The 116,613-nt window shown below is 43.2% G+C and overlaps 1 protein-coding gene across 2 annotated transcripts; it reads right to left on the reverse strand.

Annotated features, from left to right (window-relative positions):
* Positions 1–650: 650 nt before the first annotated feature.
* Positions 651–76,297, reverse strand: PGBD5 (piggyBac transposable element derived 5). Of its 2 annotated transcripts, XM_054196835.1 has the most exons (7): positions 75,676–76,297; positions 44,691–45,118; positions 35,147–35,281; positions 22,942–23,122; positions 16,250–16,447; positions 10,238–10,343; positions 651–8,707 (listed from the first exon to the last, which is right to left on the reverse strand). In XM_054196835.1, exons 1-7 carry the CDS (start codon positions 76,103–76,105, stop codon positions 8,512–8,514), a joined length of 1,674 nt encoding a protein of 557 aa, XP_054052810.1. In that variant the 5' UTR covers positions 76,106–76,297; the 3' UTR covers positions 651–8,511. The 2 variants fall into 2 exon arrangements, with proteins under 2 accessions (XP_054052810.1, XP_054052811.1); XM_054196836.1 differs by lacking the exon at positions 16,250–16,447 and having other exon boundaries at positions 75,676–76,248.
* Positions 76,298–116,613: the final 40,316 nt, after the last annotated feature.

Genomic DNA, 116,613 nt, shown 5'->3' on the forward strand with positions numbered 1-116,613 from the left:
TCATTGCGGTTGGCGGCAAAGACCCTCTGTAATCTCATTCATGTGTTCTCCTGCAAGGTTTCTGCTCCCTTTGTGGCTTAATGTTTAAACCAGGTCGTAGTAACTTGCCTACCTGGAGCTGTGAAACGGCGGTGTCATCACTGGTTTTGCCTGCAAGTGCCACTTATTTGTCATGCAGGTCATGGTTTTGGTGGGCACCATTAGTGGTACAGACAAACCCTGCCAGGAAGAGTTAGAGCAGTGAGGACGAAAGGTTGGTACCGTTCAGTGGAGACGCCTCTGAGAGCTGGGACAGCCGCCCGTGTGTCCTTGTGTCCACCCCTCCCTGCCCCGAGGTGGCTGGGAAGCATCGCTTGTGGGTGCCGGGAAGGCACTGGGAGGGCGCCAGTCCCTTCCCTATGCCTGTGTGCAGACCATGTTGAAAGGCGTTTAAAACTCAGTTCTTTCTATAAGAAAACGCCTTTGTACTCAATGGCTGGATAAAGATGTCAGGCTTTTGCCTCTAATGGTCTTAGATAAATTACAGGCTTTCACTCTAGCAGTATTTTTTCCACATCCTTTCACCTACACGTGCAGAGAACTATCAAACATCTTCCCCGCCTATTCCGGAAAAGAACGAGACAGAAAGGCAACCGGTAATATATCTGACTGTATTTCAAAGTTGTTGATTGTAAACAAACTTTGTTGAAGAAATAAAATCACATGACAAGATATCAGAGTGATACTATAAATCCATTTTGTTATTGTCGCCACACTTCACATTTTTGGAACTCAGAATTTAGCTCATGGTGTACAAAACTTGTAAAAATTTATTGCAAGCGTGCCTTTGTGTAGAACAAAACCGGTGTCACAAAAGTAGTTCCCTGTCCCATGCAGAAACACAGTTGCGTATCTCTTACCGTAAAGAGGTCACACACCTGCATTTCCTGAAAGACTTGGCTGTTACAAAATTGCTCTGAGTTTTTAAAAAAAAAAAATAAGGGAGGAAAAAAAAAGCAATTGCAGTGTACACTTTGCCTCTGGAATTTATATTTTCAACAGAAATCTTCAGAATTATAAAGAATATAGAACTTTGCAACAAAACTGCAGTCACTGATGTTGTGAGCGGAGCCCGATGGAGTCGGTTTGAAAGCACTCAGCCAGGTAAGGCCTTTGCGTTTGGTACCGTCACTGCATTTGATGGAACGTAAGTTGTACATACTGAAAATAAACGACAACAAAACATAGAGGGGAAGATTCCTTTTCCAGAATCCCCATTGCTCCTGTTTCTACCGTGGCACTTCCTCAGACCGTCGCTTCCATGCCGTGCTGACATGCAGCAGTGCTTTGACTCCAAGGCTGATGACTACCGAACGTGTACGGTGTGAGGGAAGGCAGGGCGTGAGGCCAGTGGTGTAGCTAAAGCGGGGTTTATGTCGCTAAAGCAGCTGCGCAGGCTGGTTGTGTTAAACATCAGCCTGTTCCTTTTAATTCAAAGGCAGCAGGGGAAGGCGGGGGGTACACATGCTGGAAAGATGGGAGTTAGAAGGGATCACCTGGCTCCTCTCCCTCTGCCTCCTCAAACCTGCTGCTCCCCTTAGACTCGTCCTTCTAACGGACTGTGCTGATTAGCCTCACCTGTACGGGATCAGATTGATCTCTGGCACAAATCTGAGTTTTGCTATCTCTAATTTCACCCCAAACCATGGGGTCAAGGTATTTTTAATTTCCATACTGCAATGCCAAGCCAAGATTTGGCTCACAACTGGAAGAAAAAACCAGGTTGTGAAAGTAAGTCTGAGAGACCTGTAATTTGTTTTCCATCAAATGAGTAACTCCCTTTCACAGAGAGGTGCGAATTGTTCAGCAGTCACGTTTTGCATACACCTTGTCACAGATTAATTGGAGAACAAGACCACAAAGTTACTTTGACACCAAGTGGGTTGGGGTTCTGGACCAGATGAACCTAGTGTACTGCGCTTTGCTTTTCCGTTTCTAGGCTTTTTTTTTTTTTTTGATAATTAGTGAAAATGGGAACAAAATGCTCTGTTTGAAGTCCAGAGCACACCGTAAATACTTGAAAAGTGAAAGCATTTGCCAGCTTTATTTTAGAAACAGAGTTTGCCAGGGCTGGGAGCAAACTGCATGGGCCTGGTATCTTCCCTTCCCTAGTCAAACTTGTGAGACTAGCTTGACTTATGAAGTCTGTTCAAGGATCCCGGATCCCAAATCGCACTCGTCTCTCCCCTCTTTGTTCATCCAATTGGGCCCTGCACATCATGGCCCTACAGGACGGCGTTATGGTCCTTTCCCACTAGGTTCTTCATCCAGGTCCCCCACGCATTCCAGGGTTGTTGCAGTTACATCAAATGAGCACTTCTGCAGAGTGATGTTTTCATGGATAAGAGATTTTTTTTTTCACTACACATCGTGTGGACCACCCTTGACATCTAATATAAGCAATTATTACTTCAGAAGAGTGATACAAAAGGGATTTACCACTTAAGGCCTTTTCGTGATACCTAACAGCCGTTCACCCAGACCCATCAGCGTGGAAGGGTTTTAAAACAAACCAAAACACCGAAAAACTCCCCAGACCACGTCAAAGGCCCCTCTTTGACAGCGATCCAGAGCTGAGGAATGTTACAGCCATTCCAATGGGAGCAGTGGGTGGGGGTGATGCTGATACCTGTTTTGGGTCCATACAAACCTGACGGGGCAGCACTAATGGGGCAAAGCAGCAACACCTTCACAGTGATTGCAATTATAGTATATAGGCTTCAGAAACAATTACCCTGTTCCGTCGGAGATTTGCAAAATAGCAGAAAGGATCAGCAAAGTAATACTATAAAAGTGAAGTGAAAGGCCAACTCTCTGCTCTCACCTCTTCCAGACTGACCAAGAACCTGCAGGATGATTTGGATGTGCTCTAAATCCATGGAATGATGAAGCAAAAGAAAGCATAAGGCAGGAAACTTCTCCAGAGCTAGATTTCTGAAGACACAGAGACCGCCTCTCAAAAGAAGAGACCTGTTTTGTACAAAGCACAGCTATTCTCCACTGTTCCCCAACAATGAGATGATGATACGGGGGTTTTTCCAGTTCATAATGCTTCTGGAAACAAAGGTAGGTTTGGAAAGAAATGTTATGAGAGGGAATACGTGTCAAGTAGCACTGGTGAGAGGCTTGCATTTGAGCAGATGACGATGTGATATGTCTGTGCAAAATAGCCTAGTTAATGACAGGCCAAATACACATGTGTTTTGAGCTTAGAGTTCCTTGCCTTTGTGAAACGCTGCTAACAGGCCTTTGACACTTGAATGTTCTCAACCAGATTGAGACGAGCTCTTGTTTTACAAAACAATTAATCTTACAGTAGTCCTAGCAACAGGAAAGTGCCATGGCAAACTCCACAACAGAGATGGACGGAAGACTTCATATTCCACCTAAGCCTCAGTGACTTTTCTCAGTCAGCCTTAGTAATGATTTGTCTGAGTTTCACATTGATTACTGGACTACTGCAGAGCTTCAGATTCTCCATTTATCTCCTCTAAGCTCCTCAGGCAGGCTGCACGGCTATGTTTTATCCAGTTTTCTGTTACCTTCAGTGCAACTTGGTTTTGACTCGTACCGACCTATACAGAGTAAGGAACCTGTCCTGATAAAGTCCCACAGCCCCTCACTTCAGGGTGGAATGACATTCGGCATGCTTTCATTTCTAGTTTGGAAAAGTACATTTGAAAAAGAACCAAGTCACTGAAAACGCAGAACGTGGACTTAATCAGCAGGAATGAAAACACCACAGTTTCATCACCCTCTCACCTGTGCTGTGCCTCAGTGTCTGATTAGGGAAGGGGGAAGGTCCTATTGGAGGAGCTAATGATGTCTCATGAGAGCTGAGGGTGTTAAAGCACTTTGCAATCCTTGCATGGAAAGTAGCACGGATGCGCAGAATTATCAGTGCAGCAAAATCCCCTGCTCATCACTAAAATCAGCTCTAGGGCTAGGGGACTAAGACATGTAAGACTGAGATATTTGGAGCCTTCTTTCACTATTCACCAGCTCAAGATAGACTACTAAATAAGATGTTAGAAGGAAAAAACCCTCTTCAGGGAAAGAAGAAGAAGAAGAAAAAAAAAAAAAAAAAAAAAAAAAAAAAAGAGGACACAGAAGTGTAGCTGGAGGTAAAGAATGGGAATGCTGTTTTGAGTTGCTGTCCTTAATGTCAGTCTGGAAACAGCTAAATTAATTTTTCTCTGGGAATTGTCTGAAGAAAACAAAGTTGTACCCATTAGGGACACTGAAACTTCTATAAACTGGGATTCTTGGACTACCGTGAAACTGTAGAAGGGTTGGGGATAGAGAACAGAAATGGAAAACAGAGAAGAGATTTCTTTAAATTGTGTCTTAGTGTCAAGTGCACAGATGGGCTGAAATAAAAAGTAGAGTTTCTGCAAGCCCTTTGAAGCATTTCTCAAAGCAGACAAAAGCAGTGGAAACCATTTCACAGTGGCTTCTAAGCTCTAGTCAGTGTTATATTATACACTGGGAAAAATGTTTTCCAAGAATGGATGGTGGCATGACAGACATTTCTTGAAAGAAGGGCTGTGCATAGAAGGTGGTCAGTATGTCCTACTGATGGTCTCAGTTCTTTGAAACAAAGATTGCATACCATAAATAAGTAATTTTCAGTTTTCAGAAGTATGTTAATGAAAATTCAGTTCAGCAGGAGAGAACCAAGCCTTGCTGCTCCTTTGTCTACTTCAGCTTCAAACTTTTTTTTTTTCCCCTGGAAAAAATTAGAGATGTTCCTCTGTGACCTGGTTGGCATTTCCACTGCATTACAGCTACTGCTGAGCTTAAGATCTCTTACTGAGATTGTCTCAAGGCTACAACCCTCCCCCCCCAAGCACCCCAAACTTTCTATCACTTCACAAGCCATTGCACAATTAACACACACACGCACACACTATAGCTAGCCTCCTTGCGCTACTTTGAGAGTAACCCCTTCTTTTTTTTTTTGCCTCTAACTAGGGAGAAACTTTAATGTTACAAGCAGGTGAAGAACCAAATCTGAGTAAGCCAGTGTGCAGTAAAGGAAATGCTACAAAAGCTGAGCTGCAGTTAACAAACTTTTGCCTTTTAAAAATTATTCAGTTTCTTCCTTAATTACATTGCCTTGTTTGTAGTAACATAGAGAAAGTGCAAGATGCTTTTTTAACGGGGAGAAATCTTAACTTTCCCTAACCCTATCCACTCCTAGTCAATAAACGGAGAAGATGAGGTGGAATAGTCAGCTGTGGATATAGACTATGCTTTGGTGGCTTTTGCTTGTTGGCTTCGAGAGCCGAAATTCAGGCATTTTGTACATATAAATATATATAAATATTTTTGCTTACTTATGGAATGTTTGTGCATATGTAGGGCACCAGTTCAAAATGATGAGGGATGGTTAAGGCTAAGAAAATGAAATTCATTGCAAAGCTATAATTTTGTCTTCATTTTTCTCCTTTACAAAGGAGACTAAAGCATCTTCCCTGTAATAGTCAGCCACTGTGTAATCCCCCGTCAACACCAATTCTAGGGAAAACTACTCAGGACCAAGTCCCTGAGGCAAAAATCTAGGACACCATGATTTTAGCTCAAGTAATCCACATAATTAACAGCCTACATTAGTGGAAAATTAAACATTCCAAGGCCTTGGACGTACTGCCACCTGAAAAAGAAAAGGCATTTTCTGTACGGGATGGCCTAGATCCAAGCGTTTAAGCATACATTGTAACGTAACAATTGGCCAAGGGCTCTAGGTTTATCTCAGGGGGCTACAACATAGCCGGAGAGTGCTGTGCTTACTCCTCAGAAGTACCAAGTGTCCCCGAGGAGACACTCCTGCAAACCTCCCCATCTCTGCTGGGGGCATGTGTGTCTTACAAATGCTCCAGCGTTGCAGGGCAATGCAAGGAAATTTGGCTCCCAGCAGCTACTGTTCATTCAAGCTGTCCCATCAGCAACGTTCCAGTCCAGGCCTTTCCTTACTGCCCCAGTTTTGGCTACCGTAAAATTTACAGGACATAATGAACTTGTAGCTACTCTTCATGTTGCAATATAGCCTGGCATTCTCTGAAGCAGGGAGCATCAAGAACACCATTTGCCTTTAGGTACCTCTGTGGAAATTCCCTCAAAAAAGGAAACTGTGGGTTATACCGCTGACCCTTTCTTTTTCATGCCTCACACTAGCTCTTCTCCCTCTTTGAATACTTACAAGCCACCACACACACTCAGTCTGAAGAGGGGTGGTCTCAGTTCTCTGCAGGGCCAAGAAGATTTGAACTCATCCCTGGGCTCCTATGCAGCTTGGCATTGCCAAGAACTGGAGTGGTACAGAGCCTCGCCTTCCTTTTGAGGCTAGGAGGCCTCAGTGCACAAGGTTTTGTTCTTTCTTCCACGTTTCCTGGGTGGAGACCTTGTGGACTGAGAAGTGAAAAGGGATGCTTGGGAAGCCCACTGCTGTACATCGTGCAGCTGGCAGGCAGAGCATGACGCGTGGGACAGTCTCCAGGCTGTATTGCAAGCAGAACCACCACGGAGCTGGGCATCTTCTTACTCTCCCTGAAACCAGGTGAGATCTGCCCCTAACTCTACTCCAAAAAAATAAGACTTTGGTGGAAATAGAAACATGTCAGTGCAAGGATGTTCTTTGGGCTAGTCAGTAATTTACTAACCCCTGCTGGAGCCTGTCGTGATTTCCATGCTGTGCATTTGCACATCACATAATGATGAAACCTGGGGAGTTCTCAAATTGATGTCAGTTACCTTCTATTGTCTCTTGCCAGACACATATAACCTGGTGACGCTTACACTGATACGAAAATCACTCAATCACTCCATTCCTCTTGAATCAAGCCAAGTCATTCGTCAGCAAAATGTTTCAGGCTTGGGGACCTAAAACCAGCTGGTCCTTTAAGCAACATGTTTTCGGCCCTGTAAGTTAATGCAATTCTGTTTGTGTCCATCACTGCTAACCTTTAGAACACAGAGTTTTTTTGCTGATTGAGTTGTGAACTGAAATCAGTAATGTGCAGAGGGCAGGGTAGTATTTTACCTCGGTATCGATTCTCCCCTGTTTCAATCATACTTCTCTCTCTCGGCTTTGTTTTCCAAAGCTTCAGCAGCCTTCAGATTCCACCAGCACCAAAATGTGGCGTTCCAGCCATGGGCACCAGCTCCTGACGATGCTTGTCCTCTGCGGTGTTACTCAGGACAGGAGAACTCTTTGGGCTTGCTCTGTTTTAGTGAGGCTTAAGGTATGGTTGCAACTGGACTTCTTTCTTTCTTTTTGTAAAACACAACGCTATGTTATTTTGCTAAACATGTAATCTGCTTAATTACAACTACTGTGACAAGCCCTGAATTCTAACAAGAAGAATTCCTACAGAACACCCCGCAGTGATAATGGGAAACACACTGCTATTAGTGACTTATTTTTTCTTGCCAACTGTGTATTGAATGGAGTTCTAAAATGGACCAAAAAAGTCTTGACAGTTACAAAAGGAAAAGACAGAAATCATTGTTCCTAAAACCTTAACAGTCCATTACATTTTTAAGCAACATTTAAGATACAGTTGAAATCAAGAAAAAATATAATTGTTATACTCTGATTTCTCACCTGTACACTGACCGTGGCAGTTAAGATGTGAGGCAGTATCTACTTACTGGTTTACTCACTGTTAATACTTACAGTGTTACTCACTGCTTGTGTAGAAAATGTTTCATCTTGGTTAAAAAAGAAAATAAACGTAATGTATTTTCCATTTTAAATTCACTAATGTGTTTGGTTTCTCCTAATTCTGCTATGTTCTACCTGGGATCAAATTGCCTTACATTACATTAATAAAAACAAAGGGGGGGAAAAAAAAAAAGACATAAAGAAAAAGCCTTAACTGGTCCTCAGTTCCTGGCTGCCTGCCTGTGAAGGTTTTGTTTGTCAATACGCCCGCTTTGGTGTTCGTGTATCTGAACTGCTTCGTTTAGCACACGGGGAGGACAGCAGCGATGCCTCACAGGATGGCAGGCACTCCCAACCACAGCCCATGGTGCACACTTACGTTGCTTGTCCCAGAACTGAATAACTCCAAGTAAGGTATCGAGTTTTCTGTAATGCCCGCCTAGGACTGCTGAGCTATGGCCAGCTTATGACAAGCTCTTAGCCCAAGGGGAACTTTACAAGATGACCCTGCTCAACAAATAGTATTGAGATGACGACTAACTTAAGTCTGTTTCTGGTGTACAGATTCCCACAGGGCATTCACATAGGCAATTTTGTGTCAGCTTTTCCACTGGCACTTTCTGCAGGACATGTTTACATCCAGCTGCTACTAGGAATAAAGTTTCCACCTCTCTAGTGGCATCACTTGGCATTTTTGGATAAGGACAGCACTGGTGGTGTCACAAGTTCCTTGCTTTGCCATTCCAGGTGTGGTGTCTTCTTCTGCTTACCCTCCACCCCCTGCCTACGCCACCAAGAACAATGCATCAATGGGAGGGTGAGGTGTCTTCCAAGCCCAGAAGCTCCTTTACGAGTCTTTCACCAAACTGTGCGCGGCTATACCTTGTCACATGGTAGGCCTCTGACATTTTGTAGAGGATGTAGGCATTGTTTATAGCGATGCTGATGGCAAACCAGAATACTTGCTGCCAGGTCTTGTTTGGTTTGTGAGATATGAAATACCTAAAAAGCCAAGAGAGAAGGGTAGGGAAAAGCACCATTCAGCCAAACACTTGAAGCTGGGATGCAAGAAATAACCCCAAAGACTCTGCAGTCCCAAAGGTAAAGCAGACCCAGGACTTAATACCTAGTGCAAGTATCATCTTCAGAAATTTTGTACAATGTATGTGACAGTCATTTACAGTTAAGTTGCACAATTTTGGAAATTTCTAGTAGTGTCTACAAGAACAGACTTCCTTGCTCTCAGAAGAAAAACCTCAGCAACACCCTCACCTCTGCACCGCTCCACATAAGTAGGAGTACTGACACAGACTCCTCCAGCTTACTTGTGACAAACATCCACGTGGTGGGAGCTGTGGGTCTGAATCCCTTCAATTTGTAACTTAAAAAAGTCTCAGGCACATTATGTTACAGTTTAGAGAAAACTGCTGATGCTTCTCCTCTTGTTTATCTCTATTGCGAGCAAAGAATGATTTCTGCTGCTGTCAACAGTAGGTGGGAGGATGTGGGGGTAGAGCCAGAGCGTGCGGTGCTGGTATGTGGAGCACCTCTCCATAAGGCAGAACTAGAAAAGACTGACATCCTTATTTTTAGCTTATGACTAACTCTAGGACTGCCAAAATATTCGTTCTTTGGTCATAAGATTTCCCACTTTCCTACTTTCATTTTTTTAGTTACCATTTAAATCTACTACCTCACTTCTTTTTTGTATTGATGTCCTCAAATCAGATCCCAGCATCGGTCTCCACCAACCACCTCCTCCTCTTTCATCTCTTCTACTGAATTCTTGCTGCCTTGCTCAGAACTGGCTTGGAAAATCCCTGTTGCTTTTTCTTGCTCCTCAATTTTTAGTTCTCGAAATCTTCCACACCTCATGGCTATTCCCACAGCCAAGCTTCACCACTGCTATTCTTACTCATTTCTGGTTCTCCCTGCTACATTAAGAGCTAACACTAAGGACCCCAACCAGAATTCAGGAGCCAAAAGACCTACATTCTGCTCTCCCAGATCATCTAGATCAGCTTTACATCCACAACTGATTGCACTTTCCTTCCGGCTCCAGGTAACACGACTATCACAAGTATCAAGATTATCACAGATAATCACCTAAAGACCATCTGCTGATAGGGGTGGGGAGCTGAGCTAGCCTGAGACACTTGTGGGGCTGGTAGAGCCGAGTTGAATTCCCTACTTAGTCTTCAATTTGATGCGGCCAAGAACATCAGCCTGCTGGCTCATCTTCCCAACACTTCTTAAAAGTCATTTAAAAGATGCTAAGAACATAAGGCTCAATTTTTTTTTGACTGGTGGATAGGAAGATAGAGCCAAAACAACACTAGCAATGCAGCTCTTGCCCTCATGCAGAGCCAGCTTCTGATCTTTGACCGAAACAGGAGTTTTGTCAGAGATTAATTCCATGAATGCAGGATTGGGCCCTCAGCTGCAGCTCAACATGGAAAACTCAAACATCGCAGCAACAGAAAAGGAGTGAAAGAAATACACACATGCACACACACATATATTCTTACTTACTTGCTGTATTTGTCATCATATTTGCAGATATAGCTAAGGTGAGCAGCAAAGGCTTCAACTGCTAATGGGCACGGAATTTCTCCGCTTTTTCTCTTAATTATAACTCCTGTATCAATTAGAAACATAACATTTTTAAGTCCACATGATAGGTCTAGCAATTAAAAGATACAAATCTTATTGACATTTTCTGCCCTAAATCTAGGAAGTTGCAGGTAACACAGATGCTAATTTGATTTTTTTTTTAATTGGTAATGCATTGAGCAAGTGAAAGGGGAAGAAGAGGGATCATTTTTCAGTTGGAAATGAAAAAGTGTTGGACACAAACACTTTTACCACGTGTTCAGAAAAAAACATGCACATTGCCATAGTCCCACGGTAGTCCCCTACGGGCAGTATCAGTCTCTCCTCTGTTGGTTCACAATTGTGGTCCCTTCTAGAGCTGTGACTTGCTGTTTTATGCTTTGAGTTCTGAAGGTCCCAAATGAGTCCTTTGAAATTAAATCCTTTGCTTGTCTCCACCCATGGAGGCCAAGAGCAACAGTGCCTCCACTCCACTGGGTGCCAATCAACAAAGAAGGGAAAATGCAATAAAAAGGAGCCAACTGGCTAAACCCAGTCACGACTGGGTGAGTTGGTGGGTGAGCTGAGGGAGTCATAACCACAGTACCTTTGAAATGGGAAGCAGACGGATTTGCTGCGGTGGGGAGCCAGAGCTCAGATGTGGCTTAGGTGGCTCAGTGGAGCTAAGCAGACATTTTTCTGCCTGCGAGTGATGTTTCCTGCCCTGCCTGGTCAGCTGGCTAGATAATTCAGCTCATCATGGGGGATGATTATACTGCCTACTGCAGAAATCTGTGGTAAGGCAACAAGTCCCCTGCAGCTACCTACCAACTACTCTCTGCATAGACAAAGACGCGGTGCCTAGAGCAGGTTACTCCAAGAACAGGCCCCATTCCCTCACATGGTGTGTCTTTGACCTGGCCTTCTCCAACACTAGAGCAATTTTTATGAGTCCAATGCTCTCCCAAGAAAAGCCCCTAGCTCTTCTCTGATTTATTGCTCCTGTCCTCTGTCTTTTCTCTATCCAGGGGAAGCTCCTTGAAGGAGTACAGTTCCCTAACTTTTGATTGTACATCCCCACAGGGTTTGATGGTCAGCGCTCCAGGGTATGGACCACCTCTTGCTCCACGTCTATGGCACACTGCTTAGTGAGGATCCCTACTCTCTCCCAGGCACAGCACTGTTTTTCTCCAGGTCTAGAGAGGCACAGGCCTGGTTGCATCCTTTCTCAGCATTGTTTCAGTATCAGTACAATTCTGGGCTGTCTCATTTCTCAAGTCTTCAAACTCTCATTGCCTTCCCTCTGCCAACTCTTTTACAATCATCCCTAAAATGCTCCTCACGTTTTGATTACAGGCTTCACCATTTCATTCCTTCAGCTGGAAGTCTCATTCCATCCATTATCTCTGTCAAGCCCCCTGTGCTATCCTAGCTGGCAGGCTCTATTTTGAAGCGAGACTTATGACACATACTAAATGTCATGTTATGGCTGAGCCATGCAGCAATTTATTTGGGGTCTTTAAAGTCTAATTTTTCAAGAGTCCGAAATGATATCACCTCTAAATTGTTCAATATACTCTCCTTTCACCTCTGCCTCCTCAAGCTGGGTGTAAATGTGGCCCAAGGGGATGGGAAAAAATCCAATCAAACAAATAAACCCTTCATTACATTTGCATACATATCGTGCTTTCTTGATCCTTCTAACGAGTCCTGCAAAAATCTGGCCAGCATGAGGTAAAAAGGGCTGATATACCACCAGCCTGCTGCATCAGTGCTGCAAAATCACTTGCCATCCCATCTGGGCAGGTCAGGAACAGGTAAGAATGTTCCTGGTGTCAGCATTTTACAAAAATAAAACCTCCTTCCTCCTCTTGCTCTCCTCTCTTCTCTTTCTTCCCCCTCTCTTCCTTCGGAGGATTTTTATTTCCTTTGCAATTCGCTTTGTATTCACAATCCTTTAAAAAAAAATAAGCACTGCAGCGGCAGCTATGTGGGTACCACATACTCCATCTCACTTTCTATTATATTCCACATAACAGTCCTCTGTTTTGAGAGTATAAATAGCTTTATAGACACATTATTTTTGTAGCCTTTATTAGGCTTGTTTGGTAGCTATAGGCCACCTCTCCTGGGAAGACGACTGCCAGAGCTGGGTCATTCCTAGCTGCAGGTCTCTGTGGCAAGTGGTCCCAAGCCAGCTGAGTCACTGATGAGCTGTTTCCCCTCCTGGTCCTCCCCCAGCATCGCTGTGTTCCCGTCCCTGGCAGCACTCCAGGGAACACACCTCCTGCTCTGCAGCCACGGCCTGCCTTTGCCTGCGTGCTGGAAGGGGTGCCGGCTGCCGGCCTCCATGCTGCCACCGAGGACAGGCATCAGCCTTTGGGTTTGGGGTTTTTTTAACCTTTTTTTAATTTATTTTTAAGTTTTTAAACTGTATGCTTATCAAGCAAAGCTTGGGAAATACCATCCCAAATGAAACAAGTAGAAAGACAAAGGTGTAGATATGTTAGTTCCTTCAAAACACTTATTCTAAGCCAATCTGTGATTTTAGGAGCTAGAATCATGTTTCTTAAAATTGGAGGCTCAGTAATACTAGCACTTGCGTCCGCCTTGGCAAATACTGAGATGGCACAACATAAGATAACAAAGGCGACACTGCATGTTCCAAGTGCTGTATGGCTTTTTATCATTTGTTACAATTCTTTATCAGAATTGCAGACAGTCAGCATTGTACAAGGTCTAATGTTCCAGGTCTTCTCATCAGAGTCCTCCAGTCCCATCCCAACTCTTCCAATACTTGGACACAACCCCCTGAATATAGTTTTACAAAGGACATACGGAAATAAAGTAAAAACCCTAATCTTCCTCGTCCTGAAACATACTTTTTAACATTATGCTTTTTTCTCCAGACTTTCCAGTTCTGGGTCAATCTCACAAGCTGGTTTTTCAGGAAACTAGATTGTCACCGGACACTCCTCACTCCAGCTTCTCCTGGGCTATGAACCACACAGGGACTTACACAACTGCTTCATGCAATAGCGATGCCTCCACAACATCTCCCATCTTCTCACAAGTCACTTGTGAGATGCCAACATGCCATTTGCAGCTCTTTAGTCCTTGCATATGGGGCCCAAGCATTGTTTTCTATCCTTAGCTATTGTCTCATTTAGCTTTCAAGTAGAGCTGGTTGGTGACGAGCAGCTGTGAAAGCTCTTCTCAGAAGGAAGCTACTTCTTAAAAAGATCTTGGGTTCAACAAGTTTTTGCTAAAGGTGTCATTCTGATCATCCTGCTGTGCAGCAAGTGAAGTTGCTGCCTACTCCATCCTGCTTCATACGAAAAATACAAAAGATTGTAGTTATTTCTAGAACATCGGAATGGAAATACTGGGAGAGTGGGCACCAGATCCAGAGTTGAAAAACAAAAATGCAGCCTTGACCCACAGATGGTGAGGTTTGGGCCTGCACATACATCACCTGCTTTAGAATAAGGGTAACTTTTTACTCTCTGGGGGTCCCAATCTCTTTTGGTTTCTCAGTTCTTCTGTAATACAGGCACAAGAGAAAATTAAACTCAAGTTAAAGCTTAAGGGAAATTAAAAACCCCACTGAATTTTGTTCTAGGCAGAAACTTCATAGTTGATAGCACAGTAAGCAGGACATTTTTGCAAGACTAAAGGAATAAGACTCATCCTTTCCCATCTGAGATGATGCATTATGACACGTTGGTTCAAAACATCCGTAATAAATAACCTGCTGCATCTAAGAATAGCATTCATAGATCAGCTCTGACAAGTGTACTGCCCTCCTGGTGCCTCTGGCTTGGGTGAGATTTGCACTCCGAGTACAGGCAAGATTTACCTTTTTGACTTTCCTTTAAATTGCAATAAATAGCTCATTATTAGCTACACCCACCTCTTTTCTCATCCTAAGTTTTGGGTTGATCATCTCCCGCCTTCTGTTTTTAAGATTTTCTCTTCACAGCCTCCTCCATCTCTGTCAACATTTACATCCAACCAAATGCAAACATGCACCATGCATGGTCAGGCAATCCCGCTGGTACCAGTCTCTGTTTAACCACCCTGCGTAGGTTTTATTCCCCTTTGTCCCTACCTCCTGTCCTGTCTAACACACGTGCTTAGCAGATCTGTGCTACAGGCTGCCTCAAGGAGAAGCGGTTCCTCCTCTTCCTCTCTAATTATGTGCCTTAGAGGAGACTTTGGTGGTCCAGCTTCAAGTTGGTTTAAACTAGCTTTGCTGCACTGACTTCAGAGATGCCAAATCAGAGGCAGGCAATCTGGTTTCCTGCCTTCCTACTGAGACTCCATCTGTTCTCAGCTCTCCACTAGAGACTCTCTTCCCCCCAGCACCACTCTTTAAAAAGCTAGTCTCCGTGTTCTGCTCTGATTCAGCATGAACTATGTCAACTGTCCCAGCCAGCATTTGGTGAGCAATGTGTTGGGCAAGTCATGGCCATCACAAGCAGAGGTCCTAATTAGCGGATGTTAAACTACCTCACACACGCAACCTACAATCCCATCTATGCCAAAACAGACCCAGGGTCAATCACAAGCACAACAGCCCACATCTCCGTGTGCTGCTTGTAAAGGATGCTGCCAGCACAGAGTCTGGTTTTGCTCCCTCTTTTAACAGGGCAGTTAATACTGACATTTACAAGCGTATTTTTCTAGTAATATTTAGGAATTATAACCAAATGCTCCCTGATAGCCTATAAAAAATAGGAGACATGCAGTGGTAACTCTTATCCAGTTACTGCAGCTGAATAATCTAAATCCAGTAAAGCGCACAAGTGAAACAACACAAAACCTGATGGTGAACACCCTCCATGGGGAGGACACTGCTCCAGGGACTGGCTTTATCAGGGTCCCCAAAGTGTCATATTTCCTTCACATACATATTTTCAGCATTTGTGCTCAGACACCAGTCCATCTGAGTCACCAAGTCCTCGCTCTGCTGGGGTGCCCAGCAGAATTCCTTGGGATCAGTCACTCTTTGCAAAAGGTAATGAGCCTTCTGGTAAGGCATCGAGCAACACACAAAGACAGCGTTTCAGCTTACAGTACAGTAATTCAAGGCCTTAACTTTGCTTCTGTAGCCTGTACACACATGTGAGAGTCACTTGGGATTCAGAACATGAGTGTACAAGACGCCTGTGAATTGGTGGCTTTACATTTAAAGTTTTAGGTTATTCTTATTTGTCTCAAGCAGTTATATGTAAATCTGAATAATAAAAATGAAAATGAACTGAAATAATATTTTCACTGAAAGATAAATTTCAAAGAGTTAGCTTCTTACAGATATTGCATCTTATAGAAGTTTCCAAACCTTCTTAAAACCATCTGTATACTTTCAAAAAGGAAAGTATCAGGAAGCTCTTTGCAATCATTTGAACTACCCAAGTTATCCGTTTTGGTTTCTTTTCATCAGCTGCTAAAATCAATTTAACATACAACAGGAAACCTTAATCATATTTACTTCTGGCAAAAAGACGTTGTTTGTGACTAAGTTTTTACCGGATAAGGGAAATTAATTGTAGGATCTGCTCAGGGTTCTAAGTACATCGTGATGTTTATTAATTTTTCTGTATCAGCAATCCTACAAGATGCTTTGCAAATGGGGCCAGTATAGTGTTACACAACAACCACCTTCCCTTCTTTGACCACCAGCAAAGATACAATCTTTATACCTAAAAGGACACTGCCTCCACCAGCTCGGGCAAAGGCGGCTGCATTAGCAGTAGGCTTTTAACCTTTGTACAGGGAAAAAAATAGCTGTAGGAAGACACAAAAGGGAAGTAATCACTACTGCTACTGTTTATCTAGGAATTATGATCAAGCTCTTTGTTCAGGCTTATTATCAAACTCAGTGACTCATTTTGCCTTGTCACATAAAGGATGTGCCCTTTTGAGATGAGCAGTAGGAATATTGCTTACCTTGTTGAACCGGTGAATAGGCATTGGTCAAAAAACGAAAGTGCCCTTTATTGTACCAGCAGATCAAAGACATGTTTCCCTTCATTCTTATTCTGTACTGTCCTCTGGACTGGGGAGTTTCAGGGTTGTTCAGCATGGATGGAGGTAGGCCTGTGCAGTCACTCTTCCTGGTGCTCAGCAACCCACAGCAGTAAATCTCTGCATGTGAACAAAACCATTGCCTATCAGCAAGCCATTGCATGGACCCAGAAAGCAAGAGCAGTGGAACGAGTCTGAATGACCTGATGAGAGAAAGAGCTTGTCCTACAGCTTTCTAGTCCAACAGATATGTTAGCCAACTGGCCGCCTCCTGTAATACCAAATATTTGTGTCCTACATGACCATCTCTGGAAACTGACAAGTGCAGAATGTCTGCTCTCTAGATGAAATGTATTGATGTCTCCTGCACAGTCATGATGAAACGACAAGGAGAAGAATTCAGGGTATCTTCCCAACAACAACATCCATAATCTGTTCAACAACCTTCACAACATGTTTAAAATTGGACTGAAAAAAAACCCCAACAGTGATATGCATTATGGAACAAATCAGAATTTATGATCCAAGAGAGCCTTTGATGTTTAACTAAGAGAATAAATTGTGGAGGGAACAGGGAGGTAGGGAAAGCTATAGCATCTTAGATGTTAACTGAAATAAATTGTCCTACATGACTCTCATGATGCTTTTAATCACCGTATACATAGCTGACAAACTCTGGTTTAATCTACTGCTTCACTGTGCTGCCCAGTTCTTGATTTCCAGCTCACTACTCCTTGCACTGGCATCATCTGGTTTGTTAAGGAAATACTGCTTAAGCAATTAAGAACCACTGAAACCACTGGTTGATTTAAAAAATGCATGTGTCAGAAAGATAGAGAAGATGGAAATGAAAACGGATTTAGGGAAAGGAGATAAACCGAACAGTGCCCTAGTTAAGTAAGCACTGATCTTGTCCTGCACAGACATCAGAGGCTCCACGGGCGGCACATTCTGCTGCTCACAGCTTCTTGGCCTTTTCATATTGCGAAAAAGGCAATGGATAAAATCTAACACCACAAAACGTGTCTTAATGCAGCCAGGTGGGCACAAACAAGATTTGGAAATGACATTAATAATGACAATGCTTGAATTTATCATTAGGCTGTGAAATAATAATTCTGTTAGTCCAAGAGAAGCAGATGTTCTTTATCAAATTAGCTGAACTCAAGGAAATCTTGTATGGAAACTTCCTCAGTCTCCCTAGGTTTTGTGTTAACCCCCCTGAGTGAAAAAAAATGATGGGCATTGAAGCAGGTGACATCTGTGCACATCTTTCATATGGCAGCAGAGGCTTGTGGTAATTTAAAGCTCATCTATCAGCTAAGTCTACTTGATCAAATTTTTCATCATGCTGAATTTTGCATGTTGGATAACTGGATATCCTTACAGGGGAAATGCTAGGTCAGACTACAGTGTCTGGCTTCCCCTGAGCGTTGGTTATTTTTAATGAATGAATCAGTCCCTGGAAAGTTCCTTCCACAAAAGACAATGAGAAAAGCATTATGGCACAGGCTCACAATCAATACAGGAGGAAGAGCATGTCCAGTGGAAGACTTTTTTTTTTTTAAAATTCCTTGTCTTGCTAAGAGGTACACAAAGAGTGAAGGTCACATACCTGCAAACTTTGGCATTAACATAGCAAACTTTTAGAAAGCTTTCTCCTAGTCAATGTTAAGATCTTCCTGCTCTGATAACAAGCAAGCCTGAGAAGAATTTCCTTAGCTACCTAAAGTTTATGACTCACTGAAGGGTGATACTTACTCTCTCTAGGAGACTGCAATGGTGTAAAACCAAGCTAATAACTACGTTATTGTGCCAGAGCTTCAAAATAGCAACACACATCTCAAGATGCCCATAAAAATTAATTGCAGCCTTTCTTTTAGCTCAGGTAATAAGCCTGCAGAAAGCTTCCAGCAGATGTTTCGCTCCTCATACAGAATAATAGGAACCATTTCCTCACTCAGGAACACACCGTGGAACATTCCTGCTGTATAGCTTAGAAAAGTGCAGCACTTCTGCAGATTTACTAGTGTCTCTCATCATGGATGACACCCTTAATCTGTAGAGTTTTTTAAAACCACCCAGTTACTATAGCAATAGAAGCAATAAAAATTATGCCCATCTGGCACAATGAAGTTTTTTTGTGTAATTAAATCAGAATCACAACAGGTGTTTGCCACAGACACAGGAGTCGGTGGAGACAAATTGTCCTCCTCTGGTCTTCTTAAACTGTAACTGCAATATAAATCCATACACCTAAGCTAGTTTAGCAAAGATGAGAAAACGTGGTGTAGTCACCCAAGATTCATTCCCAGGGTCTCCAGGCCCCGGACAGCTTGTGCTGAAGCCTTTTTCACCACATCTTTATTAGTATCATTTGCAAAGGCAGCCAGGGTTGAGTTAGTTCAGGCAAAAATGCACATTCTGCCCTCATTTATCCTGCATGCAACGCTGGGTCAAGTCAGAGCTAGGGCAACTGGTGGGCCTGTTGTGGGAAGGACATGAGAGCTTGCTTTTAGTCCATGTGCTGGAATTGCAGGATCCTGCAAAGCTTGTGAGTGCCATGGTCACTCAGGCTGGCAACTCCTGCAGCTTTGCCAACCCCAGCCACTCTGCAGGACAGGGCCAGCTGCTCCTGCTGGTTCAGAAGGTGCAAAAGGGACTTTTGGGGGATCACATGTTTAAGGGAAGCAGGGGACACAGGGCTTTAGGAGGTGCTGTCCTCTGTAATGGACAACACTAATGTTTAAAGGGGAAAAAAGACGTGCACTATGAATGAATGTCACAGGAAATAACAGTGACAGCTGCCTGCTTGCAGAACAGAGAATTTGGGGCATTTCAGTGCAGGTTTCCAGTTCTATTCAGAGGCCAGAAAAAGAAATGCTTTGTGTGTCCCCTGAAAAATAAAAAAGAGGTCTATTCAGGTTTTTGATTTTGAAAAAAATTCAAAGTGTCCTGTCGTATTTTCTGAAGCTTTCTCAGCTCTTGGTATCTTCATAGACCTCAGAATTATGCTCACCAACATCCCTTTATTTTTCTAAGCACATATTCCCTACTGTGGTACAGTGAAGGTCCTATGTAGCAGGCTTTCAATAAAGAACACTGGTTTTTGCAGTAATGCATGTGTGGGTTAGGGCTAGGAAAAGCAAACAATAGTTAAGGTTCCACAAAAGTCTTGTTTGTTCCGCAAAAGATACACAAAAGGATCATAGGATCCTATGGATTAAAGGATAATTCAGATCGGAAGGCAACTCAGGAGGTCTCTAGTCTCCTATTCCCTGCTTAGAGGTCAGACAGTGCTGCTCAGGGCTGTGTCTTGTCTGTTGAAAACCTTCAAGGACAGAGACTACACAACCTCTCTGGGCATCCTGCTCCACTGTCCTCAGGAAAAACCTTACATCTAGTCTGAACTACTTCTTTTGTTTCAGCTTATGTCTGCTGTTTTTCATCCTTCCACAATGCACCAGTGTGAAAAGCCAGCTCCATCCTCTCAATAATCTCCTCAGGGTAGCGTAAGGCTGCTGTTGGGTCCCCTCGAAGCCTTCTCTTCTCAAATGCAGTTCCCTTCCCATAGCAGAGCATGTGGTCCAGCCCCTGGTCAGGTTGGTGGCCCTCTGCTCAATTCACTCCAGTTGATTGATATCTTTCTTGTACTGGGGGTGTCATCCAAAATTGTGATGAGTAGGAGGCAATACACATGGCGAGCAGGACACAATAATTGCCTCCCTCAATCTACAGGCTACAGTCCTGATAACACAGCCCAGGATAGTGTTGACCATCCTTGCTGCCAAGGCATGCTGCCAACTCATGTTCAACTTGCTGGCTAGCAAGACCCCCAGGTCCTTTTCATCAAGAATTTTGAGAGGAACAAATACATTTTTGGTGCATGCCTGATTCTAGATTTTTCAGAATTCCCTTTAGTTCCTTCAAATATCAGTTTAGGTTGCCAAAAAGTTTACAGTTTCTAAGCATTAGCTTATTTAAATTTCCCCCTATTTCTCTGTTGATAGTTACAAAAAACTCCAAACAACATAAAGCAGTTAAGATCAATACCAATTTCTTCTTGTCTTCAGTACTCAATGGGATCTTTCTCCTTCCACCACTGATCCTGCTCTAGCCCAGAAATGAATTTTTCTTGAACAACAAAAGCAAATTTGTCAGTTTAAGAATGGGTCTTGAGCTGTCATGAGGACCTGAGCCTAGATGCTTTTCAACAGGCTTTTATGACACTTCTTGGTCATGGTGTTCAGATTTAGTGGTCCATACACCAAAAAAGCATTAAGGTCATTGCTGAGGATGACTGTGTGATACATGAGGAGAGACGCCTCTGCTGAGTCCAGGCTTCTCTGCCTGCCTCTTCCCAAACGTCCTGCCAATGCGGTAGGATCCCAGCAGGTGCTGGCAATACACCAGTTGCTTTGCAGTAGAGTCAGTAAACACCGTCTCCTCGCAGGGCTCTTACCAACTTCACCACTGCTTGACATCTCTAGCATCTTACCTCTCCCAGTGTCTCATAGTCACTCCAGTTCAACGTCCCCCTGCCAAACCTGTGAGCTAGCCCCCAGTGCCCCATGGCAAACGTGAACAATCCAGTGGCCTTATAAAACACTTTCACATTCTCCCTGTGATCTTCTTTGTATAGGATTGCCACACTATTTTGCAAAGCCAATAAACCTGCTATCTTGGTGTCCACCCTGCCACCCACCCCATAGCTTCACCCCTAGGAAGGTGATAGCGTGTACCAGATCAAAAATTTTATTTTGGAAGCAGCCGTCAAATATCATAAAAGGTCTCATGAAGCCATATAAAAAATCGTGAACCAAACCAAATCTCAGTATAGCATTAGCATATTTGATCAGACAGTAAGTCAAAATTGCACGCTTTAAAAAGACATTACTGAATTTCCTACCCGCTGGAAACTTTTAATTTGAATGATTTGTTCAGTGTAAAGCCCATGAATAATTCACCCCTGTGAACAATTAGAATTATCTGTAAGTAATAAACACTCAGCTGGTTTGTAGCCATGACTCTTTTTCACCAGGGTTATGGACCAACTGGGTCGTGACATATTGTTTTTATCCTTCCCCAGCTGAGCATAAAGGGTGCAACTCAGCCGTCCAGTTTTTGTCTGTCAATCTCTTTATATTTAAACCTGACATATCTCACGTACTAGGATTACGTGGGTTATCCTCTAAAATTTTTGAACCCACATTTTGCATTGTTGCCTTGGTAGTCTTAAAAATGTAATGCTGATAATCAGCTGTGAAGAGAGTCGTTTACTAAAGGAAAGTCTCCGCTCAGAGGAAAAACTCCAGTACACTATAAATATGCTTGACTTCTTTCTCATTTGGCTGTTTGCAGTACTTGGGAAACCACGACTCTCTTGTGAGAATATGGCGGCATTCCACTGTACTCTGTGATCTTCCAGCTTACCTAAAATAATGTAGGAGTTAAGTCCTGCATGGAGCTCATCAGAGACAGCCCCCAGTGCCAGCACAGTCTGAAGTGCCCAGCTACAGCACTGGTGCAGCTCACTGGCGTGAGAATCAAGATATTGTCTCAATTCCCAGTCTCTCCCCTTGCTCTGGGCCACGTTTCATTAATATAATGCTCTAAGTGGGTTTAATTTTCTGCAATGCCAAAAAAACATGCCAAGAGCAAAACTCGGTCATCAGTGGTGTGTTGAAAAGGGAAACGGCCCCGTAGCCTCCTTGTACATGATGCATAATGGCAGTCTCCAGTCTTACTGCTACAAAGGATCTATTCTACGCACCACGCCGACGCTGAAAGGCTGTGCTGACTAAAGAATGAGCCAAGAGTAACATTGAGATGACTGAAAACTGACTGTCAGCAGTACAGGAGCCTGTAATTTAAGGGCAGTCGCAAGCCCTCAGCATTTCTGAAAGCAAAGTAACACGTGGCTTTTCCACACCTAAGGTGCGAGGGCATTTGACAAAAAGGATGTCCTGGGACTACTCTCTGCACTGGGAAGAAACTGGCTGGGAGAGCCATATGGGTAGACATTCTGCTGGCAAGTGTGCTTTTGCTAACGTAGAGTTTATTATGCTTTCAAAACTAAAAACTGTCCTACCAAGGCATCTTGATATTAGCAAAAAAAGCAAACTTTACTAGGGCTTTTGCAATGGCATAAAATGTCATCTAGAGAAGTCACATTTTTAACAGATATTAAATCAGCAAGGACTTCTAAGGCACACCTGTAAGGATTCATCCCATTCCTAGTCTTTCACAATGGAAACAGAAAAATCACTGGCAGCTAGGAAATCCCTTGAAAAGTCCCCCAGGCCACATGGGAGATTAGATCTCACACGTCCAAGGCAAAGAACAAAAGCAAGGGCTTTAAATAACCTTATTTAAAATGTTTTTACACCCTCATTTTGAATTTTAAGAGGTTTTAAAGAGGAAGATTTAAGAGCAACTTAGAAAGTCCTCTGCATAGTACCTTTTCATGAATGAGAACTTTTCTTAGAGGTGACCAACTTATCTGTACAAGGAATTGAAATATCAGTGAAGCCTTTGGGGAGTTTTTTTAACTCAGTGGCAGGAGGCCCCAAGGTCTGTCATCATTAAAACCCAGTGAGTCACCCGATACACACCTTGCTTCTCAAATTCTTCAAAGAGATTCAGGCTGGTAATGCTTGGGCCAGTGAAGATGATGTAGTTCTTCCCAGAGGCGTTCTGACAAAGGCTTTTGGCCACCATACTGTGAAGCTGCGGTTTGTTCTTCAAAGCATCCAGCCCGTCAGCACCACTCCCTTCTTTGAGATGGACATAAATCTTAAATGAGAAATGGTAAGAAAAGTCAGAAGGTTATAAGGAATCCAGAGGCAGCAGATGCAATTGCTAATGTACCTGCTCAGCTCAACTGGAGACAAGCTGAGAATCAAGGCAGCAAATACTTTTTATAAACTGCTAATTAATCTAAAGTCCCTTTCAAGAGGCTGTTGCTTTAAAACCCCCTCAGGTTAGCTGGCACGGCTACCTATAAATACAATGTCCTTCGCCTCAGCTTAAGGGCTTCCTGAGGTTCTTGTCACTGTTGTGCGGTTAGAAGATTGTTTGCTTGGCAGGAAAAGACTCCAGTCATAACTGAGATTACGTGTTGTACTGAATCTGCATAGGCTTCAACGCTGTCAGCAAAAGGAGAGCATGGGAACTTTAGTTGCAAAAAAAGGCCCTCAGAAGATGACCATGAGGAAATGGCCCATTAGCTTCACTGCAGTAATGTTCAGATTTATTTCTGCTGGTGGCAACCATTAGGCTGCGATGCAAGTGCGTGTGCACCCCCATAAATGAGAGGAGCCAGCAACACACACACACACACACACAACCAGCCAGAACATCCTCATCAAACTCTCCAGGCACAGTGCTAATTCTTAGATCCTTTACTTCCATCATGATTTGGAGACAACCCACCAAAACAGACTGAACCAGGAAGGAGGGTACAAGCGTAATACGTTGCTGTTAATTGGGAAATGCCTGGGCTCATTTGTAGCAGGCTGCGGTAGCTTTATCGTGTAGCCTGCTACTGTGCAGTCCACAATGCTATGCATTTCAAGAGAGCTGTCACCACCATCTGTAGGTGGTGTTTGTGTTAGACTGCAGGAACATTTACCCCTTAGTAATACGACTGTAACTAACTGAACACAGTCCAGCTAGTATACCCATCAACTGAAAGAGCACTGAAGTAAAGCTATTCCTTCATTCCTACGAGTCTTCCCTCTGGAGGAGGAGCCTTCTGCATTGCCATGCAGAGAGAGAAAGCACAGAACCCTTCCTTTGTGCACAAGCCTTCACTGACAGCATTTTACAAGCATAGCTTTCACCAAAGTTGAACATGTATTAAAATCAACTCGGCATCTGACCTTCACCTTGTTCTAAAAGTCAGCAGAAATAACCTGCTGGAAAAAGAAATGAGAAGCAGCAGACACTGTGCCTAGTCACTCAAACAGTACTGTAACACTATGGAACTTGCACAGATTTAAAAATACACACAAATGCCAATTTTATGAAAAATTTCATTTTTTCTCGAAGGCCTGCCTTTGAGACTTTGTCTCTGAAATACTTAAATCTTTTAGGAATTCCAGGAAATTTTACCCATCAGAGAAAAAGTTGAAACTTGCTCAATGTTCAGGGGCAGGGAAAAGGAATTTTGCCTTGTTTCTTGGAGTGATGTATCCACAACAAGCTTTTGTTAAATTTGCTTGAGACCTCAACCATCCAGAACTTGCAGCATTTCTTTCCTGGGTGTGCATCTGTTTCTCTTACCAACATGCTCCTTCATAAAGGAAAGTTCATTACAACGCTCAGAGAACAAAAATGCTCACATGTTTGCAGTAGTGCTCCCAGTAATTTATATCTCAATCATCTTAGAAGGGAACAAAATTCAATTAAACCGCTTTTCCCTATTTTAGATGGTGTATCTCCCAGCACTGGTCTTCTAGACATATTAATGTAATATTCCCCAGCAACTCATGCATCATGGAACAGACCCCAGAGGAGTGTGTTATTTATGAAATCTCCAAGAAATGAGACATAATTTGTATATTGAAGTAATTGATGTGGTAAAGAACAAAGTTGGTGCAAGGATGAATACATGCTAATTCTGAAAAAGAATTATATTCCTTAATAATCCATACTAAAAGGAAGTCTTAAATATACATTATTTATCTTTTTTAAAAAAAAGAAATCCCTTCTTTGATAGAAACATTTTCCAGACAAGGACAAAAGCGGGAATGTTTGCAGACTCCCTGACCATGCTCCACTCACTTTTGAAAGCTGTCAAATTTGTGCTTTCCCCAACACTAAGGCTGAGGACTAGCTGATTACTGTAAGTCATTTAGGTTATTAATCAGGGCTCAAGAGAGCAGCTTAACAGTGGAATGCATACAAAAGGCAGATTGTTCCCAATTTACAGCAAAGGTATTTCATGATTACTGGCATCGAAATTAAGATTAGGTTACTAGTATGTCAGCACAGAGACCACACATCAAGCCCTTATAATCCACAGGCAAGGCAGTGGAAGTAAAAGATGCAGACAGATTAGTTTTGACCTTGGATTAGCAGTTGATCTGAAAACAAAGCAGGAATCTCTAAGTCTAGGAAAGTGTCCTACGCCTCCCCTCCCCTACTGCCGTAAGTCTTAGCCAACTGCTAAATTGGCTGAGTCTCTCCTGCTCCATGTGTTCCCCACAGACTAACCCTCAAGGGATGAGACAGTCTGCTGGTGAGCCAATTGCTCCCTCACCGTAAGCTGGTTTGGGTCTGCAAGCAGATACTTTAAAGTGCATGCCCACCATGGAACTGTCTACTGAGATACCGTTATCTTCCTATTAGGATGCTACATACTCCATAGGTTTTGTCAGCAGAGTTCCCTCTGCACCTGGCACCCTCCTTCTGCACTCCGCTCTATCTCGAGGGTCCGTGCAATGGCCACCTTGTGATTCTCATCCCCCCTACTCTGCTTACCTCCCCAGTGCCCTTTACAAATACGTCCACACCCACTACTGGGCCTTCTGTCCTCCAATGTTAAATTTATCCCCCTTTTTTCTCCTCGGGCATTTTCCCGCCTATCCAAGCACAGCCTTTGTTCTTGACACAATTTTATTTGTTTTGGAGAAGCATCATTCAAAGCTTTATCATGCTAAGCTCTCTTGGGAAGGTGGGTGACAGCAGCACAACATTGGAAGGCATTAAGGCTGCTGTGAAACAGCAGCTGGGTGCAGACAACTGGCAAAGGCATAGCTTCAAATATCCTTGCAAATGCCTAGGATCCCATATGGCCTTTATTTTCCCTCTCCCTATCCTCTCATCAAGCTTATTTCATTCTATTTCAAATGATTAAGATCCTGCCCACTGAAGGCCACAGCATTCCTCCCTGTTCTGTAATAGATTAGAAGTGGTATTTAACAGTTAGCAGTCTGCAGAAAAAGCAGAGTTGCCAGAAATTGGCTGCAAGACCTTCACAGGCACAGTCAGAAGCTGCTCCCCAAAAACATTCATTCACCAGAGCTTCTGGTTTGCCCTGTGACAGCATTAGAACTTTGTGCCCTTTCCATGTGCTCCAAGCAGCAAAACGTCGTGAGAAGTACAAGCTCGACAACTGCTGCTGGACAACAGATGGAGATGTTGGCAGCAATATCCTCTGCTTCGGCGGGTGACAGTCAAAGCAGTGCTTCTCAGATATCTGCAGAGATTGCTTTTACCGTGTATCTTTTTCTAGTGGCTACTGATCCGTTTGATCTACAGCACCAAATGGCATAACTTCTATAGATGTAACATCATTTGTTTTAGGAGCCAACTGCAGGCTGAAGGTCTTCATTCTGTAACGCTGAGAGAGAGAAGGAGCTTTCTCTAGCCATCCCTCAATTCTTCTTTTCTTATCAGAATAGCTACACGTTCAGCTCTTTCTATCCAGTGCAGCCCTACTGCGCCGGATACTTCTAATCTAACATGTTTTAATCCCCTGCACACAATATCAGCATTCTCTGCTCACACTGTTTAACTCATCCCTCAAACTCTCCTCTCTTCTGCCTTTGGTCTCCATGTAGCACCCTAATGGTGTCTTTCCCTTAAAAGCCTGACAGTAAGAAAAGACCTTCACAGTCTCTGGCTCATCTTTCCTTCCACCTACAACTGCTTCTGCCTCCTCCCATCACAAATGCAAAACTAGATGATATCAACCAATATATACCCGAATGCCAGAGCAACAGGGTATGGGTGAAGACTGTGCTGAGCTCTTCCAAATCAAGAAAAACAGCACAAACTGTTCTGGAGAGACCATTTGCCTACACAGAGGCAATCAGAAATGACATCACATTTCTGAGCAGGAGATTGCACATGTTGACAGATGAGAGACAAGCCAATCACCTGTCATTCAGAAACTTAAACCAAGTTACAGAAGCAGACTGCTAGAGAGCGCGCTACCAGAGGAAGGAAGATCTCAGAGTAGACATTCGTGCCACAAGCCAACAGGACTTTACTTGCTTTGTGCTTGCAATTTACTTCATGGAAAATTCATGTGGAAGGTTCATAAGGTCTTGCTAGAAATAGGGTCAAAAAATGCGCACTTCAGAACAAAAGTTGCATCTTGACTGCACATTTAAGAGTGCCCGAGAAACTAAAATATTGGCGATTCTGCTCATATTCAAAGCTCAGACGGCAAATTGAAAGCACTTGCGAATAGCTCATCCCAAATACTCCACATTCATACAGAATTGAAACACCCTAGGGTACAATTCTCAAATGAAATAGATGACATTTGGAAGAAAAAAAAAAAGGGCTGGGGTAGTAATAAACAGGAGGAAGATTTTGAAGGCTACATTGTGCAAAATACATCACAAAAGGGCAGACCCTAAACAACCACAAAACAGAAGCCAAGTTTTTAGATGACATTGTTATAAAGGCAAGAGAACAAAAAACCATACTGTCATACTTTTTGTATCCTGAATAGCTATTGAAAAAATAACTTCATTTTTCTATAGACTTCACAGCCAAATACTCAACTACTCATTCCTAGCATCATTCTCTAGATCCTGCCTTACTCTGTCTTCCCCTCTCATCCTAAACCCCATCTCTAACCATTGCTGTTACCATTGCTGTTGGGAAACTCTCCCCTCCAGTCCCACCCCAAACCTTCTGCAGCCCATGTTACCCCCCTTCTTTAATGGCCTCTTCTCAGCCAGATCCTAGATCTAGCCAGGTCTGAGGTCTAGCTCCTCCTCAGCAGCTGCTGGCACCACTGATGGTGCTCTTACCAAGACAGGATCTTTTCATTGGTTTGAGTCTCTCTGCATTCTCTTCCGACTCCTCTAAAGGCTACTTGGAAAATAGCATGCAAGGGACACGCAGCTTTCCCAATCTGTTCCCAACTACCTCTTGGGGTTCCTTACAAAGCTCTTTCCTTGGTCCTCCTCTCTTCTCCCTCTGCCTCCTATTTTGAATGCTTTCAATCTGCACTAACACACAGATCCAACTAACATCTTTGTGTTGAGGACTGGCACATCCCTGCTTTGTCTGCACGTGTTCTTCAAAGTTTCTAACAAGATCTTCGTGAGACTGGCAAAAAGATGCTGGTAGTTTTGACAATTCAAGCCCAATGTGGCTTAAAAGAAAGCTCTTTGTTTTCCTTCCTGTGATATCCCTTCTTCTATGTGATTTCTTTATCACTGAGGACACTACAACATCTTACATATACCTCTTCCTATACCTTTTCAGTATACTGATTCCTGCCTGTATTTGCCCTGTGAAGCCAGACATCCAACCACTGATGCCAAACAAGGCCACGTTTTGTCTTCCATGCTGCCCTTCTCCTGCCTGGTTGGAAATCACTCCCAGCCTCTGCAAAGCTCTTTCTTTTTGCTCTTCAATACCTGTCTTAGAAAAGATGCAACCCCCAAAATACAATTGCTAATCTGTACGTTGCCGCTCCTACTTTCTTAGTGCTGCTTTATTGGGCTCCCTGTGCGTAACTGGCAGCCCAGCTAAGGTGCATGACCGAGGCCTCATTCTGGTGCCATACAATTGCACAGCCTTGGCTCTAGTTTTTCTAAGATTACTGTTGAGCCGTGAAAACGTGTCTAAGTGAGAATAAATGTGAGAAAGTATATACGTAATGCAAGATAAGAAAAGTAAAAACTATCAAAAGTGCTGTAACACGTAGTAGCTCAAGGGGGAAAATACTTAAAAGCTTACATGAAAAGCTATAAAATCTTAAGGATAAAACAGAAGATGACAATTCAGTAACATCCAAAGGCCCAGCTCGTTTCCGAGGAGCAACAAGGCTGATGACTGCCTGGCCTGTGGAGGCTCATCGGGAGCAGGGAGCATACTGGTGCCTAACAGTGTGTTGGTCCCAGCTCTCTGCATTAGCCAGTAAATACTGCTGTACCCGTCCTGCTTGCAGAGTCTCTAGGCAGCCGAAAGGTGCCCCAACTAAAGCGGCTCACTGGGGGAGGCTTATGTTATACCTCCATGTTGCATTTAGATGCTAAACTTGGTAGGGCAGGGATTGTCTTTTTGTCCTGCCCACAGCACCCAGCATGGAGGCATGGGATCCGCAAGGGGCGTTCCTATGGCAAAACTGATAAGTGAGGAAGACAGGAGGTTCTGGTGCTTTTATCCTCCTTCCCCAGGCAGAGCTGCACGCAGCGAGAACAGCTGCAGAAAGAAGACGACCACACAGGTAGTTTTATTATCGGAAACTCCAAGCAATACAGATGGGAACTAAAAAAAAATAACTTTAATTCCCACCTGCAAATAGACACTAGGACTGTGTGTAAACTCTGTGAGACATCTTTGCATTAGGTCTCATTTAGATGTTTGGTTTTCCCATTCATCTAGAAACACAGTGAGATTGTAAACTCCACAGAAATGAATGAGGCTGGCCTACCACACATCTGCAAAACTACCTTGCCACTTAATGCCGGTGAGCAAGAGGATAACTGACTTTTAATTGAGATTCTCAGATGCTGACAGTACAGAACCACATGCATTAAAGAGCCGGGTGGGAGCCAGAGGAAGAAAGCAGATAGGATTTTCCATCAGCCAGTGACTAACAAATGAAAGCGATCAAATTTCCTGGGATCCCCTCCCAGCCAAAGCCTGACCTTGAGAACCTCCTCAAAGCAGCCGCTACATCTGTGCGTTCCAGATGCAACTGTTCCAGCAACAGAGAAATTATCAGGGCAGTGTTTAAAGAAACCCAAGGGCTCAGACTAATCTCTAAACAGAACTTGAGCAGACTGAAACACCAACATTTCTGAGCGGCTTTATTAAACAAATGCACAGATGGCTAACTCCCCTGCAACCCTGACCTTGAAAACAAAACTCACTCCAGGCTTATTTACGCCTCCCTTTCCCAGTGACTGAATGCACTTATGTGGTGTGATGTGACATTAGAAATTCTTTGGGGCACCATCTCAGTTTCCTTAAATTCTGCAAGTAAGTCCTTACTCTGTAAAATCAGCAGGGTTATGAAGTATTTGAGCTGACTGGACTTACCCTGTTTGAAATCAAGAACGAACTACAGCATTTACTATAAAAGCATGTTGTTTACATTGTTTTCTTTTTTTGCTGCAACTGAGAGATACTGTAAGAAAAGAAGACATGATACAGCAGGAAAAGCAAGAGAAAGCAGGAGATGAGGCGCTGCCGTTCAAGCCGGGCGAGCTGAGGTTATTCCCAGCTCTGCCACTAATCTGTGAAGCTGTCTCAGACATCTCACTTCACTGAGACAGCTGCTCTTCAGGGAGACAGCAATTTCTTCCCCTCTCGTGGTGGGGCCACCCTGATCCAGGTTGCACTCCTTGACTACCCACTATAGTGCAAGCCGCTGATCATTCAGTAACGTGGGAAGACTCAAGCTGCAGAGACACAGTCCTTTTCCTTAATCTCTTCTTCTTCAGGGTAAGCAGTGGAAGGTGGAAACTCAAATTCAGTCCCAGTACAAGGATCTAAAGGACTTCATAAATCTTAGTGACACATTTCACAGGGATATTAATGAAAATGAAATGCACTGTTGCAAGAACTTTCTGCCAGTGAATAAAAGCAAGTGCAGAGCCCATATAGTTGGGGATGGGGAGGGGGTTTAGGACGGGAAGCGTGTCCAGAATAGCCTCAGAGAACACATTTCATCCAAAGGAATAGGAAAGGATACACACATCCATGAAGTCATCTCTTCTCCACCATGATATCACATTTTTTTAAAGTGAATAATTAGGTTGATGAGCTAATTCCATTACCACCTATCATAGTGATTAATATTGCCTGATCGTCCCTTCGCAGTGCTCTCCACCATTGACACCCTGCTTTCATTTTGTTGATTAATGGCTCTTTGGGTCAGAGACTGTCTTTAGGGTTATGTTTGTGCCATGGGCCTATGGTCCAGGATGAGGCACTACGGGAATACCTCGTCCTGCCTGACTCCCTAAGGGGTTCAGTGCATGGCACCAGCTTCCTTTGCTTCCTTCTCCTTCTGCAAAATGACCAGAAAACCTTCTTGTGCAGGAGGAGCTATGCAAGGACTAAGCACCACTTGGTAACAGTTACTCATGACCATGCTCATTCTTTATGAGCCATACAAGAAAAGGAAAGAGAGAGCATGATGTGCCCTACCAGGACAAAATAACTAGCCCTGATCAAGTATTTGGGAACTCTCAGTAGTTTTTGATGAGCTCTGTTGCTATATCTAAAATGAAAGAGAGTCCTACTAATCATATTTATGCACATCTTTTACAAGCAAGCATTCCAGACTTTTTGAGAGAAAAAGAGAGAAATAAAAACTGACACAACTAGAGTTTTGATTTAAATAGGATGACTTAACTCAACAAATACTCCAAGAAAGAAAGAAATACTTCTAAGCTCCTGTGGTCACTTAAACTGCAATCAAGGTATTAAAATATTGGTTTGAAAAGTATCTTAGTGGTAACACGTATGTAGGGAAATATATTGGAGGGAAATAAGGAAAGCAGGGAGAAGATGAAGCAGCGCACACCTGAGGTCCTGCAAGCTGAGTTTGCTGTTCTCATTGAATTAGAAAGAAAGAAACGAGAAGGCCCCAAGCCCTCTGCTGCAGCAGCAGCTGCTGCCACCTTGATGTCCAGCATCAAGGATGGGTGAAAAAAGCAACAGTATCAGAGCAGTTTTGCTGCCTACTTCAGCGAAGTCAGCCCTCCTGGAGCCCTCCTAGCCCTCTGAAAGGTTTTGTTCATGTTCCCAGCTGCTGTAGATGTATATTTACTTTATTTGAATGATCTGTCCTTCCTGCGTTCCCACTTGGCCAGCTGACCATGAAAAGATACTCAATAAAGCAGCTGCAACAAGATGCTTTCTTTGAGAAATTATGAAGCAGAGATATGATCTGAAATTGTGCATCCATCTTAAAACAGCGACTTAACTGTCAGGGTGGAGTCAGGTTATCTGTACTACAGAAGACAGAAAAGTAGTCTAATATATATATACATTACTTATATTATGCATATAATGCCTATGCACCTTATATTCACAAACAGTATCTAGTTTTTATGTCACTTCTGTTTCATGAGTGGCTTACTGGGCTGGATTTTTAAACAAACACCATTTGCTTAAAAAAAGCAAACAATGAGCCATCAAAGAGAAGCATTTACTCATACCCAAAAAACTGATTCAGTTCCTTTCATGAGAATAAGCAGACAGAGCTAAACCCCCTAACATTAATAACTGCCCTGTGAGCTGCCACCCAGGAGCTGTTCACGGAGTAGCTCAGCACGTGGCTTCAAAACACTGAAACCAGTTTTATGTTACGAAAAGAAACCAACCAACTCCTTTCATTGTAGAAAAAGCAGATCACTGGGAAAACCGAGATGACCTCAAATGGAGATTTTTTTAACATCAGGCTCATCATTCAAGTTTAGAGAACCTTGCTTTCAGCCCGGAGCATCACAGATCTCTTGAGGTTCCTTCCATTCCTGAGAGCCACCCATATGTATCTCAATTCCCTCTTCTGCCTAGGCTGCCTCACCTTTTTATAGCTGTGCAGGAGGGTAGGTTTAGAGTAGACATTAGGATGAAGTTCTTTACAATGAGGGTGGTGAAACACTGGAACAGGTTGCCCAGAGACATGGTAGATGCTTCATTGCTGGAGACATTCAAGGTCAGGTTAGATGGGGCTCTGAACAACCTGATCTAGTTGAAGACGTCCCTGCTTACTGCACAGGGGTTGGACTAGATGACCTTTAAAGGTCCCTTCCAACCCAACACATTCTATGATTTTCTATATATTATTCAGACTTTTGAAACTGAATTAGCCTGATTTATGAAGTGTATAGAGACATATTTTATCCTGAATAAAATGACCTCGATGTAATCACGTGGAAACAATGAGAGAGGGAATTCATCCAGACAGATGTTACAGAATATCTATGTATTTCTAAGTGGGTACTGTTAGGTTTTTCTGACAGCAGACAGGTGATAGACCAGTCAGTCTTTAACTATCAGGCAACAAGTCCTTCCTTCATGATGGCAGTTTCACAAGAGATGGAGGTGAAGGTGTGCACGTGAACGGGGAAAACATTGGATTTTCTTTTTCTTTAGATCAATTCTCTCCCTACGTTAAACACAGAAAAAAAAACCCCTCTGCTTTAATACAGTAAATAAACAAAACCACCAAATAAGTGCTTTAGATTCTGCAAGATCTGTTTTAAGTGTGACAGATAGCTGAACGTAGCATTTTAAACGTACCACAGCTGAAGATCCCCATCCGCCCCAGACTAGGTTTTTCCATTGTAGCATGAATGGTCACATTCACGTATATTCTTTTTCACCCTTCCCTAAGGTCCCTCTCACCCAATCATTTTAGCATGATGATAATTACAGCCAAGTCGTGGAATGAAAATAAAAGGCGGCTGGTAAGATGATCCTTGACGTCATCCGGATGCACGTCAAGCATGAGTATCTAATTCATACGGGAGCAGGAGCATTAGGGTGGTGCTGAGCATCTATTCTGTTTCATTTGACATTCCATTAATTTACTTTCTCAATGGACAGGACGGGAGGTGCAACATAATTACAGCTCAGAATCTGAAACCTCTGGCATGTCTGAAGACTTATTAGTTTGGTGGCAGTTGGCTGGGGAGAGCATGGCAAGAGAGATCAGCAAACTTTGTGCTCAGCGTACCCATTACGCTTCAGTAATAAGCTGCGTGTGGAACTGGTGGAGTTCACCCTGCAGATTAAGGACACTGCCTCTCTGTAGCAAATGACTTTCCAAAAGCCTTGAGAGCGGAAACTTCCAAGGATGCTTCACAAGGTGAATCTATTTTGTATCAGACAAAACAACTGCTTTAAAGCCTGCGTGGAAGATGTATTATCCCAATTTTCTTCTCCAAGTGAATACTGTTGCTGAAAAAGCAAACCCCTGTTCCCAGCAAGTCTCTTTCCTTGCATAGCTACTCAAATAGTCATAGTGATTACTGTGAACAAATGTTAAACTGCAGCAAATCCACAGGCCCTGCAGTTTTGACATGCATTTGGCTCAAGCTGGCAGTGTACACGTCCTACCTGCACCTCTGAACTGTGGCTCTGGAACATGCAGGACACCACATTTTCACAATAGCCCTTGCGAAAAAGAAATATCGGAAAATATCTGCCCTCTCACCTCTAAGTATCAAAATAAATGGCCAGATTTTTCAAGAGCTCTCAAAATACATCAGCAATTGGGGAATCTGAGAACTTGAAAACTTGTCCCCAGGGCTTTACAACACTAAAAACAAACCCTTTAACACATCTCCCACTCAGGCTTATATCTCACCTTGAAGTCACATCAGATTTTATTTCTTTGGTAGAGAAGTAGAGGTGTGAAGAGAGATGTAATAGGAAACCCCGCTAATATGTTTCTCACAGAAAAATAGACATCTTGATATCATATTGATTTAATCTATTGTTCACCACTGGCTATCACAGACGCAGGGTTATACTTAGAGAAAGAGGCTGACTCATTAAAAATGACAGACGTCACAGTACCTAGACATTTAGATAAACTTAGGATGTACAAACAGACAGACCTTTTAACTCCATTTCAATTTAATTAGCCTAGGGCTGGCAGCCAGATGGACAGTATCGGAGACAGGCACCCTCAGTGAAATCATACAGCAAACAGAGCATCAGGAACTTGTCATCACCGTCCTTTGGGTCCAGTATCTGTGGGAGTCAGAGGCCCACTGCATTCAGATTGTATGAAGAGAAGTGACTGTTACCTTTGGTCCTGCAATACGTTTAAGGGCCTGCTGGAACTGAATCAAGACATCTGAAGAGAAAAAAACCCACCTGGCAGATGAAACCAGTGGATGAGCACTGACGAACCCAGAGACTGAATTTCCTCTTTTTCCTCTTGCGCAGCTCCCTCTCCGTGCACGTGGCAATGAAAACGGGATCCTCGTCAATCAGGGGCTCATGTAGTACCTGCAATTGGCAAGAAAAGAGAGGTGGGGGGAAGAAGCAGATGAGTATATGATTACTGAAAAAAATGGTGCTTTAAATTCTTCCAAGGAGATACAATTCTTGCATTGTACTTGTGCACATCACCTCACACAAAGGAGCAAACCCACTTTTGTTCAATGCTACCATCCAATAAAAACCAAAGCCTGGACAGGCACACTCCATTGCAGATGGTTGCTTTACACGTGGCTTGCAAACATTGCAAGGCACGGCTCTCACTTCTCACTATCTGCTACAGTTTAACATCCATCCAAAATGTAGCCTCTGCCTCTCGCTATCAGCTATTGTTCAACATCCCTCCAAAATGAGGTGCGGGGTAGGGGTTGTTAGCAGCATCCTTCTCCAAGCTTCATCATGAGCTTCATTTTGTTTGGCAGAATGTCTTCCACCCAAATATCCCCTACAATATGTTGTAAAGTACGCTCCTCGGTTACAGCAAAGGAAAACACACAGCAAAGAGGGAGAGAAGTTAAGGGAGAAAAAGATATTTTCTGCTGCCACTTAAGGAGGTGGTGAAGAGACAGAAAACATTTTTCCTGGTGGCAGCAGCTTCAGGGAAGCCTCTCTTGCCTCAGGAGCTGAAAAATTTGACAAAAGGAGACAGAAAGATAAAGGACCAGAGGCAGGAATAGAAAAAGACAGGGCAGACTGGAGTAGGTAATGAAAATCTGTGAAAGTGAAGAAATTTCTGCATTCTGCATCCAGATGATGTAAGTGGTTCCCTGTTCCTTATAGCTGTTTTGCTACACCTCTCTCCATTAGTTCTGTAGCCAAGTCGTTAGGTTTTACACTATAGAACCCACCTATAGAAAAGCACAGGTAGCTGTGTATGACATACACATCCTTGGCCGCATGGTGTGTGAATTGTGTAGCAAGTCACTTGTGAGAGTACAAATGCTTGGAAACTGTTGAAAAGTCTCAGCTGATGAATACTGACCAAATTCAGGCATCTACATCTAAATCAGAACAAGTCATTGCAGCTCCCCTCCTAGTACATGAGGGGAAAGCAGTCCCCGGCAGGCCAAAATTCATATCTTTTTAAAGACGTGTAAAATAAACCAGATGGGGTATGATCTAAAGGAACCCATTCTTTGCCAGTGACCATCACCCCAGGAAACAGGTTCAGAGGTGCTCACCCTCAGACCAACCCTTTCCACGTCCACACGTGTGCTACTTTTGTGCACACCTGCAGGCAGCCAGTGGCGGAAATGAGAACAAAGCTGCATTAAACCTGGGAACGATGCTCGTAGGAGAGATGTGGTGGGTAAGCAGTTAAGCACCAGCGATGAGCAGCTGCTGGCCTCCTCAATACAAGACGTTTGTTGAACATCACTCTGTCAGCCCAAAATAGGCACCCCGTGCCCTCCCCACACAGTGGTGGCTGCAGAATTTCATTTATACACAATCCACAACGGCTCATAAAACATTCAGAGGACCATCTGAAAGCACTCTTGTGAAATGTTCAAATTATACACCAAAATGCAGATGCGAGCAAGGAGAGCTGCATACAAAGCTATTTGTTCTTAAAGCTGCAGCTGCCCCGTTTCCCCACTGGAGCCAAATCCTCTTCCTCTCTCAAGGCCCACACAAAACACCGCTCTCCCTTTCCAAAGGCCACCTGGGGCATTTCACACTTTCACCTCAGGGAATTCTGACAGTCTTTTGCAAATACTAAACGTGCCCTCATTTGCTTTTGCCTTTCTGCCTCTTCTGTGCAGAAGGGAGGACCACATCGCTTGGGATGGGGTTGGATACACTGTGAAGAATTCCTCAGCTTCTGGAAAGGCCCTCTTACCTGCCAGATCCCAGAGTGGTGTGATTCAACTGTTATCATCTCCCCTGCTGTAGGTTGGAGAGCAGCAGAAAGAAAAGGCTGTATAAGCATCACTTAAGGACCTTTTTTACCCTCTAGCATTAGCTCAGCTCCCTCCTCTGCACTACAGCATCAGCTCGTCACAGCAGCTCTACTGCATCCTGCTTACCCTTCGCACTCACTCTTTCTGCCTTCTAAGACACAGTAAGGCCTGTCAGCCTTATATTCAGAAAGCAAATCTGCATTTTGAAAACCTTTCCCCATCTTCCTCTTCTCCCTGCCCACGCTCAGCCTTGCCTTCCCCTAGGACCCAGAGCTTCCCCTCCTTTCCCCTACCCCAAAATGTTTAAGTCATTCCCATTTCTCCATAAGAAGACTAATGCTCCACCAAAGTCCCTACTGAACTGCTGGGAAAAGGGAACGAAAATGGAAACAGAGTAGGGCAAGATTTGCTGTTGCTGCAAAGAGGGAATGTGGACAGGCAGGGAAACTGAAATGAAAACCCCAGAGCTTGCTCTTCTTGCTTCCTCCAGAGGGGAGACAAGTGTTGTTACCCCTCCATATGGAAGCACTGCTTCAACAGCTGTAAAGGACTTTGCAAGCAAGTCACTGTATGGGCTGTGCCTGCTGCTGGAAGAGCTGATCCCCATCTCATTTTCAAAAGGGGCCATTTGTTGTTTCTGGCATTGACATGGTTTTCTTATGATGAAAGTTACCCCTGTTGCTACTGGCCAGTCCTATTAGTTTGTTCACTGTCCCCCATTCTCAGTCTCCTTACTCCTCCTGTAATCTCAAATCCATCTCTTTGCCAAATCCCCATGCAAAGTGGTGGTATTTGCTCCTTCCCTATTCCTGCTGTCGCTGCAATACTCGCTTTTCCAGGAGTGAGCTTACTGCCCCTGTGGCATATTCTTTCCTGCTTCTCATCTTCCTAGATAAAAATCTACTTTCAGCCATAATTGACTCCTACATGTATTCCTGGGCGCCTCTTCACCATCTTTGACTCACTCCTCAAGCCCTCCCATCTTCCTTTTCTGACTTCCTTTGATGCAAGATATCTTGTGGATTTTTTAATAGATATCGTCCACATTTTCTTTTCTCAAATCCCCGGTTTTGTTCAGGTCTAAGAAGCTCCTCATCTAGTTGCTTCACTCCCCGATGGCTATCCCATTGTGGGTTTTTTTTTCCCCTCTTCTTTATAGCCATCCTCATCCCTGCTGATCTTCTTGCCAAGTTTTCACTCTCAGTTTTCCCCTCAATATGTACATGCACTCCAAGTGTTGGAGTCCCATCCTGGAGTCTTGTCTCTCTAGCAATTACTCCATGTCACAACATCTTTCATTCACTGAACAAAACAGCTAGCCACTGTCAGGAGTGCCTTCCTTTCTTCTCCATCTTAGATCGTCTCCAAAGCTCCACAGTTTCACCCATGCTGCTCTCACCACAGCTCAAACAGGCTTGTAGTCAAAGCCCCAGGGCCACTAATTCTTTTGCACTTGGACTTCCTGCCTTAGATAATCAACCAACATGTCCTCGAGACAGCTCATCTTCCTTTAGCTCTGTGACCATCCCCAACACAGGCTGTCTCTTCAGGCTGTCTCCTGGAGAAACTGCCTCAGCTTGCCTTGACTTTTGGTGGGCACAACCCAATTGCAAACAGAGTCCCCTGGGTAACCACACCTGTATGTGCGGATTCAGCCATTGCTTCTGCAATAGTAGCTTGTGCTTCTGCTTCTTTGCTCCAAAGCTCCTCCCGTCTAAAGTCTTTGCTAGTATCTGACATCTCTGCTTGCATATCTGTCAGTTCTGATTTTATTACGCTGCATTTGAGAGCATCTCCCTCCCCTTCAGCTAACCCCTTACTATTTCCTTTTTTGGTTATTGCAGACATCCCTCTCCTCCTGCTGCAGATCTTACTGGCCAGTGAATCTGAACATCAGCCTTTACCTCCAACTCCTTGCAAGGTCTCCTGAGCCAGGCAGTGCCTGCATTTTCCATGCTTTATGAGTAACAGCTCTAAAATGTTACTCATTTTAGAGTAACAATACACCCACCCAGTCAAGTTTTCATCCAAGCCCGCAGTCATCCTTCAACAGTTTTCCTTTTAGCCTCAACATAAGGCAATCCTGCCCTACAGATTGCTGCTGGAAAGCCATTTTCCTAGCCGATCACACTGGTCACATCACTTTTCCTTATTTCTCTCTGATAGCTCTTCTTCTGGAATATATCAGACAGATTCTTTCTCTTCATTTTCAAAGTCTATTTGCCCTATCCACATTTTACTGTGGATCATTCAAAGGCTTGGCATCATTCAAAGGTTAACTCCCACCTCAGATGGAGCCATGATTTCATGCCCATCTGCCCATTTGTTCAGCCTTCAATTGACTCTCTTTAAAGGATATATAATCAGTTCTTACACCACTCCATTACCATTAGGTGATTTAAAAATAGTCATAAAATCTCATAATTTTCTGCTGTCAAACTCTCCCTAAAATCTGTCTTCACCAGAGGATCAACTGGCTAAGAGCTACAGGATATCAGAAATTTACCTTGCTATTCAATATTCTTATTGCTCCTCTGTCTGTCTTTCTCTTGCTCCATGTCTTATACTTGGCCAACAATCTCTGAATATTTATGTCTTTGTGTTACGCTCACAGAAGCCCTAAGATAGAACAGTCCTGGTTTGGGATCAGCACCCTTTTACTCACAAATAATCATTTTGAAAACAGGAAAACTGAGATAGAGGTGCTACTTGAGCAAGATCTTATAATTTGGAAGTGCCCAATATCAAAGCAACATTTAATCATAAGGATGAAAAAGAGCTGCAAGTTGATCAGCCTGGTTTTGCCCCTGTTTTCAGAGCAGCTGTTGTCTAATGCTGTGAGCTGGTTTGGAAGAACTATATTGAAACTGCTTAGCTGTTCCCTATGATACCACCAAAAGCAAAACACAAACAAGCCCCCTAGTAACTGGCCAAATTTTAGCACCATGTCTTTGGAGCTAGAGGTTGGAGTTAGGTCTCTCTTTTTGCCAGAGAGTTCACTCCTGCCTGAGGTAAGGACTTCAACCAACTGTTCCCAGCTGACATTTCACTGGGCAGATGCAGAACTGTTTGGTTCCAAGATGCCAAAGAGAAGGTACTCTGGAGGGAGAGGGAAGAGGAGAGTGCTTGGAGTTGTGCTCCTGACCTCTCCTGCACCAGCCAGGGGCAGCCAGGGACAGCAATCCTGTCTAGTCGCATCCTGCTGACAAGCGTATAAATACTCAGCAGGCACAGAAGGATATTTGAGCAGTGATGTTATTTTTCTGAGCTCCTCTGGTTTCTGGAATTCAGTGTATATCCTCAGCAGGTGAGTACCCTTGAATTTGTTGCAGTATACCTCCTGAGCTCAGGCAGGGCACCCTCCCTGTCTTCAGGCTTCCACAGTAGCACTGTACTGTAGACAGTAGCACAGCTACAAAGCTAAACAGCAAAGAGACAACACTGATTCCAGGAACAGACCCAAAACTCCACCTCTTGTTGCTCAGGTAGAACCAGCAATTATTTATACAGAAGATGTTGGGGAGGGATAGGATGCAGAGAATATTCCTGATATTCCTACCCAATCCAGGTCAGAACACCATTTTTTTTTTTTTTTACTTCAGAAATGGAAGCTAGTGCTGCCAATACACAATTATAATGTTCTGGGCTTTCAATACCTTCATAAGTTGGAGGGTAATTACTTCCTTTTGTTTGCTCAGTATATTTAGCAAAATAACTATAATTCACTAGATTGTTTTCTTTGTTTTGGTATATTGGCATAGTTCTCTCTCTCTCTCTGTTTCCTTTCATAGAAACTGGTGTCATTTTTGCATGCACGTTTTTGGGCAGGGGGTTACATATGAGAAAAAAAAGGCTAATGTTTTCTGACAGAAATTCCACTTGAAGAATCACAGAAAGATAGGGGTTGGAAGGGACCTTCAGAGATCATCTGGCCCAACCCCCCTGCCAAAGCAGGTTCACCTACAGCAGGTTGCACAGGAACGCATCCAGGCGGGTTTGGAATATCTCCAGAGAAGGAGACTCCACACCCTCTCTGGGCAGCCTGTTCCGGCGCTCTGCCACCCTCAAAGTAAAGGAGTTTTTCCTCATGTCTGAGACAGAATTTCCTGTGTTCCAGTTTGTACCCATTGCCCCTTGTCCTGTTGCTGGGCACCACTGAAAACAGTCTGGCCCCATCCTCTTGACACCCACCCTTTAGATATTTATAAGCATTCATGAGACCCCCTCTCAGTCTTCTCTTCTCCAGGCTAAACAGTCCTAGGTCTCTCAGCCTTTCCTCGTAAGGGAAGTACTCCAGTGCCTTGATCATCTTTGCATCTGTCCGCTGGACTCTCTCCAGTAGCTCCCTGTCTTGAACTGGGGAGCCCAGAACTGGACACAGTACTCCAGATGAGGCCTCACCGAGGCAGAGTAGAGAGGGAGGATGACCTCCCTCAACCTGCTGGCCACGCTCTTTTTAATGCACACCAGGAGACCACTGGCCTTCTTGGCCACAAGGCCACATTGCTGGCTCACAGTCAACTTGCTGTCCACTGGGACTCCCAGGACCCTCTCTGCAGAGCTGCTCTCCAGCAGATCAACCCCTAACCTGTACCAGTGCATGGGGTTATTCCTCCCCAGGTGCAGCACCCTACACTTGCCCTTGTTGAATTTCATAAGGTTTCTCTCCGCCCAACTCTCCAGCCTGTCCAGGTCTCTCTGTATGGTGGCACAGCCTTCTGGTGTGTCAGCCACACCCCCCAGTTTTGTACCATCAGCAAACTTGCTGAGGGTGCACTCTGTCCCCTCATCCAGGTCGCCGATGAATATGTTGAACAAGACTGGACCCAGTACTGACCCCTAGGGAGCACTGCTAGTTACAGGCCTCCAACTGGACTCTGTGCCACTGATCACAACCCTCTGAGCTCTGTCGTTCAGCCAGTTCTCAATCCACCTTACCGTCCACTCATCTAACCCACACTTCCTAAGCTTCCCTATGAGGATGCTGTGGGAGACAGTGTCGAATGCCTTGCTGAAGTCAAAGTAGACAATGTCCACTGCTCTCCCCTCATCCACCCAGCCAGTCATGCCATCATAGAAGGCTATCAGATCCCACGCCACCCAGATCCCACAAGCCTCATGTTTAAGATACAGGTGTACCTTAAGCAACAAAACCATTTTGAACTTGGGATTCCAGGTATCACTGATTACAGAAAACTAGGACCCTCTTCCCAAAACGCCTTCAGAGGCAGCACATCCAAAAGCCCATCTGAATGTGTCTTTCCCCTTGCCTTTTCCCTTTGTTTCTGTGCAACCGGATTATTATTTTTAACTATTTCTATTATTTCTCACTGGTCCTGACATTCTGGGTTTGATGTTTACTGCAGTCTGCTAATCTGCTCTCAAGACTCAAGACTCTATCCTGCTATTTTGAGCAGATGGGGTCCACATCTCTTGAGACAGGTAGCGTGCAGCCCTGCCTGATGGCACCCATGAGGACGTTAGGCACAAGGCTCCTTTCAGGAGGAGGCCTGGAACATCCCTCAGTAGGCTACCAGCACTACACTAGAGTATTTTTAACAACAGATTCAAAAACAATTCTTTCTCACAGAGTTATTTTTGAAGCTCTATTTTCATGCTTTTGTTCTGCTCAATACCACTGAAACACGCTGTACAGAAATCACTGACGTAAACATTGACGAAGGAGCAGAGAAGTGGAGGGGGAAGGAAGAGAACTGGGCTGTCATTACTTCTTCCTCCCCCCTATTTTTTTTAAAAGTAGCATCTCCTTACCAAGCTCAGCACAAGCATACATTTTGCTTGTAGAGATTTAGATGTTTTATCACTGCAAACAGGATGCTATGATTTTGTCAATTCAGTTCTCAAACCTTGCTCGAGAGGGGGGAAGGGAGAAGGGATATACATGCAAATCAAATTTTATCCTTTAATGGATTTGCACTCACAGCATGTCCCACAGCACACCATTATAAGCATTTACATTAGACACAGTGATCACATTTCTGAAGCCTTTATCTTCCGCCCATTGAAGTCAGTGGCCATAAGGATTAGATTTCGTATCTTAATGAGAGCTCGGTCCCAACAATACCGTGTCTCTCACTGCCTGTTTTGTCTTGATGAAAATGCATCTTGCTGGCATGGCTTAGTGAGAACACTCCTCCCTTCTCCCTTTCTACCATAACAGCTTTTTAGACAGCTGTGTTGTCCTGTATTATACAGGTATGACTTATTGTCTGTAAAATGGAAAAAACCTGTAATCACTCCAAATTTATTTTAGGCACACTTCAATGGATGTGATGCATTTATGTCTTCATTAATTTTGTGCAGTGGGCAAAAACGTGATGCTTCAAAGGGAAAACAGGAAGAAAAAGAGGACGATGGACACAACACCTTTTCCAAATGTCTAGGTCGAATCTTTATATTCTGAAAACAGAGTGTTGACTGAAAAGTTATTTCAAGCAGTAACATATTTCATGCTTACTCCTTTGTCTTTCCAGTCTTCTGAACGTGACCAGTAGCAACAGCTCCAAAAGGAGATCAGTTATACTGGAACAAAGTTTAAATAGTGTGTGACGAATATTAAGAAAATATTTCTTTGCACTTTAAAAATAAATAAGTAAAAAAAAAATTAAAAATTGTTCAACTGTAGTCAGACAACCATCAGCTACATAAGTTTCTATATTTAGTTCCTTATATTATCTGCCCAGCCTATGGAACAGTCTTCCTGCAGAATGCTGTACCCCTAATTGTATCTGCAAGTGAAAATTTACTGGAGTCCTGCTTACTTTTATTCCTGGTAGTCTAGAAATATTTCCAGTTCACTGGTACTTTGGTTACAAATCCACACATCAATAAGTTTTTCCATAGGAGTATCACATACCGTTAAAACCCAGGACTGGCACAAGGCACAGGCAGTGCTGCAGAGAGCAACTGACAACCCCAGTGAGCAAAGGCACCTGCCCCCCTGCTTATTTTCCCTTTGCCCAGTCGTGAGGAGGTAGTTGTGCTGCTGGACCATATACAGCAAGCACCTAGTGACTGCTAGGACAGTCACTCCTAGCAAGCTCAACTCCCGCATCCAACCCTCAGCCTGTAGCAGAAGCAGGTACAGGTTTTCCCTCCAGCCCAGCTGCACCAGCTTGGCCCTTTCCACTCATCCTCATGGGAGCAGCCCGCAACCTCCCATCCTCAGGATAGCAAAACCTGGTGGTGCCGCCAACCTCACTGAGAAGTCTCCAGGCTTGTTTACACCACTAAAACAAACACCCCCAGCTCGGAAAGCATCATTCCTACTGAAAGATGCCGGATACCTGCACTGCAGAGCTCTAAGTCAGACATTGCTGAGCACTGGGATAGAACAGTGCTGCCTTCTCTCATGCTTCACGGAGGCACTGCAGCATGGCTTCACACTGTGAAGACCCAGCTTTTTCTTCAGGCAGCTGTGCTCTGCGCTTTCAGTCAGAGCAAGACAACCTAGACCATGTAGGTGCGACACTCCCTGCCAACAGCTTAGCTCTTACCTGGGCTTGTGAAGGTCTAAAAGCAGAGTCAAAGCCATTCTGCAGAGAGTCCAGAAAAGGCTGGATTTTGTAGAGGCCATGTGTTGTCTGGCTCGAGCGGAAGGCCACAACATGGAAGTACTTCAGGATCTTCTCAAACCGTGATTGCGTCATGATAAGTGCAATGCTCTTGTTGCTGTAGAAGCCACTGCTCCAGATGCTGAGAACAGACTCACAGTGGTGGATGCTGGTTGATATCATGTAGCCTAAGAAGGCCTTCATTTCCGTCAAGGTGACGTCAATCCAGGCATCGTCACTACCAAATCTCTCCTGATACTTCTTGGCATACATGTTGGTTTGGACCACCATATTCTTTAGTACATTGTCAGGGACAAAGAGCTGAAAAAAGTCCATGGCACTGGCAGTCAGGGGCATTTTTCGTGTTGGACCTAGGACAAAAGCAAGAAGGGAAGATAAGCTCACTCTGGATCATCACAAGGCATGTACGGCACCAGCAATTTAAAGCAGGATTAACTTTCCTAAAGCAGGAAAATAAGGCCAAAGTGATGGCACGTCAGCTAATTCCTTTGAAAGTGTACTCACAATCTGACAGATCTCATCAGGAAACTTCTCCCCTATATTCTCTGTCTTCCTCTTATATATAACGAATGTAACACACACTGAATAGTTTATTCCTCTGCTCTGCACACTCGTTAGTTTGTAACATGAAGGTCTGTGAGGCAGCATGTGTTTAATTTTTCCACTTATACACTATCTGTACCTTTTAGCCTCAGCAGCTGTTTTGGCCTTTTTTCTGGATAGTCTTTTATTTGTCCATGTGCACATCAAAGCAGTGCCCTCCTCAAAACAGCCCAGAAGGAAGGTGTCTGAACCCTCCAGAGAGAGAGTGCATTGACCCCATCCCATCTGACATGATTCCTGGGCACTAGAACCTGATCCCACCTTTCTTTTGCACCTCCAATTCCTGCCCTGTGTTCGTTGTTATTAGCCCTGTGGCTTTCAAATCTGCTTCTGCTCTGCACACAGAGCCATGCAGATCATGTCGACGTGCTTTTGAGTTCTGTGTCTCCGCCACCACATTTGAGCCTTATCCTGCACTCTCACATTAATGTAATAAGCCTTGCAGTCCCATGCTGTCATTGCTCTAGCTTCTCACTGATCTTGCACCTTCTCTTCCAGTTTCAACTATTCCATAAGTAAAGAGCGGGGTGGGGGAGGGAAAGGAGGCTGTAAGGGTTGGCAGCACTATATCAGTGTAACAAGGTTATCCCGTCAGGCACCAGATTACATTAAACCGAATTAGGAACATTGAGCCTGCAATACCAGGGACTCAGACACCAGCCTTTACAGCCACCTCCCCTCTAATCCCTTCCATAAACTAATTAAGCTCCATTTTCAAGGTAGTGTTTTTCATGCTCCCACTCCGTGGTAGTGCTTTAGTCACCAGGTAAGGGCTATGGAGACAGGGACATTCTCCGCTCTGCTATGGAAGCGGTGTGAATGAATACACCTGAGAGGGGGGACAGCATGGACAAACCCAATGGACAGGGCAGCGCTTAAGAGCAGTTCTACATCCCTGTGCAAAAGACACTGTCATGATTGTAACCCTAAACTAAGAGTTGGATCCGATAAATACTGTGACTTAGTTTAACAGCCTTGTGACTGTCTGAAAAACACTCCTCCTGATCAAAAGCAGGAGACATGCAGCTTCTCATTCGCAGTTCTGCCTAACAAGAGCAAGTCTTCTTTGCACTACATGGCTGCGTGGATCTCAGCATCAGCTCTCTCAGCTGAATCAGAGCACAAGATTTGCCATTCTGTGATCTGGCTCTGCAAAGACCCCCTAATATATTGGTCAGGTCGTATTGTCCATTAGCCCCCTTTCTCACCTAACATTCTAAATTACAGCAACAAACATAGTTTGCAGAAGTTTTGCATGAAACTTTACTACAAGGAACTACACCAATACTGTGGTTGGACTTGCTCTTAAGTCTTAATGCTTGTGTACATTCTGGTGAAGGTATTAGAAGGACAGCAAAAACAGCACCAAGGCATTGAAACAGTGAACCTTCAGATTGAAAAAAACGCCAAAAATGCAAACAAAAGTGGATTTTTTTCCAAGTGCAGTAGGGAAAGAAACTTATATTTAAAGATTACGTTCCAATTTTAATTTGTGAGATTGAGAAACTAGAAGTGAAACAGTTCAGTTGAAAGCACATCCCTCTATATAGCAAGACCAGAGTGAAGAACCCCACACAAACCATGTTCTGGCAAGGACAGAGCAGAAAAATTCAGCTTAAATGATAAAAGGTTTTCATTATCAAGTGAAAACTATGGGGCTAAAATAGATACACTTACTTAACCTTAACTGCTATTGCAATAATAAAGTCTCTTAACAAAGAGTTCTCTTCTTCTGATCCGGAGATTTATATTCTGCTAGCACCTAGTAGACTGTTATAGCTGACATAAAATGCTCTACAACTGATTCTGTATGAATGACTTACAGCACATCACTTCCTCCTTCTACACAACTTGATTAAGTTTTGACATTCTACAGTAGATATGGCTTTCTGATAATGACACACTGCACAGAGTGTATTCCTAGTTGTATAGGAAGTCTTGAGTAGCTATTGAATATAGCTCCAGTGCCCAGGAAACCTTCCAGGAAGAGCACAGAGGTAGTTTTTAAAGTCTTGCCTTTAGAAGCAGAAGTTCGGTGTGGGGTAACATTTTAAATCTTGCCTACAGCAACCAAAATGCATCCATAAAGTATTAAGTCTTATAAAGTGGAAATATGTCAGTCTTGAGACAGGTAGATACGGACAATAGGCTTGGACTCCATCTTTAGGAAGTCAAGAGCAGGCAGAAGCACAAAAAGGTAGTCTTGTATGTAATTAAGTTTTCAGTAGCTGCACAAGTTTACCTTGAAAAGTGATTATGGAAAACTGTCAGGTACCCTGGATAGGACAGACGTTTCTTATCCAGCAGTCCTGCTCCAGCCGCACAGAATCCCCTATCTGCTCTCCTTCTTGAAATAAATACGCAAGATTTGTATCCTATTCACCATGCAGAACCCACACAGCTCTAAAAAAGTGAGCTGAATCACTTTCTGACTCAAACGTCAACATAATTGTTGACTAAATATAATTCTGAAAGCCCCTGTATAATCTTATTGTCTTAAAAAACAGCCTTTATTGGCAAAGCGAGTACAATTGATTCATAATTTACTGATATGCAATAAAACAAGAGTGACATTGAATTTCTGTAGGAAGAGAACTGAATTTTTAACTTGAATTGGGTTTTGCATAGTTAACGACTAGTCTAAAATGATTTAAATATGACTTTCTATCTAAGTACATAAATACATCCCATATATAAGCATATCTATTCCCATATATAAGCATACATATATGCAACCTAAATAGTGAATTCACACTTTTTAAGGATTTTTACATTGACTTAAATGGCATTTACCCAGAAAATACTGATATGAAAAGAGTTCAGTGTTCCATACATGCACCATTTACCTTTCAAAGCTTTACTCAGTCAAATAAAATAGCAGCTTTGCCTAGTCTTCCATTCTCAGAATGAATATACAATTATGACTGTAAAATTCAGATTTTTCTCTCTCCTCTGCCCTAAATTGTGCACATGGAGAATATGCTTTGAGCAGCCTGGTCTAGTGGGAGGTGTCCCTGCCCATGGCAGGGGGGTTGGAACTAGGTGATCTTTAAGGTCCCTTCCAACCCAAACCATTCTATGATTCTACATTTATTTATGTATGTGGGTTTTTTTGCTTTAAAAAACAGTCAGGCTGTCCAATGTAAGTTATAGAGCCAAAGCACAAAAGCACTCTTGGAATTTCCAAACATGCGGCTAGACCCAGTGGTGGGGACAGAGCTCTACCGGGTAACCTCTGGCTGTGCAGCACACACATGCCAGCACTAGCACTTGGGGTTTGCTTAAGTGACTTTGCGGAATGTGTAAAATAACATAAACTTCCTCTGTTATGATACAATGTGCACATACAAACTCTCCTTCCTTCTCACCCTGTCCACCAGCAAAAACTCGCATGTGCCATCAGCAGCAATTACCTTGCAAGTCATTACTGCTACTAGAGCATATTTTGACCAGGTTCGTTCCATTTCCTGCTTTGCACTCAGAAGGAGTATCTCCCCCAGAACCATAGCTATTTAAATTGTAAGAATAGACTCAAAATAAATGAAGAAGCTAAGCAGGGAAAGCTGATTGTGTTTCGTACTGGAGATACGATGTGGAGCTGAGGCTGGCACCTCACCCTCAGACTGCGCGCTCTGCAGAGCCCATTTTGGCTCAACTCAGCTCAGGGCAAACTGCAGCGGCCTTGCTGGGTCCGATGCCTAACGAGAGAGCAGGCTGCATGCTCAACGTCTCAGCAAACGTACACGTTGCAGAAAAAAAATTTAAGATTTAAGAAAAAGTTCACGGGAAATTTCTGTGTGACCATCCTTCAGGCAGTCCCTGCGTGTTCTCTGGTCTTCTCTCTTGGATGGGGCCCCCACTAATCACGTTCTTCCCCCTGCTCCAATGTCACCAGTGTTTCTAGCCTTCCTTACTGAGCAGCACATTAGGAAAAAAATAAGAACTGCAAGTGAATTAATTGCTTTTTTCTTACTTAACTGGTTTGCAGGACTAAGTAATTTGAGCACTTTAATAGGTTAATTTATCCTTTTCCATTTTTCCTGTTCTGATTACTAACCTGTTATTTAGTAGCTCAGAGTTCACAGACTCAGACCAAAAGACAGAAAGTTTCAAAACCTACTGTAATCTATTGGTGCTTACAACAAAATATACAAATCTTAAGGAGGTCAAAAGCATTGCCATTTTGGACAGGATAAATCAGATGTGTAAGAAGAAAATGCAGTGGAAGAAAATTCTCCTTTTCTTCTGCCAGGCAAAAGACTTAATGCTCTCATTCAAAGCATAACCGAGGTTCATGATAAAATATTCCATAATCTTGAAAGGCCCAGGTATTACCATATGTACGCCAATCCCAATGGCATGGTTTGGAAACAAACCTTGTACAGAGCTAATCCAGTGGTGACTTTGAAATTTAACTACACTAGCAACTGGGCAGAACCCAATATCAGGCACAGGTGTGGTAGAAGCATCAGTTTAACAATTTAGAAGTCATTTTATTTTCCTCTTTGTGCAAAAATCTACCTATTTGTAGTCACACATGAGGATAGCTCATTTAGTGTATTATACACAGATACACACCTAAGAAAAATCTATCCAGAACCTGTTATTTTTTTGGCAATATAAAGTATTTTCTCCTCTGACATATGGCACAGCTTTCAAAGACCAGGGTTTGAAAAGCCAATTAATTCCCTCTTCTTAAGTCCAAGCAATTAGAGACTGATTTATATTCCTGAGAAGTCACTTTTCCAAAAGTACACAACATGATTTTTGTGTCTTATTTAGAGAACATTAAAAATTGCTGATGGAAGAGTTCTGTCAGAAAATACACATTCATCAAAAAAATCATGATGTTTTCATAGACAGTGTCAATTGATGAAATATGACAGACAGTTTAAACAATTTTTCATCTTTCTTAATGAGTAGAGACCAATACAAAGAGCTGAAAAAACAGAAACAAAATGAAAAACAATGTTTTAATATTTCCTGAGTGAGATTTTTCAGAATTTTGGTTTCACACTAAGTTCCCTCACGTAAGCTTTGGAAGCACTGGAGCTTATCTGGCTTGCCAGAAAATCAGTTTTCGTATCAGCTCTATTCCTAATGGCCTGGAAGAAATGTACATCAGACCATTCTCAAACCACAGCCACTCCGACGGCCTTATGACAAGCCTGTCAAGACAGCTTGAAGTAAGTACATGTGACAGTTCTCTTCTGCTTTTTATTCCAGTTTATTTCAGATAGTGCTCTCCTGTAGGAACTGGGCAGCAAGCATCCGGGTCTTTAACGTAGAACATTTTGCTGCATGTATTTCATTCTTCTTCATTAAAAAAAACAACCAAAGCTTCAGTGACAAGTCTACTTTGTCAAGCCAAAGGAATCATTCTAATTTATGCTAGCTGTGGTTCTGACCAATCACAGAATGGTAGGGTTGGAAGGGACCTCTGGAGATCATCTAGTCCAACCCCCTGAAACGCCACCAATGTTTCAGGGCAAGTAGATGTTTGCATTTGCTGTTTTGTTCGGTGAATCTTATTTGCCTTTAGGACTGCCTAGCCTAGCACAAGAATTCTATATAAGTGATCAAAATGTGATCCATACTGTGGAGTCGCTTGGAGCTCAGAGCCAACCTACGTAGATGCAATAAAAAAAACCCCAAACAACACACAATTCCCAGACACTATATTGGTTTTCTTACATGAGAAACAAGAAACTGGACGTAGTCTTTCCAAAGATGTTTCTCTTAGACCATAAGGGCTCTCTCAGCAGCCCATGCTTCTGGGTAAGTTTTTATTAGGTCACCTTCCCCCAGAAATTTACCTTGCACCCTTGCCTGGGCGCTTAGCAGCACATACTTTTGCTCTATGTTTGGTTTCAGTTAAGTTTATTCCAAGCTATTTAGCAAAGTGTGATTTGGCTGCACTTTTCCAACCCCTATACAAGGCTTCCACATCTGCACATAATAACCATAGTCGCAAAAATTGTTCCAAACAGCTTCCGTGAAAGGGCACTTTCTCTTCTCTCCCCAGCATTAAAAAGAATTGTTTTCCTCACAGCATCAGCAATAGTGATCCACACATTGCACTCTTATCTATACGGAGAATTAGAAGCTGGGTCAAAAAGTGTTCCAAGGACAAATAAAAAAGGACTGAAAACCAGCACACAGCTGCTTCGTGCTGACTTTGGTCAAGAGTCCCTGGCCTCCACACCAGACAGCACAAGTTAAATAAAGAACTTATTTAGTAAACCAAACAGTAAAATTTAAACTAAATGGTAAAATTTAGCAAAGTATTTAGTAAACTAAGGAACTTCCTGCAATTTATCTTGCTTCCCTGCTAGGTACTGGATGCAGATTCTCATCTCGCTTTGTTCAGCATTATAGGAAAGCCTTGAGAGTCAAGTCTAGCATGCCAACCTGGCACAGGCCAGGGACAAGTAATGTACCTGTTTCTACCCAATATAAGACAGCCTTCCCACTCGATGTGACAGTGTCCTCCCATGGCCTGGGGTGATAACCGAGGCACCCTGCCCATTCCTCCTGCCCCATGCTGCTCTGCATGAGCTGGCAGTTCAGTCTGGACAAGGTGAAGAACTTCAGTGGGACACCAAGATGATGACTGGGATGCCAAGGGTAAAGAATTTTGGCTGTCACTCAGCAGGCTACCATGTGTGATAAGACACTGAATGAAAATACTTAAATTTCTAGGCATTTTCAGGGGACCACGGAGGCAGGTCTTAAACCTTTCCCATTGACCAACAGCACTGGTCTGAGAATGAGAACATTTGAGAGATGTTGTGGCAGCATTCCATGAAAATATGGCTTATTGTATATTTAAGCCATGGTCAAAAAACAATTAAGAGTATTTATTTGTGTTTACCATCACATTTTAAAGCTACAAAGCCTTCACACTGTGGCAAGTGAAGCAGAAAGAGTAAAAAGCCTACTGCAGGTAATGTTGACATATTTCATCATATATTTACTTCATTTCTGTGGTGAGATTTACAACCTACCAATCACCTTACCAACGTCCAACAGAACCTCCCAAACACTGGTGCAAGGTCTTGTGGTTAATATAATTTTAGAAAGCCAAACACCTTAAAGCAGCAGAGTTAATGCTGAAACAGTACCGTATCGTTTCAGCTTACATAATCCTTTGGACATTATTCATTTGGCTGAGGGACTGAACATGCTTGTCCCTCATCAGGGGATTTTCTGCTGCAGTATCTTCCATGGCAATAGTCCATTGCACTTTCTTTTAACATTTTACTGCACTCAACCATCAGAGCAGACTGGCTGCTCCTGACGGTCCAGCTGACAACAAGCATATCTAGCAGGTTAGAGACAACCATCAACACGCTGACTTCGTACATCATCTGTAATTCAGTTTTTGCTAGATCACAGAGCGGTTACACATCTGGCTGTAGGCACAGCTGTGCACGTTTATGAAATAACTCTACAAAGCAGCATGGATAGTTTTATGTCAGCACAACTTCCATTGCCAGCAGGGTGACCCCTCGTAACTAAATCCCAGAAGGCTGCTTTGGGATGGTCCCATGGCGGGGAGCCTCCCTGCACAGGCAGCTCTTGGAGATGCAATCCATCTTCACATCTTTCTCTCCTGGGCTCCTGGTCTGTTCTAATGCACACTGTTCACAGATACAATTACCCACATGCAACTTGATCCTTTCTGGCAATTTAAAATAAAAATCCACCTGTATAAGCATTAGCAGTATTTGATCTCAAGACCCTGCCTCCAAAGGGACGGATTTTGCATTTGAAGAAAGAAAAATAGCCTAGTATGTTTTCCAGGCAAATCATCAGGACATTTATCTTTCGTAAATAAAAGTCAATAAGCAAGTGACCCAACTAATGAGATGCTGAAAGCCTTCCTGTCAATTCCTGCATTTACATGCAACTCATGCATATGCCACAGAAAAATGAACCTCTTGGTTTTGAGTAAGTCTCATGAGGAAATGTTTTCTTGGTTTGTTCAAAAATTGATTATTTAAAAAAAAAAAAAAAGAAGTAAGAATTTATCAACAGGAAATCCAGACAGTCCAGTAAAGCATTAGAGACAACCTTTTCATGCAAGAACATTCATTTCAGTACACGACCTCCTAATGATTCATCTCCATCCCACATGAGCTAAGGTAGCTACAGTACCGGTCTCTGCAATTGCTTCCCGGCAGCTACAGCCTCTTCCTGGAGAAGACAGAGAATAGTTGTTAGGGTAAGCACATAGTCCCCAAAACGTTCAATGCTATTTCCCAGGCACAGGACTAAGCACCTATTGCTACGCCCACTTGGGAGAGGGTGATGAGTGGAGCACTCTTGCTTCAGTCCAGCTAGAAGAGCTGAAAAACCAGAATCCGCCTAAGGAAGTTGGTGCCAGAAACTCTATGGGAATGATATTCACGTTATTTTTCTAAACCTGCTTCCTTTGGGCTGTACCAGCCTCCTTTGGATTTTCCTGCTGTCTCTAGGAAATCATGCGCATGCATTTCTAGGTGAGCTTCACAAACTGCCCAGTAAGACAAGGTTTCTCAGCTGTGCTCGCCCCAGACTGGGAGACAAAGGAACTCTCGTCACTTTAGAGATCACAATAATAAAATAAATCAACACTTCAGTTACAGGCACCCTCAGTTGAAGGCTGCACCATCTCTATCAGAGAAGATCATAACACACATGCATTTACAAAGCTGCTTTTAAACTTGTAATCATCCCCTTTTACATTCTCCATGTTCATCCCCAACACCCTCAAAAACCTTGAGACAAACAGTTACAAACCGCATGTTCCTTGCTGGTACATTAGGCTTAGAGGCAGAAGAAAGTCTAAATATTTTCTTAGGACAGCTAAGAAGATGAAAGTGGAGGTCATGCATGTGCAATCTTTGCTAGAGCCAGGACTCCTTTATGCATGCACAGTAACAGTTTATGCGCTGTTTTCTTTTTGCCCTTTTACTCCTGCCCCTATCGTTAGACTGCCTTTTTCCATCCTTGTTCTGCCTGCCCTTAGAAGTGACCAGTGCCGCAGGCTGTCTGAACATTTGAAGTCAAAATAGCCAAGCGGATGGAAAGTTCAATAAATGACTTCTATATACCATGCACATCAACATCCCTAATCCTCTTACCACACATAGGATACATGACACACTCCACAGCACTCCCAACTGCTTAGGCTTCCAAATAACTCTTAAAAACCCACAACTTCCCAGTTTTAGGAAACCAGAGCATTTCTTCAACTATGAAGTGTGAAAAAAAAATAAAATAAAAAATGCAATCATCTGTGCAAATAAGTGAATTTACTGCTTGTACTGCCTGTGCGAACTCCAGGGTGACACAGACATGTTTACAAACCACTGTACCCCTAGGGAGGGCTTTCAGGGAGTTGTATCGGCAGAGGGCAAGCCAGAAGCACAACTCAGAGCTAAACAGTGCAGTGAAGTCAGAGCAGGATCTAGAAATAGCAGTCCCTCAGCAACACAGCTCCGCTCCTGCAACCTCTGCCCAGCTACCGTGTGCAGTCAACGTAACTGCTCAGCAGCCAGCTGCCCCCACGGCCCATGCCATGCCACACAGCTGCCAGGGCACAAGCCATCAGGAACTAGGTATGCAAAGAGGAGCATCATGTGTCTTCCTCCAGGAAGGAGCTTCTCTCCTTCAGGAGACATGCTTTGTAACTTTGGAGCCAAAGTACATCTCGTCAAGCACAGCCTTGGTATGGTTTACTCTGAGATCAGGCAGGGAACAGATCTGAGGTCACCATACAGGCACTGCTTACTGGCAGCCATCCATCAGACCCAATCACAGCTACACTTGGAGATCATCTTCTCCACTCTTCCTGGGGGCCGCCAACATATGAATCAACAAAAGCTAGAAGACTCCATAGGATTTAATACACTATAAGAACATACCTCAGCTTATAAAAGGAAGAAATAGCTTGTATTTCTCACTTTAGACCTAGCAGCAACAGACTTCATACAGCAGAGATTTTCAAAGAACTTTATGGTGTGCTCACATGAAAGAAAAAAAAAAAAAGTTGCTAGTGATGAAATCTGGGTCATATTAAGTAGTAGAGTGGAAGACAAAACCAGTAGAACTTTCTGCTATACAAAAACAGGCCCAAACATCAGTTCCTTGAATCTGCAGGTATAGTTATACAGGATGCACCTGCAAGGTAAATTTAAACTAGTAACGTGGGAACAACCACTGCAAAGCGTATCCTTCTGTTTGCGAAGTGCCAAGCACTTCACATTAAGGATTCCTACAGAGGCTTCTGGGCATTATCACAACAGAAATAATAGCTTCCCATTCTGTAACCACAGATTAGGACATTTATAGCACAAGACCTCAGTGACTGGAGCTTCACATTTCCTAGCTATGTTCTTCCTCTTATAGAAGCAGCATGCAGTCTTCGCAGTAGGTTTCAGAACAGATCTTGGATTACTATACCAGAGCTAAATCCTCCACAATTTGGAAAAATCTGTCTAGAACAAAAGCCTGTGACTGACTGAAGGCCATAGGCAGAGTCAGTGGAATGCTTAAGGTAATGCTTTACTAACATAATAATAAGGAAGTTTCTGAGTATGTTTTCCCCCCTTGCTTCCAACCACTGGCCCATGTGAATTAACACAGTACTGACATCTACAGTCATACTTTCCATACATCCTTTTTCCATCAAACCCTTTCTGGCAAGGGATACCTGATTAGCAGGTAAGCACAGCTTAAATGCCATAACTACTGGTGAAGGAGGTCTGCCGCTGGAGACTTTTCTCTTGTATTTTGTAACATTCAGTGTAATTTTAAACAAAAGTGTTGAAAGTTGTATTCCTTGCCTCTTTTCCTACAATCCACAGGCATGAGCATGCCGCACCTTCACCCTCTTCAATCATTCTCAACATAATGGAAGAAACATTCAAACTCTTAAAGTGTGGATTCAAATTCTGTGGGCTTAAAAACAAAACACCGAAAAGGTGATGTAGGTATTTGTGCAGGTGAGCAAAGGTAGAAACGTATTCTTTTGTATAGTCCAGCCAGTCAACTCACCAAAATCAATTTAATTTCATAGCAGATATGAAAAAACTCGCATAAAGCTGCTGTTGCAAGTCCTTTCCTTGGCCAGTCCCGGCCGTCAAGAAAGCGCCCAACATCTGTGTGGCACACATCAGTGTTTATCTAGGACCACAACGTTTTCTACAAGGAAAACTCAACTCTCTAGCTGCCTCACAGCCTCCACTTAAACAACAAACAATTAAGGGTTATTTAAGCAAGTCATTGCTCTCACATGGCAAAACTCTTCTTCCTTTTATTGCTACTGACATCCAAGTACCTCTGCCTCTTTACCACCGTGTTTTCTAGAAAGCTGAGACACCCCCCCCCCCCACCCCTTCTTGCCCTGAGACACTGCCTCAAGTCAGTGTTCATTTATCAGAAACCCCAGTGTCAGCTTGCTTTCCAGGAGAGATCAGCCTATCCTGCTGCTGCTCCACCCGGGATAACAGCATTGCAGCTCCAGCACCAAGAATGCTCATCTCTTTCCAAACCTTCTTTCGTTTTCTGATTTGGTTTTTAAGCACTCTTTGAATATGGAATCCCCCAGGAAAAGGAGTATCTGAGAACCTCAAGTTTCAATTGCTAAGTCTCTCCTTGTCTCTGTGTGCAGAAATAGCAAGGCAAATACAGAAGGAGAATATGTACCTCCATAGGGAGCCTCCTGCTTCCTAAGCCTTCCAGACTTAACTGCTAAAGCTCATTTTATATTATAGACAGATTTGCTCCTTTGTATTGCCCTTCCACTTCCTCAGCTGCTTGTTGCTACGTTTGCAAAGGTCTCTCATTTAAGCAACATTTCTCTCCACTCATTCATTATTTATGTCGACTGCTTCATAAAATAAAATTAAGAAAAGTAAGAGACCTGCTGCGTCTCATTCAACCCCACCAGCTTCTTCCATCATCTCTGATGCGGCTTCTTTCCTCCTCACTAATTGTGAATAGCCCTGAATAGGTAGCATTTTCCCTTCCACATCAAGAATTGATTACATTCCTCTGTTAGGGCCAGATTCAACTAGGTTCTAAGTGCTATAACACCCATCGATGTTTTAGTAGCAAAAAAAAGCTCCTTGAGATTATTAGCAAGGCTGGGTCTGGAGTTCTTATAACCTGGTATCATCAAAACCTCAAGCCCGCTAGGCAAGCTAGAATGTTATTTATTTGGGGAGGAGGGAGAAGGGAGAGAGAAGACAGAGGAAGCTGGTGAACACGCTATTTTTCATCACGGCTAAATACTAGATCTGGGTCTGGTAGTAAGTAACGCCTGGCAGAGAGAGGCAAGTCACTGTACAGAAATTCTCTCTCTGGGCCTGGACTGAAGACACCTTCTGGCAGAGCTGGACACAAATGATCACAGTCCTGCTTCCCAGGAACTGTCTGGCTGCCTACATAAGAACTTCATATCAAGATCCTTTCATAGCCCCTCATGCAGTGGTCTCCAACATGGGATGCTCCCACCCCAGGGAGTGCACAAGAAAATCTGTTGGGGTGCTGGAAGAAAAGGGTATTTTTTTTTATTGTTAATAAATAAAATAAGATTTTTAAATAAAGTTTATTTCATCTTTATCTCATCCTTTTTAAATTCCTATTTTTGTGTATGTTTTATAATGTACGTAGTATATTAGCACAGTAGTACATGTATATAATTTATAAATAAATATGCATAGATTGGGGATGCCTGCTCAAAAAACTTCTACCGATAGCAGCGATCAAAAGCCCTAGAGTTCTCCAGTGACAGCATTCAGGACTAGAGCAGCGTAGCAAACACAGTTCACCCTCACTTTAGTAGAGAGCCGAGTGTGCACTTGAATCCTGTAAGATTCAGCTGATCTACCTGTAGGTTTTATACCAGTATAACCAGTTTGCTTTGAAAAGGAGTCATTTCCCTTTGCCCTCCCTGTTCTTCTTGTAAGGACAGGGGAGTGGTGGTATCAGCCACACGTACTTTTGCATTTGGTGTAACAGTTTTCATGTCAGTCTGCTATTAGCATGTTACTAGACTATATTTTTAAATTAGTACCACACATGCATTTATTTAAGCACGTGCTTATATGCTTCTCTAGATTCAAAGGATATTAACATTCCTCACCACTCACCTTGGAGTTTTTTTTTTTAATTTGTGTCACTCACAAATCAAAAGGCCGTTTAACAGCCTTGTGTTTTTCCCTAGCGGAAATAAGTTTCCAGAGCACACACTCATTGTGCAGTCAGCCATGCCAATTATTAATCCTATAAGCAAGACTGGGGCTATAATATGCATAGTGGTAGGAAAGGAGGGAAATAATGGCTTTTTATCATAAAAATCCTCTGTAGTCTCTCCTGTAGCCACATTGTTCTCCCTTCAGGGCCTTAGGACTATCACTCAGTAGATTGTGGTTGTTCTCAAACCTTGGCAAACAAATTGCAACTGATGCGTTCTTCAGGGAACGTGGGTTTTTCCTTTTGATCGTGGGTCTTAATGTTAGTTTCCACCACTTATACTCAGATCTGGTAAAAAAAACTTATTGCCATTGTAAGTATATAAAATGTTTATTAAAAGCTAATTAAATGCTATGTTTAGGGAGCAATCCAGTCACACAACTTGCCACTGAGTTTTAGGAATGTAACAGTGGCAGGTACTTAAACTCCTTGCGTAGTCAAAGCAAACAGGTTGTACTTTTCAACAAACATCAAGAAGGAATTCTTAAGAAATTTTTGAGGCTGTCAGTTTGGGAGTTAATTGACAACACTCATCTATTCGGTCTCTTAGGCTCCAGTCCAGCAGAGAGCATTTGAGGCAGATACTCAAACTTAAACTACAGTGATCAAATTATTCTTAGGCACCAGTGCAACACTACACTGAAGTGCCTGTTTATGAAGTGAGATTACACGTTTCTTACAGCCCTGGGTTGCTCCAAACAAGTTAGTGGTAGAAGCACTATAATGACAAGTGATACAGTCTGTACAAAACCAGGAATAACTATAAAAGAACACGTAGTGAGAAGTATAGTACAGAGTCCTTAAAGAGACAACAAAAGAGGCACTTAAAGACTCTGCTTAGAAGACCTAACTCTTTTTACTTGAGTTTAAAAGCTTGCTTACTTTCTCCTCCCCCTTCTAAATTGCAGAGAAGGCAACTTACAATGGCTGTGGTGACATGACAGCAGTGGTCACAGAAAGCAAAACTTAAAATCTATCCATGCATCTCTTTCTTTAGGAAGGATTCAAGCCCCACCAGTATGCAGAACAGTGAGTTCAGCTAGTCTCAATGGGAAAAGAAAAGCAATAGCCACACCAAAACTGCTTAAACAAGCATAACATTTTGTTTTCTTTATAGAAATTGTCACTTGGTTTTGGCCTCCTGCCTCTAGAACCAAAGTCTGTGGGGATAAAGGGTTTCAGGGTACACTGTGCAAGTGAGGGAAGCACCAGACATAGGAGTCCCAATCCCTACCCCCACCAATAGAGGTGAGGGAGGAGAAGGGAGAATATTCCTTAAATGCTTGCTGCAAAGAATTGGGCCCATTACTCAATGCATTAGCCTCTAAACTTCCACTAGTCTCTTCCACTAGGCAGCAGGAGCACAGATGCATTCACACCTCAGTCCCAATAAAATGTTCACTCAAAAACCATGCAGGTGCAGCTGACAACCCCAAAGTGCAACCTTCATCCAAACAGAAGGTTGATTAATCATGGGATAACCAAATCCATAGATAAGTATCACTCCTGTTAGATCTGACACTCAAATTTTGTTGAACTGCATACTGCATTCCTTCCAGCTTTTTAATGTTAAGTTTGATGTTGTGGTGGGTGTGACAGTTGTTCATATATCGCAGCTCCTACGCACTCAGATCTGGAACATCAGCTGTAGCGGGTGTGGGTGAGCAGCGTGGTCAGGGGCACCTGGCCACCACTTTGGTATGTTAGAAGTACCAGCTGTCATCTTTATGTGACACTATGAATGCAAGAACAGGCAGAGTCTGGATTCACATGGCGTCGTCTCTCAACATCGACTAGCTTTTTCATTGCAGGAGGTGCTGTTAGAGCCTACAGGCTCTTCTCACTACAAATGTGCTGTCTAATAAGGATTGAACTCAAGCAAGCCATCTTTCAGCAAGGGCAATTCAAAAGGCTGGCACCCTCATCGGCTATTTTTGCATAAGGTATATGAGAACTCAATACCTGGAAGATCTTTACCTTCTCCTCCCACAGGGATGGACACGGGCACATGGGGCAGAGCAAAACTGCAAAAAGCCTGGCTTTCTAAGCAGCAAAATTTGAACAATGAACCTCTACCCCAGGCTACCTGCAATTTTAACAGGAACAGTGGAGACATGGTGCCCAGCAGAGCCCAGAAGAATAAAAAAAAAAAGGAAGTTTCATAATGGCTAAGAACATGATGTTAAAATGTAAAGTATCAGTAGGTTCTATATTAAGACGTAAGAGAAACATTTGTTTTTATGACAGCAAAGGATTCTAGGAAGCGAAATACAATTAGAGAAACTAAATGCTGTAGCAGAGAAGAGCAGGTTAGGAAAAGGTTATACTACAGATTAAAAGGACTCAGTAGAAACGGAAAGCTTCAAAGTAAAGTTTTGAACAGCTTCTGTTATACTTGTTTCTTGCTCCTTTTCTGATTAAAGTATTGTGCTGGAGCATTCTCCCTTTAGCTGCCCGTTTCAGCTTAAAAAGAAAGAATCCCATCTCCCTTTTATCTTAGGAAGAAAGCTGACATTAGAACAATTGGTAGCGCGCTGCTCGATGTCAAGCCGCTCCAGGTCAATACTCAGACCCCTTTTGAGTCAACCTTTCAGCAAAAGACCAGAAGAAAAGGCACGGTTTGTATTTTAACATTTCACTCACTCAACTGCAATATCTGCCCATAAAACGCTATCAGATGTTTCTGCTTCAGCATACAATACAAATGGCTGCTTTTAGAAAGAAACTAATGCTCACTTAGTTTCTTTTCATTGATGCAGGGAGTGATAGCCAACAGCCAAAAAGAAAAGAAAAAGAGTTAAAAACTGGTCCAATCTCAACAACGCTAACGGTGTCAAGTCCATTTCATATTCCTAGAAAAATTTCATATTCAGTACCCACTTTGACAGTACCGATTCAAAAATATCCATAGCGAGTATTTTACACCCACCATCTGTCCCAGAAAGCAAGTAGGTGCTTGCACTATAATTTGCACTAAACAGAGGTCAACCCGGTTTGGATTTACCCCAGGCTAGTGGGACTGTAGGATTAGGTACTTTTGGCTATACTCCCACCCCTCTTAACCAGAAACAGCTGTGTCTTGTACAGAAAGATCCAAAATACTGTTAAACCATAACAAAATGGAGACAAAGGGGAAGAAGAAGGAAGCGAGGCCAGTGCAATTTTCAGGACACAGAGATTCATGATAACCTAGGCGTGCTTCAGCTGTCAGGGCAAGGATTTTGCTTTTGTTTTCAAGGCAACTAATGAGGTTCAAAAAGAATAAGTTTCATGAGTCTGAGGACAGGACACCAGAAGCTGCAATACCTGTGGCAGAGAGAAAGACAGAAAAAATTCAAATCTTGCGATTTAGTATATATTTTTGTTTCTAATCCTCAAATACTAGGAGTCCCATAACAGAACTTAAGCGTCTCCAAGTTCAAAGTAACACATTAAGCTAAGAAAACAGATTTCAAAGAGAAATAAGAGACTTAGAATCATAGAATCATTTAAGTTGGAAGGGACCTAAGGTCATTGAGTCCTACCATTAACCTAACACTGCCAAAACCATCACTAAACCATGTCCCTAAGCACCACGTCTACCCGTCTTTTGAATACCTTCAGGGATGGTGATTCAACCATCCCTGCACAGCCTGTTCCAACGCTTGATAACCCTTTTGGTGAAGAAATTTTTCCTAATATCCAATCTAAACCTCCCCTGGTGCAACTTGAGGCCATTTCCTCTTGTCCTATCACCTGTTATTTGGGAGAAGAGACCGACCCCCCCTTGCTACAACCTCCTTTCAGGTAGTTGTAGAGAGCGATAAGGTCTCCCCTCAGCCTCCTTTTCTCCAGACTAAACAACCCCAGTTCCCTCAGCCGCTCCTCATAAGACTTGTGCTGTAGACCCTTCACCAGCTTTGTTGCCCTTCTCTGCACACGCTCCAACACCTCAATGGCTTTCTTGTAGCGAGGGGCCCAAAACTGAACACAGTATTTGAGGTGCAGCCTCACCAGTGCAACCTGGTGACTCTAAACTTGCTACTGTGATCTCAATACTCCTCAAAGACTGAATAGATTTTAGAGAAAAGTCTAATCAAGAACATCAAGACAAATGCAGAGCATTTTTCATACACAGGTCACCTTAGAATCGTTTTTAGTGGGTAAGTTTCTAAGACATTACTTACAGGATAGCTGAATTTATCTGTTCTGTTTCTAGCTATGTATTTAATAATTGGCAGCAACAGGACTGAGTAAAAGTATTAATGTCTCCTCTTTACCCAGATCCTTGACTGAGAGAGGAATCATCTGGATGAAGGTAGGTGACTTTGGGAAAGAGATTGTTTCATTTTTTACTAGAACATGGAACTAGAACCAAGTGTATGATCAAGACATTGGCAATGCTGAGCTGATCATCTTACTATATAGCTGGATTTGTTGGCCAAATTAAATCTTACAGACTGATAATGAAAGTTTTTTTCTCTATTTATCTGCTCAAATCAGAGGCAATCTCTCATTCCGCTGAAAAGTTATGCACAACTGATTTCTAAACCAGTGGTTTTCTAGGTAGCGTTAAGCAGGTTTTCAGTTATCTTTAGTGGAGATAGTGACATATTAGTACCTTTGAACAAGGAACTACAAGACCTTACTTGGAACCCTGTGCAATTTGGCACCAAAGAGTTGATCCTAAGATGGAAAAGACAGACAACTGCTACTAGAAGTAGGGGTGTATTCTTGCAAGGGAAAAAACCTGTTACTTTCTCATTTTTAGTGGGGGAGGGGGGGAGTGGCACACAGGGGAATGAAGGAACTCTCTTAAATATACTTGAGGTAAACTTCAGGAAAAGAGAAGACCTAAGTGCCAATAGTATTCTTTGCAAGATGAAACAATTTTGCAATGCTCACAAAGAAGTGAAGAAACAACCTTCTGATACCCAGTCCATGAACTGGAGCAACATGGAGTAAACATTCTGTTGCTCTTTCTTGCCAAGACATCTGTTAAATGGTCATCAGTTATTGCAGGCGTCCGGACTAAGGGCTTAGCTGGGCCTATTCCAGACCCGTGCTTGTCTTCCTCCACGTATCCATCCTCATGGTCTACAGAGGTTTGTGTTGGTTATTCAGCTGCAAGGAGGCTTTTCATACCTCAAAAAGATGAGGGCAAGTACAAACCTAGGCACTACTGGATGTGTGGTAGTGTTTGGGTAGTGTTGTATCAGGCATCCCTGGCATAAGAGGGTTACTGTTTTTAACATACGGAAGGAGGCTCAGGATTAGTCATTAGACACACAACTCCTTACCACAGAAGTGAGGGCAAGAACAATACCCTAAGTAATGCTCAAGTGTGCCTGGACCACTTTACTGGGGCAAAGGGAAGGAGTGAGTTTCACCTTAACGGATCAGGAGGCCTTCTCCGAGCACACAGCTCCTTCCCACAAGCTATACAGCTTTCTCCCTGCTCCCAAAGCTGACACAGGAGATGCAAGTAGCCAGCCTTTTCCATAACACTCCAACATACAGCTTGCCACTAAACAGCTTCCACAGTATTTGCATTTATCTTAACCAATCTAAAAAAAAAAAAAAACCACAAAAACACCCCAAAGAAAAATAGTACAAGAGCACTGGAAGGGACCTCAGGAAGTCCTTTAGTCCAGGCCTCTATCCCCGTTCAGCACACATACTGGGTGTCAGTCTACTACAACAGGTTAGCACCACTTGTTCTTATGCTTCCAGTGACACACCTTGCGTCTTCTGCAGCACTGCACTGCCTGTTTGAGAGTTCCTATCATGTCTGATTTATTTATCCATCAATTGAATTTATACCTGCTATTCCTTATATTCAGTTTTCAGAGCAGCTAAGGCAAACAATTCCCTTTCCTATAAGGGCTCTTACTTAACCTTGTGGCCACTTAGCTTAAAACCAGAACACTGAAAGGTGGTCCAGTTAGTAGATTTTCTGCTTCTCAGTCCTTTCTCTTCACATTTGACTATTTGCTTCTCACCTGGGTTGGTGACCCAGACCCTCTCTCCTAAATGTCAAGCCAGTCTCATTGCAAGTCTTGTACACTTTTTAAATACCTGGGGAGGATGTTTGCCTTTTCACAGCAACATGACACTGAGTCACATTTGTCTGGTGTTCAGCCTCAGCCTCCAGTTCCTTTTCCACCTAAAAACAGCTCTTCCCCTTCCCCTCCATTTTCCACTTCTGCTGTTAGTCACTGCTGCCTTCACACGAAGCATTTCTCTCTTGCACCATGCCCCTTCTCCCACCCTGGGCTATTTCAGGCTGTCAAGAACCTTGCAAATTCTCAGCCTGTCCTCCAGTGTACATGGAGTCACTCTCAACTTCATGTTATCTAAGCGTTTAATAAACTAATTCAGTAAGTGCACCTCCATTCAGGAAAGCAGCTTCAAATTCTCATTAAATTAAAATTAAAAAAAATATATTCTTCCATCAGAATATTTAAGCTTTTGCCAGATCCTTCATGCAACACATTTTTGGAGGTACTGGGCCAGACCTTATAGAATTCAAATGGAGACAGAAACACACGTTTGCAGTAATGATGATTGTAGTGAGAATACCTGACAGGGATTAGATGGGATTTATTCAGTCAGATGTTTCTGCATCAGCCTGCTTCTCCCCCCTATATATTTTAATCTCTTCAAGGTTTGTTGCAACAGAGCAACGCAAAGCACAATGTGAAACTCAGAGCTAGCAATGCAGATGGTTCTTGCCTCACGAATTTGCCTCTGATTCAGTACAGAAAACAAGGAGATAAGTCTAATGGAGGGTGTGGTGACTGTGGTGGGCCTCCGCAAGGCTCCTCACTATGCACAACTGCTCCAGGTGCCAGAACTACCACAAGCTGATTTCATACATGAGAAATAAGCACCAAAGGTAATTTGAACCTAAAGGAACTTGCAGGGCACCTATGAAATAGAAAGGTGATGAGAAGACAGCGCTATCTCCCAGTCGCTCTGTGGCAGCAGCCAGGCTCTCCGTGGCTGAGGAGAGGGCTGGCTACCAACAGCCAGGGCTGTGCGGGCAGAGCAAGAAGAGCTCTGAGCCACTGCGAAGCGGGCTGGAAGAGCGGCCCAAACAAGCACTGCTGAATTCCTTCTTAGCACCTTCTTTGTGGAAAAGACGTTAAAGAAAGTCATGGCTTTTGCCAAAGAGTTTGTTTCAAGGAGCTGCTGCCAGTGCCCCAGGGGCACCACCATGCCTGACTGTCCCTGCCTGGGCAGGCCCAGGACCTCATGTCAGCCTCCAGGGCCATCAGCCCCTGTCCCAGCAGGGCCGGGCTCCAGCTCCCCACAGCCCTGGCCTGTCCAGCCATGGGCCCACATCCTGACCCAGCCTCAGCCTGTCCCCAGGGAGGTGCCAGGGCTGCCTCAGTGCCCTCGACTGCAGTTGCCCTAGCCGGGGTGGTAGGACAGGCTCAGACTGCCAAGCCCTGCTCTGATGGACCCCCATGGGGAGGCCCCATAGCACCCAGCCCACAGGGAGCCGCCAGACCCTACGGGGCACCATGACAGGCCTGCTGTAGAGTTTGACAAGCTGTTTTAGACCATCTCTGATGTCAGTTTAAGTGTGAGTCATTACCCAGTAGTACAGAGCCAGATGAAGAAAGGCCTTTTTTGAGAGGGTCATTCCTTATTTATCAAGTACAACCCTGTCAAGTGGGAAGAGCAGGACGTCATTTACTCCAAAACCCATCACTTTTCCCAATGGGGGAGATTTGTGGTATGCGTAAAGCTGCCTCCTTTCCTTACCCTTAAAAGAAAGGGCTATGACTATTTGCAGCAACGTTAGCACCACGAAAATAGCTACAGATCACTCAAAGGCACTACAAGTCTTACTGCTTAATTTCTTTTAATCTCAGAGACAATGACAAGAAGGAATTCATGCAGACCTCACAAGTACAAACCTTCAGACATTGTATTTTACTACATAATATGACAAATTTATAAGTAAGGAATAACTACAAAGCCCAAGAAATGGGGGGAAAGTCTTCATTTTATGGAGGTCTTCTCATTTAGTGATCCCATTCAGGAATATGGTCCAGCAAACTAGAAGCCCTTTGAAAAACTAAATAAGAATTTATATCCACCTATGTATTTATATACATAATGTAACATATCCAGCATGACAGATGTAAGGGCATCTTATATTTTTCAAGATCATCTCAGGAATTTCTAGCCCCAAACCAAAGGTAGTTCATTTTCACCAGGCTGCTGCAGCAAGTGAAGGTTTACGAACCACCACCCTGACGTCTGGGGAAGGCTGGCCACCTCTTGCCTTGCAGCCCAGTTGAACTGTTTTCCCTGTACTAGGGCAGAATAAGTAATCCTAGATCCCCCATCCCAAATGCCATATGCATAAATGCATGCACGTATTAGTTTCAATACTTATACCCTCTTCAAAGCAGTTTTTCAGGGCATGAACTGACAAGATTACGTGTATCAGCAGGGTGCATCCAGCAGCAGACAGCACCATGACATCAATGGGAACAGCCACACGCCCATAGCTACACACTGACCCTGGACTACACACCTACAAGTGCTACCCACCGGGAAGTTAGCCAGCATCTACCTTTTAAGAAGAAGCCAAGGTGACTATACATACTGGGTAGTCAGATTTTCCACAACAGTGAATTTCATAAGTAGCTTAAAAAAAGAAAGATATTCTCTTTTTTTTGTTCCAATTTAAATCTCTCATACACACCCACCTCTCTGCCATATGTAATCAGAAATGAATCACAGTTATAACAGCAGCTGCTTTAAGTCTGTTTTCTGCTTTTTATTCACTAGAAATAACACTTCCATTTGCGCCCACTGATGGGCCCCGTGTATGTTTTACCTCAGTCCAGTAATCTTCCTGTCCAACGCTCAGCTAATTTTGCCCATCCGTACAGACATACACAATATTTTTTGCTTCAGTGTCTCCTGTGTACCCCTCTCTGACACGATTTTTGCATCCTTACATCGTGCCTCATCAACTACACTTCAGTTTGACCAGTTTTCAACAGCTACAGCTTTGTACTGCTCGCTGAATGGAAGTTGCTTGGTTTTGTTCTTTGTCCTTCTTAATGGCAAACATAGCTTGTCAATACACGTCATGTGAATCCCTCATGGTGTCCAAGAAGGCAGAATCAAAAGCATGTTTTCTATCTATCTTGTGCCATTAATACCAGTTGTCTTCACAGAAAAACAGGAGATAATCCAGGAGTAATTTATACGGAGCTAAAATAAGCTAAGGAGCCTTCCAAGCCTGTTTCCCTGCAGCCTCTCAACCAAGGAGCTCGGGCTTCGTTTTTAAAAGACGTGCTCAGTTATGTGACCGTTCATCTTCAGATAGAGCCAGTGACTGATTAACATCCTGTTCTTTAAGGAATATGAAGTGGAAGCTTGGATAAGCTCCTAGAAAGGATGCCTTGCCACAAGGAAGTGAGATGTCAAATGCTAGTATTCTCATGCATTTGTCTCAGCCATGCATTCCTTTTGAGTCCATCTGTTCTGTTTTCTAATAACATGCCAAATTCTTGGCAGTATTCAGAAGGATGAGGTATTTTAGGGGCTATATTCCACTGGCCTCTAAATAAGATGTGTAGCTGTATCCATGATTACCTTCTCTTTGGGAAGCACTTTGTGTTTCCAAACTGCTATATCTATCTGCTCCAAAGTTCTGGAAGCTTGAGCATGGAGGGAAACAAAACATCTACAAGAACGAGCACACCCAAGAGAAATTTCCAGCTTCTTTTAAGTCTATGGTATCCAGGACAGCTTCCTGTGACCTAGCAGTCTATACAGAACTAGCAAGTCAATTCCACTATTAGCATCCTTATTAAACTCAGCAGAGAACCTAATTTTGTCTCCAGGTTGACTTGGAGGTATGCAGACAAAGTTGTTTGCTGTACTGTTTCTGTGATGTTGACAAAAGGACATGAGTAACTGTAGGAACTAATCTACTTCTTTTAAATGACCCCATCAATAGCTGCAAGGGGAAAAGACTGATTTGATGCAGAGACAGATCTAGAAGTAAATATGCTTTTTCTCTGTAAAAGGCTAGATGGTGTCTTTGGAGAAGACCTTGATCTGCAGTGCGTATAGACTTTCACATTTCAAGTAATGACCAAAAAACTGGTTCTCTGTATAAAAGCAGAACAAAACCAGTTTTTTTCCATGAGGTTTATCAACGCTGGGTTATTCCCCAAATGCATGTTCAATAGCAGAGGTATGGGCAAAAGCAGGAAGGGAACACAGATAGCTAAGTTGCACTAAATTTTAGAATCAATAAGGCTGTCATGTCATGCACTTGCATCATTTCAGTGATCATGGAAGCAGGAAAATGTGCTTTAAACCCAGTAAAATCACCTGAAAAGCACATTTAGATTTCTCAAGACGCACAAGATATTAAGCCTTTGCATAATTCAATTATTTAGCAAAACTTCAAACCTTTTAAGTCAACCTATAAAGGATCTGCAAAGTAGTAGTGTACATCTTTGTGATGTATTTATCATGACAGCATCACAATACTTCTAGGAAGTTATAAGTAATTTCTACTTAGAATGCAAGAACAGATTATACAGATACACAATCTTTTTCTGTTATTTTCCATGGTTATGCGAGTCAAAAGCAGCTAATTTCTCCGATGACATAAGTAAGCGAGAACGAGTCACATCAGCAGTACTTTATCCACTTACAGTTAAAGAATTTGGCCCAGATATTTCTGAAGCAGAATCTGCCATAAGTAGCTTTCGTAGCTTTTCTTCCACCTCTGGAATCTCTAAGTATTGACCTCAATCTAACAAGACTAAAGCCTTCAGATTCAATTCAGGACTTGAACCAAGATCACCACCACTGTGAGATGGTGGTATGTATATGGCTCTCTTTTATGGCCCAGCCTGACCCAAGAGCTTTTCCCCCAGTCTCCCTGCTGTTGGAACGCTGACTTCCCATCTGCCTTTCCACACTCTTGAGAAGAATATGTCCATTGGATCTCCCCCTACATCCTGCAAAGACTTTGCACAACTCTCTGCCCAGTTATGCCTGTAGTCATTCAAATAACAGATAAAAGCCTTTCTCCCCTTACCTGTATCACTTTCCTCTCCTTTGATTATTTAACTTTAAAGGAATTGTTTAGCTCTCCTAAAACTATTTAGAACATGGGTCAAATGACCAACTCCATGCTGTATCAATATATATTGCATTGTATGATTCACTGGAGACTAACTTGAAGGAACTAAATTCATTTTCCTTATTTAACATTCACAAAATAACAACACTACTGAAAAAAAAAATCAATCATCAGCTGATGTGAAAACAGACATTTGTAACTAAACATAAGAAAAATCTTTTTTATGGTAAGGGTGGTCACAACCTGGAATTTAAAGCTGTGCCTTGCTTCCTTGGCTTTAGCTGGAACGTGCAGGCTCATTTCATCTCTCAGATAATGTACCCTCCCTTGTGCACCAGATCATCTCTCATGGGGCAGCCATGACTGTTTCCCATAACCTAGTCTTTCTGGAAAAAGAAACTATCATTAAAAAACCCCAACACAACAACAACAAAAAATAACAACAAAACCCCAAACTACTTTAAATACTCATTTATACCTCTTCAAGGTGACAAGGAGAGCCTGATTGCTAGACGTGGTCTATGGAACTTCTCTTGGCTCTCCCTGAGAGCATGCTGTTCTACTGCAGTGTGTTCTTCAAAGACGGCAACTTATGGCACATTTAGTGTTTCAGAGAAATACTCTGGAAGTCCATAAAAAGCTAGCTACACTATCTAAATGCAACTTGCAGAGGAGCTCCTATGCTCTTTCAGCAAAGAACATTCTTAAGCCTAGAACTGAGGACAAAATGTTAAGAACAGGGTTTGGACAGCATAAAAATTGAAGAAAACAGTATCATCAACTGTAACTTTGAGGACTTCAGCATTAACTTTTGTTCAGACTTCTCTGCTATTGCTGCCACCCTAACATTATCCCTAACAATAGGAAGTGCTCTTACATCTGAGGTCGAATTTTCTGATTGCTGAACTATATGGATACAGGAAGCATGGGAACCTAGGAAGAGAACAACAACCACCCCAATTCAGGAACATCGAGTTGCAGCAATACCAACGTATTTGCACCTTCTAAGACCCTCCACAAAGAAAGACCAGAACCTAACACATAGTGCCTCTATGTGTTATGGAACATTTCCTGGCCAGATAACTGAGTTAACAAGGGAAAGCACCACCCAGAGCCACCCAACTCTTGAAGGAAGAAAGAGCATACCAATTAAGTCTGAGGCAGAAGTGACCAGAAATCAAGGGTTTGTGTTGAGTTATTGGCACTTACTAGCTTGTCACTAAAGTAGTAATAGTTGCTCGCTCTCTCCTTTTCAATTATGCTTTCCCTATCCTAGCAGCAATTTTTGCACTTCCACAAGTAGCTCTGTCCTGACCTCGGAGGAAGGGAAGCCAGAGAAGCCACAGCTATCCCTCCTTCCAGAATTAAAGTACTGTTTGGGCCAGGGTCAGACCTCCTTTCCTAGAAGCCTATCTATTTGTAGGTTCACTTCCCAACAAATCAATTCCACTTCCCCTTCACAGCAAGGTTTGGAGAGAATGAGAAGGGAGATGCCAAAACATGCCTGGATCCAACATTTGATCATGAATGTCATCATCCTTTTACACACACATGTTGACCTACCCACAGACTAGCTGTAGCCAGGAACTCAGGGAAGGCATTTCAGCAACTGCCTCCAAGACTGGGACCGGTGCTGTTTAACATCTTTGTCAACAACATGGACAGTGGGATTGAGTGCACCCTCAGCAAGCTTGACAATGACACCAAGCTGTGTGGAGCGGTCAGCACACTGGAGGGAAGGGATGCCATCCAGTGGCACCTAGACAGGCTTGAGTGGTGGGCCCATGCAAACCTCATGAAGTTCAACCAGGCCAAGTGCAAGGTCCTGAATGTGGGCTGGGGCAATCCCAAGCACAAATACAGGTTGGGTGGAGAATGGATTGAGAGCAGCCCTGAGGAGAAGTACCTGAGGTTGATGGTCGATGAGAAGTTCAACATGAGCCAGCAATGTGTGCTTGCAGGCCAGAAAGCCAACTGTATGCTGGGCTGCATCAAAAGCAGCATGGCCAGCAGGTCGAGGGAGGTGATTCTGCCCCTCTGCTCCGCTCTGGTGAGACCCCACCTGGAGTACTGCATCCAGCTCTGGGGCCCCCAACATAAGAAGGACACAGACCTGTTGGAGTGGGTCCAGAGGAGGTCCATGAAGAGGATCAGAGGGCTGGAGCACCTCTCCTATGAGGACAGGCTGAGAGAGTTGGGGTTGTTCAGCCTAGAGAAGAGAAGGCTCCAGGGAGACCTTTATAGCGGCCTTCCAGTACCTAAAGAGGGCCTACAGGAAGGATGGGGAGGGACTCTTTATCCAGGAATGTAGCAATAGGAGGAGGGGTAATGGTTTTAAACTGAAAACTTAGATATTAGGAAGAAATTCTTTACTGTGAGAGTGGTGAGGCACTGGAACAGGTTGCCCAGAAAAGCTGTGGATGCCCCATCCCTGGAAGTGTTCAAGGCCAGGCTGGATGGGGCTTTGAGCAGCCTGGTCTAGTGGGAGGTGTCCCTGCCCATGGCAGGGGGGTTGGAACTAGGTGATCTTTATGGTCCCTTCCAACCCAAACCATTCTATGATTCTATGACCTCCTGTCCACTACTCATATCCCAGTACTTCAGAACTCACATTACTGCTTTGGTATTTGTGACAGGCACTTGAGCTCCCTTGTTTCCTCAACCTATTTTATTCAGAACTACACACAGTGCCACTAGTTACCAGTTTAAAAATCAGGTCATCACAATATGGTTGGGATTTTTCTCAGTAACTAAAGCGAATGATTTCAGAGTACCTTAACTGGAAATAACATGAAGTGCCAGCAAGCCATCTCTTCTAACCTCTGTGTTAAAGTTAACAGCTATTTTGGATTTCCACAAAGGAAGTCATCATTCAGTTTTTTTTCCCCTCTGGAGAGTCTAAGCACCCTCTATTTTTATTAAATGGAACAGAAACAACAGTAACTGTAGATCCCTGAAAAAGGGGCTGAATACAAAAGTCTGGGGCACAAGCAGCACAGTGTTGCATAGCTATGCCATCCAGTCACAGAAGTCAACCCAGACCTTTCCCAGTTTGTTAGAACCCTCCACAGGGACAAGGCAGGCATCACCATGAACACACACAGTGACTGCCGGCAGACTGAGGACGTACTGAACCATCTAACACTGCCAGCAGCCCCCAGCACATCTGGGCTTCTAGTATATTTTTGAGATGAAGTATCAGTTAGCTTGTCTATGCTCGGGACTAATTCTAGGGATGGATACAATACTTTTTTTAAGACATCAGTTTAATATTGAGGGTGGAAAGGGAAAGATAGTATTAAGTAACTTAAAAGAAAAAACAACACAGAAAAAAAAAAAGGAAGTGATAGTATTTTCTATTTCTAGTTAAAAAGACTACAAGAGTTTTGTAAGTGGCTCTTCCCCCACACCCCACACCCTCCCCCCCGCGTCCCTTAGGAGCTTTAATTCATTCTCAATAACTAATTTAAACCGTTTTCTTCTCTGCACCTTCCCTTTCATGAAGGGGCAGTGTCCCAAACCAAACAACTTGATGCTAGATTTGAGCCTAGTCTGATTCAAGGATTTATTTCCAGTATGGATGTAGCTGAACTCTCTTCAGACTTCAGTCCACAAGGACATTTGTCTTCTGACATCAGATAATATCAGGCACTGCCACAAGGATTATTCTTCTGATATTTTGACCAAAAGGCTGCACTCAGAAGTTCTGGTGCTACCCTAAGGTAAGTTTCGTCTCAGTGTCATGAAAGCCTCTTCCTTTTAAGCTCAGACCCTAGAAAGAAAGGATTCTTACATCCAACACATCTGAACTGAGAATACAGTTTTGTTAGTGCTCTGCGTCTGACCCTGCATTTCTTGCTTGTACTCCATTAGTGACTGAAAGATGTGCTGTCACTGCAAGGGATGCCTGTCTTCACCTCAGTGGAGACCTTTTCCTCAGCAGTTATGGATCCAAACTCATGGGTCAGAACAGCATCCAAGTGACAACGGTGCCAATACAAGCATGCTTAGTGTGACTCCAATTATGGCATATGCATGGCCTAAAACCGGTCAATCTACAAACTAGGATTTTAGGAGCTTAGTTGTATACAATGCCTGGAATTTCAGTAGTCAAACATATGACAGAGAGTACATGTTTCAAGATATCAAACCACAACACTAACTGAACTTCAACCAAACCAAATCACCATGCTATGAACAGCGTGCAGCATCTATCATCACCATCATGATCAACAGAATGAAAAGGGCAGCAGCAACCTCTTCTCCACCTATTACTAGGAGGAAATATTCACGGCAATACCCATACACCTTCCTCAAGGGACAGGTGCATCTACTTCTGGCAGTCACAAATCAGACTTATTAATTTCAAAGGAAATACAAATTCCTGAATTAATAGGTCATCAACTTAATTATTTTCCAAACCAACATCAAAACCCTAATCGCAGTTCCATCTACGTTAAAATCGATGTATACTATAAAGTCATGATATGAAGGAATAAGTCAGCTAAGGCAGAGAAATTAAGAGATAACTGATGCTGAAATAGCATCACACCATGCAGCCTATAGTCCAGGACCTATCTTAGAAATGCTTATGAATAAGAATCATCAATAAAACTTGCAGAGTTATTTAAAGAGGCGCATCAGCTTGATATGTAAATATTTTACAGTGTCTAGCTATTTCTAGTGGTAGACGCAACTTCTATTTGCACATCTGTCAGAAGCACAACAGAACTTTCTCTGGGCTCCAGTGCTACCTTACTTCCCCATCCCAAGCTCCTTCCTCAAATAGGTTTCTGCCTGTCTCACTGCACAAATTTCAGCATGCTACACCAAGTCTAGCAGCACTCTTCTGCATTTACCTTTTCATAGGAATTAAACACTACACACAAAATAAATGGTGAAGACAAGTAACCTTAAGACAGACAAGCCATCAGCTCAGTTGAGGATGACAGCAATCATCGCATCCTGTTCTCAGATGAAATTTATATTTATTTTTTTCCCCACATCCCAGCTCTTCATAGCCATTAATGTTTTTGAGCAAAGCCTTGCTGCTACATAGTCAACTTGGTTGTTGAGGCCTGCCAACAGATACCTTATAATGGCTCCATAGGAAAACCAGTGGTACAACTTGCTACACAAGTCAGTCCAAGGAGATCTCAATGCTGTGCACAGCTGCTGTGTGTCATGTCATGACATGTCATGTCACATCAGTCCGTGTGTCATGTCATGACATGTCATGTCACATCAGTCCATGTGTGTGTCATGACATGTCATGTCACATCAGTCCATGTGTGTGTCATGACATGTCAAGTCAGTCCACCCCTCTCTTGGTATTCACTCCAGCCAAGAGCCATGCAAGAAGGGTTAAGGTTAGGGACGGCTCCACAGAAAGCCTTGCAGCCAGAGGGAATCCCAGTCCCACTTCCAGAGCCCTTCTGCAGAGCCAGTCACCTGCATCGCCCAGATTTGCGGCTTTCCCCACCTGTAAGTGAGGAGCCACCCCGACGCACAAGAGCACGGCCAAACCCGGGGCCTGGGCAGCACGCCCTGCTCCGGGGAGAGCCTGCCCGCTTCCCGCGGGGATCCCCGGAGCTGCCGGCGCTCGAGGCACCGCTGCGGCTCCGGGGAGGCGACGCCTGTGACTAAGCACACGGGGCCTCCCCTCGCCCGCCCGCTCACTGCCTCGGCCGGGCTCTCCCCACACCGGCGGCCCGACAGCAGGGCCGTTCCCGGGAGGGCACCGGGCAGGAGGCACCTGCCGTCCCCCTCGCACCGAAACCAGGGGCCGGGCCCCAGGCCAGGCCGACGGCCGGGCCCGCAGGGGCTTCCCAGGCCTCAGCGCCGAGCTCCGGGCACCCCCCGCGGCCCGCTCCGCTCCCCAGGGCCTCCCGCAGCTGCCCGGCCCCGCCGCCCCCTGCCCCAGCAGCCCGCCCTCCGCCGTACCGCTGCCATCCTTGAAGTGAGGGGGTGGGACATCTCGCAGCGACCGGGTCCAGCCCCCCTTCTCCGCTTCCTCCTCCTCCTCCATCGGGCCGGGGCCGCCCGGGACGGCGCTGCCGCCGCCGAACTGCCGCTGTCGCCGCCGCTCCGCCGGAGTGGCCGCCGCCCTGGGGGCGCGGCGCCGGGCCGCCCTGCCCCGCGGGCCCGGCCCCTCCGGGCGCCCCTCGTCCTCCTCGTCGTCCTCCTCGTCCTGGGAAGAGGCGGCGGAGCGGGAGTCGGCCGAGGTGCTGTAGAAGGGGTTGCCGCTGCTGTCCTGTCCCGACTCCCCGAAGACGTCGTCGGAGATCTGCAGGCTCTCGTAGCGGGAGCGGGCCGCCTCCAGCAGCGACAGCGCCTTCCTCCGCGCCGGGCCGCCGCCGCCCTCCGCCATCATCTCGGCCGCCGCCAGCAGCCGCCCGCGCTCCCCTCGGCCCGGCTCGGCCGGGTCCTGCGGCCGCAAGCAGCAGCCCAGCAGCAGGAGCGGCTCGGGCACGGCGGCGGGCAGGCAGGGAGTAGGGGGAGCCCCACCGCCGCCGCCGGGGCTGAGCCCTGCCTCCCGCTCCCGCCCGCACCACCCGCCCCTGTGTGTGTGCAGGGACATGGGGGGAAGGAGCCAGCTCAACATCTCCAAGTACCACATCCAGCCAATTACCGCGGCAGTCCGCGCCCGGGAGGTGGGGTTATATGGGCGCCGCGGGCCAGCGGGGGCCGCCCACCGCCCGCCCCGCCACCCGCTGCCGCTCCGCCCATTTAAAACCACAGCGCCGGTCTGCGGCGGGGCGGCTGCTGCGCCCCGCCACCGGAAGGGGGGTCCCTGCGCCGCGCCCGGCCCCGGCCCCGGCCCCGGCCCCGGCCCCGGCCCCGGCCCCGGCCCCGGCCCCGGCCCCGGCCCCGGCCCCGGCCCCGGCCCCGGCCCCGGCCCCGGCCGGAGCTGTCCGCCGTCCCGCGGTGCTGGAGCCGGGCAGGTCAGAGTCAGGAGCGCTGGCCGCGGTGCCTGCAGGCCCCTCAGTGACGCCCGGTGTGCGGGGAGGGGGTGAAGGGTTGCCGCGGGCAAGGGGCAGCCGAGGTAGGGCCTGGGTGGGTCAGGGCTTCGACGGCGTGGCCGGGGCCGCACCGACTCTTCGAGGCTTCGCGGCAGGCGGTGGGAGCATGAGCAGGGACATGGCCCTGGTGTTGCTGTCCCAAAACAGGGCACAGATCTCTAGTGCTGGGGCGGCTCTTGGGAGTGAAGCAGGGAAGGTGCTGGAGCAGAGGGACATGGGGCACCTGGCATCTGGGCCCTACCAGCCAGGTGTTGGCCTGCCACCCAGCTTGGGCTCCGGGGAGGCTTTCCATGGGCCTGGGTGATGGGCTGCAGGGTGTGGGCCTGAGCTCCTGAAGTGTGGAGTTTGGTTCCATGGGCAAGTACAGTGTGGAGTAACCATTCTTCCAAAATTGCTGCTGATTTAAAAGCAATATGGTGGCACATGAGAAATGAGGGAAGTTAAAATACCTGTGCCCTGACTGGGTTAGTTAAACGTGATTCAGAAGTATCCCTGGAGTAATCTAAGGATTTCATAGAGCAGCTGAAGCCCCTGGTTGTGCAGCAGTCAGAACAGTCTGTCTGATGTTACAGGAATGTCTGAAATCTCTGATCAAGGTTTATTATTATTACTATTGGCATCCCACTGTGCTGGTTACTGTACAAACACTCATTAAGAAGACAGTCCCTGCCTCCCTTCTTGCCGACAGCGATAGCAGCTATTGAGCCTACTCTTTCACAGCAGTGCTTTCAAAATAAACAGCAATCGGATTCTGTAGATTGATTGTATGCAACTTGGGGGGGGGAGCATATTATTTGCATTTTTTGATGCAAACTTTCAGTGTAGGTTGATCTGAAGATCTGTCAGTGCTACAGATTTTACAAATTTTATAGTATTGAATGTTTCTGTCTTTAAAAACCAAAGATTAATGTCCTGATGATTCTCAAGGACTGTAGCACAACCTGGAATATGATAAAGCTGGACTGTGTAAGTATTTAAAAGACGATCCTATGTTCTATTCGAATATTTTTAAATTGCAATGACTTCATTAAAACTTTAAAGTTCTACGTAGTGCATACAGCCAAATCCAGAGAAAAGAATCCATCTCCTGTGCATCTTTAAGCAAACAGAAAAGCCCAGTGTAATTTGAGACGTGAGATTTAAGCCATATTTCTACTTTGAAAAATCTCATAAGTGTCTTATTGATTATATTAAAAAATTACTAAGCTTATATACAAATGGATTTTTAAATCTTTTTTTACTGCAAACTCTGCCAACTTAGCCTGTAACTTGGGCATCACGCTGGCTTCATTTCCTCTCCCTGCTCACCAGAAATCATAGCTCCGTAGGCCAAACTGTCCTTTTAATTGCATCCATGCCACCCTGTGTCTTCAGAATGCCCTGACGGGAAGGCATAACTGGACTTTGCAGAATTTTTCTTGCTGGTAACGATGAGTGACCAGCACGAACCTCATGAATCCAGTTTGCTGCGTTGGCATGTAGAAAACCATAGATTACTCTTCACAAACATTGTCTGTTTTAGATGTAGCCCCCATGAAACAAAAAAATAGTGGTGCCCTATGTCAGCCTTCTCACACAATGGTTTTTAAGACTGAAAAAAATACTTTAAAGATGTTGAAAGATTTTTTGTACCAGAACCATTGAAATAAACTTTTGATTTGTGGATGGATGGATGAATCCCTCCATCCAGATGATGTAGAATTCACCTCAGCATCCAGGTTCTATGAGAGTGTCCATGGACACTGAAATGTCTTTAAACTTGCTATTTTTGAGCAAAACACAACAGTGGGAAGGACTGCTCTGAAGTCTGAGACAGAAAAAGAAGGTTTATCAGAATGAGCCCCCAGTAAAAATATTAATGGAAACAGTCCAGAGACTGAAGAAACCCACACAGACTTCTCTAGCTGCTGGTTGCAGCAAAGACAATTTCTCCCAACTCTTGCACACTTCACTCCAAAAGCTGGCTCCCATTGCAGCTGGCTGGGGCACACTGCCAGGACCTTCCTACCTAATGTCACGCCAGATGTCAGAACTTCAGCTTTCCTTTTTTTGAAGGGGATGCTGGACACAAGAGCTCTGGGAGGAGACTACTATGACAGCAACAGAAAGAGGCCGGACTGAGCCTTGCAGTTACCAATCCAACATCACGCTTTAAAGATGGAGTCTCCTGCCATGCACACTTGTGAACCTTTTGTTGGTGGGACTTTGCCCTCTTTCAGCCTAGTCTGTACAAAGACGAGTAGCTCTTCTGCCTGTCCCACAAGTAGAGAGGCTGCTTTAGCAGCCTCTCATGCATAGTCTCTCATGCATGCATGGGAGTGTAAGGTCACTTTTGTGAGACAGGACGATAAAGGCTCCCACAAAGGGCTGCGTGCCGAGGGTTTTGGCTTGTCTTACGGTTTAAGACATAGCTGTGTACGTGTTCCCCTCAGACCAGCCACACGAACTGCTCGTTGTATTACTGTAACCCAAAATGAGGGTTCTGGATTGTGAAAATTGCCATGTGTGACATGCTAGTAGTCATTTGATCCCAAGTGATTGTGGAGAGGCAGAGAGATAGGACAGGTGGTTCTAAAAATGGTCTTATCAGCCCACTGGGTTTTTATGAACACTTGAGAAAAAGGTCACCAGTGGTGGTTTGCAGTTGAAAGAGCTAATTATATAAACCTAATGGAACATCATAAACATAGTTGTGTTTGCTCCTTAATCACTTATACTTGTGTGTAGCTGCTAGAGAACACTACTAGAGTAAACGGACTTTTGTATCCATGGCAACCTGTAGATACACTTTTAACTTTCCTACAGAGAAAATGTTTGCGTTTTCTTCCCTTGACGTTTTCTGGTTTTATTGCAATAGCAGTGGTGCCTTCTGTACGCTCCTTCTGACCCTGCCAACCTTCAAGGTTAAGACTATGACAGGCCTGGGCCTCTCATCTTGTGCAAGAGGTCATTGAAGTCTTTAACACTTCCCATGCAGACCCAGTGGCCAACTCTCAGTGGCTGGTTCCTTAAATTATCTTTCAACCAAGTGATGAAATATTTTGAGGAAGATGCATGTTGGATCACATCATGCATAGCAGATCCCACAGAGCAGTGTCAGCACTAGTGGTCAGATGGTCCCTTGTATTCACTTTGCACAGGCTCAAACCTCGTCCTGCTTCCACTGCAGCCAAAGGTCCCATAATCCCATTGCTTTGATCAGTGTGGTCTCTGCTGGGAGTGGGATCAGGCCCTTACTCCCTTACTTAGTTGGGTTGCTGAGGAAGACCACTTCGGCTTCACATTTGCCTGCTTTTGGTGGTTCTGTAGCTCCCATAGACCAACTGTGGTCTGCCTGAAGAGCTCTCGCTGAGAACGGAACCACTGAAAGATGGCAAATCACACGTTTCTAACTCTCCTCCTCTAATCACCTCCCTTTACAGTGTTTAAAGATAGCTAGAAATGTATCAGGGTTTTACTTGTACTGCTATTTCATGTGTTTCAGGAGGTGGTAATCTCTTGCTGAAGGCACATATGCTACAAGAAAAGGCTTGTGGGCTAGTTTGAGCAGGCCTGTTAAACCAACATGCAATGTGATGGGTTTTAAAACTTGATAGGATAAGAAAAGTGAGGCCTTGTGTCTGTAGTGAGAAGTCCTGGTTTTGTCACTTCTCAGTAACTTACTCTTCATATTTAGACATCAAGCTCTTTGAGGAAGGGTCTTGTGCCATCTTTGCACAGTACTTTACACTGTCAAACCTTGGCCCAGATCCAATAGAATATTGACATTTCTATCTCCTACCTAAGCTTCCTCACTTCCTATTGATTTCACAGAGTTTGTAGACCTAAGCCCTGGTGTGTGCTTGGTCCTTTCACAGCACAAATACATCAAGATGGAATAATATTTAATCAGGTTACAAAATTTTTTTTCTAATCCCCTGTTCTGCAAGTGCAGCCCAGAATCTGAATTTCAAACTGTCTTCCATCTCAGTGCCTTCCTGAAAGGAGCCTGTAGAGTCAGAGTTCATTGTTCATCCAGCATGAGGTCAATAGGCTCTAGTTCCCTCTTCCATTATTTCACAGCCTCAGGTGAACAGGAAAACTTGGGAAAAAGGCTTCATCAAGACTGAAAACAGCAATGACTTGGAGCCAGTGTGCGGTTTCCTCCCAAGCCCCCATGAAGAGGCAGGGAGAGCTGTCCTGTCCCTGGGAGAGATGGCGGATCAGGCTGTTTCTGAGCACATCACCATGGGATAATCCTACTTCACAGGGAAGATATGTATACAACCACAACCAGTCGTGTTCCATCGCTCTCCATGCTCAGCAATAAAGGCTTCTGTTACGTGCCTGGCTGCACGGCACAGGGAAAAGCAGCTCTGCAGGGCTTGATTTGCCACTGCACTGCCCTACGTATTATACTCACTCCACAGACGGAGTTGTGGAGCTCTTTCGTCTCCTTCCTGCAGTTCTCCTGTTGGAAGTAACATTGATAATAGGTGGGGGTTTTTTCTTGTAAACTCCTCAGGTATTTACAGCATATGGGATGTTGTCAACAGTAACAATGCTTGTCTAGATATTTCCTTTTTGCTTTCTGGTTTTCAACTTCTTAGTAGCGTTTGAACCCTCTGTTTCTTGGATTGATATTTTACATTGCCCAGATATGATGTTAACTCAAAGCTCAAGGAAAAAAGCAAGTTGCTGTTTTCAAGTGAAAGAAAGGGAACAAATTTTTCCCATAATATACATGGGAGAGGTGACACTCCTAACACTGAAACGGGTGCGGGCTGAAATTTAAAATTTAGCAGAGAAATTTGAGTGTTTCAGTTATGAACACTTTTGATTTGTTTGGCTTAAGAGCCTTTGAAAAGCATGTTCTGTGCATGCACAGTACATTTTTAGCAAAAGCTGTATTATGAACAGCTCTCACCTAAGCTCCAAAGGGAAAGATAAGGTGTGTTGTTCATGCATGTATGGAAGATTAGCTGTTTCATCAATAATTTATGGTGGGTCCATAGAGTATGCTACAACAGTCTGCAAAAGCCCTGTCTTGCTCTCTGGTGCGTTCATGGAGCAGAAGCTATATCCAGCAGACCAGAAGCACAGAACTGTGCTGTCTCTTAAAAATCAGAGTGCTCTAACGCTTCACTTATTTTTCCATTGAAAACCACACAGTTTTGAAATGCACTTTTTGAAGGGCTGACCCCATGCTCACACTTCACAGTAAGACCTGATCCAGTAAGGCAGAGCCTCATGGGAGCGCTGTTAAAGGCTGCAGTTATTAAGCTGATGCTCTGCAACAGCCTTTGTCCCCTACAGAGTGAATCATGTTCAGCTTTTGATTAACATGGGAGTGGAACCTAGAAAGTCCCTGGGACTGGGAGTGGGGTACCATCTGGAGGCTCTTTGTTTAGCTTGTTAATTCTATTAAAATACACTACAGGATTGTTAAATTTGCAGAGCCTGACACCCACAGCTAGTGACAGAAACTTTTCTCCTCTGGACCTACAAGTCAGTCAGGTCTGTGATAACACATTCACACATTACTATGCAAATAACACATTAATACATACCTGCATTTCTACTATCTACAACCATGTTTGCTGTAAGTGATAATTTCAGGTCTTATCCTATTTGTTTATTAGCTCAGTAAAAACATAAAAGCTTTTTCAGAGAAAGCCATGCTGTGGCAACACATGAAGGAGGTGACTAGGGAACAGGATCCCATCCAGGCTGGCTCCTCGTTTGCTGTCTTGCATCACATTTGCTTTGCCACAGCCATCCTCGCTTTATCACCACTGGTCTGCAGATTTCCAAGCTCACCTTCCTGAGACCTTCCTAGAAGGATGCTTCAGCTGCCAAGTCAGGTGCCTGCCTGGCTGAGTGAATGGGTACAGCCAGATTCTGTCCATTTGCTCTAGAGGCTACACCAGCATCTATTCTTCCAGTTGCAGCTCAAACTGGAGGGCTCTTCACCTGCAGAATTTGCTCATCTTTTTTATGTATTGCCTTGTAAATTTACCTTTCCAATACAGAAGTAGAGTGTTAATATCATTAAATATTACAAAAGTTAATCCTTTATAATAAATCTTTGATAATTAATGATTAATTAATAACTATCTTATCAATAGTATTAATAAACCATTAAACTTTAGAATAATAACATCATAAAATAAGTATAAGATACTAGTGAAAAATGGCCCCAAAGATACGCTAACATTCTGAATACCTCTTCTTGGAGACAGAAAGCATAGCCCATAGGTGGGTAGAAGAGCCATAATGCACCAAACTAGTTCCTCAAGTTGTTTATCCTTGACATCTACCACCACTTTGCTTTTCTATGCTGAAATGAATTCTGTTTTTTAGCATCTTTTTCTAAAATGCCCTTTGAAGCCACAAGGAAATACAGTAATCCCATCTGGCAGTTGCCAAGATGCATTGATTAGTGTTATCTAAATAGGCTCCAATCCATCAGCAAGCTATGCTAAACCTTCTTGTAAGAGATTACCTCTTTTTTTTGTGTGTGTGTGTGTGCTGGTAACTTGTCAGATAATTATAATCCAATTGAAACAGGTAGTCCTTTCAAAGCAATACAGGTTAGCAAAGTAGGCTTAGACTGACACTCTGTTGCAGTTCATCAGACACCAGTCAGATTCATTTATGGTTTGGCCAAAAGCAGCCCCTTGAATCACATTTTTCAGGGGATTCAACTTCACAAACTTCACTTCAGAGGAAAAAACAAAACAAAACAAAGCAAAAAACAAAGCGAGGGTGAAAAGGCAAAGTATCTTCTCTATTTGCTTAAGGATCTGCAAAGAAATCACATCTTCCCACAAAAATGGAATAATGTTAGTCATAGAGTATGACAGATGGCTGTTAGTCAGCATTGAATTCAGAGAGTTTACCCACTCTGTTCAATCAATATAGCCACAAGAGAGACCGGTTCCCAATTAGTTCCTGCAAAAGAAGTCTTTCAGAAATCAAAATCTGTCCATAAAAGGGAGCAATATTGAAAATGCGTGAGGGGACAGGGAAGAAGAAAGCAAGAGAGAATATTTTCATTAACAAAAATAATTGTTAATCTCAAAAATACCTTCTGTTTGACATCTCTTACCCCGTAGGAGATAATTTCTTTTTCCAAGAAAAGGCTGAAAGTTCAACCATCACAAAATAAGTGGGCTTTGCTCTTGAGGGTAATTGAACATCTGCATCAGTGAATGAAACGTACAAACACTTCCCAGCTCTCAGGATTTGGCTAATCAAATGGTCCTTTCAGGGCACATCAATGACTGCTAGCTCGGCACACTCTGAGTTTCTATTCTGAGTTGCATCACTGGAAGCTACTAATTCCAGAAGCTGTAGTCTCTAAATAGCTTGTAATGTTGTTAGAAATAGGATATTTAAAAGACATCTGGAAAAAATGTTTGCAACCTTTTGTCAGAAATCGTTTATTTGCGTGCCAGTTTTTCTCCAAATATGCAGGCAGGATTTGAAAAAGGAACATTTCCAAAGAGTGTAGTCAAGATAAAAATCATATTTCTTGGTACTGCAAGATGGAGAAAACTATTAACTGAAAGGCATTTTTACAAGTTCCCTCTATGTGATGCTGAAAATAATTTTATAAAAAATGAAAAAATAACACAAATCAGCTTTTCTGTCAGATTTATATTCTCCCTTTGTTTTTTTTTTTGCTTTTGTGTAGCTTAGATAATTTAGTTAGTGCCTGTTACTTTCATTCAGATGGGCATGCTCTAACAAACTCCCTTGCTTTTTCACAGTTTGGCAAACTTGCTGTGTGTTGGGTTGATTACATTTCAAGAGAAGCTTAAAATTTTCTTTAAAAAGCCTGTTCCCACTATCTTAAGAAAACATGTGAAAACATTCTTACGTGGTGGAATCCCACTCCGATCCTTTTTTGCAGGGAGATGATGTGGTCTAAGAGACATTAAAGCAATGGTGGTGACCAGCTGCAGCTAACTCACAAGCCAGAACATCGCTCTTCCACATGCAGCGTATCATTGCTATACGGTGGATCGCTGAATGAATCACCATTGCAGAGAGCTGCTGGCAACACCCTGGCTATTGCATTGTCTTCTTCCGACAGTGCCAACCTACGGATTAAATCCAACATATGAGTTATAGAGCCACGGTTTCTTGTCGTGCCTCAGTTTATTGCAGCACGTTGTCCCATGGTATGGCGCTACTTGCTGTTCATTGGGACTTTATGGCTGAGCAGTCTGGTCCTCAGACCTTGAAACATTTTCTAGTGGCTTTGCTTGGGGATTACTCCTCTTAAATCGGCAGAGACTGCTTGTAGGGATCACTTCAGTCTTTGTAATCATTCTGTCACTGCTCAGACACTTGAGTTGTAGTGTGTCTGGAGCATCACCACTGTGGTTCAGTCAGAGCATCGACCAGCTACCAGAACTATACAAAGATCAGGCACCGGCACATTGGCCTGGGTTTGAATAGACACCTTCTCTGACATCAGGGTATGAGCCGTCTCTGTTGTCTGCTTCCTCAAAAAAGAGACAAAGAAAAACATATTTTTTCATGTTCTTTTTCTTTTAAAAAAAATTCTCGCTAGGTGAGCACTGCTTTGCTGAGATTGTTTTTTTTGGAAAAGCTATGTATGCTGAAAGCAGCAGAATGTTCACGGAAATTCAGCTACCACTGTAAATCTGACAGTGTTTCATGTGTCACATCCTAGTCTGCTTAATTTCATGAAGTAAATGAGAAACCACAGTGGGTAAAGGCACTGGGTCTTCACTAAATTCTGGGGTGACATTGATATTTGTCAGCTACTTAACTATTAGTCCTTCAAAGTTGCTCTGTAACACAGAGAGTCTAGTAAAAAAGAAAGAGAAAGAATAGAAACTCTTCTGAATGACAGCTTAGTTATTGAAGCTTAAAATAGATATTATGCAAAATATTCTAGCAGCATGCTATCAAACCACTCGTTTGTTCACTTGCAGTGCCCGCTTACTTTTCCTCACTTGGGTCACCTACCTTTTCAAAGCTCTTTATGTGTAAGATTAGTCCCTGGAGAAGATTACACAAGTAACATATGGAAATATGGCATTACTCTCCTGACTTAAACAACGTCTGCATCTCTCTTCATTATCCCCACTGTATACAACCATTGCTTGTTCCTCTGGGAAGCTTGCCGTCACAGATGAGAGCCTCCTTTGCAGTCTGTAGGCTGATGGCACACTGGTTCCCTGCATTTCCCTTACACGCAGCCCTGAATTGGTCTCCCTGATCTCGCTTGGCCACCCATCTCATCAGGACCAGTAGGAGTTTTTGTCACTGATTTAATTGAGTGTAGGTTTGTGGACGTCATCTTCCTTGTAAGGTTGATTTTTTTATTTTAGAAGTCTTTTCCCACAGTGGCTCACTGTTTTTTCCAATTTCTCTTCCCCTCCATGCTCAAAATATAGCAAAGAAATACAAATTAATATCGCTGCCTGGTATCTATCTGGGGAGCAATGAGGAAATGGTATATTATGTTTAACTGACTTAACTGACATAAAAGTATCTTCTGGGTTTTTTTTGATTTATAGCCATTACTCTTAAAGAAAGGCTGCGTGGCTTTCACCCTGGTCATCCTTATTAGTGGATTACTACAATTAGAGGGGGAACATTCTCATCTGACTACGATTCCTTACCCATTAAAGAGAGGAAACCATGCTGCTCTATAGGCAAAGCCTTCCTTCACCAGCTGTACTCTTCAAGAGCTTATCCTTCCCACAGGTAAGGACTGCATAGCCAGCGGGCCACCAAGAAATTTCATGGGCATGCTGTTAACCTAGTGATGTGGCTATAGTCCCTGTAGCTTCTCTCCTTTCTCCATCCCTGGGTAAATTTGCCCTTCCTGGGCTCTATTTTCCTATGTTTTCGTACATAACCTACGTCATTGCCTTCCAGAGAGAAGGCAAAACCTAGTTCATGATTTATTCCTATCCTCCATTACTGCTACTACTTGTCTTCTCTGACTTCTGTCTTCTCCAGGAAATCTTCTCAACTGCTTTTGCACCCTGGACATCTTCAACAGCATCAACACTTATTATTAAGGTGGTACCTCAGGAACATACTGCCCCCTCCCAAAGACAATTAGTCTCAGCATTACTTAAAGATTTGTGTGTAAATTACACTTCTCTGGAGCCTTGAACTTCTTAGTAAAATAGACATTTGCTGCAGGCAGCTGCAGTACAAGTCAAACCAATTTATTTAGTGAAGATTAATAATTTGATACAATTCTTTTCCAAGGACACTTACTAGGGTTATTTTTGAATGTTCAGTCATTTCACAGCCTTAAATGTACTGTGTGATGAATGTAGCTGGATTTATACTTTTAAGTCAGCTTTGTTTCATTTCAGTTCCTTTTTCCAAGCAGACACTGTACAAAGATGAGGAGAGGTCAAATCATCAGCTGTTGGCTGTAACGCTGTCCCCTTTCTGCTAGTTCAGAGAGCATAAATCTCCTTGATCTTGAAATACACAAAAGCAGACTGAAAGCTAAAAGGAAAACCTGAGCATTTAGCCGTCTTGGAAATGTCTTTCCAAATATATATTCTGCGAGATTTATCTTGCAAAGCTTGTTAAACAGAGCTGTTCAGTACTGGGCACCTTTTGTTTGGTGGTTTAAGTACAGAGACATTGATTCCACTGAGAGAAAATAATAAGTAAAGGCTACTAACAAAATAGCTGACTGTGTACCTGCACTTCTTCAGGAATAAGGGCATATACCTGAATTTATGTAACTGTGGAAAATGCACTCATGTTTTAAGGAAAGTCTGGCTACTCCTTCATCACATAAGCATCCTACATTTATCATTTGCTGTGTCAATGAATGGTTGCTTGTTGATGAGGGTATGTGTTTGCAGCAGGTATTAAGTGAGATCAATCAATAGGTTAGGCCAGTTAATCTGGGGCAGTAACTGCCTGATTCAATAACATTCAGCCCTATTAGCCTTATCTGGCCATAAGATGTATGCTGATCACGTTGAGGAAGCTCCTTATTTGACAGTGCTTGTGTTTGCAGTTTTTCCTCTCCTCTGCCTCATGCACAGCACGGGGAGCAGCACAGAAACTCAGGCTCACTGGGCTCACAGCCCGCATCCCGTGAGCCACTGACAAGATCCACCTTATCTGTGTCACTTCTTCCTTCACAAAGGCTCTGCCACGTTCTTTCAGAAAGGCTCTTCAGACACAGCAGAGAGTCACCTGTTGACTGGATGAGTTGTTCCAGCAGTGACAGCCAGCTCCAAGTGACTGGATGTATGCCTGTCACGTTAATTAAGAGGCTGGTGCTGCCACGGGGTGGTGGGTACGTGTCAGATTGCTTGATGGAGAGTGCCAGATGCCACGGCCAGAAGCCACATGAATGTTCTGCCACAAGACAGCAGATGGGCCACGTTTGTGGGTCCTCTCTGGAGCATCCCTCTCTGGCCTGAGCATGGAGCCTCCTTTCCATGATGGCTCTGCTGGGCAGGATTTCAGATGTCTCCAACTGTCTTATCTTTTTCTGCATTAACTCAGAAGCAAAACTTGACCAATGCTGAATGCAGAGTGCACCCATCCATCTCTTCTTTCTTTCTCCTATTTCTGTTTTCCTATCAGGCTCTGCAGATGTGGGCATGATATTATGAAGCTGGAAGATACAGTGACATTTCTTCATCCCTGAAGGCATTCTCAGCAATCTGCAAACATTAAAAAAGGATGACACCTTCCAAGGTCAGTTAAAGTTTCAGTTCAGGTTATGTCATACACACTAAAGGTATGAGGTTAATCATGATGTGTTTTCAGGATGACCAGGAATTCCTGTGAAAGAGGTGGAGGATATGGGAGGTTTACAGTAGGAAAGGTGACCAGCTGGAGGGGAGTGCCAAAAGACAAAGGGTCCCAGCAAGAGGGAAGGAAAGAAAATAAGAGTGATAACACTGGGGAGGTGACTGAGGGTCTCTCTTGCCTACATACTCTCTGTGTCAAGGGCTAGTAGCAGAAGCTTAGAGAAAAAGACTAATGGGACAGTGCCATCATGCTACCACTTATTTGCCTCCCTGGCTTGAGCTCTCATCTGCTTAGGAACTTTCAGAGATGGATGTAACTACATCTCACTGTCTAATGGCCTTGGTAGGCTTTATTTCCAATCATTTTTCTAATTGCTTTTTGAGCAGAGTTGTACTGTTGGCTTTCTCAACACATTTTGCAGCATGCTGTGGCAATGAAGTCCGCAATTTAAGAACAGCTTGAAAAGTATTTCCTTTTTTTTTTAACCTGCCACCTGATCATTTCATTTGATGCCCTTCAGTTCTTGCATTGCGAGAAACAGTAATTATTCCCCATTCATTTTTTCTGTGGTGTTGCTGATTTTATATATATATATATGATTTATATTTTATTTTTATACAAATTTATATTCTTTTGTACCTTTTCTAGTTTTACCATAGCCTTTTAAAGACCGATTAATCGAAACTGCATGAAGTTTTCAAGGTGTGAGCACATTGCAGGCTTTGGCAATGACCTATCGAAGTTTTCTACTCTATTTTCTACTCCTTTCTTTCTAGTATTTAGCCTTCCATTTTCCTTTTTCGTGGATGCTGAATATTGAACTGATGTTTTCAGAAATTATCTAGGAAAAAATCCAGTTTCTCTTTCATGAATAATAGTTGCTGATTGGAACATAATGAGATGCACAACTTCAGAACTGAGGTGCTTTAGTCTAAGACAAAAATGTGGGAAAGGAAACAAGGATGCGTAAATTCATATGAAGATAAATGATACAGACTTTTGTTTCCTCATCCCATCTTCAGAAAGAACAGGTGGGTGGATGAGAGGAAGCTACAGAGAAGCAAGTTGCAGCGTGAGAGGTAAGAGATGACCAAGATGTAGACCATACAACCTCACTTTTCATGTTTGGATAAAGTAGACATTATCAATGAGGAACAACAGCATTTAGTGTAATTCCTGATGAGGACAGAAAATAATCAACGGTGCTGCAAGTGTGAAAATTATGGCATTTCAGTGGAGACAGCAGGAGGTGGAAAGATGAGAGAAGAAATGATGTAGCTATTCAGCATGCAACTGCATCAGGGACCACGTGTCAGAGGGGCCCAGGTGCGGTCTAAGACGACAGGAGAAGCAAGGGGTGAATGTCAGCAGATGGTAGGATAAAAAGCCTCCTTTCGATTATTGCACTGCTACCTGTACTATGCGCAGAGTACCATTAACGGTAAATGCAAAACTAGAAGACTAGTCCCAAGTTCCCTTTCTGATATTTTTTAAATTGTGAAAAGATGAAATGAATGAATTAAAATAATTCATTTTGATTAAAATTTTCCTCACGTTTAGTGACAACAAGGTTCTTTACATGTAATATATTGGTTCTGTTAATGAATTACATATGAATTTACAGCCATTATTGCCTTAAGAGTCTTCCAGCAGTTCTGTCTCAGAATATTTCATGTGAAAATTCATGTGCTCCAAGCATTATTACTTTTTATTGCACCTAGGGGATCATGGTGCACATATGTTGGCTTTATACTATCTGAATATCTTAATCGTTTCAGTCCGTTGCAAGGAGATGACCATCAGTCAAAGTGATTTTTATATTTCTCTGATGACCCCATGAATGTCTAGATGGCCAAGTTAACCTGTTTTTCTCCTGATTACTCTTGTAAAAAATATTACTAGACTAGGAACAGGATGGAGACCAGACAGTTTTTCCCTATTTAGTTTTAAATCTGATTTTTCGTCATTTATTATTTTTAACTGACTAATTGATTTGGCTTCAGTTAGTTACTCTTGGTTACTTTGAAGTCTAAGGAAAAAAAAATCTGGAAAGCCTGAAGAAAAGCGTACAGTCTTATGGAAATAAATGTCTTTTTTTTCCAGCTATCTTTGCTTTAAAAGAATTGTTTGGTGTAACGTGGCAATTTCCAGAATGGTCAAGTCAGCGAATTACAAAAAAAATATTTGTGAATTTTGATGAATGTACTCATTAGCAGACTTAAAAAGCATATTAAAAGCAGACTTAAATGGGGGAAAGAAGCCAGCACTGAAGAAATCCAGGTAGTAATAGCATCTTTGGAAACTGGTTTATTCTGTTGCTTTCATATAAACAGATCAAAGTGGAATAAGGCAGCTTCTTTCAAACACAAGCAAACAGCACGCTGTTATCCAGAAATGATGCAGAATTACAGCAGATTTACCCAGGGTTTGAGGTTTGGAGAGTACCCGACCTGTCCCACTACTTCACTAGACTTCTCGCACAGAGATAATGAATGGCCCTTTTAGTTCTCCAGTGGTGTCCCCTGGGCACAAGAGATAGAAAATCTTAGAAGAGGAAAACCTATTGTGCCTTGCTGGTCATTTTCCCTCTTTCCCTCTGGTGAGAACAACAAAGTCAGCATGGTACATCTTGTCGTCCCTAAGCCTTGAGAAACACAAGCACTGCACCAGTGTAGCAGTCCCTGTGGCTGGCTGTGGCTGGCCTTTGCTGGGAGCTTCTCCCCAGGCTTCAGCAGAGCTCCACTCGGGATGCGTGGACTGGGCTGGTGTGTGCTCAGCTCTGCCAGTGCTGAGGCTGCCCAGTCCACCCAAAAGAGATGCTGGGTACAGGTTAAAGCATCCAGCAAGCCTGGGTATTTCTGCTTCCTGTTTGGAGTGCCCTGTCGCCCTGGCAGAGGGGGCATCTTCAGGCCAATATGGATATGTCTATGCTGGATGAGTCTGATCTGGAAACCAGGCTAGCTTCCATGTTTAACTGATATTGTAAAGTTTTTGATACCTTGGAGCACCAGTCGCATGCACACTATTATGAATGGCAGTGAAACAGCAGAGAAAATCTTCTTCCGTCTCCTCCAGTGCTTGGGGTCAGACTCTGTCTGCGTCCAGAACAAGAAGCTGTTGCCACTTACAAAAGCTCCACAACACGAGTAGAGACCTTGGAGAAATTATGAAGTCTCTTGTGCCTTCATGAATTGGAGTGCACAACATATAACGCTAGGGAAGGTCTGAAGTTCAAGGCTTTCTTTTCCTCAAGACAGCTCTCTTTCCACTTCGCTTGTTATTTGAATCCTCCTGCCTTGACTACTTTTAAAATGACCTCTTGCACAGCAACCTCTTCTCATATTCTGATTTCAGTCATCCTCTATGGTAACTAAAAGCTAGTGGCTGCTGGTTCAGGAACTTGCAACCCTAATTGCTGTCCCTGATAGAGAGGAATTTGCTTTTTTGTTTCCACATGGATGCACTTGGAAATCACAGCACACTTACATAAAACAGTTATTATCTCCAAAAGAGTAGATCTCTCAAGAAGTCATGTCAAAAACTTAATCAGTGTAAGAAATCACATAATCTTGAATTGCTCTTCAGTGTGGCAAAAGTCTTTTCTAGACCAGCCCAGGAAAAAATGTCAAATCAGACAAGAGTTGTATTAATTTTATTTGGCACACTGACAGCTCTGACTTCATGTATGGAATTTAATAGCTAATACTTCGCAGATCCAAAAGGTATGGGCCAAATGATCACTGATGTTAGTCCACGGAAGTAAACAGAATTAAACCAGGGTGAATTGTCTGTGACAGTCTAACAGGATTCATTAATGTAAAATATTTTTCTTATCCATTTTTTTGCAATGATCAATAAGCTTCGGACAGCCTTTTGGGATTTTAAGGGACAGGATGAAGTCTAGAGACATTCTGGGCAGTGATTCCAGGTCATGGTGTAGAAATGAGCACAAACGTTTCTAGCCTCTGAACCAGGAGTCTTAGTAGGCTTGTTTGGCTGAACAAAAGGACCAAAAGAGCATCAAAGCATGGCAAGAATCATAATCTGGGGAATGTAGGGCCGAATTAGGGAAGCGGTCTGCCTTGGGGTTATAATTGCTAACCAATAGGTCCCTGGGCTTACAAATGCTGCCTAAGGTTTCTTATCTGGTGCTAGTCCTGGAGAACGGGTGCCGAAGGCTCCCAGGCAGATTCCATATTCTGCACCAGTTCAGCAATGCGGGCAGCCTGCTGCCCAACAGTAAAGCCAAAAGCAGCAAGGTTTGCAACTCAAAGGAAAAGCTACCGGCTCTTTGTCCAGGTGTCCATGTGCTCAGAGGGACAGAATCAAGTGCAGAGACAGCTGCATAACGAAGGACTTATCCTGCCTTAGTCTCCTTGCCCTACCCAAAACGGAAGAGGTGATCTGAGGAGAAATAACTGGACTCCAGACGATCCAATGTGAATCAACAGAAGCCGTTTATTAAGCACAGATCATCATCTTTTATACCCTGTGTTGTAGCTGTACATGCCACTTGCTTACTTCTGATTAGCTAGTTACACTGTCCACGCGCTGTCCATGCAGTTCATTCACAGATCAGATTGGTTACAAGAATTCACATAGTAAATTGCTTAGTCATTAGCACAACATGTTTTCTACCTTCTCAGTTCTCATTTTTCCCATGTACTAATTCCATCTTCTACCACCTGTTTTGCTCTTAATCTAACCTCTCATAGTAGGGAGGCTGGCTCACATGACCATTTTCTCTCAGACACATTCCTACAGTGATCCACTCTAGAAACAGACAGCTCCTTGCAAACCTGCTAAGTCTTACCTGAAAAATGGCAAGAACTGTCCTGGAGCAGGAGAGATTAAAACAGGCGGCTGAGCTGAGACAGCCTGCATTTACCACACTGTGTTCAGTCCAAAACAGAACCGCTCCCAGAGATTTTACACATTCTGTCCTAAGGAAAAAGCATATTCTCCTTGCTCTTTGTAAAGGATTGTAAGAGTTTAAAGCCCTACACTTGCCTTAGATCACTATCTACCCTTTGTTTCCCCTCCTAAATGTCAGAAATACCTGTAAATAAGTTCAGAATACCACGAGGAGATTCCTGCAAGGAGCTGTGTCAGATCATTAATGCTCAGAAACACCCAGCCTTGTTTCTTTGCATGACTTCCTTGCTCTGTCCCCACTCCTCCTTGTCCCTCTCCCCGCCATCCCATGCCCTTCCTCCTTAGCTGCTGGTAGAAGTGCAGAGCAGGAGCTGCCTGAGGAGCGTGGGAAGGGAGGCAAAGCTCGGTTCCTCAGGCTTGCTGGCTGTGCTGACAGGCTGAGTTATTTTTCAGATACAGAGACACATGGGCAAGAAGAAGTGGTGGCTCAGGAGAGCAATTGCGCTTGACAACTCTTTCTAATGTCCTAGATATTGCTAGGGCTCGGGAAAAGAACTCTGCTCCTTTCACGTAAGAGGTCATTAAACAGCTTTGGCTCAGAAAGGGAGGAGGAAGGGGACAGAGTGAAGGGAACAGGAGGTGCCAGCCTCTCCTTGCCCCCTCCCAGACAGGGTAGCACATGCTCCTCTATTGTACACTTTGGTCTACATGTCTGTAGGGTTTCACTGCTCCCCAGAAAGCAGCCCCACCAAACTGCACTCCCCTCCCTCAGCTGAGCACACGGCTCTGGGGCGCAGCATTGCTCTGGAGACCCCCCACCTGGACAAGCCCTGCGCCTTCTGCTGAGCTCAGGAAGAGACCAGAGAGCCAACCAGCCAGTAATTAGCACTTGGATAAAATGTCTCTGTGCTGAGCAGCCACCCTGCTCTCGGTGGGCACAATAATGCCAGCAGTGCAGCGTACCACCACAGGGTACGCTCCTTTCACCACCCCGCCATTCATTCTGCCCTTCCGCTGCTTACTGGTCACAGGCACTCTCGCCTCGCCTTGCCTTGCCGTGCCACTTGAGGTGAAGCTACAGCCAGCCATGCAGCCGTATTTTGGCTACCATGGAATAATAGCAGCAACTTGGCAAGCTACTTGAGAGTTGGGCTGCAAACCCAGCCACTACCAGGCAGGATCCAGTACTCCATTTAGCCAGTCTCAGGTACGTGATGTTCACCAGCACCACCCAGTTTTACGCAGCACCACCCAAACTCAGCCAAGACCATGGTCCTGCCATGTCATGCACCACTGGGCACAGTGAGCATCGCCCCATTCCCAGCAAGTATTACAGTGAAAAGCAGGCTGAGCAGTGGTGCCGATGTCCTTTGGAGCACACTGCTCACGGCTCTGAGCCCCCCTACACACACACTCCCTCCTCATTTGGGGTCCACCTAATCAGAAATGGTGCCCAGGATGAGAAGCAGCTACTAGAGGTAATTATGGAGTGACAAGCCTGCTGAGAATATTCTCCCAACCACTATCAGTCTGCTTCCCCAAGCATAAATATCAATGTCCTATATATGTATACGTATATACATATATAAAAGACTGCCTAATCTGAGTTTCTCCATCCGTGTTTGTGGTGGGTTTGATGCCACTCAGATCACCTTGGTCCCGCAGCTGCAGTGCATCCAGTCTTCTCAAGAGCACGAAGGTTTAGCGGCAAAGTGCACACGATGTGTTAATTTTTCTTCTTTCTTTTCACACACCTCTTAATGGTAATTTGGTTTGAGACCTTTAAAATGGGCAGGATGCACCACTGTTTCTCTGCAGAACATAAGAAGGAGGGAGAACTCTGCCCTACGTTTATTTTATTGGAAGGAGTAGGAAGGCTGTCGTAGATCAAAATCTTCCAGCTGCTCTCCTGGGAAGGCACCACTCCTTCTGCTGGGTCTATGGAGCTGCAAGTGCACCAGGCATACAAGTAAGAATAAATAATATATAATAATTACTTGCGATTACTTGCAGTATTCATTTCTTTGCTTGGTATAAGCTAAATTCTCCACTGTCATGAGACAGTGAGCAGAGTGTTATTTGAAAATGCCTGCTGGAAACACAGCTAGTTAAAAAAACTCTATATACCCATTTCCCCTAAAAATGCAATTTCCCCCCTCAAAATTTTACAGAAATATGTCAATTTCTTTCACATGTGCAATAGGGATCAGTTGTAAATAGCTTGGTTCTGTCTTGTCTTGATAATTTCATTCATATTGCATTGTTTCCATTCACCTAATTTTTACTTACATTAAAATATTAATACTACGCTACATCGAATGTTATATTTATCAGTACATGTACTAAATATATGTATATTTTATAACGTTTCAACATTACTGAAGTGTTTCAGTAGAACCAGAATAAAGTATTTAACATTTAAATCCATCTAAATTCTGAATTTAAGTTTTTATTGTTTGAATTAAATTTCATTTTGATACAAAACACAATCTCTTTTTACAACTTTGTACTACCTGCCAAGAGAAACTGAAGTTCTGGCTAATTTTTATCATGCATCCCTGCTGTGGATGTTGGGAACTTTCTGAAAGACTGTTTCCTCTGAACGTAAGTCTTTAACGTTTAGGAACCTCATCTGCTGAGGAGCCTCTGCCTGGGGAGAGAGGCCCCTTTTAGGTTGAAGCCACTTATAATAACAAAAGCTATTAGTATTTCTTTTTAATTTGTTGATTACTGATCTTTTTGAGTTGCACGTCTGTCATTTTAGAGTCTGGGCTCAGACATATCTAATAATAAAGAGAAGTATAATCTTTTACACCTACAGCTGTCTCTCTTCCTCTTCAACATTGGTGGTGCTTTCCACGTTCCAAAAGCTATCACACACCGCACAAGAAAACATTGGATTTCCAGTCCCTGGACTCCCTAAACCTCCTCAGTTAGTCCAGTTATTTTTAAAATTACTTCCACTTCTATTCAATTTTAGATTTGACTACAACTAGACCCTTTCTTTCCTCTTCTTTTCTATTCCTATAATTGAAAATCAGAACTCCTCACTTCTTTGCTCAACTCCAAGACAGCATGAATGCTGAAGCCCTAAAGAATGGAAATTGAACCGCAAAGAAATTTCTGTATATGGTCACCTTATTTAACAGGGATTCAGCTTTTTAATAATCCATCATGTGATTAGAGAATTAAAGAGCAAGGAAAATCTGAAAAAGCAAACAAAAATGATAGAGACCAATTACCAAAATGAAACAGATTAATGAACCCTGAGATGAATGATGCTTACTTAAAAATGGTTTTTTATTGAATCAGGCATAACTTGACCTATATTGGAAACAGAAGGAATTATAGTGATTATGCTGGGATAATGCCAGAAAGCAGCCTGGCTGCTTTATTAAGCTCGAATGAATCAGCTTCCACTATAAAATGCATCACTAAACAGACACGGACAGTAACAAATTATAGAAAGGAAAGTGAGGGAGTCGAGAGGCCATTTTGTCACTGCGTTGTCAGTGTGCAAGCCTCGCTCATCCATCTTGCTCAGGACAGTCCGGGGAGGTGGGGAAATACCTGTAACTCTCAGGAAACCACATCAAGCCTTGGCACAAGGCCACCGTGGAAGGATCATATCTGATCAGATCGAAACCCAGGTAGCAGCTCGCAGATCAATACGTTTAACAGAATACTGGAGCCGAACGGAGGTCCTTCAGGAAGAGACAGGTCCTTTTCACCTGCAGGGATGGACTCGTGTTGTGTCCGTTTGCCGTCTTGCTGTTTCTGACAAGGCAAACAGCTGAACGCGGGCATTGTTTGTTAAAGATGCTGAGAACACAAATACAGCACAAAATATGGTAGCGTAAGGTGCCAGGGTGAGAAGGGAAATTACAAATGGAGATTAATTCAGTCTTGGTTATGCCTTTCTTATCTCTGTAATGTTAGTGGAGTTGCTCGGTTGTGACTAAAATTAGCTTTTAAGCCAAGCAGAAATGAATATTGCCTTGGGGGCCGTAGCAGGAACATATATGTGACTGTCTTATATGCCTGACATATATATGCCTGTGTTTTAAAGCTAGTGTTCTCAGGACCAGGAGATGATAAATCAATAAATAACCATGTAAGAACACACTCCAGGCCACCTTTTGCTTCTAGAAGGCAGATGCATATAGATAGAAACATCCAAACTATGATAAGTAGTTCTCGGGGAGGCTAATGTGCCAGTGTGCATGAAGCAGTAGGAATGACCTGATGCTACCTTGGAACAGAAAATGGTTGAATGACACAAACTGGTCCTCTAATTGCCAAGATAAGGATGTGCATCAACATGAAAAATATCTGTTTATTACTGGGTTATGTTTAGCCAGTGAGAGGTCTTTTGGAGATACTACACAGTATGACCACAGATACTAATATTTAGTAGTGTAACTTGAGACTGGTCTTGAAGCTTTCAATTGCAGAAATCTGCAGAAAATGCTAATTTTAGCTGGAGGGCTGAGAACAGCCTATAGAATTCACAGTGGAATTTTTAGACCTTTATTGTGTTTTTATAAACTACAGGCCTATTCCCTTCTGATAGAGAGTCTCTCATGGGCTTGATTCACCATCTGTAATTTCCTTACGGTGCTGAACTTTAAGATATTGGTTTCTTTCACAACTTAATCAGGCTCTTTTGAGGGGGGGAAAAAAAAGACACAAATGGATATATTACTCAGTGTTTTGAAACTGTTATTTCAGGCTAACATATGTATTCCCAGAGTTTTCTTAGGAAAAACAAAGCAAACAAACAATTCCATTTTTCTATAGATCAGAAGGTCAAATCCTGGGATTGAGGGGGTGTGGGGTTTGTGTAAGTAAAGAAAGAAACTTAACTTGTGTCAATGGTTTTGTTTCAAAAACTTTGAAATATTTCTACCCAATTTTGACAATTACATTACTCAAACCACAGATTTTTTTCAACATAGGGAAACCCCCTGAACACAATGGAAATACGCTTATTAGAAAATAAGTTATGTTGAAACTTTTTTTAAACACTTTTGAAAATTTTTGACACTTTCCTGCAAACAGTTTGAGCTTGAATGAATCAGCATTATTCCAGAGGAAACCTGCTTGCTGAAAATTACCTGGGTGGTCCAAAGCTTCATTGGCAGGGCCAAATGCATCACAGGCATCATCCACTGTAACTCTTTGGTGCAAAAGAGTTGTACCATCTTTCACCAAGAGTAAATTTGGCCTGAGAATTCTTTAGGAGAGTTTACTTCCACGTGGTCCCTTTCTTAAATGCGTGTATTTTGACTGTTAAAAAACGCTGTAAAGAGTCTCTGTTATATGTAAAAAAAATGTTTTTTTTTCTTATTTAATTCAAGCATCACAATTTTGATCAACTAATTTTGAGGGGATGTGAAATCTGATTTCTCAGTCTCAGTCCAATTTGACTTTTTGTTTTTAAGCTTCAACAGAATTTCTTTGGCCACCTGAGTTCTTCAGCTACATGTAATTCAAGAGAGATCAATTTAGAAATTAGCTGCATGACTGACTCAGCAGCGGACAGAAAAGAACTTGCTTTCTTGTACTTGGTTGAGTCCAAATATCTCTTTTAAGAGCTAAAGCACTAAGTCTACTTGGAGAAGAATTAGATCAGCTTTTCAAAAAATACCACGACAAGTTTTCAGTGGAAACATTCCTATCTCTGAAGAGCTATTTGGTTATGTTTTTAGGTCGCTCCAAATTTGGACTGATGATGCACGCTGCTCTGTGAAATGCTAGACGTGAAGGTGATTCCCTCTTTGGATGCAAGAGGAATGGCCTCTGGAAGGGGGGGAGGCAGTCAGGAATCACAACCAGAACTGGTCCTTCCACTGACTCTGGCACATCCAGAATCCCCTGTCCTTGTGCTGAGGCTAGTTTATGAACGTTTATTAAACATTTAAAGTTCACCCAGTGGAGGGATTGCTGTAGCTCAATGTTTTATAAAAAATTCCAGATTAAGACTGCTGCAAGGCAACGATCTCTTCATCAAGGACAGCATTTAAAGAAAAACAATCATTAATATTTTTATTTCAAAATAAAGAAGGAAGTTACTTTTATTTAGCACTTTGGAGGGATTTACAGGTAGCGTTTTTGTCAAATACCATATCTAAAAGTGGAACATTTGAAACTCACTAGCCAAAACTTTTCCTGTCTTGACTTTTTTGTTGATCACCCTGAGAGGCAGACGCTTTGCATACTGTAAGGTATTAAGTCAAAGCTGCAATGGAAGTGATAGTCTGTGATACTCTCTAGTGCACTGCTCAAGAATGTGTGGGAAACGGTGTTAGCCGTATCCTGTAGGCGAACTGAGCTGTGCTGTCTTTGGGTTATGATGAAATTAATTTTAGCAGCTGCAGATGTGGCCCACTGTTTTGAATCACATGCTTGAAAAGAAAGTGAGCTCTGTATTTCTGATTTTTCACCCTTAATGTTCCTTATTGTTTGCTGTCCTGTCTATGCCCAAAATATGTGTTAAAGCACCAACGTCATTCAGTATAGAGTGAGCAAAAAAGGTGTCTTTTAGCCATCTTAAGATTAGAAATCTCCTCCTTCCTTCAAGATGCAACACACCAGCAAAGCTGGTTTCACCTCAGTTTGATGTTAGGCATGTCTGACATCTCTGTCAAAAGCACCTGTCGTATTGCATTACTTTTGACTAAAGTTTGGTCCTTCAGCTTCTCCCTTAACTCTGCATGTTTAAGATCATGGAAGAAAAACCTCAGTTTACTAGGTTTTTAAAATTCTTTGCTTCTCAGCTATTTTAAGACTGTAAGCTGGGGAAGGAAACTGATCATGCTGAGCTATAGATCTGTTTTTTCACTTGGAAAACCAAGAAGAGATGTTCACACCAGAAGCCTCTTTGAAAAAACACCCCTGCAACAACTGTTTGGCATCTGTCTGAAAAGATACCGATACGGTGAATGGATGAAAGGCATTACAGCACGAGGTGTACACCAGGTGCATTTGTATTGCATAACTTGAAGCTATTTGTCAATAATTTCCTGCATGACAGAGATAGTGCTGGAAAATGTTAGCAGCAGTGTCATGTTTGTCTCCTGCACACACAGGCAGCTTAGACATTTCTGCTCTAAGCAAGGATTCAGAGATTGCTGTTACAGAATCACAGAATCACAGAATGGTAGGGGTTGGAAGGGACCTTCAGAGATCATCTAGTCCAAAGCGGGTTCACCTAGAGCAGGCTGGACAAGAATGCATCCAGGCGGGCTTTGAGTATCTCCAGAGAAGGAGACTCCACCACCTCTCTGGGCAGCCCGTTCCAGTGCTCTGTTGCTCTCCATCAGTCTGCTGACCTAATACGACTTATGCTTGGGATCAGCTCTAGCACAGTGAAAAGGCAGCACCCTCCTGTAATGGCCATGCATGGGCAATAGAGCACACAACCTGACCCACAGCCCCTCTTGGGGCAACGGTAGTTTGGGGAATGGCTGACAATATGTGTGTTTGCTGGCAGAGCTGACAGTCCCCATGTCAGTGGTGACCCCGAACTCTCCCCTGGCAAGCGTGCTAGTGAAAATTGGGCAAGGCACTTCAGAAAGAGATGTTGATGAGTTGTGTTCCCAGGTGCACAGAGAAGGCTGAGTCCAGCAGCAAGTTCTGTGCCGGTGGCAGAGTGAGCTCCTAAAGAATAAAAGGCCCTCCCAAAGGGCCCTCTGCCACCCTCAGTGACAGCCACAGACCTATTCAGCATGCTGTTCGTAGCTCTCAGCCTTTTCCTTCCGCTCTGGTCCCCATGAACGTGTCCCAGAATGTGTCCCATCCACTGGAGCAGCAGCGTTTTCCTCCCTGAGTCAGATGATGACAGTTTCCGCTCTTCAGTGGCCTCTGTGGGGGTAGGAACATACCTACATTTTCAAGAGATACGAGAAAAATGCATGAGAAATAGTCTATGGGAAGAGTTCAGAATTCACTTATTTGTATACAGAGACTGAAATTATGAATGCATGATAATTACCAAAAGCTGGATGCTTTTTTACCTTTGTTACACAGATCACATTTGCTCTTAGTTCCTTGTACTCTTAGGAGATGTTGCTGCAGAAATATTAATATCAAAGGTAAATACTGTGGTAAAAACGTTGGGCAATATTCCTGAGTGCAGCAACTAAGGCGGGGACGAAGTGGCTTTTTACAACCTTCTTCCACTGTTTCCCAGTTACTGAAGTGGCCACGGGCGAGCTCAGTCCCTCACATAATTCACAGCAGCTCATGGGCTGCCCTACCTTTCCAGTTCCAGTTCTTTGGATCCTCCCAATTCTCCCATGGGCACCGCTCCTTCGCCAACCGACCCCATCAGAGGCATCCCTGGCTGGCGGAACCACCCCGGCCATCACAAGGGGAACAGCACGGCTTCCTCCAGCCCGCTTTCCCCAGCGCAAGGCCCCGGCTGGGCTGTGGTGGCTGCAGCCCCCAGGATGCCATTACTGGCCTGTCTGTCATGTTGCTATTAGTGTGACTGAGAGGAACGACTCTAGCCAGTAAAAGGCATTAGCAGAGGTCATTAATGAAAGGTTCTGGGTATTCTTAGAAAATCGCAGCATTAGTGGGATGACTTGAAATATTTATTAATGTGGGGAATTATGTCAGTTTGCAGATTTCTCTCATTACCCTACATTTATTTTTTTTTTTATAGCTTGTCGCAAGGCTACCAAGCGGGCCTGTGAGGAATCCAGCAGTGGTCTCTTCAATCACAGAAAGTGCTTTTAGAAAACATTATGGTAATGCTCAACACTAAATGCTGTCTGTCCCCGAAAAAAAGGAAAAATCGCTGCAAAGAAAACAAGAAAGTAGCACAGAGAGAAGAGTGTTCGCTGCAGGAAAAGTGCTTCTTCACTCCATCTGTAAATGTTTTTTGAACTCAAAATCAAGATGGCTTTGAGCGACAAAATTCAAGTGGTGAACATTCACCAGGCTTGAGAGCCAGTAATGGGCTCGTCAAATAAGAAGGCTAAATCACTGTTTTCATCAGATCTTTACTCGCCAGGGATGTTTCAAAAGAAAGCATGCAAGCATGGTTAAGGAACAGATATTTGGGGCAAATTTTGAGATAGTTTTTAAAATGAATATCTAGTATTAATTTACAGGTCCTTTGTAGGTGCTGATGAGTGGATGCCACAAAATGTGAATCCTCTCTTTAGAGGCAGGTTACTGACTTTCAAATGTCCTTCCTAACTACTTTTTTTTGCATTATTTGGAATTGTGACATCCTCCGCACACACTACTGATGCCTGGCCATAGCCGTAGACTGGAAAAGTAGAGAAAATGTACAGAACCAAGTTAGAGAAGGGGCTTTCAATCTATGTTCTCAAGGCCCGTGTCGAATCTGACTCATGTAGGAGAACTACTACCAGAAAAACCCTCTTTGAGACTTATACCCACTCACATCTCCACCTGAGTACAAGCGCCCACTCAACGTGAGACTGAGCACTGATGGGCGAGCGTGCTTGTTTAAATTGTCATTGCAGCAATGGAGAAGTTGTTAGAGTTAACCCGATGAAAGGAAAAATGATGATAGCCTTTAAATTGGTGAGAAGAATTCAGGTGATTGGCATAAATAGGCAAACGACCATTTGTCATTTGTGTATGATGGCGGGCAGAAATTGCTGTGTGGGTGTGTAGCTTTGCATATGTTTGTTGCGATTGACTTAGCTTAAGTCAATAATTCTGCTGAGATAAGTACTGAAATACCAGAGGCAAATCAATGAAGGAAAAGGCAGGTATCAAAACTTCTTCAGAATAAAAAAACCCACAACTGTGTAATACTTGCATGGTTACAATCTAAAAAGAAATTGTCAGTTAGTTTTGAGCAAACTCAAATCAGCAAACTGGAAAACTATCAAAATATAAGACTTTACTACACAATAAAAATAATCAAAGTATTTTGATGTTGTTGTTTTTAGCAATCAACATAATGATTAATCATTTACCTTCAATCTAAAAAATGCAAGGGTAATAAGGAGTGAACAGAAATGTAAATAATTGTGTAAGCTTTAGAGATTTTCTGTTAAACTTGACACACCCATTCCATTCTTCTTGTCAACGGAGGAACACATTGAAGAATGCAGCACAGTATGTAATAATAATAATAATAATAATAATAGTAAAGGAAGGAACACAGAACCTATAATATATATTTGAGTCATTAAGGGAACTTTGAGGGGCTCAAAGTCAGAGGGGAAATATAGACTCAGGATTATACCATGCAAATCTGATACTACATGGCAGTTTCTCACTAATGCAAGTGAAAGCATTTCATTATTGATGCACATTCTATGTTAGCAGCTGGAATCAACACAAGGGCTAAATTAACAGGAAAGTTTACCATGCGCACCCCAAAATTGCATCAAACGCAACAGAAAGCAACTTTAAAATCTTCATTCCAGACATTGTTTACAGATCTGATCATGTGACTTATAAATATCTTGGTCAGGCATTCCCTTTGGTTAAAGAAGGGACAAAGACAGCAATGATAAGATTTCTTCCCAAAGTTATGCGTAATTCTCTATGGAGGTGCAGAGTTCCACACTATTCTCTCATTCATTTAAGTAGGATTCCTCAGTGACTAAGTGCTCATCAGCAGGAACAAAGATTAATAAAACCTACCTCTGAAAGATCTTCATGCTGTTGTCAGATGGATTTTATTCTTGTACATTTTATTAAATATATAAGATACCTGAAATTGGAGCATTGTTGCCTAGATTTAATTAGACATACATGTAACATGGTAAGTGCGTGTTCCTGGACTGGAAGAATATCACCTTTTGGAAGCAAATTTCTGGAGAAATTACTCCTTTGTATAAATGCAAAATGTATTTCTTCATTTTTGCCGTCATCATTATTATTATTATTATTATTACTCTTATTATTGTTGTTAATGAGAACGCTCTCCAGAAAGTCTCTTGCTGGAGTATTCATGCACAAGGGAACTATTACACTTTTATCTAATTATTATTTTTTTTAATTAAAATTTTTGCACTGTTGTCCTACCATCCCACCACAAATTTTGACGTTTTACAGTGTACGAGGAATTAAGGAGTATCCTTACACCAAACAAATTAGTCATAAGGTACCTTGCTTTCAGATTAAAAGGAGGGCCGAGGAGGGCTCTGTGGCACACGCAGAGTAAAAGTAAAGCTCACTACTTCTTTCAGGGAGCTCTGGAAATGGCTGTTATGCTTTGTGCAGCTGGAAATGTGAGCAGTTTCTCCTTTCTTTGGTTAAAACTTTATTTTTATCCCTTATGCCAAAAAATTGTTGCATAACTGCTGCTCCTGTTGTCCTTCTGCACAGCATCCCGCCACCTTAGGAAGTCCTCTCCTCTGAGTGACCTCTAGGAACAAGAGAGTACTCAAGTGTCTAAATGTAGTTCAATTGAAATTCATCTTAAAAGGCCCATAACTTTCGCTGAAAAATGCTGCCTTCCCCGGAATTTTAAAATGCTACAGAAAGCACATCAACTCCTCTGAAAAACAGTACATTTCCACCTCAAAGGGCTAGACAGCAAGAACAAACAATCCCCGCAGTGAATAATTTCTGAAGCCCCGGATTGCAGTAATGCCATTTGAGAACCTGTCAGCAGTTGCAAAGATGAAGCTGGACCCTGACCAGTTTGGTTTTTATGCTGAGGAACCTGCGCGGGCGCTGAAGAAGCTCTGACTGAAGACAGCTGCCATCTGTCCTGCTTTTGATGGCCCCCGCAGCTTTCCATGCGCATCCCGTGAGATGCCGCTGGCACGGCAGGTCATGGTTCCTGGAGCTCCAGTAAGAGAGAAGAGACTTCCAGCTGTGCTCATGAAATGAAAATGCAGCTGAGATGAGGGGAAAAGTGCAGTGAAAAATGAGGACAAGTTGTAAGCCCTCAGAAACTAATTGGCACCAGGGCCAACTTCATTCACTAACGCATGGGCATAAAACCAAATTGCTTTCTCATCATGAAAATATGGGGGGGTTTAATACCATTCTTCTAGGCTTTCATCCCTTTTATTATTTTTCCCCTACAGTTTTATTATTTCCTTCTGTCTGAACAGTGATTTTCATTTCCTCTTCTTCTCCTCTCTTAGTTCTAACATTTCTGCTTTTCTCTGTCCTTTCTTCCAAACACTTAAAGACGCGTACACTTTTTTCCTTTAAATAGTCCTGTGGTTACTCGCTGTTTCAAACATCCTTTTTTCCTCTGTCAGTTTGTCTCTCCCACCTTCCACCTACTCCACTAACTCACACCCACCCACATCCACCCAAATACAAAGCTATTATTTTTCTCTTTTTGCCTGGAAAGTGTGAGTGAATGGCCAATGGGTGGGAGCAAAAGGGTATTTCCAGAATGGGTGTCTTCAATTTCAGCCATCTTGGAGTTGAGTTCCCAGTGAAAACTAATCAGTAAATGTGTTGGGGTAAAGGCAGAGAAGATGGCAAGGAGGTGTTTGAAGGTCTTTTTACTAGACTGGAAAGCTTGGGACAAAGATGTTCTGGACAACTTTGCCTGGAAATACACCACCTTCAGTTGAAAGCATGTCTTATTATTGAACATTTTTTTCATCGGAAACTCAGTTTTCAACAAACCTGACTCCACATGGGCAGCAGGTATTTGAGACCAGGGGACAACTTGTTCCCTGAACTTTGAGGATAATTTATTTGATCTCCAGTCAGTAAGCAGAGTAGAGCCCTGCGATGCAGTGACGCACCCATGGGCTGCTCCTCCTGTCCACGCCACCAAGTCTTAGTTAAACAGAGGTAATTTATCTTTGGAAGAGGTCTGGTTTTGTCCGTTCTGCAGTACTCCTGGCTGTGGACTGGGGTAACCAGCAGCTGTCTGCATGAGCATCTAACTTGGGGTGACTGGAGCAGATTAGATGAGGCTCCTCTGTCTACTTTATACCCGAGTCTTGAACTACCTTTACTCAATGGACTCTTGGACTTGATGATTCCTTCGTGTCCGTGGTTCAAAGCTGTCCCAAGGACCAAGAACTGTTCTGGACCGTTATGTTTCCCAGTAAGGATGGGAGGGCATTTGGTGCACAGCTGGAGCAGAGCTTCCCATTTAGTTTTCTCTGAAGCAAATCCAGTTCCTGTGCACAGATGCCACTTGGTGAACCAAGCCAACAGGTGACAAGTTGAGACAATCACGGAATTCTTTTAAAAACCTCACTACTTGTCCGAATTGAAATGCTAATATACGCACAGGCAATGAAGACAACTGCTGAGATTCATGGCTCTACATATTTAATTTCTCAAGCAAATAACCCTCTGGAAGTTCACAATAGTCTGAAAAGAAGACACACACACACACTGTACTACCTCTGACATGGAAATGTTATTTTTTTCCTTTGTAATCTCAACTTTAAATTAAAGTCATCCAGACGGAAAGAGGTTTGGGCTGTGTGCATCGCAATAATAAAAGTCACCTCTAGCACAGCACAGCAACATATCATAATGAACTCTGTCCTTTCATGCAGCAGAACCATTCCTTCAGTGATCAAACATGTGCATTTCTGTGATGAAACATGAGAAGACTCTACAAAGGAATTCTAGCTCTATTCCCTGTAATTCTGTTGGTCACATAACAACACCGATAGAAAGAACTTTCTAATCTGTGGTTAGAGCGCTATCTCAGTCAACTAAACATTTTTTTCATAAACTCAAGTTCCTTGTCAGACATTACTTTGCTTCAAATACATCATGTAGTATTTTTGTTTCCTTTTCTTTTTAAAATCTATTTAACACTACAGAAGGAGAAAGAATGGAAGCCTGGGGAATAACAATACATTCCATTAAATACCACAATTTTACTTCTGAGAAGGACAATTTGGTGGCGGCAGCAGGCTCCATGTACCCTTACAAAGATGGACTGCGCATGCAACATGTCCAAAAACCAAGGCTGAGTAATGAAGAGGTAAGTCCAAATATTTGCCAAAACCTATTTTCAATCTCTCTCTCAAAATAATGTAATATTTATAAATCAACTGGTAAGCAATGGCATAAAGAGAAAGAACTCACCGAGCAAAAATTGTGTGTCTTCAGTCATCAGTACAAGCCCATCCAAAATGGATTTGCTGGTGGGCTGGGAATGAGGTTTTTCCTCCTACCCAGTGAGTCTTTAGCTTCCCTGCTGGCACCCTTCAGCACTAACAGACTGAGATGAGACAACCAGCTTTGGACTCTGATTCCTCGACATTTATTGTGGACCCACCTCCACTATCTCTCTGAAGAGCTATCCCCCCTCTGAATTAATTGCCACCCAAAGAGGAGCAGTTTCCAATATGGTTCCAACTTTAGGACAAAGTGCCATCCATACACACTAACAGGTCTGGTCGTGAGAACTGGCCCAAGGATGGAGCAGACACACAGTGGAAATTCTGTATTGTCCCCCCATTTGAATGACTAGCACTTGCAAATGGAGATTCATACTGTATTCAGATGGACCACAAGATATTAGTAAGTCTTGAGCAACACAGCCCTGATCTGGATTTAAACTGACAGACAAACAGGGATGAGACAGACAGCCTCTCCCTCAAGTTATCTAATCCTTCTTCTGTGACATGATTTTAATATAATTCTTTGCATTCACATAGCATGGCTTAATCTGAACTTGCTTTCTGAGCAAGATCTGATATGGTCTGACCATTTAGCCTCTCCAACCTATTTTCTCTCAACCAGACCTAATTTTACATCTCCTTAATATTTTCTCCAGCTGTTTTGTCGTGACCTTCAGCGTCTCTAGCTCCCTCCAGCTGACCCAGATGCTTTGCTGCTGTAATCTGAATCCCCAGCTCTCAGAGGTCACCCCTGCTCCACCGCTCCTTTCTGAGCTTTCAGTAAGCTCTCTCACAGAAAGCTCTTAAAGGAATATAGTTATCATGACATGGGAAAGAAGGAGCTCTTGTCATTAAAAACTGCTTATGACAGAGAGGAAGAGGACAGGAACAGACGGTCACTTTTAATAATGAAGGGAAATTAACGCCAAGAATCCCAAAGATTATGTGCTGGGACTTGTGAGATAGTTACAGATGACAGGAAAAGGAGGCGCATGTGTAGGTGACAAACTTTTTGTGATGATAAAAAAAGATTTAGTAAAATCAGTTCCAGACCTGACTGCAGAAAGTGAGTGAGGGATTTCACAATGCCGAATAGCTGCAAGAGAAAATGGCAGATGAAACAGAAGGTTAAGATTATTGTATCACATACAGGAAAAACACGTCTAACTACACATAAAAGTGAATGGGCTCTAATTTAGGTATTGACACTGGGAAAAAAAAAAGGGTGGGAATCACTAATAGAAACCATCATTGATCAGATAAATACACTGTGTGCACATATTTTTTCAAAGAAAATTTTTTTTTTTTTTTTAGAAAAGATATGGACAAAGGAAGTAAGTGTTCAAAGCTATGGAAATAGCTTAGAGTCTTTTAACTTGGAAAACAGATGACTGAGGGAAAATATGATTAAGATTTATGAAATGATAATGATTTGGAAAAGGACAACAGATCTTCATTGCTTCTCATAACGAAAGAATGAAAAAGCACCAAAACAAAATAGCTGGCAGCAAATATAAACAAAACAAAAATAAGTGTTTTTTCAAACAGCAGGTAATTGAACCGTGGAACTCTGCCACAGGTGTTGAGGAGACTAAAGCATGAATGAGTTAGAAAACCTAGACGTATTCATTAATACAGAAGTCCACCAAGGGTTATTTAACGTAAGCTCCAGATAAATCTTTGAGGTGAAGAAAACCTCCTGGTCCAAAAACATCAAGAAATAGCAGAAAGATTGTTTTATATTTGCCCTTTTTCTTACTGCCTTCTTCTAAGCACTTGCTGTTGGCGAGTATCAAAGACACAATGCCGAGTTAGAGGAGTCTTTGTTCTGACTCAGTATGGGCATCCTCCTGCAATTAAGGAGAAAAGGCTATACAGAAACCGTTGACCAAAAGCACCTTTATACATTGAATGAAGAGAAGTAAACACAATGTCCACCTCAGGCACTTCCAATATGCAATCAACAGACCCTTCAGATGGCAATGGCATTTGGAAGTGCAGAAAGTGCATTTCCAGTGTAGAACCATCCGAGGAAAATTCTAGCCAAGGAAGAGTCTTGTCCTGATCTTGTGTAGTCCAGATATTGGACGCAATGTTAACGTAAGCGCCTGTGCAAGCCATCCTGCTCGGGGCAATTTTGTGAAACAGCTTCCACGGTCAAATACTCTGCTGCATGAGGGAGGAGCTGATAATGATTTCAAATGAGCTATAAATAAACTGAAGGACATTAAATAAACAAGTCACATGATGAACGTGATTGAGATTAGCTATTATAAGGAATGACAACAACTTCTCATGGAGGAAAAATAGAGCGCACACAATGATGATTATGCTAATAGGCCAGGCTTTGGGTCAGGTGTAGAAAGCAGATGGCAACAGAAGAAAATATGAGCTACATGTATTTATCGCCACGGGCATGCCCTGAATGCAACAAGCCAAAACCACCATAAGAGACAGGCCAGAAGCTATTTACATAACTACGGGGGGAAGAAAAAGGAAGCAAGAAATGATCCAAACAGGATGCTGCATTTCAGGACATAAGGTGGGAAGTGTTAGTCACAGCACCAGGCATGCACGTCTTTAATCCAACGAGAGGAACTGTCTGTGTGAAGGCATTGGCTCTACTTTCCAAAGCTATCTGGTACAGTGTTTTTTGAAAGGGTACACTGAAAGATCGTGAAATGAAACACTGAATGATGGGGCATGTCATATCAGATGGAAAAGTTAATCTTCCCCTTTGCTACTGAATCACAATGAACAATCTCTCTAAAGTACTGCAAAGTCTGGAAATTCCGTCAATTACCCTCTTATGAAAACAACATGCAATCCACGTCCATTCACCTGGAGAGCTAAAAAGCCACAACTTTTTCTGGAAGGAATGCTATCAGAAGCTTGGAAATTGATGAGGTTTCTAAGTGCCCAATAATAAAAAAAAATTCTAAGAAAACGCAAAAGTAGGTGACTTGTAAATTCAGATAATCGAAGCAACTGAAGAAGGTTTTTAAGCTGTCTATTTCAAAGTATCTACGTCCAAAAGTTCAGTATCAAATCAAGATTTGAAGGCAGAAGCTACAAAATTATTAAAAATCTGGCAACTCTTACCACTCCTATCAGTAACAGAAATTTCAGCTCAGGGTTTATTTATAGACCAGCATTCTGAATCCAACTATCACCAACTGATTTTTCAGCTTTACTTAGCTGATTTGGTAGAACTGGCAATAGTAGGCACACAAGTGAAGTTTCACCACTGTACGTCATATTAAAAATACAACTTTAACCAGGATATCAGAACTAAAAACGGAAATGTTTTCTACGTCATACAAGGACAAACCTGATGGTTTTGATTTCCAATTGTTGCAGAAGAATTCCTTGAGAATGTAAAAAGAAAGCTCAGCATCTCTTTAGCTTCTGACATCATGCTTAGAAAAAGTAGTGCTTTAGTGAGTTCGTCATGACTAATTTCCTCAGTTTTTAATAAAATTGAGGTGTGAGAATCTCTTCCAAAGGCAGCATGTCCTTTATATACTTACACAACCCATAAACACTTCAGAGAAGTGAGGACCAGTCCCTAAGGTCACCATGGCTTCTCTCTGGGTTGCATGCCTCAGACTGGTCCATCGGGCACTCTCCATTCACTGGAAAGGAGGTCCAGGTCTATCCTATGTTGCAGAGCTGAAGCTACCCTGCCAAGGCACGTCACCGATCACGGATCCCTGGGGCAAGTATTTTTGTTGTTTGCTTTCCACAGAGGGAGCCAAAGCTAAGGGGTGTGGGCAGCGTTCACAGCAACAGGAAGGATCCATCCTTGACAATGAAGCAAGAGTGGATATGGGTGAACCGAAGGATGAACACGAACCTTAATGAATGTGAATATACATGGGGGTGATGGCTGAGGAAAGGGATGGAGAGGCTCAGGGTAGAGTGACAGTCTACACAATTCATCCTCCTACATAGGAGAGATGGGATTTGAGCCATCAACAGGTGAAGCCAGAAAGCACTTTTGGAGCACTGGTCTGGACGCACAAAGGAACAGTCGCCTTGTAAAGCTAGCATGCAAAGACTGGCCGTCCCCTCGACCAAAGATATGCTACTGCACTTGCAGCTCCCAACACTGACGTCAGCTGTCTCTTGCAAGGGTGAAAATACATATAGAGGTTTAGTGTCTCCCCTTCACTAGTGGCAAAGCTGCTCCCCTTTGCTATTCTCAGTTTCATAAAAAGAGATCTGATGTACTGCACTGCCTTGTGAAACTGAGAAGTTGTCACATCCCATCACAGAAATAGTGGTCTCTTGAAATGGGTAAGTCACTGAATGAGGCTGAGGTTTCCAAGGCCAGGGCATTGCTGCTTAGGTTAAAGAAGCAGGCAGCTTTTCTATTTGCTTATGCCAATAGCCACATATATCATAATTCATTAAGGAGGCTTTTCTGGACAGTCCTGGTTCATATGATGCCATTCTGGAATTTGTTGTTCCAGATGGTGAATACCAGGGAAAGCTTCCCGAGGGTTTCTCTTCTGTCATTGAGTATTTAGTTGGCATTACAATAATAACAAAAAATAAAATTAAAAAAAAAAAGAACTTTATCTGCAGCAGACACCCAGCAAGGAAAGTTTCATCCTGAACAGCTAAAGAGTTATATAATTACAGTCAACAGAAAGCAGTCTTATCTGGGAAGTGTCAGGCAGCCTTACTTACAGGCAGTGATAGGAACTCAGTCCCTGCCACAAAATGCTCTTTCATGTTTCTTCTCCTTTTTATTGTTTCCACTGTGTAACTTTATGCCCTTGTTTTACATGGGTTGTATTAGTCCAATATTAGTCTTCTGTAAAATCAATGGGAACGCAGAGTTAAAAAATATAGATTAAAAAGAAAAAGAAGGGTTTTGCCAACATAATATTAATGACTTGTCAAGAAAGCTAAGCTTGGCATGCAAAGGCAGCTTTCTTTTGCTATCCAAAATAATTTCTACAGTAATTGGCTCCTTTCTCACATTTTTGAAGGATGTATCCCTAGCACAGTACTATACAACTGACGATTTATGCTCCTCATCAGAGCAAGGAAACTGCAGGAAAAACAGTGCCTAAGCCACATTGGGGAAAACACGTCTATAACATAGCTACTAGAACTTTCTTAAACCACTTTATTAAAAACTAAGAGGTGAGGATACTGTAACGAATTATTCAAATCAGTAAAGCCCAGGTTTCTCACAAACTGCAAAGTCATTGCAACAGTCAATGAATGGAGAAGTTATTTCCCCAGATGATTGTAAAATCACTTCTAGAAAACACTCTGTAGCTATTGTGGAGGGGGTGTTTTTAGCAGCTAAAGGGACACTGAAGAGCTGACTGGCCACTGAATGAATGACAGATGCTCTCTTCGTCCTCCTTCAGAGAGGAGAGAAAATGAGAGAGAGACTTAGGAGTTGAAAAGGTAATATTAGAAAGAAAATAATGAAATATATACAATATATACAAAGCCATATTGAGCTCCCAGGATGACGATCACGTCACCAACAGGCCCTGGGAAAGTCACAGACTGGACTCGGCAACAGACAGGGGCTGGATTCTGGATCTGGCGGACAAACAGACAGAGTCCTCCTCAGATGCTGGCCACTGAAGAAAGAGGCTGACTCCTTTCATGCCTCAGCTTTTATACTGAGCATGATGCAGATGGGATGGAATACGCTGTTGGTCAGTTTTGGGTCACCTGTCCTGTCCACTCCTCCCCACAACTGCGACCCCTCTCTGCTCTTCCACTTCCGACCCTCCAATGGGACAAATAACAAAGTTAGCTGACCTTGATTGTTATAGCAACAAGTATAAGCAGGAGCCCCTCTGCATACCATGTCTTGGCATTCACTATAAACATCAGACCTTATCTGCTAGAAGCGGACACTGTCTGAAAAATATGCCACTAATTTCAGAGAGTTAATTAATTACAAGAGGCTTAGCTGAAAAGTAAAGTTACTGAAAACTGGTTCTCTTTTACCTCAAACCGGGACAGTATGGAGCATCTGTTCAAGGCAGAACAGCCTGCACACGCAAAAGCGACACTCCTGCCCACCTCCCATGCAAGGAGAGATGCCCTGCAGGTACAAGGAAACAGAGGAACTATAAGGCAAACAATCATACACCTTTCCCTCTCTGTGAAAAAGAAAGAAGTCCAGACTATTTTCTAGTCTGGTGGTCAAGGATATCGCCTGTAAGAACAGATAGCTAATGCACAGAATCTGTACCATACATAAGGAGACGTGGTTTTTCCATCAGCAACACAGTTCATTACATAAAAGAGAACAAAAAAATAGAAGAAAATAGAGGTGATGGAAGCTCCATCCCTGGAAGTTTTTAAGGCCAGACTGGATGGGGCTCTGAGCAGCCTGATCTAGTGGGAGGTGTCCCTGCTCATGGCAGAGGGGTTGGAACTAGATGATATTTAAGGTCCCTTCCAACCCAAACCATTCTATGATTCTAAGAAATAGTACTGGGTAGTGACTTCTTCTACTAACAAAATTATACTAATGCAATAAAAGATACAGGTGTAAGAAAGTGCTGCATTAGCAATGAATGGATGAATAATCCCCACAGCTGTGCTTTCAAAAAACTCCCTATCCAGTTATTCTGCAGAAGCCTTTATAAGAACATAGAAACCTGTGCTGGGTGACCTGGGGTAGTATGACAGCTTATAACAGCCACAGGACTAAAATCACCAAAACAACGGGGCAGTCACACTTCCATTGTCTGTGACACTCTTCTTGTGCCACCTTCGCACTGGGCCAGCTCTGCTGAACATCTGTCTGCATTCATGCCTTGCTACTCTGCTCAGAGCTGCAAATCCTTAAGCCTTAGTTTAAGGAGAGGAGAGAGGGGAACGGCCAGAAGTGGGCCATGGCCTTTATCATCCGCAGATGGACAGTGCTGTCTGTGGAACTGCCTCATGATGGAACCAATGAGACGTCTGTGTTTTTGAGGGACGTGGTGAAAGAAGAGATTGAGAAAGAAGAGAGCAACCCAATCAACCTTTCCAAAGCAAGCACTGCTTGCCTTATGTTCCCTCACATACGGTGAGACCTGCATTCCCTTTCACTCCTGCAGAAGTCATCGTGATTTGTGTTGACACCGTAGAGCAGTAGCTTCCAATGCTCTGCTGCTGGCAGACCTCTTCAGAGTGACTTGAGTTCCTCCTAGCTTGTTGACTGGCTTCCCCATTGCGCTCTATGCAGCTTAATCACATGCTGTCAGACACTAATAGGGATACTAATGAAGTAATTAACATTTATTGGTAGCTGAGCTTCCTGGCAATGCAAGGGGAGCTGCTCTTCACATATGTCACTAGGACGGCCTCTGCCTCCCAGCTTAATCAGAGATTTCCACCTGTTGTTTTTTTCTCTTTGGCAAACCTTGGTGGAATAGAAGGATCATGTAGAGCAAAGTTGTGAAGAGATATATTGCACAGTCCTTCTCACATCACAGATCCCAAGAATGTGCATCCACCAATGGGACAGGGAGTCGTGGGGAATAGAAACAGCAGATCAGCCACCTAAGTACAGCCATGCATATCCCATAAATCATCTTAAGAAGCTGGGCTTGATCCCTGTGGTAGCAATTTTTACAGGAATTATACGTTTCTCTTGCCTATTGGCCACAGCAAGAATGAGGAATTAAATGCCTGATACATGAGATACGATACACAAATTAATGGAGTGTAAAAGGACATTTTCAAAAATTGATTCCACGTTTTAGGCAAGACATAGCTTGTCCAAGAAAGCCAAAAATGCAATGGATATGATCTTCAATGAAATACTCGTACTGCTGTAATAAGGCACATTTATGAGAGTCTGGGTGTTAAAATCAGAGCTTTGGCTAATTCAGAAATGGGGAAACATGCACAAGGCTTACTAATGGACTGTATCTCTGCAAAGTTAAAAAACGCTATGTGGGACAGAGCTGCCAAATTCCAATGTGTGATCTGTGCGATGGAAGAAGACACCAGATATGCCAAACTCCAGTTCTTGTTATGCTATTTTTGTCTACAGCTGAAATGGCGAGATTTCCCTTGGTTAAAATGGATTTTAAATCTGGCCCAGTATTCACAGGATCCATTGGGATACCTGGGATATTCTTCTAGGAATGTTAAGGTGAATAACTGTAATGGACAGAAAAAGGAGCGAAGACTCTTGGAAAACAGGTAAGAGGGCAGGGGAAAAGAGACAATTACGGAATCTCAGAATGCGTACATAGGCAAGAGATACACCACACACAAAAAAAAAAGTGGGAATAGGCAATATAATGAAAGAACAGAACATTTCTATTCACCTTTCTCTGCTTTCTGATGATGTCAGAGGACAAGGCATTAGCCCTAGTAAAACTGTAGAATGGAAGTATGTTGGTGCACTTCAGGGAATAGTCAAAGAATGACTATATATATATTTTGTGTGGTTTGAACAACTTACGGTTTGAAAAGAAATACTGGGGATACACATCCAGATCCAGCTGATATTAGCTTTCAGGGCAGTGGAGACAAATAAAAGTGATAAGTTTTGGTGTAGTTGCCACTTCTTTTGAGTGTCATGCAGTTCTGATCCTAAGACAGGACTGCAATTTGTTAAAAGTGTGCTCCTGTCTCCTATGTGGCAGTGTCCTATCAATCATCACAGCAGTGTTAGGTTTTCTGCGTGCAGGTACAACACTGCCTTGTTACAGGATTGCCATATGACTTTGAGGAAAGGACAGTCCCAAAGCAGGGATGTTTTTAAGGAGATTTTATATAAACTTCAGGAATCACTACCTTAAAATCAACCCTAGTTATCTGCAAAGAAGGGGACTGAATCAAATGAAAACAGTAAATAAGTAGATTTCAAAAGTAGATTTCAAAAACAGTAGATTTCAATATTACTAAATAAAATTCCAATTTTTTCCCTGTGATTGGATTTTTTTTCTCCATTATTTTTTCATTGGGATAAAACAGGAAGGTAAGGAACTCGTACAGCTGCATGATACTAGGGATCATTTCTTCACTCTACCACTTATTCTGTGCACGGCCATACACAGATAACATTACAGTTGTTGTGCCTTGGTTTCCCTGTGAGTTAAGGAATAGGTATTCCTATTAATAACATCACAATTACTTTACAGGAGAGAGATGAGGCT

The sequence above is a fragment of the Rissa tridactyla genome, chromosome 3 (assembly GCF_028500815.1).
Source record: "Rissa tridactyla isolate bRisTri1 chromosome 3, bRisTri1.patW.cur.20221130, whole genome shotgun sequence".
In the NCBI taxonomy this organism is placed as follows: Eukaryota; Metazoa; Chordata; class Aves; order Charadriiformes; family Laridae; genus Rissa; species Rissa tridactyla.

Excerpts from the sequence above, each read along its gene's own strand:
- PGBD5 (XM_054196835.1), bottom strand. The coding sequence starts at position 76,105 with ATGATGGCGGAGGGCGGCGGCGGCCCGGCGCGGAGGAAGGCGCTGTCG. Across the intron at positions 10,344-16,249 it reads CTATTCACCGGTTCAACAAG|GAGTTATAATTAAGAGAAAA; the intron begins GTAAGCAATATT and ends TAATTGATACAG. Across the intron at positions 8,708-10,237 it reads TATGATGACAAATACAGCAA|GTATTTCATATCTCACAAAC; the intron begins GTAAGTAAGAAT and ends TTGGCTTTTTAG.